This window comes from Myodes glareolus, chromosome 6 (genome assembly GCF_982192425.1).
Source record: "Myodes glareolus chromosome 6, mMyoGla1.1, whole genome shotgun sequence".
Lineage (NCBI taxonomy): Eukaryota > Metazoa > Chordata > Mammalia > Rodentia > Cricetidae > Myodes > Myodes glareolus.
This window is the reverse complement of record NC_142031.1, coordinates 23,625,522-23,769,700: the sequence shown is the minus strand read 5'-3', so window position 1 is coordinate 23,769,700 and position 144,179 is coordinate 23,625,522. Positions and strand designations below refer to the sequence as shown.

The 144,179-nt window shown below is 44.8% G+C and overlaps 2 protein-coding genes and 1 long non-coding RNA gene across 7 annotated transcripts; 1 reads left to right on the top strand and 2 right to left on the bottom strand.

Annotated features, from left to right (window-relative positions):
- Positions 1-39,200: 39,200 nt before the first annotated feature.
- Positions 39,201-40,385, bottom strand: H1-10 (H1.10 linker histone). Its single transcript, XM_085690604.2, has one exon. It carries the CDS (start codon positions 40,112-40,114, stop codon positions 39,548-39,550), a length of 567 nt encoding a protein of 188 aa, XP_085546730.2. The 5' UTR covers positions 40,115-40,385; the 3' UTR covers positions 39,201-39,547.
- Positions 40,386-48,016: 7,631 nt separating this feature from the next.
- Positions 48,017-63,348, top strand: LOC125388504 (uncharacterized). Of its 4 annotated transcripts, none has more exons than XR_015738073.1 (6): positions 48,017-49,601; positions 53,124-53,252; positions 58,131-58,343; positions 61,848-62,011; positions 62,101-62,633; positions 62,976-63,348. It is a non-coding gene; the product is annotated as an uncharacterized LOC125388504 (long non-coding RNA). The 4 variants fall into 4 exon arrangements; XR_015738072.1 differs by lacking the exon at positions 48,017-49,601 and adding an exon at positions 49,620-52,562; XR_015738074.1 differs by lacking the exon at positions 53,124-53,252 and having other exon boundaries at positions 48,019-49,601.
- On the bottom strand, positions 60,441-116,066 carry Rab7a (RAB7A, member RAS oncogene family). 2 transcript variants are annotated; one of them, XM_048416623.3, is made up of 6 exons: positions 115,925-116,066; positions 77,458-77,518; positions 75,977-76,103; positions 66,944-67,162; positions 66,128-66,256; positions 60,441-61,839 (listed from the first exon to the last, which is right to left on the bottom strand). In XM_048416623.3, the coding sequence occupies exons 2-6, from the start codon at positions 77,508-77,510 to the stop codon at positions 61,744-61,746; spliced, it is 624 nt and encodes a 207-aa protein (XP_048272580.1). In that variant the 5' UTR covers positions 77,511-77,518; positions 115,925-116,066; the 3' UTR covers positions 60,441-61,743. The 2 variants fall into 2 exon arrangements, with proteins under 2 accessions (XP_048272580.1, XP_085546729.1); XM_085690603.2 differs by lacking the exon at positions 115,925-116,066 and adding an exon at positions 115,102-115,245.
- Between the last annotated feature and the right edge of the window lie 28,113 nt (positions 116,067-144,179).

Here is a 144,179-nt window from a genome sequence, read left to right as displayed (position 1 = left end):
GGGAGTCTCTGGGCCGCCATAGTAAAAAAGTAAGTCAGGTACATTAGGGGCTTGAAGAGTTGCCAGGGGCCTTTCTGCATGCCTGGAGATACTCATGGAGGCCTATTGGATCTCTACACCCTTGGACCTGGCAGCACCAGGAACTGGACTGCGATTAGCCTAGCTTTTGTCAACCAGTTGGATGGATGGAAGAACAAGTGTCATGAATGAAAGAGAGGCTCGCTAGAAAAGTTAGAGATGATACGAAGGACAGGAAACTGGAGGACACTTTGAAAGCCATGGGAAAGGGGAAACCTAAGGAGGGATCCGGGAATGGTTAGTATGGGCAAGGGGCTGACAGCGAACACAGAAGACCGGAGAAGGGGAGGGGAATCTGGAGGACAATGAATATGAATTCTGAGAAAGGCTCAATTGGAGGGCAAATCTGTTGTGGAACCTAGGTACGGGCAGGAGGCTGTGGGAGCTAGCAGGTCTGTGGTCAGCTAGATAACCCCGTGGGGGATCTGGGAGTGGAAGGACATGAGCCTAGGTAGCGTAGCTAGAGGCTGAGGAGAACAGAATTCTGGACAGAAGGCTCAAGGGAGATTTTAGGGGGCTAGTGAATGACGGAAGTCTGTAGAGGACCACAGGATCTAGAATGGGAAGAGAGAGGGCTTGGGGGAGAGGGCAGAAGGATTAGCGTGAGCACATAGGTGCACAGGAAGTGAGAGAGGACAGTAGGTGAGAAGGTAGGCAGAGGATTAGGGCGCATGTGCAAGGCCCGGGGATGATGACAGGGTGTAGGAGCCTCGGGAGAATGGGAGCCGGGAGCCTGTAGTGGACAGACTGACAGGGACGGAGGGAAGGTTTCTTTTTTTTTTAATATTTATTTATTTATTATGTATACAATATTCTGTCTGTGTGTGTGCCTGCAGGCCAGAAAGAAGAGGGCACCAGACCCCATTACAGATGGTTGTGAGCCACCATGTGGTTGCTGGGAATTGAACTCAGGACCTTTGGAAGAGCAGGCAATGCTCTTAACCTCTGAGCCATCTCTCCAGCCCCGGAGGGAAGGTTTCTGTAGGAGACCAGTGTCTGGCAGGCAGCAGAGGACTCTGGTGATACACAAGCCTGTGGAGGATGCTGGAAGTTGACCAAGGAGAGCAGGGCCTCAGGGTATGGTGTGAGCTGAGAAAGTATACAATAACAATAGGGAGACACTGGAAGATAGACAGCCGGGGGGCAGGAGGGGACACCAGCTAAGATTTTGCTGGCAATGTCAGCTGACCCAAGAGCAGAAAGGCGGATTCTGAGGAACCTGGCATTTGGGAATTCAGCCTGCAGGGAGAAGAGAGTGAAACAGAGATCGGGAAATAGGCGCCATCTCCAGAGAAACCAATGTGTGTATTGCAAGAGAAGCTGGGACACAGGAAGAATGAACGACTGGGCTCAGAGACCAAGGTACTAGAGCTGGAGAGTTGAGAAACTGAAGGGGACGGGGCTCAGCACCCATCCCCGAGCCTTGGATAAACCCTAAAAGTGGAGGGAGGCCTGCTGATTTCCTGGTGGACACAGAAAATCAGCACTCCATCTTAAAATAACCCCTGGGCCAGATGTTCCAGAAGCTATCGTGGCTACAAGGGGCCACAGGAATGAGCTGCTATTCAAGGACTACCTGAAGGTCAGTGGTCATCGCGAAGGGACAGGTAACCCACCCCTTCATGGCCTTTCCTGAATGCCCATAACCCTTGTTGGTAAGGGATCTGCCGACCCAAATGGGGGCCCACATCCATTTTGACCAGGCTGTGTGATCTTGGTGCATGACCAGAAAGGGGAAGCCCTGCATGTCCTCACAATGGCCCTCATAGGTGAATACAAGCTATTTACAGATTCCTCTGTGCAGGAAAGAGATTGGGAGGCAGGGTGCCTGCTACTACAATGGCTCCAGGAAATTCCCCAAGTCTGGGTGGAGATTGGAGGGTCAGGACTGGCCAAACACCAGCCCCTGTGGTAGTACAACTGAAGGCCAATGCTATGCCTGCCCACATCAGAAAATGTCAAATGCCCAGAGATGCCAAGCAAGAGACTGCCCCCCACATTGGATGCCTGAGGGACCTAGGCATTCTTGTACCCTGCCAGTTTGCCTAGAATACACCCTGCACTGATTATAGGTTTATACAGGACCTCAGAAAAATAAGCAGGAAGGAGATATTTATCACACTGTTCCCAATCCATATTCCTTTCTTAGCACTGCCCCACCTGAATGAGTCATCTCTACAGTGCTAGGCCTCAGGGATTCTCGCTTCAGCTCGCCCTTAGCCCCAACCAGTCTGCATCCGTTTGTCTTCAGATGGTCGGATCCAGATGACGGGTTCATTGAACAAATGACCTGGACAAGGCTTCCTCAGAGATTGAAGAATTCCCCCACCATTTCTGATGACACCCTCCATGAGGACTTGGGTGAGTATAGGCAGGCTCACCCAATTGTCCATCTGTTGCAGTATGTAGATGATTTGTTGATTGCTGCGTACTCTCTGGAGGCCCGTGAGACTGCCACTGAGGGACTCTGGGATACTGTGTCTCTGCGAAGAAAGCTCAGCTCTGCCAGACTGAGGTAACCAACCTGGGGTACATACTCAAGAGGGTAAAAGATGGCTGTCAAAGGCAAGAAAAGAGACTATTCTAAGAATCCCCTGGCTCACAAACTGCCAGGAAGTGAGAGAGTTCTTGGCATCAACCGGATTCTGTAGACTTTAGATACCTGGGTTATGCTGCACTGGCTAGACCATTATATAAAGCAACCTGTGAGGCAGGACACGCTCCCCCCTGCCCCCCCCGAATGGACTGAGCAAATGGAAGAATTGAAACAAAAATTCTTGGCAAAATCAAAAACAGTCTTACTAGAGGCTCCGACATTATCCCTGCTGGACATCACAAAGTCGTTTTACCTGTATGTAGACAAAAAGGAAGGGAAGGAGTAATAACTCAGTCTTTCAAACCCTGGAAGAGGTCAGTGGTCTGTTTGTCAAAGAAGCTAGATCCAATGGCAATGGGATGGCCCCCATACCTCCACATAATAGCAGCCACGGCCTCATTAGTCCAGGACTCAGACAGACCGAGCTTTGGCCGGGCTCTCATAGTGACTACACCACATGCTATAAGGGGTCCTTAAACACCCACCAGCTAGATGGCTGTCCAACACCTGACTGACCCACTACCAGGCTTTGCTCTTGAACTCCCCTTGAGTCTAGTTTACCTCCAGTGGTGCACTCAACGCAGCCACCCTGCTTTCAGACCCAGACCTGCAGGGCCCTCACACAACTGGCAGTAAATCTTGAGCCACCTACAGGGAACAAGGCCAGACCTTAAAGATTCATCCTTAAACGAGGTTGATGTCACTTGGTATATGGATGGCAGTAGCTTCATCAAGGATGCCACCAAATATGCATGGGCGGTGGTGAGTATGGAAGAGACAGTCGTTTGGGCAGAAGCCCTGTCTGCAGGTACCTTGGCTCAAAAGGCTGAACTAATAGTCCTAACCAAGGCCTTACAGGTTGGACAAGGGAAGAAACTCAATATATATATATATATACATATTGACAGTAGATATGGCTTTTCCACTGTGCACATCCATGATGCCATTTATAGGGAGAAAGGCCTCCTGATGGCTGAAGGAAGGACTATTAAGAACAAACAAAGAGATCCTGAGTCTCCTGCAAGCCATATGGCTACCCCGAGAAATGACTGTTACGGACTGCCTGGAACATCAGACAGAGAAGACCCTGTTTCTAGGGCAAACAGAAGGGTGGATACAGCTGCTTGAGACATGGTTGTCCAGGTGGCAGCCACTCTGACAGTCCACCTGCCTAAACTAGCAGCCCCAATCTCACCTGAAAACCCTATCTACACAAGAAGGAACTTCAGAGGGTTCAAACGTGCCCTAATGCCTACAGAACTCCCGACAGGCAGATTATTCTCCCTTTGGACTTTGCCAGCCAATTAGTCCAGCAGATACATCAGAGTACTCTTTTGGGGAGAGGACAATACAGGATCTACTAAGAAGATGACAACTCAAGGTGTTTGACCTAAGACCAAAAATGGAAGAAGCTGTAGCCCACTGCCCGATTTGATGCCTGGAGAATGTCGAATCAGGATCAGAAACGTTAATGGGGAGCAGAGAAAGAGGAACATGGCCTGGAGCTAATTGGGAAATTGACTTCACTGAGTTAAAGCCTGGGTTCTATGGCTATAGGTACTTATTGGTGTTTATAGATACTTTTTCAGGATGGACTGAAAAATTTAAATTTAAATTAACCCATTTCTATTAATCTATGTATCACCATGAAGCTATGACCTACTGGTTAAGTTCCAGCATCTTTCTCCTTTAGCAGCTACATGGCATCTCTCTGACTCTGCCTACTATCTCTCTCTTTCTCTCTCTCTCTCTCTCTCTCTACACACACACACACACACACACACACACACACACACACATGTTCAGATTTCCCGACTAGCTATATTCTGCCCTGCCATAGGCCAAAGCAACTTTTTTTTATTAGCCAATGATAATAAAACATATTCATAGCATACAGAGGGGAAACCCACATCACCTCCCCTTTTCTGTCTAGATAAAAAGGAAGGTTTTAACTTTAAAATAGTAAAATTACATATAACAAAACAAGTATCAAGAAAGAATTAGAAAGAATTACACTTGGAATATTTAGTCTATTTTTATCTGAAAAGTTTCACATCTAGTTTATCTTTTATCATAACTAAGGAAACCTATAGCTCTCTGTCTTCAACTCTACCAATGACTCCAGAAGGATATAATATTAACCTAAGTAAACAGGAAGTGCATTATAAGCAAGTTTCAAAACTCTAGAATTGAGGGGCTGGAGAAATGGCTCAGCGGTTAAGAGCATTGACTGCTCTTCCAGAGGACTCAGGTTCAATTCCCAGCACCCACATGGCAGCTCACAACTGTCTGAAAATCCAATTCCAGGGCATCTGACACCTTCACACCTATGCACATAAAATAAAGATAAATAAGTCATAAATTAAAAAAAAAACTCTAGAATTGACAGAGACATCTCACTGCCTGGACAGTCACCCAAAGTTCTTCTTTATCATCCATCTTCAGCCTACAGGTCCATAGTATCTGGCAGACTTTTCCATAAAACAGGAAAATTCAAAGACAGTTCCACCTATATTGGTAGTTTGTCAGTCACTTTCTTCTGTGTCCTACAGAATGTCTAGCAGACTCTTTCATGAAGCAGGAACCCTGAAGGATTTTCTCACCTCTTTAGGCAAGTTTAGTAGTCATTTTTTTCTGTGAGTCCTGCATGTTCAGCTCATATAGCAGACCATCAAACAATTCGGGCAAGTGCAGTTTCTTGCCCAAATGGTTAGCAAACTCCATAAGGAGACTCTTTGATGCCCATCTTCCTCCTGAAGTAATTGGTCCTGCCTGGAGCAGATGTGTCTCTTGTCAAGAAAAGACTAAGCTCTTAAAACCTTTTAAATGACATATTTTGTAGTTCTTTGAAGTGTTGAAGATCATATATCTAACACACACACACACACACACATATATATATAAACCTAACTAACATGAATAAAAGTTTGATTATTCTAGATGACTATTAATTTGTATTTCTTAGTTATATATTACATTTTACATGAGCTGTATAAAGATACTACTTTAAACAAGAGCAAAAATACATATATACAGTATAACAAAATCAATCTTAAATTTGTATCAATAGAATAGACCAAGATCCATACCAACGCAAAGTATTCATCTCTATATTGTAACTCCCTTTAAATGAAAACAACATAAACAATCATTTTGGGAATTTAGGCATTGCTTTTTCCAAACTACTTCCTGCTGTTTGTTGGGTAGAGTATTTTTAGGGTTCATGGAGACCTTTTTTGGGGTCTTGTTCCATCAAACCACACCAACCTGGAAGGAATCCATGGGTTCTCATCTTCTGTGGAAACAAAAACAGAACCTTTTTTCCAAAGTAATATATCCTTAGACTTAAATTTTGAAGTCAAGATACCTTTTAAAATATGTATTTTGGTTTAGCTTAGCAGCCCCAGAATTAAATATCTCTCTACAGTTAGCTCATTGACAGTCAAAAAAGTTAAAGAAAACACAATAATATACATAATACAGACTCTCTGTGTATATTCCATCTTGTTGTGGCTTATTTTTTTACTCTTTTACTTTTTAATATTTACTGTATTATCTTTTCTCTTTTAATCTATGACTATCTGTACTTTTTTATATTACTCTTACTGTCTCTTTAAAGTCTTTGTTTTATTTTTAAAACTGTTTCTATAACTGCCTATACCCACTTTCTTTTTTTTTTCTTAAGCCTACGTACATTTTTAAACACTCTGTGACCCGTTCAGGGGTTTATTTTTATCTGAATCTGTCTTTATTGAGTATCTGTAATTATTTTCTTACCAGGAGCACTTTTTTCTAAATGCTAAGCAAGCATGGCTAGGGCTAAGGCTGCAGCTTTGCATGCTGGCTCCGTCCCATCCAACATGGCAGAGGTATGTTCACTATTCAGCAACTAGTAGCACTCTGCCCACAAACCCTAAGTGCTCTGTAGTAGGACCTCCTGAAGCAGCCAGGGTCATTCATGCTGCCAGTACAAACCAGGAAGCCATTTCTGCTTACGGCCTGCAAACAGACCCTATCTGGGGGAAAAAGTGTACCTACCAAGAAGCTGTGCTTGGCTCCTGGTTTTGTGGGTCTAGAAGCCCTCCTTTTTTTTCTTAAGCTTTTTTAGGTCTTATGTGGATCCACGTCCAGATGGTGGGCACCATTTGTAGACTGAGACGCATATCCATTTCCCGGCCACCCAGACCCAAATAATCACACAAGAAATATTTTAATTACAGCACTGCTTGGCCAATGGCTCAGGTGTCTTTCTAGCTAGCTCTTACATCATAAATTAACCCATTTTGATTAATCTATGTATCACCATGTGGCTGTGGCTGTAAGGTTCCAGCATCTTTCTCCTTTGGCAGCTACATGGCATCTCTGACTCCACCTACTCTCTCTCTATATATCTCTGTTTTGATTTCTCACTTGGCTATATTCTGCCCTGCCATAGGCCAAAGTAACTTCTTTATTAACCAATGGTAATAAGCCATATTCACAGCATATAGAGGGGAACCCCACATCACTCCTCTGGTACCTTAAACTTTCCTTTTCTTCTCAGTGACAGATTGTCCAGGTTAACTCTCCCTGACACCTTCTTTCAAATTACCGACAGTCCTTAGTCCTCTTGCTACTCATTCCCGCCCTGCTACTGGACCTCCTGGACCTCCCAGATCTGAACAAGCCCCATTCCTAGCTGGTCTCTGCAGGGTTGCCCTTAAGACAGTAAATTTTAAAACAGTCCACAAGGACAATCAAAAAGGACAGGAAAACCCATATCAGTTCCTCAACTGCCTTACAAAGTCCCTCTTAAAATATACCAACCTGGATCCTGAGGCCCCAGATGGAAAGCAACTCCTTACGACCTACTTCTCTCAGAGTTTCCCAGATACTAAGGCTAAACTTAAATGTTTAGAGAGAGCAACCTTGAGTCCACAGAGAGAAGCCTTAGGTGTGGCCTTTAAGGTGTATCATGGAAGGGATAAAAAAGCCTGTTAATACAAATATTTGATGATGGCTAAAGCCTCTCAACTTGTCAAGAAGTTCAGGCTCTCTGGCCTCCAAAGTCTGAGAACATTTATATCCTTCCTACAAATGTGGCCAGGAGGGTCACTGGGTCCAGGCCTGTCCAAATTCTCATAAACCATCCAGATCATATCCAAGGTGCCATCAAGAAGGGCATTGGGGTATTGACTGCCCCCATGCCGTGAGGGACATGGGGATGTCAAGCCCAGAATGCCCTTCAGCCACCTCCCTTAGTCTGTCCATGGATGACTGACAAAGCCTAGGGTTCCTTGGCCCAACCACTGCCATTTCCAACAAGGAGCCTTAGGTAGCCAACAAAACATCTGGGCAGCACATCTCCTTACAAATCAGTACTGAGGCCACTTTTCCAGTCCTGATGAAGTTCTGGGGGCTTACCTTAATCTCTTGTTCCTCTATTTTCAGAATAGGGGGACCACCTTACCAAGTTAACCAAACCCCACCACTTAGCTGTATCTTTGGGGGTATTCCCCTCACCCACTCTTCCCTAGTGGTACCAACCTGTCCCATCCTCTTGCTGAGAAGGAGCCCCCTAACCAAAATGGGAGCCTCTATTTCTTTTGCTCCCTCCCTCCAGCTAACCTCAGTCTCACCAATCATTTCCCTCCTTCTCCTCCAAGCCACATCCTTTTCCTTTACCTGCCTCTCAAGTAGATCCCCAGGTGTGGAACCCCCCCCCAAACCTTCTACAGCCAAGCATCACCCCGTTGTTATCTAACCACAAAACCCAACCCAATATAAAACTAGGGCCCAATAATCTCTCTCTCCAAAACCTCAGGGAACTTAAGCTTATACCAGACTGAAGACTCTTAATCCAGTCACTCACTGTCCCTACTACAAAGAATGACATTATTTCCTAGGAATGTCCAGTTTCTTGTGCTCTTTTGTTTTCTTCTTTCTCTATTTTTGTTACTGCCTCTTGCAGGATCTTTGTGCAGTTAGTTAATGGTCAAATATAAAAAATGGGGCCCGTGAAACCAGGCCTCCTCCACCCTAGTGCTATCTTTCCATCTTATATTTTAGTTTTAGATATTAAGGACTGCTTTTTAAAAAATTTCCTGGCACTACAGGATGGAGACCACATTGCCTTTACAGTTTGGGAACCTAATAAGCATAAACTAAAGGTATTAAGGGCCTATGGTCAACTAAGTTTCTATATTATTCATTACAGCTAACACACAAATTTTTTTTTCCAATTGGATCAGATAAGGGCAGATGCTGTGGGAGCACATTCCATTCCTTCAGCCAATAGCATTTAAGATACCAGCCCAGTTGGGTGTGGTCTCTTATACTGTAAATGCAGCTGTAAAGCGTGTGCTCTCTCTCTTGCTTCCTGCTCTTGCTTTCGGCTGCTAGACTCTGTTCATGTTCACGCAGAGGGCTGTTATCTTAGACAGTGATCTGTAAGTTTCCCCTAAATAAAAAACACTTTTATTATTTATAATTCTGAACTGGTGTGGGATTATTTTGTGACTTTCACTTTCATCTGGTGCCCAATCATTTGGTTTTAGAACCCCCGGCTCTGACTGCATGCACATCCTCTGCCAGGCTTGGAGCGTGCCCAGCTAGGCACAAGTCCTCTCTTACCCCACCTCAGCCATGTGCAGCCTGTCCGAGGAGCCAGCAGTTTATTTGGACATAGAATTCTTGCATAACAGCTTTTATTGCTATGGATCAGCCATGGTTCTTTATATTTTCTTATTACAAGAGTTATATGATTTTCCTCCTACATCACTATTTTTGATTCTGGGGATTGGTCTTGTTCTCAATATTTTTTCCTCAAAAATATGGTTTGATAATAGGGCTAAGAATGAGGCACTTTTGGAAATGGTACAGTCTTTACAGACTAAAACCAAACTTCTCAAAAAAGAGGTGAGAACTCTGAAGAAGGATACAATTTAACTAACAAAACTCAGATAACTGAGGTACTTTAAGAAATGATACAGACTGATAGTGATTTATTAAGAGGAAAATTCAGCACTCTGGAGAAGGATATAGCCGATTTGGAACATAAAACCCAGTCAATGACAGTGGGTGATGAAACATGATTTGAGAGAATTCATAATGTTGAATGTATTAACTGGACTCTGCCAAAGGGTTATGACAGATTGACTGATAGAATATCTCTCCAGGCAGGTAATATGCATGCTATGAAGATTATGTCTAAGAATGAGATATTATCTCTACACCTTGGAATCCTCAATGAGGGCATTAGAACAGAACACTGGACAGGAGATCCAGACTTTACAAAAAGCAATGGTAAATAGATTTGAAAAGATTGAGGAACTTATCCAATTTGATGACCAGGGAAAAAAGATACAGAGACAAAATTTAGCCTCATTTAGTATGTAAAAACCTCCAGGATAGTTTCCCCCAGAGTTCTGCCTGCCTTTCTGGTGATAACATCAGAAAGATTATCTGGCCCCAAGTATCCTAAGATTGTCAAAGAATATTCATGGGAGCCCATATGTATGACTAATATAATTATATATGATGAGATTAAATAAGCAATTGTAGCTTACGGATTAAATTTGTCCTTTGTTAGAGAAATGGTCAAAACATGGGGTTCCAGTAAGAAAGCAATGCCACAAGGCTGGCTGGACTCAGTTAATCTCAGCAGTCCTAGAAAGTTGACCACAGTTGCTTTGGAGGTGCTATTTTAAGGAAGAAGCTAAAATTTTAGAGCAACAGGGAAAAACAAAAGGACTTGAGATTTCCCTAGATCAAATCCTAGGTAAGGGACTTCACTCTGATCCTCAGGATCAAGCTCTTAATGATGACCACACCTTGTCCTTATGTAGCACAGAAGCTTTAAAGGCTTGGGACAGGATTCAGTAACCAGGAAAGAGATTGAATCATATCTTAGAGTTAAATGTGGTCAGAGAGAACCTTTTAGTGACTTTTTACAAAGACTAACTAGGGCTGTACAAATAGGGGTAACTGACCCAGAAGCTAGGTGTATAATAATTGAATCTTTGGCTAATGAGAATGCCAACTTAGAATTCCAAAGGACTCTTGGGCCTTTAAAAATCAGATCAGCACCCCTGGATGAATGGGTCTTACATACAATGAATGTCGAGACACTTGACTATGGTACTGAAGCTTGGATAAGAGAAGCAATTTTCAATGGTAAAAGAAGACATCAAAATACCAAATGTTTTAATTGTGGTAGAATGGGACATCTGAGAAGGGACTGTAGACAAGGAATTCCTAGAAATAATGTCTCCTCTGAGAATGGCAGAAATAGGAGGACTCAGCCTTCAGGTATATGTAGTGTGGCAAAGTTAGACATTGAACCAATGAATGTAGATCAACAATAGATAGACAAGACAACCTGATACCATTGGGAAATGCCATGGGGGGGCCTCTTGTAGGCCACCATGATGAACATGGTCCAGTCATTTTCTGTTACTGTGGAGAACGTGTCTCACCAGGAAAATTAAAAATCCATTGTCTACTGTAAAAACCAATACTGGTCTGAATGATGGAATAAATGTGGAGGATGAGTCAAAAACTCCAGTAGGACATAGGAAATGTATATTCTGGCAGACTTCTATAGATGATTAAAAAAAACAAAGCTAAGAGTGTGTATAAATGACATTTTTATTGAAAGCTTACTAATGGGTGCAAATGTAAGTATCATTACTCCAGAATCTTGGCATCTGAATTGGCCTCTTCAAGAGGTAGACGTTCAGTTCCTAGGAAGTGGAACCCTATCTCAGTTAAAACAAAGCATAAGATGGGTTGAATGCCTAGGGCCAGAAGGACAGAGAGAAAGACTGAGACCATATGTAGCTAATATTACAGTTTGTAGGGTTGTGACCTATTGCAGCAATGGAATACCAAGATTAACATTCCTGCAGCCCCCATACAGCAATGGAATACCAAGATTAACATTCCTGCAGCCCCCAAAACTTATATTTCTGGGGAAAATATTTGAAGATATTATAGACAACAGTTACCAGCCATTTGGGCTGTACAAGAACACAAAGCAATTGGTAAACCTTCAGAGGTACTAATGGCACTGCCTTTAAAATGGTTAATTGAGAAACCAATATGGGTTAAACAGTAGCCTCTAGCTAAAGAAAAGCTGCAGGCTTTAGAACAGTTGGTACAAGAGCAACTAGATGCTCACCATATTGAAGAATCTACTAGCCCTTGGAATTCTCCTGTATTTGTTGTTAAAAAGAAATCTGGATAATGGTGACAGATCTTAGAGCTATCAACAAGGTTATTCAACCTATGGACCCTCTACAATCTGGAATTCCTCTGCTTTCTCTGTTACCAAGGGAATAGTCTCTCATGGTTATTGATCTAAAGGATTGTTTTTTTCACTATACTTTTACAAGAAAAAGATAGAGAAAAATTTGCCTTCACAGTGCCTACTTATAATAACTCTCATCCTACTAGGAGATGTTAATGAACCGTCTTCCCACAGGGAATGCTCAATAGCCCCACCCTGTGCCAATACTTTGTCAGCTATCCATTGGAAATAATATGTAAGCAATTTCCTAAGTCTATAATCTACCATTACATGGATGTCATTTTGTTATCTGATTCAAATATGGATACTTTAGAAAGGATGTTTGAAGAAGTAAAGAAAGTTTTGCCTAAATAGAAATAACAAATTGCTCTTGAAAAGATTCAAAGAGAATATTATGTTAATCACCTGGGCTACAGAATATGTTTGCAGAAGATAAGAACACAAAAGGAACAAATTATGAGAGACTGGTTGCAGACTCTTAAGGATTTTCAATGATTATTAGGAGACATCTCCACTCTATAATCAGCTGTTGGGATAACACTTGACCTAATGGTTCATTTAAATAAAATTTCAGATGGTGATAAGAACTTAAATAGTCCCAGAGAATTAAGAGCTGAAGTGAAAAAGGAATTGACAATTGTTGAGGAGAAATTACAGGAGGCACATGTGGATAGGGTGAATCCAAATCTTAATTGTATTCTAGTCATTTTGCCTTCCAGAATTTCTCCTATAGGAATTTTAATGCAAAAGGTTGATATTATCTTAGAATGGATTGTTTTGCCACATAAAGCAAGTAAAAAAATAAAAACTTATGTGGAAAAGGTCTCTGAATTTATTATAAAAGGTAAATTGAGATTTTTGTCAATTAACAGGTATAGACCCAGCAGAGATTATAGTGCCTTTTATTGCTAAAGAAATAAAAAAAAGTTATAGGAAGACAATGAACCCTGGCAAAGGGCTTGTGCTAATTTTTAGGAGAAATTACTAGCAATTATCCCAAAAATGATAGACTTAACCTTATAAAGAGAACTTTGTGGATCCTTCCTCTAATTGTACGTGGTACACCAATAATTGGAGTCTGTACACTCTATACTGATGCAAGTAAATCAGGGAAAGCAGGTTACAAATCAGAAGAATTAAGTAAGGTGGAACAAAGTCCCTATAATTCTGTCCAGAAGGCAGAATTATATGTTATTCTCATGGTGCTAAGGGATTTTAAAGAACCTCTCAATATACTTACTGATTCACAATATGCAGGAGGAGTTGTCTTGCATATTGAAACCGCTGAATTTATACCAGATGACACAGAGTTGACTTTATTATTCATACAGAGGCAAGACATAGTCAGGAATAGGCTTTGTCCTATATACATAACACACATCCAATCCCATATGGGTATGCCAGGTCCTCTAGCACAAAGTAACACAGAAATTGATCAATTATTGATTGGAAGCATGTTGCAGGTCTCAGAATTTCATTAAAAACATCACGTCAATAGCAAAGGTTTAAAGAAAGAATTTTCTATTACATGGCAACAAGCAAAGGAGATTATAAAGAGATGTCCTACTTGTTCCTTCTATAGCCAAACACCATTGCCTGCAGGGAGTAACCCTAAGGATATGCAAAGAAATGAAATCTGGCAGATGGATGTGTTCCACTTTATGGAATTTGGTAAATTAAAATATGTGCACCACACCATAGACACATGCTCAGGTTTCCAATGAACAGCTGCCTTGAGCTCAGAAAAGGCTGATTCAGTAATCATGCAGTTATTAGAAATTGTGGCCATCATGGGCATTCCGGCACAAATAAAGACAGACAGTGGTCCAGCATGTGTATCTATGAAAAAAGAAATGATTTTTTGCTTATTATAATATAAAGCACATTGCAGGTTTACCAAATAATCCTATAGGTCAGACAGTTATAGAAACGTACTTTATAGTGCTATAAATAATATGCTGAACAAACAAAAAGAGATGGAAAATATCCCCAGAAATAGATTGCATAATGCTTTATTAACCTTGAATTTTCTTAACGCTAGTGAGAAAAGAATAGCAGCAGCAGAGAGGCATTGGATATTGGGAAAAAAAACCTTCTGAATTAAATCAACCAGCATATTTCAAGGATGTGTTGACCTCACAATAGAAACTAGGAGATGTGCTACACTGGGGAAGGAATTTTGCTCATTTCCACAGGAGAAGAAAAGTTGTGGATACCATTAAAATTAATAATGATTCAGTTTGAAAAGGAGAAACCTTTTGAAAAAGAGAAATGACAGCTCATCCACAACAGTGACAACCATACAGGTGGGAAGAAAAGCATGTAGGGTTGGGGCAGGGTTCTTCTCTTGTCTTTACAGGAAAATACACATCTTAAAAAATTCAAGAGACCCTGGATGTTTGAATGATGACAGAAGGAAAAATAACTATTCACTAAGGATCATCTAGAAAAAAATATGAGTAATGAGGTTAGGTAATTAATTAATGCATATATTTAAATATATATATTTATGAATATATAGAGCTAGTTTTGGAGCTGGATAATGGCTCTGTACTTCTCTACATCCAAGCATGTTGTTAAAAGAAATATTTAGTTTCTGTCTCATACCAGAAGGAAGACTTTAGGAAAAATTTCACTTTCTCCATGTCTGTTTTGTCTATATCATACTCTTCATTGAATGTATGTTTATATGAATGATGTTTACACTTTCTACAATGAACAATAGATTTTCCTACATATCTTTTCCTGCAGTAATCTTTGAAGTTTCCGGGAAGAAGATGGGGCCCAACAGCAACAACTCCACCTGGTTGAGATGACATCATGATGCTGATAGCGCTACTATAAGACTGGTTTTTTTGGGTCTCAGCTGCTGAAATGGTGCACCTTCTTATGATGTCTGGCCAGAACTCCAAATAGGAACTTTGGGAAAAAAAAACTCTAACATTTGCAACTATACTAGACAGTAATTTTGAAACTTAACCATTACTTTAATTTTGCAGGCTCCCATAAAGAGAACATTGCCCCCATGACAGCAGGAAGCAATTGTAGAGGACAACACCTCCATTCCCAAAAAGTTTGTCCTCAGGGTTGGGAACAATGTTTACGGGTTGTTGATTATTGCTTGTATCAGGAAGAGGGTTGGGATGGAAGCTATGTTTATTCAAAAAATAAAAGGGATAATAGTAGTGGGTAATAGAGTGAATACTTGTGAGCTATTATTTATGAATAATTTACATTGGTATAGTTTTTATATATTATACAAGTTCAAATTATATTTGTTATTTCTGTTTACAATATTTGTACACCTATGCAAAGTTTTCTGTCAGATTGTATATATGCGTCCTTTTTCCTTTGTTTAGGATATTTTGTACATTGATACAACTTTTAGGATATACTTTTATATTGCATTATATATTACTCCTACCTCTGATCAAGATACTTATACATTGTTTACATTTTGAGGTCATTGTCCTCATTTGTTGCACATTTGTTTATAGATTATTTAATATTCTGACATGAAATTTTAGTCTTTAAGTTATACAGGTATTAAATATTATAGGTCAATAGTTGTTCATGTTTGTTGTACATACAGTCAGATCAATTAGGTTCTTTAGATACATAGAGATTGTATTCTGTCTATATATGCTGCGGGAGCTGCTTCCTTTCCTTTAACCAATAGACTTTGAGATAACAGCCCACTTGGGTGTGGTCTCATTTGCTTTAAAAAGCAGCAGTAGCCTTGTGCTTGCTCTCTTGCTTCCGGCTTGCTTCCAGCTACTAGACTCCTTTCCTGATTGTGCAGAGGGCTGTTGTCTGGGACGGTGAACTGTAAGGTTTTTTTCCCTTTAAATAAATAACCATTCTATTAATCATAATTCCAAATTGGTGTGGGATTGTTTGTGACTTACGCCTTCATATATAGATAATATTAAATCATTTCAAGGATATGAAGAACATGGCATTTAAAGAACTAAGGCTCTGGAGAGAGAGGGGGTACTGAGCTTGAATGTACTTAGCAGGATCTTGCAAATGGATAACGATGGGGGAATGGTGTTTAGCAACAAAGGGCTTTTGGGTGTCCCAGACTTGGGGGTTTACCTGAGAGGCTGGTAGAGGAAAAGACACATTGAGGCTGGGAGGTTGAGAGGCTAGAAGGAGGAAGAGGGGAACTGCTGGTGAGTCTGGGGTAAGGTGAATGCAAAAAGCAAATGAAATGGAAGCAACTACTTTTGCTAAAAAAATCTCTTCCCATGACAGGTACCAGGCAGGTTGGCATGACTAAAAATGAGCGAGATAAATATCCCTAAAAACACAGTTAAGTGGTGGGGTCTGCTGAGGTAGATAAGGCTGTTCCCCTCCCCCAACAATAAGAAGACTAGAAGGAGAGGTAGGCCCCCAGAATTCCCTCAGTACTGAGTATGTGGCTCTAGTGTTCAAGAGAAAGGAGATGGGCTGTCCTGATACCGTGATGTTTACCCATGGCTTCCTGTTACAGATGACAGTTGTGGTCGGGTCAAAGGAGCCCAGGCAGCCTCACTCATCCATGGACAGACCTAGAAGGTCAACTTGGGAATTTTCTGGTTTGATGTCTCCAAGCCATTATGTGCATGAGGACAATCGACTGCCCAATGTCCTTCCCTATGGCATCTGGGACAAGGTCTTGAGGGACCAAGATGAGGATTAGTGCATGCTTGGGCACAGTGACCAGTTCTACCACATTTGAAACAAAGGCCTAGCAGTTCTCGAGCCCCAGGGGGCAAGGGAGCAGCACAGACAGCACAGATCAGGCAGTCTGTCACCTCTGCCAGTCAGAGGGTTGTGGCTAGCATGTGACAGTGGTAATTGCAGGCTTTGTCATTCCTCACATGGTACACCTTAAAAGCCAACTCTAAGACTTCTGCCTGTGGGGTCAAGGGGCCTTTTCCCAAACATCTAAGTTTAGCCTTAAGGTCAGAGTAGCACTGAGAAAAAAGTTAATCCTGAGTAGCTGTCTGTCTTCTGTGATCTCTGGATCTAAGTTAGTATATTGTCATAGGGCTTTAGTGAGACGTTCCAAAAATGGAAAAGGATTTTCCTTTGTATCTTGAATGACTTCTGAGAGCTTATTATAGTTTACTGGATTGAGGGCAGCTTTATGGAGATCTGCCAGAGATACCCCAACAAGCCGGCCCTCATGTTACAGATGGCTCCCAGACGTGGATAACTGAATCCACAGAAAGCCTGAGAAAGCTTGGGAAAGAATAGAGTAAAGCACGTTTTCTTGGTCGCAACAATTCCTCGGGTCTGCTCTGCTTGCTAGAGGCAAGCAAGCACTCTCATCTAAAAGAGGCTTCCTGACTCAGCTTTAGCTGCAAAACCCTGCAGCTCTTTTAAGAGGTCCTGCCATGAAACACTTAAATGGTGTTGATGAAAAGCTTAAGGCATGCTTTTCGGTTTTCAGCCGTAGCAGAAAAAAAGCTGCGCTGTTTTAAAATGCCGACTTTCTGGGCCGTCCTGCCAGGACAAAAACTGACTCTTTCAGGCAGGCAGTCCAATAGAGTGTGGTCTGTGAGCAGAATGCTGCCGCTTGCTTGCTGGCAAGGACCTTGAAACGCCATAGAGTTGTGGCAAGAAAAATGGCTGCAGCCGGTACCTCAGCCACGAGGCTGGAAAGCTAAGGAATGGGATGGATCTAGCTGTCAAAGCCACGCCTTTAGTTCTACCGATATTGCTTAGTAAATTAAAGGCTCATGTGATCAGAAAAAGAGAGATATACAGTAAAGAAAGATTCAAAGAGAAAGAAAACCTCTAAATGGTTTACATTGTGTTAAAAATATATGCTGGCTAAAGGTTAAAGTTCTTAAAAGTAAAAAAGAAAAAGAGAGCAGTTGGGTGTGGTGGTACATATGTTTAATCCCAACACTTGGGAGGCAGAAGTAGATTGACCTCTGTTACTTCAATGGGTAGAGGTAGATTGACCTCTGTGAGTTCAAGGTGTGGTAGCACACACCTTTAATCCCAATGCCTGGGAGGTAGAGGCAGACAGATCTCTGTGAGTTCAAGGTGTGGTAGTATACACCTTTGAGCCCAGCACTGGGGAAGCAGAGACAGAGGGATCTCTGTGAGTTCAAGGACAGCCTGGTCTACAGAGTTATTCCAGGACAAAGATATACAGAGAACTTGTCTCAAAAAGTAAGAGTAAAAATAAAAGAAATAGAGGTTAAAATAAAGCCACAAAAAGATGGAAAATACACAGATAATCTTGATACTGTATGCTATTATGCTCTCTTTGAATTGTTTGAATGCTGAGGAAGGAGCAACGGCTGTTAAAGGACTTTTGTTTATAAATACTGCTGAACTAACCCAAGATAGGTATTTTGAAAATACCTTGGCTTCAAAATTGAAGTCAAAAGGTATGCTACTTTGGAGAAGAGATTGTGCTTTTGTTTCCACAGAAAATGAGAGGCTGTGGATTCATTCTGAGTTAAGAAAAATCAGGTTCGATAAAGGAAGACCACCTGAGAAATCTCCGATAGGAACAGATGGCCAGATGACAGAATTCTACATTCAGAACAGATTCAAGACTGCTGCCTGAGATGATCAAGACTCACAGGATACTCCAGTCAGGACTTGATCATAACTCTAAATTTTCTTTAGTCCCCCATAAGATTATCAGCGCCCCCAACCAGCAGGAATTAGCCTGAAATACTACGCCCACATTCCCAATAAATGGACTATGGGTATTTTCCTTTGTTTAAAAAAAAAAGAGGGAAATGGTGTGGGAGAATTGTCTGTATTCTGTCAATCATGTATTTTAATAAAATGCTGATTGGCCAGGCAGGCAGTATAGGCGGGAAAGCCAGCCAGGAAGTAGAGGTGGAACAAAGAGACTGGGAATATTCTGGGAAGCAGGCAGCTGCCCAGACCACTGAAGAGGAAACATGTGAGCTGCCATGCTGAGAAAGGTACTGAACTGTGTGGCCAGCATAGATAATGATAATGGATTAATATAAGTTACAAGGACTAATAAGAAGCCTGACCTAATGGGCCAATCAGTTTATAACCTTATGGAGTCCTGTGTGTGATTTCCCTTGGGGTATGCCGGCTGTGGGGTACCAGGTGGGAACAGATACCCCAACAAGCCGGTCCTCATGTTACATGCCAGTACGCAAGTCCAAAACCGGCCCCTAGCTAAACCTACCTGGAGTGTTATAGTCCCAGCAAGGTTCCTGCTCAGGGACCACCTCTGCCCCCGGAGGGTGTTTTGCATGCATTTGTACATAGTTTGCCCTGCTCTCAAACTCGCCTGCATTCTTCAGGAAGTAAGTTATTAGCTAGGATTGTATAGATATCATGAAAGTTGAGTTTATAAGACTGGCTAATATATTAGAATTGCTTTATGAAAGTGGTAGAATTAGATGTTTTTGTTCGATATGGGAGAGTCCTGAGAGGGAGAAAGGAATGTGTACCCTAATTAATCCATCTACACCGGCCGCATCTTACAACCGGAGAACTGCAGCTGGCTTGCCTTGGTCAGGGTTGGGTTCCATAGCAGCACATGAGTATGTGAGAAGAGGGGTGAAGTTGGGTGCCAGAGCTGAGCGACTGCCGTGGCTAGGCACCAGAGAGGAAGAATGGTTCAGCGGGGCTGATGGGAGTAATTAGTTGGGGGAGGGAGAGAGCTGAAGAGCAAGCAGAGGGAGGTGGTGAGGCAGCGGGAAATAAAGGAGTAAATTGTTATCTAAATTATAACGGGTCATTTTTTTTTTTGAACAAAGATGGACAAGTGTGGAAATCTGTAAGTAGGGCATTAAGGCCTGGGGTTTCAGGGCCTCTAAAAGGCATCCCGGGGGGAGGCTGGATTGATGGGCTTGGATGGCTTGCTACCCATAACTCAAACTGTGAAAACCCGTAAAATGGTGGCACCACAAGGCCCAAGGGAAGACGTCTCTTCCTCTATAGGCAGGGTGTAAATTGGCGATGAACACTGCAGAAGAATGTAGGAGAACACCTTAGGAGAACACAGTAGGAGAGTGTCCTCTGCCTACAGGTGGGGTGCTACAGTCTGACTGGATCCGGTCAGCGCGACTCAGAAGCCAGAGAGGCCAGAGGCAACTCCAAGCAGCCTTCCATAGTGGGGGTGGGGGGAAGAGAAAAGAAAAATAAAAAAAGAGAAAGAAGAATCTGATGGATCCTGGGCCCCCAGATGTGGGAGAGGAGGACCGACCCCGGGCTGTCCAGACACAATTTTAGCTAAGGGAAGCAATCCAGAGATGAATGTCAGCAAAGGGCTCAACTGTAGCTGTGAAGGCCATGGCTGGGGGCTCTCCCCCCAACTTTTCTAGGAACACCAGAAGATTTCTGGAAGCTCAACGGTCAATTCCTTGGGGTCAGAGAAACGAGTAAACTGACCAGAATGGAGGAAACTCACCAACTGAAGTCAGTAGTGTGCGTATAAATCACGCTCAGGTATATGGAACACGTGGTGGTTGTGGAAACAATACCCGGGAGGGGTTGGGACAGGAGAGCCTCCCGAGTCTCACAACACCAGTGAAATTATCTGGTGCGAGTGAGAAGGAAGCACAGAATACGCAACAAACCCACTTAGGAGTTTATTAAAGAGGGCGTGCACAGGCCTGGGGAAGTCAGTGTGCAGAAAGGAAGGGCCTCTAAGGTACTGGCCCTAGAAGAAGATGATTAGAGGGGATGGGACTCAGACCCCCTCCCCCACGCCTAGGGTAACCCTGACTGTGGAGGGGACCCCTATGGATTTTCTAGTGGACGTAGGGGCTGAGCACTCTGTGCTGAAACAACCACTGGGGACGCTAAAGAATAAAAAGACTATAGTAATTGGAGCAACTGGACAGAAACGGTATCTGTGAACCACCTTACGAACTATAGATTTGGGGAGAGGACAAGTGACTCATTCCTTCCTGGTTATCCCCAAGTGTCCTATGTCTTTATTAAAAAAGAGACTTGTTAACAAAGTTGAGGGCCCAGATCAGGTTTACTCAAAATGGGCCAGAGGGTGATTAAAGCCTTTTGTTGACTGAACCAGTGACCTTGGCTCCCCCTGCTGTCCTCAGTCCCTACTACCCGAGACTGATGACATCTCACCAACCCATCACTGCGCTGACATTTTGGCAGAAGAAGCTGGTACTCGAAATGATCTGAAGGATCAGTTTTGGCCCAGGAGTCCAAGCTGGTACACGAACAGCAGCAGTTTTGTGGTTGAAGGTAAGCGGAAGGCGGGGGCAGCAGTGGTGGCTGGGAAGCAAGTAGTCCGGGCATAGCCTCCCTGAAGGATGTCGGCCCAGAAAGCCTGACTCTGTCTTTGATACAAGCTCTACCGACGGCAGAGCAGAAGTCTATCAACATCTACACTGACAGCAGGTATGCTTTTGCCACTTCCCATATACAAGGAGCAATATACAGACAAAGAGGACTGTTAACATCTGCAGGAAAAGACATAAAAAATAAAGAAGAAATTTTGAGCTTCCTCAAGGCCATACATTTGCAAAAGAAGGTAGACACCAAAAAGCTCAAAATGCTGTGACTAAAGGAAATCAGAAGGCAGACCTAACTGCTAAACAGGCAGCCCAAGGAGCAATGATCCTGGTAGTCAAAGAGTCTCAAGATTATCATGATATCAGTGAAACCAACTTTAGATACACCCCCGAGGACTATCAAGTTATGGGCAAATTAGGACTGGTAAAGAACCCCATACGGGGCAGTAGAGACAGAAGGGGGAAAACTAGTCCTCCCACAAAAAGAAGGGCACAAGTACGTTACCAACTTACATGGCCTGACCCACTTGGAGGCCAAGAAACTAAAAGATGTGGTTAGGGCCTCTGACTATTATGTTATAGGACTCTCTGACTTGGCAGAAGAAGTAGTCAAAAGCTGCAAGGCCTGTGCTATGACTAATGCAGGACACTCCATATACGCCCCTGGGAAGAGGCTCAAGGGCAACTGGCCTGGGGCCTACTGGGAAGTAGATTTTACAGAAATTAAGCCAGCCAGATATGGTAACAAGTACTTATTAGTTTTTATAGATACTTTTTCAGACTGGGTAGAAGCTTTTCCTACCAGGACTGAGACAGCCAATGTAGTGACTAAGAAGATCATAAAAGAAATCTTCCCGAGGTTTGGGGTACCCAAGGTAATTGGGTCTGATAATGGACCTGCCTTTGTTGCCCAGACCTTTATTTGCCCGCCTAAAGGCCCTTGAAGTGGTGAGACACCGGATCTGGAAACAACTAAAAGAAGTACACATGCTGAAGACTCACACATGCTACATCAGTTCCAAGTTGGGGATGACGTTTTTTGTCCAGAGACAACGAGTTAGGAATCTTGAGCCTCGTTGGAAAGGGCCATACTTGGTACTCCTGATGAATTGCAGTATCCGGGGCTTTTAACAACACCACCAGTCAGGATATTTGTGGTTGGGGGACTAATTATAGGCAGACTCTTACTAAGGTTACAGGTGTAGGGTCATGCCTGGGAAGTCCACTGGCTGTCTACTAATGTTTGTATAATGAGACTCTTAAGAGCCCTAAGACTCCTAACACCAGGTACTTGGTTCCCGATTTAGATAAATGGTGGGCTTGTAATACAGGCCTGACACCTTGTGTGTTGACATCAGTCTTTAATGATACCAAAGATTACTGTATGCTTGTACAACTGGTACCTAGGGTCTTTTATCATCCAGCTAATACACTTGAAGATGAGTTTGACAAGCACCAAACTTGCTTTCGACAAGAACCTATTTCTCTGACACTAGCAGTAATCCTGGGCCTTGGGGTAGCTGCCGGTGTTGGAACAGGTACCACTGCCCTAATACAGGCCCCTCAGCACTTTAATGAATTAAGAATAGCCATGGATGAAGATTTGAGGGCCCTAGAACAATCTATTTCCAAACTCGAAGAGTCGTTGACTGCCCTGTCAGAAGTGGTCTTACAGAATAGAAGGGGATTAGATTTGTTATTTTTAAAAGATGGAGGATTATGCGCCACTCTCAGAGAGGAATGTTGTTTCTATGTGGAGCATTCAGGAGTAATTAAAGACTCCATGAGTAAACTTAGAGAAGGGTTAGACAAAAGACAAAGAGACAGAGAAGCACATCAGGGATAGTTTGAGAGCTGGTCTAATAGATCTCCTTGGATGACTACACTGATATCTTCCCTTATGGAATTTCTAATTTTGCTTCTGCTACTGATTATAGGTCCATGTATATTAAATAAACTAATTACCTTCATTAGAGAAAGAATAAGTGCTGTTCAAATTTTGATGTTATGCCACCAATATAGTGCTTTACAAGGTCAAGAGGATACTGAAATCTAGTTCTATGATTAGAACTAGGTACTAGAAGAAGTGGGAAGATGAAAGACCTGGATAAATCCAGACCCCTCTAGCAGGGAAAATAGAGCCAAAAATCTAGGTTCAGTGACTCTGTTTCAGGAACTAGCTGAAGACAAAGTTAGATTATAATCTTGAGAATAATCTTGAGAAACAGGGAGACACCCCCTTTTGTGATTATCACTAGTATTTTTGGAATTTTCAATGATGCCCTCCCTATCCACTTTGATTTACTGGGTTGTGGTTTCTTCCCTCAAAAACCCCTTCTCTCAGTTACTCAAGGTCGAACTCCTCCCCTGCATGGGTTATGAGTCTCGGCCCCAGTGCACTGGTTCCTGTCCTGTCAAATAAACCTCTTGTGATTGCAGCAAGGATGGTCTCTCGTGAGTTACTGGGGGAGGTGGTCATGTTATCCCGAGACTTGAGTGAGAGTCTCCCCACATGGAGGTCTTTCACTGTGAGTTTGAGGCCAGCCTGATCTACAGAGTTAAGTTCCAGGACAGCCAGAGATACACAGAGAAACCCTGTATCAAAAAACCACATTCTCTCTCTCTCTCTCTCTCTCTCTCTCTCTCTCTCTCTCGACTTTCTGTTGTCATGATGTCTTTTCGCAGCAATTAAAACCCTAACTAAGACACTCACACCTTTCACGGAATGTCTTGTAGCACACTCCCTTTCACTACCACTTTCTCCTTTCCCCAAAACTTCTTTTACACCTTGGCCATCACCGATGTTGCCAGTCTCAATCCTTTCCAAAAGGATTAGAAGGAGTTAGGTTGTATGAGGATTTTGTCACACAGCAGCTGATAGCATCCTGGATCTTCACTCCATTCGCTGTGAACCTATTACATCTTCTGGTCCCTGGGAAACTGGATACTTCAGGGGCCAGAGGAGAATTTCTACTTGTGTATTTTGATTTTTCTATGCGAACTTCTGGTAGTGTATAGTTAACCAGTTTCTGTTACTTCTTGGAGCCTGGGCTAGATATTGACCCTGTTGTGTGGTTAGTAGTGATCACTCTTATGCAGGTCATAACAATGAAAAGAAGTGGGGGAGGGGTAAAAAGAAACGTAAAGCCTGAGAAGAAAAAGGCACCAGGAATTCCAAAGGCTTGTGCTGAAGGAGACAAAGGAGAGGCCAGATCAAAACAGAGTAAGATGGGCATGATCCCACCCAACCAGGCTTCCAGCTTATAAAAAAAGTGTATGCGAATGGAGTTCAAGGTGAACCTATGGGGCGCTGCTCGCCTCCACCACATGGCTCCCCGACCACGCCTTAAAGATGGCGCTGGCTATTAGCCTTTCTAACGACCACCTTGGAGTAAACAACTCCTTATTTGGCATCGGACCAGAGCTCCTCTGTGGAGTGACTCTGTGTCATACTCTGACGAGTGTCTGCAGTTGCCAGGGAGCCTATGAGCTATGCCCACGTGGCTAACAATTATTGGAGAACAGAGCCTTATAAGCTGCTTACACGGAGGGTTCGGGGAAGAAGACGCCATTACCCCTAAGCTGTAACTGAGATCCTGCAATAATCCGCTTCTGCTTACTGGAAGACTCTTGGTGTTGCATCAGTCCTTGCTGGTCGAGGTTGGGCGTGACATGAACCAAGTTTCATCCCAAGGATGAAAACAGCCTACTTTGGTGACATCAGATTCTGGCTTTTGTCATGGAGAACACAGCAGTAAAGGAATTGTGCAATCTTCCTCTGTGGTTAAGGAGAGTCACTGAGGCATGTGGCAGTGGAGTCCCTGCGTGGGTTCCCAGGACGTTGCATGAAGTTGTACAGGTAAATTATAAATTGCATTGACCTCAGCATGCTGAAGATGCCAGAGCCATGAGAGATCTATTAGAGAGAGCTGCACACATGAAGTGGAACCAGACCCTGAGAGAGAAGAGTGCTACAGTCAGCAAAGTGGAAGGGCAGAGCCGTCGAGCCCTTTGACAGCAGGCGGGAGCTAAAGGGTCTGGAGTTTGTCCTGCAGGATTCTGGTCTTGCCCTGGTCCAGTATTTCCTCACTCTTCCCCTGTCCTCCCTTTTGGAATGGTAATGTGTGTTCTGTGATGGACGTGGGTCACAGCAATTGAAAGGTAGTTAAGACAGATTTTCTTCACCAGAAACAAGACAGCGGCTCTTTTGTTCTGCGGGATGGTGTCTCACTGTTCTATTGCTGTGAAGTGACACCGTGATCAAGGCTGCTTATAGAAGAAAGCATTCAATTGGGGCTTGCATTTTTCAGAAGCGAGAGTCCATGACCATCATGGCATGGAGCACAGTGGCGGGCGGGCAGACAAAGCAGGCAGGCGGGCGTGACGCTGGGGCAGCAGCTGAGTTTATATCAGATTCACAAGTACAACATAGAGAGCTAACTGGGAATGGTGTAGGGTTTTGAAACCTCAAATCCCACCTCAGTGACACACCTCCATTAAGGTCACACCTCCAAATCCTTTCCAAACAGTCCATCAGCTGGGCGACGGTGGTACATGCCTTTAATCTCAGCACTTGGGAGGTAGAGGCAGGAGGTTCTCTGTTAGTTCAAAGCCAGTCTGGTCTACAGAGCTAGTTCCAGGACAGACAGAGCTACACAGTGAAACCCTGTCTTGAAAAAAAAAAAAAACCCCAACAAAAACAGACAGTCCACCAAATGGAGACCAAGCTTTCTTGTCTATGAACCTATGGAGCCATTCTTATGCAGACCACCCTGGGAACAGAAATGCAGGTGAGGGAGGGAAGCCCCCACCTAAGATTTTCCCTGTTCCATCTTCTGCAGATGGGACAAACCAATCCCCAGATTTCCCTGCAACCATTCAGCTGCCTCCTCGGCAGAACCAGACCCCCCAAACCTTAGGTGAAAATTTCTGTGATCTTTTCTACCAGGAAGCTGGACCTCAGTATTCCCTAAAGGATGGTGAGAAATGGCTTCCCAGTGGAAGCCTCAGTTTTCCTGCCCTGCAACTAGATTTGCTTTGTAGAAAGGGAAGGAAAATGGTCAGGGGTGCCCTGTGTGCATTTCTCTCTCTCTGGGGCCACCCTCGACTAGTCAGGAAGTGCCAACTGGACTCCAGTTTTGCTGGATGCTGTCTGTCAGCAGAACGAGTCTCTCTTCATTAAAGGTTGGACATTATTTCCTGGCCCATTTTTTTTTAACCTTCGATTCCCCTCTTCTTATTCCAGATGCCCCCAAGATTATACATCACAGCTTACCTACCCCTGTATCCTGAGAGCCTCCAGGGTACTCAATCAGAGGCTCATAGCCCCCACGAGGTGCCAAGGACACTACCCTTGCAGATTAGAGCAGAGCTCAAAGCCCCAACTTTGTCTTTAGGACATTTCCATGTTCTAAACTAAGATATAAAAAGGGGGCTGGAGAGATGGCTCAGCCGTTAAAGGCTAGCTAGGCTCATAACCAAAACTATAAGATCTAAAAAGGAATGGGACCAATATTTAGAAATCTGCCAACAGTTAAACTCCCCCTCTGATTTAACTTGGAGGGATGCTATGCTAATTCCAGACCCTGTCCTGACCTCAGAAGAGACACGGGGGTGGTCGAGAAGGCAATGACTTTCTGTGCCCCACGGCGATGCCTTGATGTAGGGAACTTGACTGGCACACAAGCTACAGCACCTTAGCGGAACCTCTCTCAAGATAATTTGGATCAGGGGAAAGCTTAGCATAGGAAGCACTTGACCTTTGCATAATGGAGGCCTACAATGGGCAAGACTAAAGACCTTCAATACTACCAGGTGGCTACTGCCTGCCAGGAGGAGAAGGGACACCTGGACACTTTCCCCTGTAGACTAATGAGGCGGTTAGGAAGCACATTAGGTCCTAGGGTTTGGGGAAGAGTAGGTTCTTCTGAGAGAAAATTCTGGTAGTCACCAATTATTCACAGAACCAAAAACTGGTGGCTAACCCAGACAAGATTTTAGACCTATTGGTCCAGGTTGCCACCTTTGTATGTTATAACTGAGACCTGGAAAAGGAGAAAAACAAACAAATTGGGGCTGGAGGGCTGCCTGGTAGTTAGGAGCACCTGTGCTCTGGCAGATGCAGCAGGGTTGTTTTCCAGAAACTGTAAGGTGGCTTCTATTCCTAACTCCAGCTCCAGAAGCCATATCTGTTGACCTCTACAGGCAACAGGCACAGGCTAACAGGCAAAAAACACTCCTACACATAAGTTCTTTAGAAGAAGAAATTCATCACAACCCAAAAGTCTCCTATGGGGACTTCTGGAAGGGATGTTCTCAGAAGGATTGGGCCATAAGGGGAAGGCCAGGCACTCACCAGACCCTATCACCAGAAGGTCAGATGTCCCGCTAAGGCCCTGAAACACTCTCCCTCTCTTGAATATTGAGACCTTCTCCAGGATCCCACTCCACCTTTCAAAGAGCCCAGGGTAGCCCAACCAATAGGACAGGATACAGTCAATGTCTTGTGGTTATAGTAGGCCAGTAGTCACTATTATCTTTCTCTCCTGTCTCACAGTTCAGCCACACTAAAGCCTTTGGGGTTTATCTGGCCAACACTTAAAATGTGACTTTATGCAACCTCTTGCCTGCCAATAGGGGTGAGAGTACTCTTTCCTCTGGGTACCTGAAGTTGCTGTCCCTTTGGGCAGTGCTATCCTTTCCAAATGCTAGGCAGAGTGTTCCTGCTATCAGGGACATTCACGCCTATACCTGGCGATACTAACACAGACGCCTCAGTGTGGATGGATAGGGAAACCACAGGCTGAGCTCAACTGCTTCATCAGTCCTGATATGTTTAAAGAGTCCACATATTGTCCCAATCAGAAACAGCACCCACTCAAATCCGAGACAATAAAGGGCTTAGACATATTGTTCTGACTCTTAAGAGGTGGTGACTGTCCCACAGGGCAGGGTACCCTGCCTCTTAGGACTGGAGAGGGAGGGGAAGGGGGGGAGTGGGGGAGCGGGGGGGGAGTGGGAGGAGGGAAGTGGAAATGTTGATTCCTATTTATAAAGTAATAAAATTATCAGAGGAAAAAAAATTTAAAAAGAGGTGGTGATTGGCTGGAATCCTAGCACTTGGGAGGGGTGGGGTCCCTGCAAGCATCACAGCAGGCAGGGAAATGAACTACAAGAGGCAAGAAAGGAAGATTCAGTTCAGCCCGACTTAGCTGGTGCTGGTTCAGATTTCTAGAGAGTCTGACCACGTAGTTTATTGCAAGCATATTTATAAACACAGTACCACTGAAAAAAGTTTCCGCGTGTAAGGCATCCCCGGTGCATAAGGAAGCATAATTACACTGAACTCTGCTCACTCAAAGTCCATGTGAACTTGGGCCTGGGAGCTGGTGTGGTTTCTGACTGAAACAGCATCAAGGGCAGCAGGGGTGATGAAGTCCATGTGATATCTCCCCTAAGGATGGGTTCTATTACTGAGAAACAAAGCAAAAGATAAAGGTAGGAAGAGGGGGTGAGTCTAGGGTAAACATTCTGGGGGATTTGGGTGGGGTCTGGCCCTACAGACAGCAAAGGTCACCAGGTCATTAACAACATCCACCCTGAGCATTTTGGGTGGAATACAGGTCTTCATTTCCTCCTTGGAGGTGACAGCCCTGTGTGTTAGCATCCGTGGTTTCCCTCATGATCTTGGGTACAAGGACTTTTGTGCCCAATAGGGAAGCAGAAGCAGGCAGATCTCTGTGAGTTTAAGGCCAGCCTGGTTTACATAAAGAGTTCTGGGCTACCCAGGGTTACCTGGTGCCTATGAGAGTCACTATGTGGATTAGGCACCTGGTGGAGGGGCATCCCAAAAGGCTCCTGTCAATTTGACAGAGGTTAGAGTCCTTTTGAGAGATAGGAACCTAGATTAAGAAGACACTTTCTGTCCAGAAGAGCAGAAGCCCTACCCTAGGGGAAAAGCCTGTAGGGCATTTTCTTAACTGGATTGACGTGGGAGGACCAAGGCCATTCTGTGTGGTGCCATCCCTGGGCTGATGGTCCTACGTTCTCTAAGAGAACAGGCTGGAGAGATGGCTCAGAGGTTAAGAGCACTGGCTGCTCTTCCAGAAGTCCCGAGTTAAATTCCCAGCAACCACATGGTGGCTCACAACCATCTGTAATGAGATCTGGTGCCCTCTTCTGGTGTGCAGGCAGAACACTGTATACATAATAGATACATTGATAGATAGATAGATAGATAGATAGATAGATAGATAGATAGATAGATAGACAAGCAAACAAGCAAGCAAGCAGCAAGCAAGCAAGCAGGCTGCTTACAAGGAGTAAGCCCGTAAGCAGCATCCTCCATGGCCTCTGTATCAGCTCCTGCCTCAGTTCTTATCAATTCCTGTACTGGCTTCCCTCAGTAAGGAACATGCTCTCCTCAGATCCAAGGAGGGCAACTTACTATTTTCTGTTCCCTGCATCCTGGCAGTCAAACCAACCTTATTTGCCTCCAAAGATCCAACTTGAAGGCAGGATGAGCCCCTTAGACCGTCCTACCCTAGGGACAGCCCTACCATAGGGACAGTCCCACCGTAGAGACAACCCTACCATAGGGCCATAGGGACTGTCCTACCCTAGGGACAACCCTACCATAGGGACTGTCCCACCCTAGGGACAACCCTACCCTAGGAACAGAGATAGCCTCTGTTCATTTGTATTTTCATTAGCCCAGACCCTCACGAACTGGTCAAGCCTTCATGTGACCTTACCCAGGCTGTTGATGACATTACTTTTTGGGGCATCTGAGGAGAAAAAGTCCCAGGGAATTAAGTTCCTCTTCAACTTTTTAGTTAAAAGGGATATAAGGTGTCAGGAAAACCAACTTTGCTCAAGTTACACATTTGGGAATATGCCCGAGCGAATCCAGCCTGTCCCAGTGCACAGCCTTCCACAGACTGCCACAAAGGAGGGGTCTCCTCGTGGCGATAGGGGAGCTGGATCCCCGGACGGTGGAGCTGCTGGGCCCCTCTGCCACTACTTGGGAGACAGCTTGCATGCCACCTGTGGTTCTTTTTAAATTGCCGCTGCCTTTTAAGTCAGGGCTGTCAGAATCCGCAGCTGCAACCCCAGCACTGTCAGCAGTGGTAAGGCCCCAAGAGCCGCAGGTGAGGTAATTCTGTTTCCTCAAAGCTACAAGGGGAACTTACTAAATCTCTGTCCCTCTAAAGAACTCAAGACTCAAAGGTTGAGGTGGACTTCGGCTCCTCGGAGAGCTGAATAGCAAGCAGCTCGCCTCCTCTCCTCGTGTCTCTCCACCGGGCTCCTCCCTACCACTTCTTGTCAGCTAGTTGCTGATGCAGCCTCCTGACCACAGATGCATTTTATTTAAGCAAATACATCGTTGCATCATTAAACAAATGTTCTAGGAAATAAACAAAAGTAACACACCTTAAAATAATGACACCCAAGCCCCACTTGGACTACTAGTTCCTAATTTAAATGGAATCTTAGTTGTCTGTGAACCCACGGCCGCCCTCCTGAAATCAGAGGCCAGGTCTCACCGTATTTTGCTGCTGATGGTACCCCTCCCCTCTGGAAAACAGTAAAATAACATCTAGTGTTCTGCTGCTCATTCCCGACGAAGGGAGGAGACTAAGTTCTCAGCCATCAAACTTACAGAATTAGGTTTCGTTGTTGAGAACACTAGTCTTGTGCCCATGGGCAACTACACAAAATAAAACCCAAGGGAATTTCATTTCTGTCCTAGGCTGTAAATTAGAGAATGACATCTGCCTTCTGCCCTGAGACTTCACCTGGACGTGGCCTCTAGTGTCTCTTCTCATCAAAAAGCACATCTGATCCAGGGGGGGTGACAGCTACCGCTGGGAGGGGCTGCCTAACAATACCATGACACCACGCCTCTCTGTGATGCCTAAGCATTCCTGTGGCTCACCTGCTACACAGGGGCAGTTCTCCTCACTGAGCAAGGCAAGGCATTGATTATGATGTTGAGGAGGTTTCTTCATTAACTTTCTCTTTTTTTAACTTTTTTTTTTTTTTTGAAGATTTATTTATCTTGTATTCAGTATTCTGTCTGCATGTTTTCCTGTATGCCAGAAGAGGGCACCAGATCTCATAGAAGTTTGTGTCCCTCTATTCTCCTGGATATTTTAATTGGCCAGCTAAAAGGAAAACCTACAGGTGAGAGGAGAGGAAAAGAGCCTCCCCACATCCTCCAACCCCCTCTCCCCCTCTCCCCCTACTCCTCAGGAGGATACTGCATGCCCAGACAAAATAAAGCAAGTGGAACAGGAGTCTATAGAACACCCAAGTTCCCCTGGTGGACTCCTGGCTCTGGGAAGCCCCTCCTGCCCCTGTAGTTCTTCCGTTCTAATACAGCTTGCTGAGCTTTGCATCCCTCCCCCTCCTCTGTGTCTGCCGCTTCTCTGTTCCCTGTCCCTGTGGACCTTGGACTCCTACTGCCATTTTCTCTTTCCCAGCCCTAGTTGCTTTGGAATTCCTCTCGTGTTGTGTGGTTCATCTTGGATGTCAGTTTGACCGCATCTGGAACCAACCAAACCCCCAGCTGCTGGGCATGCCTGTGAAGGGTTTTCTTGGTCAGTTTATTTGAAACAGAAAGACACACCTGAAATCCGGGCAGTATCGCATGGTAGCACAGATGAAAGGACACAGAAAAAGGAGCCAACATTTGCCTTCTTGCCCTCGCCCACTGGCAAGTCCATCCTTGCTGCTGCTACAGGACCAACTTCACTGGGATTCTAATGTAGACTGAAGACAAGCAGCTCTCCGGGGAGCCTATAGGCCTCCAGTGCCAGGCTAGGATTGCCCAGACATCCAGTCTGATGGACTGAACACCTGCTGTTTTATCAGCCTCTCCAGTGTGCGACAGCCTTTACTGGATATGCCGGCTAGTTTTATGGGAATTTGACTCAAGCAGGAGTCATTATTTTAGAAGGAGGAACTAAGAAAATACCCACAGCAGATTGGTCTGTGGAGTGTTTTCCTGATTGAGGATTGATATGGGCCTTTGTTTCCACAGGATACAAAAAGTTATGGTTCTCTTCAAAATCAGAAGAACAGGCTGGTGGTGGTGGTACACGCCTTTAATCCCAGCACTTGGGAGGTAGAGGCAGGTGGATCTTAGTGAGTTTGAGACTTGCCTGCTCTACAAAGTCTGTTCCAGGGCAGCCAAGACTGTTACATAGAGGAACCCTACCTCAACAAACAAACAAAAATAGAAGTAACATATATGCTGACCCTAACCTATGGGGACAGTTCTGAGACTGGATGAGACATGACAAATCTTGTTGGCTAATTATTATTACATGCCATCCTTCCATATGGATGGGTAGAGTTATATTACAGTTTGGTTATACAGTCCAAACAGACTCATAAAGTTGACAGATACCTTTCCTCTGTTCAAACATAGAACAAAAATGATATTTAGCTGACTTGTGTACACTGCATTTCCATACTTGTGTTAATGCAGATGTATGTTATTCTTAAAAGTTTATGGGTTTCAGAAAAAAAATCACCGGACACCAATAAAGTAAGTAGCCCAGGTAATCCAGTTGCAAAATGCCTCTGTTGCAGTTTCCTCAAAATTCTGCACCCAGAACAACTTCAAAGCTTCTAGCTGAGATGATTCAGCCTCACAGACTACTTCAGATAAGCCCTGCACTTTCCAGTTACACAGAGAATGAACAAAAGAAAAGTGATATAGTTAGCTCTCCTGGGACTTGACCATTATCTCAATTTTCTCAGGGTCCCCTAAAGATGCAGTCACCCCCAGACAGCAGGATGCAATTTTAAGAATACAATACCCACATTTCTAAGATGTATGGTGGGTGGTTTTTGGTTGTTCAATGAGTTATGGATGTTTGTCATCATTTGGGGATTGATCATGGTAAAGGAGGAAACTAAGCAAGGGAGGCTAAATTCAAGAATCTCTTTCTGAAAAGAAAAAAAGGGATATTGAACTAATAGGATAAAAAGGTAGATTATTAAATCTACATTAAACTAAGAAGCAACTATTAACTTCAAATATTTTGCATTGGTATGGATTTTTGTATAATGATACAAATTTAAGGTTATTTTTGTTATTATATACATATATGTATTGTACCTATATGCAGCTCATTTAACAATGTAATGTAAATATCTAGTTCTTGAAAGTAATTACTGCAAACTATTAGGATAATTAAGAAATATAGATCACTACTCAGTCATCTAACAATCAAATTTACATACCTTATTGTGTATGTTTTCAAGGTCAAACAGATATATTTTAGATACATGATCTTCAAACACTTCAAAGACCTACAGAATATGGCATTTAAGACGTTTTAATAATCTAAAGTGTTGGAGTGACAAGTCTTATACAGTAAATTATACTTGATAGACCAACAGACAGATCCATGGGAGTATGCACTCCACACAGAGAACCTGATTGCAGAGCTTCCAGAACACTTGTCTTGGATAAGTGGCTGTCTATTCTGTAGAAACTTTGTGAAGGCATGACTCTTCTTCCCTTCAAAATGGGATTCATTCCCAACATACTTCAGCAGTGTAACTTCCTCCTGTATGGGCAATAGAATGACCTTCCATGGGACCTTAGAGTGACAATGTTCACTCTTTGTTCTAATAATCACATCTACATAAAGTCATTCCCCCATAATTACCTTTGCTAATAGACAATGCAGGGGTTTAAAAAAAGATAGGAAGACGGTGTGCCCGTCCTTACTGGTAAACAGGTTTGATATCACCAAAGCTGGTTATCACAATAGAGATGGGGTGAGGGGAGTGGCCGAGTCTAGGGTTCAGGGATGTCTAGTGATGTTATCCAGTGGTTCAGAATGTCAGGTATTTCCCTTTGGATGCTGGCCCTTCCTGGGTGGTGTCAACTGTTCCTGGAGCGCTGTTTTGTCAGATTCTACCTGTTTTTTTGTGATTCCAAAATGCATGTTGATACCATTGTTTCTGCCAATGGAATTTTTTTAAAGCTATGTCTGTAAAAACTAAAAACCTGATGGAGATCACACTTCTCTCTACATCTTCACCCAAAGAATAAAGAACATGCAGAGGTAATGTGCTTGAGTTAATTTTTGTTTACCCTCAGACCTCATTAGTCAGATTTTTGCCTGCTATAGTGAATCTTTCTAAACCCTGAGAGGTTTAGTGGGCTTAACCCCAAAATAAACCTCAATATTTTGGTGCCAGAACAGGATTATCACAAAGATAATTTTCAAAAACTGTCCTAGTCAAGACAGCCGACTTATTTTCCATTGCCAGCTGTGATGCCTAAGTTGGACCTTGAAGGAGTCTGAAGGACTGGTACCCTAAATGACCCTGTTTCTGTCTTTTCATGACAATAAAACCATCTACTCCTGGCAGCATCAATTTACATCAAAAAAGGATGATGGGCATCGAAGAAACTTCACATGGAATTTGCTTTTATTGTGGCAATCTTAGCCACTGGGCAAGAATCTTCCCTTGCCTCCACTGCTGACAGTATGTTGTCCACATTGTACAAGTAGGACACAAAAGAGACTGTCAAACTTTACCAAGACAAGTTGGGATAGTCCTTCAAAATTTCTGCTTCATAGAAAAGTTTGCTCGATATCATAGGCCTGCAAGCTGAAGATAGATGTGATGGGGGAAGCTTTGTTAACCAATCATCTTTAAGAAGTGGAACCTAGGGACTGGAGAGATGGTTCAGAGGGTAAGAGCATTGACTGCTCTTCCACAGGTCCTGAGTTGAATTTCCAGCAACCACATGATGGCTCACAGCCATCTTTAATGAGATCTGGTGCCCTCTTCTGGTGTGCAGGTAGAATTCTGTAAACATAATCAATCAATCAATAAATCAATCAATAAATCTTTAAAAAAAGAAAACTGAGCTAAAATAAACCATATTAAAAAAAAAAAAGAAGTGGAACCTAGTTAAGGCGTGGCTTCCTGGAGCCCGGGAAAAAAAACTGGGATGGACCAGGTGCTCGCTCTCTCTGGATGATTCCTGCGGGACACAGAGGAACTTGGGACTTCCCATTCTTGTGGTGTGAGTTTCCCCTTATAATAAGTAAAAATATAATTCTTTAAGTTAGCCTGGTTATTTCCTGAATCGAGCTAACTTCTACAGTTGGCACCCAACATAGGGCCACTAGAGTCTCTGGCGGCTCTGGCCAGCCACATTCATTTGGGCATAGAATTCCCGCCCAGTAGCCCTGATTAGCCGCTACTGGCTGACTTCTGGGTCCAGTTTTTTCTGTGCTGGCAAAAGCTCAAGCAGTGTGGAGGAGAGATGTGGGAGGCCGAGGCAGAAAAGGGTGAGGAGCTCGCACCCAGCCCAGCTCTGCCACGGTGGGCAACACACCCTCTGTCCTGAGCAGGTGCCCGCCTCCCTCTGCCAACTGTCTCATGCGGCTGTTGAACAGCTAGGGACTTTCATGCAGCACACAGTCTGTGATTTATACTAAATAACTTTTTAGTCTAAGCATATCTTTCAGCATTTAACTCTAAAATCAGATTTAAACCAAGCACGTGGCTCCAAGTGCACCGCGACACCTACTGGCAGATAACAGTTACTGCACCTACCCCAGCTAATTAAACCACAGGTAAGATTTATAATTCATAAGTCAGACAACCTAACCGTCCAAGGTTTCAATAGCCTCTTCACTTACACCATGTGCGAGGTTTTACAAGAAGTATAGGATGTCCCTTCTACCTCACTATAGTTATTTCTGGGGCTTAGTCTTGTCCTCAATATTTTTTTCTTAAAAATATGGTTTGATAACAGGGCTAAGAATGAGGTGTTTTTAGAGATGGTGCAGTTTTTACAGACTGAATCCAGGCTTCTTAGGAAAGAAGTTGGGAATCTGGAGAAGGACATGACCACTTTAACTAACAATACTCAGTCAGCTGAGGTACTTTTAGACATGGTGCAGACTAGTACAAAACCTCTTGAAAAGGAGGTCGTACATCTGAAGGAGAATACAAACACTGACTGACAAAACTCAGTTGAATGAGGTACTTCATGGGCTCTAGCATAAGTTGACTTGGTTGCACTATCCTGCCTACTGCCTGTGGGAGCCACCTTTGTAATGGTTATTCATGGTTAACTCAACTACATCTGGAATTAAGTAAAACCCAAATGGCTGGGCAGGCCTGTGAGGGACTTTGCTTAATTAAGTCACTTGAAGTGGGAAGGCCCACTCCTACTCTGGATTTTTCAGGTGAGAAGAGACATCTTTTGTCGGGGCACAGCTTCTCCTGGGAGTCTATATAAAGGAGCTGAGAGAAGCAAGCTTGCTCTTCACCTGCTGGCTCTCTTGCTGACACGTCTGTCCCTTCTCCGGCACTGGAGCCTACTTCAGGACTCTAGTATATCCTGAGACCAACTGAGACATCAGCTCCGTGGACTGACAGCTGCTGGATTCTTGGCCTTCCACGGGTAGACAGGCATGGTTGGACTAGCAGGACCACAGCCTGTAAGCCATTCTAATAAATCTCCTTTCTCTGTATAGATTCATTCTATAAGTTCTGTTTCTCTAGAGAACCCTGATAAACCCTCCTTCCTCTCATCCCACACTCTTCAATTTTAGTCCCCAGAACAACCTCGCTTGCCTATTTCCCACGGGGGGGGGGGCTCATGGGCAGATTCCCGCCAGATTTAGAAGGAAGTAGCCATGTCACTTGCTTATCTGCTGACTTGCCTGACATCCAGAGCCTGGCACCATACTCCCCAGCCTTCCCGTCGCTAGGAACAGTGAACAAGGGTCTTGATTTCTCCAAGGTGCTCTCAGTGCCATGGCAGGTTTCACTCTGTGCTGGGTACTCTCAGCTAGTGAGGGGGCTTGCCTGCTGCGGCTTCAGGTCCCAACTGATACGAAGACATCCTTAGAGAATGTCCATAATGTGTCAGACTCCTACATTGGCTCCCGTGTCCCCTCAGTTTCTGCTTCCTGTTGAGCTCTAGTTGACCCAGGAGCCTGGGTTCTGCTGAGCGCTGCTGCATCTTCTCACCCCCCAGAAGCATCTCCAGACCTTAGATCTGTGCTAGTCCTGATTCTCTGGGCTTCTCTGTCCCATCCACAGCCCGACACTGTCCAGAGGGCCACCCAGTAAACACTGAGTCAAGGATCCCAGGTGAGGTCTTGGCAGGCACACTTTAACACTCCTGTGTTCTGCCTCCAACTTGTGACAAGCGGCCAGAACAGCAGTTGACATTCAGAATCAGAGCCACGCTGCTGCCTCAGGACTGGTGGCAACTCTTGCCTTATATTCCTACCAATAGTGATAATGAGGAAAGAGCAACCATTCTCAGTAGTGTCCAGAGAAGCCCTCCAGCTGCTTGGCATTGAATATATCTCCATCTCAAACTGAAGCCAAGTTAACAACCTACCTAAGCACTCATTGGCCAGGTCTTCGGTCACATGACCACTCCTGGGGCTGGAGGGGTTCAGCATTCCCCCAGCCCTGTAACCTGACATTAGGGTGGGCTTGGTCCCTAAAGGACATGTACAATGTGCAGGGGCCCTGACCTACTCTGCTGAATGGTTTTGTTACCTTGACCCAAGTTATAGTTGGCTGAGAGGAGGGAACCTCAGCTGAGAAAATGACCCCCAAGATCAGGTTGTAGGCAAGCCTGTAGGTCATTTCCTTAATTAGCGATTCATGGGGGAGGGCCCTGCCCATTGTGGGTGGTATCACCCCTGATTGGTGGTACTGGGTTCTATATGAAAGCAGAGTGAGCAAGCCATGAGGAGCAAGCCAGTAAGCAGCATCCTCCATGATCTCTGTATCAGCTTCTGCCTCCAGGTTACTTCTGTTTGAGTTCCTGCCTTGGCTTCCCTCAGTAGATTGATAGTTACAATATGGAAGCCAAATAAACCCTTTCCTTCCCAGATTGCTTCAGTCATGGTGTTTTATTACAGCAATAGAAACCCTAAGACACCTATTGAGGAGTACTCTGTGTGTTTTGATGTCTAGCTTGGGCATGGGGTGGAAGCCAGAAGCCAAGAACCAACATCTCCAAGGAATGGGATGCGTTCAAGGGGCTGGACAATGGGCAGCAGCATGAGGGGAGTAAGCCCTTGGAAGGCAGGAGTGTAGTTGTTGTTAGGGAAAACGACAGTTTAAAAGGCGCCAAGGAGCCCCAGAGCTCAGGAAACGTCTCCAAAAAGCATTAGCAGGCAGACAGGAGACAAGTTAGGGATTTCTCCAGGTGTTTGGATAAAAACCAGAGTGCTGGCTGTGGAATACTGGGAACACTCAGGTAGGCAAAGCCAACCCATAGTCTTCAGGAAAACTTTAAAAATACCCATGTTCCCTAGGCCTAGCCTGTCATGGCCCTGTGGACAGGGCCTGAGCCTTCTGGGAGTCATTACCTCAGTCACTGACCAGCTTGGGGATGGTAGAGCCCAATTCGACATGGTGGTCGGCCATGCTTTTTTCAGGGAACCTTCAGTCAGGTGCCAGATTCAAGAGGCGGTGAAGTGACCACTTTGTTCAGGTAGTTGAGTCTGCCTCATGTTCACACCTGCCAAGAAACGCTGGGCCCTTCCCTCCCTCAGCTAATGACCAGGGCCCTTCACCACTTTTTAAAAGTGACAGAGAAATAGCATCCCGTATCTCTCCCCTAACCTGGCCCCAGTTCACCCCCACCTCGTATGTGTACACACTGTTCTAGAACTTTACAGGTCTTCCATTTGCAAAATTGTCCAGTTAAGACTGGACCCCTGAGCTCTGATCCCCAACAGTGTAGCCAGCTAATCTGTATATGCTGGACAGAGCAATGACCCGAGGCTGGGAACCCACTCTCTTCACACTTCTTATAGGTGCTCTGCTCTCTGCTGGCCAGCGTCTCAGGGCACACCTGTTCCACTTCCGCCAGCGCGGGCTGCCAGTTGTCTGGCTGAGCTTAGAAACCTTGGCTCCCTCCACAGCCCCACAAGACAACGACAAGGGGTCAAGGTTGGAACCGTTTATTGCGCCCCAGGAGGGCGGCGGGCGGAGCAAGGCGCCGCGCAACCGAAGCGCAGGGTGGCCAGCGGCAGGCAAGGCAGGCAGGCGCCGCCAGGCCATTGGCGCCGCCGGGCCGGTAACCATGACGACGGCCGTTGCCAAGGGTGAGAGCCAATGGAGGCGTCGCCAGGGCCGTTTCAAAAACCTAAAGCAAACAGAACGCAACATCGCTGGGGGAGGGGCGGGAAAGGGACAGGGAGTGGGGACCCGGGCCAGGCCGAACCGTACGGAACCGGTACACCGCGGGGTGGAGACTGAAAAACTTGACAACGTCGCCAGACCGTGGGGGTGTCACTTGCGGCCCTTGGGCACCTTGGGCACGCTGGGTTTGGCCGCCTTCTTCACCTTCTTCGCGCCGGCAGCCGCCGCCGCCTTCTTGCCCTTGTGTGCGCGCCGCTCGGGCTGCGGCCTGGCCGGCGTCCTGTCTGCCGCCGCCGGGCGAGCCTTGGGCGCGGGGCTGCTGGCTACCGAGGCTCCCCGCCGGTCGGCGCCGCCTTCCAGCTTCTTGCGGTTCAGCTTGAAGGAGCCGTTGGCGCCGGTGCCTTTCACCTGCAGCAGCGTGTCGTTCTGCACCAGCGCCCGGATCGAATATTTGAGGTAGGTGCGCCCGTTCTGCTGGTCGAACCACGCCACCTTCCTGGCCTCGGCGTAGATGCGCGCCAGGGACGAGCCGCCGCGCTCGCCCAGTTTGCGGATGGTCTCCACCACCAGCTGGCTGTACTTGCCCGGCTGGTTCTTCTTGCGGTTCTTCCTTCTCTTGGGCTGCGCGGGCGCCGCCGGGCCGCTCGCCTTGGCCGTCTTGCGGGCCGTCCCGTCGGCGCTCGTCGGCGGCAGGGCCTCCTCAAGCTCCACGGACATGGTGGCCAGCGGATTAGTGGCGGGCGGCGCGCGGTAGCCTGGGGGCCGCGCCGGGAAGAGGAAGGCGAGGGGCCTCGGCGGCGCCGGGGGGCTGGGGGCGCGCGGCGGCTCCAGGCGGGAGCGGCCGCGGCCGGGCCTAGGACCGGGCGGCAGGGCTGGGGCGCGGGCGGGGGCCGGGCCGGCCGCGGCGGGGCTCGGGGGTGGGATGCGGAGAGCCTGCGAGGAGCGCGGCGGGGCTGCGCCGGGAGCTCTGGGCGTGCGCGCTGCGCTCTGGCGGAGAGCGCGCCCCGCTCCGCTTTTATTTCCCCGTGGCGGACCACGTTGAGAACAACAACAGCCTGGGCCCAGGCCAGCGCCAACTTGTGCTTCTTGGAGTGCCTTCCGCGGCCGCTGGCTCCTCCGCCCGTGGCTTCCGGGCGCGGCTGCACCCTCAGCGGTGTGCCCTGGCCAGGGTCCGAGCCCTCTGCGCGGCGCAGAGGCAGCCTGCACCTAGGAGGGGCTTTGCGGAGGGGCACAGAGGTGTGTACCCCAGGCTACACGAGCGTGGAGGAGGGGGGCGCACGGTTTGAGAACGATTATCTTGGGCCCAGGGCGAGACCCCAAGACCCAGAGCTTTGTAGGGGGCAGCCAAGGGTGCTCCTCGGGCATCCGATTTAGGTCTGGGTCCCGGGGACCACAGGCCTACCCGCAGACTGGGCTTTAATTTGTCCGAACTAACACAGGGTACGCCCTCATGCGGCCGACAGGAGCAATACGAAGAACGAGAAGGTTCTGGGGCGGGGGTCTCCTTTGGATCCTAGGGAGACAGCAGAAGGGAGGTGCCTGAGGTTGCTTACTTGGGATCTTGGGTTTTGGGCACCAGACGCCCTAAGGACGTGTCAGCGCTGGTACGACCACAAGAGACTCTCCCCAGACTGCTTCTCCATTCCCTGGCACCAAGTACCTCATTTTGTGGTGCTTAAGTAGCTGTCCCTGGTCCCATCTAAAGGAAATGGGGGGCTTCAGGATGGCCAAGTGCAAGGTTATGAGCCCCAGAGGCATGTCCCTGAGAGGGTGTAGCAGGGAGTGGCTTTGAGGTCGAATACTGCAGCAATTGGTAAGGGAGGGCTTGTAGGTGGAGAAGGGAATGGTTCAGGCAGTGGCAGCCTGTGAAGGACATAGTAGATACCACTTAGAGTCCATGCCAACTTTTCATTGATAGGTGTCAAGCAGTTCCCTGGCCTCTTGAGTGAAGGGAGAGTTTGCCTGGAGATCAGGAAGGCCCTAACTCACTCCACTGATCTCATGAAGAAAGGGAGACCCAAGATTCTTGGCCATCAGAGATGCCTTTCAAACTACTGGGTCCACCTGCCTCTCTCCCCTACCCGTCGTTGATTTTTCTTTGGGTCACCAGCTCACAAATAATGACATGGAGACTTACTAATTGTGAAAGCTCGGCTGTAGCTCAGGCTTGTTTTTAACAAGCTCTTATAACTTTAATTAACCCGTTTCTCTTCATCTATGTTCTGTTACCTACCACCCACCCTGCTTCCTCCTTATCTCCTTGAATCTCTCTCAGTGCCTCCATTCCTCTTCCTTCTTCCTCTCTCTGTCCTGAAGTCCTGCCTATACCTCCTGCCTAGCTATTGGCCATTCAGCTTTTTATTATACTAATCACAGCATTACACCTTCACACAGTGTGCAAATATGCCCCAGCACACTCCATCAAAGGAGGGGTAGTACGGATCATCAGGAAGTAGGCCGGGGTTTAGCAGAGATCAGAGCCAGAATTGCCCCATGGTCATCAGGAGGAGACCCTATGGAACTTGTTCATTGAGACACAATCTGTGTGGGGAAGCTCTCTCCTGGACTCAACATGCTATTTCCAGAGCAGCTCATCCTGGTGACTTCAAACACCTTGGGCTGATGGCACCCACTCCTCCTCTCCCCAAGCAGAAGCCTGATGCCTCCTGACCTGTGCACGAGGATGCTGCCCACAGGCTCACTGAGCTTCAGGCAGAAGGGCTGCTTTGTCTTTCACCCCTCCCGGCCAGTCTATTGGTTCCTGTCAGTTTGTGGTAGGACAGCCTTGGGAAGAAAGGGAAGGTGCCCTGAGAAGAGCCCCTCCCTCTTGGTCTAGTTTGTCTTTCTTGATAAGAGTCAAGAAACTTCAATACAACCGCTAAACCTGAAATTGCCCACAGAAATATGTTTTCCTAAGACATCGGAACATCAGATGAGCTGTCACTAGCTAGGGACACAATGTCACCTTCAAGTTATGTCAGCTTGGCACTTCTCTCATTGCTGACCTTCGGAATGCAGCTCTTAAAAACACCTTATTTTATTTGCAAAATGAGTTTTGTTTGTTTGGTTTTTGAGACAGGGTTTCTCTTTGTAGCCCAGACTATCCTGGGACTGGCTTTGTAGACCAGGCTGGCCTCGAACTCACTGAGATCCACCGACCTCTGCCTCCCAAGTGCTGGGATTAAAGGCATGGGCCTCCACTGTCTAGCACAAAAGACAAATTATTTAAGATTTTAAGAAGTGAGCCAGATCATATTTTTTTTTACCCCACTTTTAAACTTTACTTGCATTTTAAGCTTGGCTTAAATCTTTAAACCATACTGTAAATGATCTCCTCTGAGGAATGTAACTTTTAGAAAGTTGTTATAAAGACGACTGAGTGTGACTGAGTGTGTGTGTGTGTGTGTGTGTGTGCGCACACACAAGCGCACGCACACACACACGTGCATGGGTTGGTGTCTTTCTCAGTCACTCTGTACCTTATTTTCCCAGATAGGGTCTCCTGCTGCTAGCCTGGCTGGCCTGCAAGCTCCAGGCATCTACTGTGTCTGCCTTGGCAGTGCTAGAGTTACAGATGTGCAGACAGACCCAGATGGGCGCCTGGGATTGGCTCTCAGCTGCTCCCACCCAGTCTCCTCCCCTCCCTCTCCGTTCTTCCTCTTCCCTCTTCTTCCCTCCTTTCGCTGCTCCCACGCCTGTCTTGGAATTGCGTATTATCTGTAGGTGTGGTGAAGGCCACAGACAGCTCCACACCATCACATTCAGAGTTCCCTTCAGTTTTTAGGGACCTCTTTTCAGGTCCAACTAGTTTGTGGTTTTGATGTAGAAAGAATGAGGACTAGCCACTACAAAGTAGAGCTGGAGATGTGTTAAGAAGATGCTCGAGAGAATGAAACACGGCTTCCCTGAAGGAGTCAGGATCCCTAGCTGTGTGTACCATTTGGTGGCTCTCAAGTTTACATCTCAAAAGATTACTAAGAAACCCTCCTTCCCTTTCCCTTTCTCCATGCATAAAACATGTGGGGACACACTCACCCGTGTGTGTGGGTGTCTTCCCATCACGCTTCACCTTAGTTTTTAAAGATAGTTTACTTTGTGTATATGAGTGTTTTGCTTGCTTGTATGAGCAACATACATGCTTGCATGTATGCCTGCATGTGTGCAGAGGTCAGAAGAAAGCATTGAATCTCTAGGAACTGGAGTTACAGATGGTTGTGGCCGCTGGGAACTGAACCTGGCTTCTCTGTAAGAAGTAACTGAGTTAACTCAGCGCTCTTAACCTCTCAGCTGTCTCAGCCCGACCGCCTTGTTTTCTGAGACAGGGTTTTCTCTGGACCTTGAGCTATTGTGACAGACTGGCTGGCCAGGGATACTCCAGGCTCCGCCTATTGCCGCTGCCATTATTGGGGCATGCTGTCTTCCTGGGTTTTTATGGGGTGCTGGGGATTTGAACTCAGATTCTCATATTTTTCACATCTTTTTTATTATTATTATGTATACAACATTCCTTCCATGTATGCTTGCATGCCAGAAGAGGACACCAGATCTCATTATAGATGACTGTGAGCCACCATGTGGTTGCTGGGAATTGAACTCAAGACCTCTGGAAGAGCAGTCAGTGCTCTTAACCTCTGAGCCATCTCTCCAGGCCCCTTTCACATCTTTTTTTGATGCCTTATCTGGGATTACCTGGTTAGCTAAAACCCAGAGCCACAAGGACTGCAGAGGGTGCAACGTGTGTGTCTTCCCTGTAAATGGGGTTTCTGGTGAGAGTCCTGGAAGATGCAGGCTGATAGCTGGGGAAAGAGAACAGCCTGAATCAGTTACTCGTGTTAGAATTCTTGCTTCAGCCAGAGTCTGGGATGAGGGACTCGCCTCTTTTCTCATGTCCCATGCTTTCCCCTATCTTTCTCTCCTGCCTCACTTTTAACTGTCTGAATATCGAGCCTCACTAGCCTTTCTCCACTCTGACTCATTCTGAAGTGTTTTCTGAGAAGCAGGCAAGGACCTCCCTTCACCTAAATGGAGGTCTTCAGGCAGTGCTGGCCGCTGTGTCGGGCTGAGTATTCCTGATGCTGACAGTCAACCTGCCCCACATCTATCCCTCACCTCACCCCACATCTGTGAGAGGGGCGTGGTGCCAGCCTCTGCTAATAGACTCCTGTGGCTGTGCGTCCGGCAGGGTGAGCCCTGCCGCCACCGGTCCAGGCTCCTCCCTGGCTCCAGCTTCAGCCACTGGCTCTTTTCTTCTTTACACTCCCCTGAGGGCTCACTCTGCTGCCTCTCAGTATTGTTTCCTTCATGGCCTTCCCGCCACCAGGTGCGCTTCTCTGTTAGCTGTGGGCTTGGCTCTGGCTTGTGGGTTTTTGTTATTGTTGCTTTTGTGTTTGTATGCTTTTTTTTTTTCTAGATAGAGACTTGCTATTTAATTTTTTAGAATTGTATTTAGTGAGATGGGAAGGGAGGGCCTTCATGCCACCACGTGTTTGTGTGTGTGTGTGTGTGTGTGTGTGTGTGTGTGTAGGTCAAAGGACAGCTGGTGAGAAGCAGTTCTTTCTTTCCACCATGTGTGTGCTAGGGATCAAAGCAGGCTTGACAGCAATCCCAACCCCACGACTTGATAATTTGCCTGATGTGAGCTCCCCACACCCAGTCAGATGGCATTTGAAGTGAGTGACCCTTCTCCTTGACATTCCTGTAACGGAAAGTTTTTGGGGACTGGGCTCAAGGGAGATACTGAGGCTAATCAATGAGCCATTGGCGTAGGGGATTTATTTGGATATTAATGGCTTGGAAAGAGCATGGTGGGGCTCCGAGGAGAGTGCTCAGGCCCTTGAGGCAGAGTGGAAGTCCCTTCTTAGTGGTTTCAGAGGAAGGAAGGTTTTCTACCTGGCAGCTGAGTAGGCACAGCACCAGCCTGCACTCCAGGGAAGGAATGTTTGACACCAAAGCTGTAAGAACAGTTGGAAGGGATGGCAAGGCTAATTGGGCCGAGCTCATTACGCTCAGAGCACTCTCATGTTCTGGAGTCTGGCAGTCTGCGGGCTGTAAACTTCCTTCAGGGAATAATTAGTGTGCCTGCCGTTCTCTTGGAAACAGGGCACCTGAGTCTGTCAGAGGTCCGCAGATACACTGGCTCGCCATTCCTCCAGGGTAGCTGGAGGAGGCTGCTGCAGGTGACATCCTCTGGTGAGCTCGTCTGACAGCTACTCACTGGCGAGAGTGGAGGTGGTCTCCAGCGGTGGCCTCACCCTTCCTAACGCTGCGACTCTTTAATACCCCCATACGTAAAAGTATTTTTGTTGTTAATAAATAACTGTAATTTTGTAATGTAAATACCTGTGTCTTTCGATGACCTTAGGCGACCCCAGAAAAAGAATCATTTAATTCCATAGGGGTCGCGATTCCCAGGTTGAGAAGCACTGTTGACACTTATATGCCCCTGCTGTTGGCTCTCAACACTTCCTAGTGCATTGGAATGTTTCCAAGAATCTCCTCTCAGGGAGAGACTGAATGTAGAGGGGAGTTTGTTTTCTGGAAGGAGATTTCACAGATTCCCAACCTCTGTGCTGGACAAATTGTAGGCAGGATGATGCTGGGGCTCTTGTTGGGTCCCTTTGTTCCCCTTCCCTGTGCAGTCACTAAAACTTTTCCTCTCTCCTGCTTCTTTGATAGACCTGTTGAGGACTGATGGCCGAACTTCTTGGGCTGCTGAGGCCCAGGCCCGGGTCCTAACAGCCTCAGTACCAGTCTCATATTCATGTAGAGAAAGTAGCTTCAGAAAATGATTGACAGGAACCAAAGAGCAGCCGGGCTGAAGTGATACACATGGACCCAGGAAGGAAGACCTGGATCAAGATCCCACAACTCTGACTGAGTGGTGGGGCACCTGTTTCCTACAGCTGAAAGGTCTTGAATAGTGGGGTTCAGAGAGGACAATGAGATGGATTGTGGGGGTAAGGAGCTTATTAGAAGAGTTATTAATGCCATGGACAGATAGCAGCATGGCTGTCTGCAGACAGAGTCTGGGTCCCTGAAGGATGGGGGTTCACAGCCTGAAGTCAGGTTCTCTCATTTTGCAGCAAGTAACAGGGAAGCGGGAGAGGACAGGGATGCGTGACCACAGTAGCCACTAGTGAGAGATCTGGGCACTTGGAAGTCTGTTTGCTAGAGATTGACAGGCAGTGCCCTCAGTGGGGTGCCCATCAGTATCGGGCGGGGGTGGGGGTGGAGGTGGGGAGAGGGTCTGTTGCAAGTGTGACGTCTGAGTTCAGTTTGGGTTGTAACAGACCCCCAGCCAGGTTCCAGACAGAGCCTGGCAAAGGGAGGGAGGGCCTGGCTCAGAGCCTTGCCTTCTGCAGTGGTCAGCAAGATGGGGTGAGGGAGGGGTGCTCCCCCTTTAGGAACATCAAGTGGCTTTAGGCCTGGCTGGGAGCACAAAGGGGAAGTCTCAGCCACTAGGATGGTGGGAAGGTGCCTTTAAGATGCAAATGAGTATCGTGGAGCCGCGGGAGGCCTTGTTATTCGACTGGGACCCCCTTTGTCTCTACTCCCCAGTTTGGGCAATGATGAGGAGGGGGCTTGCTGGTCAATGGGGAGAGCCTAGGGGGCCCTCCAGATCGAGAGATCAGCAGAGGGGCTGCAGTGGGATTCCAGATGAGGGCAGACCCCAGTTGCAGACAGTGTTGGCTATGCTGGAACCTAGCAGAGGCTTTGATGTTCTGAGAAAACATATCCTAAAGAGGCCCCCGTAGAAAGGACCATGAGCCAGCTGGCCAGGGCTTCACCATGGAGACCCTTCCAGCCTAGGTGTAGAGTTCTGACTCTGGGTGCTGGGCCTGAGAAGCTGTACCAGAGTCACTGCTCTCTCCCGCCTCCCCCCTCCAGAGCTGTGCAGGGCCATGCAGAGACTGGAGGATGGGTATGGAGGTAACTCCCCCCTCCCTCCCGCTGTGCTCCATATCTTGGACAGCATCGCCCTAGCGGCCTAGACCAGTTCTAGATTCCTTCTTATCCCCTTCCGCTCTTCTTTGTGTGCCTTGAGCCCCATTTCAGCTTCTGGTGCTGTAGTACGCACACACCTGAGTTTGGAGGGCATCTGCTTAAATGTCCAGGGGTATTGTTTGACCTGTGAGCTAGGCTTGCAGAGTAGAGCGGGAGAGACAAATGGTTAGAACAGATAGAGGGGAATAGAATTTGGAATCAAATTTTGTGGGTGACAGCAGCCAGCATAAACAAATGTTCTGGACATAACTTGTCATCATATCAGTTGGTTCCAGAGGCCGAGTCCCTCGGAAGGGAGCTCATTTATGAGCTCCTCCTGGGTTATGCTGCTCCTGGGTTTCGGCACCAGATAAATAAATAAGAGGAGGACACCACTACTCCTAAAGTCTGGAGAAGATTTTTATTGTAGAGCTAAGGGAGAAAGCAGGCAGAGGGGAGAGTCCAGGCTGACCTTGAGGGGGAGGGGCAAGAGAGGCAGCCTGGGCTAAGAAGACCAAAAGGCCTCTTTAGTCAAAATGACAGGGGTGGGGGGCAGAGTGGGAGGATCAAGAGAGGCAGCCTGGGCTAAGAGACCAAGAGGCCTCTTTATCCTAAATGACAGGGGGTGGGGGGCGGAGGAGAGCGCAGAAGCCCAGTCCTTGGGGTAAGAAGAGCTGGAGTTACAAGCACTGTCTGATGCTGGGGTAGCTGGCCAGTGTCCGCTTTGATATGTTAATGGACACCTCAGCCAATTGTCCAGTGTTTGAGACCTAACAAGGGACACATGGATAGTGATAGAAATAGAGGCAGTTTATTAAGAAAGAAAAGGGCACTCTTGAGGGTCTCAGCAATGCCAGTGTACTGGGAAAAGCCACCTGGCACCAGACTTCTCATCTTTTATGTTATTAGCATAGCAGCTGCCTTCTGCACTAGAATAGTGTGGGCTTTCCTTTAGCATGGCTAGGCAGGCTTCCTGGCTTTCTTTGCTAACTGGCTTACATATGTCAGTCTTGATGCCTCTTACTCCTGCTGTGCCGCCACCCTCCCCCTCCAGTTTGCCACCCTCCTCAGGCTCTTGGGAAGACCAGCTTAGGGAGCAGCTTTGCTGAACCCCGACATAATTTCATTTCCTGTTTTCCATTCTTACTAGAAGTTCCTGCTTCTTGTCTCTTGCTGTCCATGCTGAGCACCTTGTGTGCCTGCTACCTACCCTGGGCCCTGCCACCTGTCCCATGACCCTTAGTTTGGAATTGCTGTTTCCTGTATTCTGACTCAAAAAGGGTTGTTCAGGGGTGTGTTAATAAAGACCCATTCCTAGGCCTCATCCTAGATGTCCCATGCTCAGCGCCAGAACTGGAGGCCCTTCAGCCTTCCCACTAAAGCCTTGGACATCCAGTTGCTTTGGGGAAAAGGGTCCATCTTCACCAGGTCCAAGTTTACAGTCTTGGTGGGGGGCTGTTAGCCCTGCTTGAACTCTCCCAGTGGCTCTGATCACACTTTGGTTTTGTCCCTAAGGAGCTGGGATGGATGAGAGGCCACTGTGGAAGGGCCGAGGTAAGACCCGTCATCAAGGCTCCCCACCTTGCTGGACCACTGATCTCACTTGACTGGGGGAAGGAGGCAAAAACTTCAACCTAGGACAGCAGAGCAGGCCCTGGCAGGGGCTCCTGAGAGCAGTATCAAGTAGCTGGGAGAGAGCACAAACACTCGAGAGACTGGCTAGTGACAGACAGCGACTCTACTGTTGGGCTCATTTAAGCAGTGCTCTCGCTTTTTGGGATCCTGGCATTAGCTAGAGGAAGACTCGATAACTTACTACTACTACATAGCCCCGGCACATAGTAGGCCCTCAATAAATATTTGTTGAATGAATGAGATGCGACTCAAAGCCAAGAACAGATTTTGGGTGTTTCTGAATCTTTCATGCCACCATTTCCACGGGGGAACCAGGATCAAGAGCTTCATGGGGTCTAGGGCCCCTGACAGGGCAGTGGTGGGACCTCACCTCAGAACCTAGCATAAAGGTAATTGTGGCTCTTGTGAGGGACACAGAACTTCCTTTTAATACAGAGAGCTCCTTGCCCCATTAGAGCTCAGGAATCCTGAGCTCCCCAACTTAGGAGCCGATCAGCAGCTGCGGAGGCCACACCACTGCTTCTTCACTGCCATCAAACGACGTGGGCGGTGTTACAGATGTGGCGTCAGTGGCATCTGACTGCAGGTGAGTTGGCGACACCACGGTTCTGCCGAGATCCCAGTGCTCTGGGATCCTGGCCCCTGCCAACCTCCTGGGCGTTACCTTCTGCCCCCATGCCCCTCCTCTGCTGTTCCTCAACAGGCCGCTCTGGTTCCTTTTCACTTAAGCTTTTCCTGCCTAAATTATCTTTTGTCTGCAATATTCATCCCTCTGTCACAGAGACTTGGTCTTTACAATGCCAAGTGATAGAAATCTAGAACGGACACTCTATCTTGGACTATATTTATGAAAGATTAAAAAGCAAAGCAAACCTCATCAAGCCCATCCCTCCTGGCACTGCTGGGATGCCTCAGAAGAGGATCTGACCTCTGTTCTCCTAGGACAAGAGTGTCTATGAGAGATGGCCTTTAGGAGGTGACCTTGTCCCAGCCTCCATCTTTATTGAAGAAACTGAGGTTCAGCAAAGAGGTGGGGACCAGGATGCGTATCTGGCATATCGTCCAAGCAGATTTCCTAGGTCCTGCCCTCACCCTTGCAACTGTCCAGCTAGCAGGGGGTCACATAGAGGCACCTGGCAGGCCACCTCATAGAGGACGAGAAGCCGCGGGGTTGGACACGGTACAGAAGGGTACCTCAGCCTCCTGGGTCTCTGGCTCAAAGACAACCCTTAGGTATCCCAAGCGGACTCTGCATATGTGCCCCTGGCAACAGTCCCAGAAACTGTCTAGCCTCAGGAGACAGAGCGTGTGTGCGCTGTTTGCTGGTTAAGCCCTGTGCTCTGCCTGCACTATGAAAGGTCCATAGGCTACTGTAACCCCCCAGCCAGCTCATCATTATTGACATCACAGAAGAAACAAATGAATTTTTCTGATAATTCTAGACTCTGGGTCTTCTCTGTTTAAAGTCAACAACTAATGTAAACATGCCCAATACAACCCGGCAAGTATCTGAGACACTGTTCGTCATGAGAAGCAGAAAGGCCATTTCTGCCCCTTATCAGTGAGTACTGCATAAGGAAAAGAGCATATTTGGTAGAAAATGTTCATTTTGCAAAAATTTTGAATACTTCTCTATCTCCCCACACACACACACACAAAAGTTTCAGGCCTTGACCTGGACAAAGAAAATTTCAGTTCTGTGACCCATACTTTCCACCCTGTGGAAATAAAGACTGTGTTGTGCATTGTCTTTACTTAAAGGGGACTGAGCTGGCTCAGTGGTGAGTACTTTCTTAGTACTCGAGGGCCTAGGTTCTATCCTGCTACCAAAAAAAGAACAAGTTTACCAAAATCAATAGACTGTTTTTCTCCCTTAGAAGTTTTCAGAGGAGATTTAGGCGAATTTTACTTTAAAGTTCAGGAAAGGGTATGTAGTCCTCATGTAAAAGCAGCCGCGCTGGGCAGGCTGTGGGGTGACCACTGAGCACAGCATGACACAGCCCTCCTCTTTCTGGAAAGTTTTCAGAGTTGCCTTAACTATGCATCTGGAAGCAAGGGCCAGCGTTCTTGTCTGGGGTAAATGGTACAGTGAGTAGAGTCCCTAAACTTTTAGGCAGTACAAGAACATGCTTCTCACTGTTGCGCGCATGCACACACACACATCAGTCCTGCCTCCCCACTCCTAGCCCCAAATAAAAAGGTGGTTTTGGTTTTGTTGCTGTTTAGTGACATCATTCCCATGCTATCGCTAAAGTAGAGGGTCAGCACAGCAGAGAAAGCCAGTGACTGGGGTTTTTCATTCCTGGGTGGCCTGGGTCAGGACCAGTACCATGGACAAAGGCCTGGGGCACTTTTATAGGCCTCAATGATAAAACCTCAAGAATCAGACTTTAGAGAGCCGGACACGATTTTATAGGCATTGCACCGAAGAATAGGGAGGGCAGAAGCAGGAAGATCTCTATGTTTGAGGCCAGCCTGGTCTACATAGTGAGCTCCAGCCAGGCTGGAGCCTGGGCCAGCCAGGGCTATGTAAAGAGACCCTGTCTCAAAAGACAGCTCCTGCCCTGGAAAAAAAAAAAAGATGGGGGAAAAGAATCAGCCTCCTGGAAGTATCTTGGTCCACAGATGCATTGATCTGAGGAGTTCCTGTCCTTGCCCCATCCAACTGGGTCTATTGTTGCCTCCCCCCTTTTTTTTAAAAAAAAAAAACCGCTTCCATGGGTCCTACCCCTGTGGGGATGAAATCCAGTGTCTCTGGAGCGAGGTGTCAGGGTCCTGCCTTTCTAGAACACCCATTTCTACCTGGGGGCCTTTCCGTGGTTTCCGCTTTGCACCAATGTCCCCAAATACTTCCCCATGCCCTGCCCCTCCACAGAAAGGCCCTCTCCAAACCCCCCATCTGAAGTAGGGTTGCCTGGCCCCATTCCTGTGCCTTTTGCATGTCTTCCTTCAGGGCACTTTGAGTCCTGTGCCTTCCTGTGCTAGCTGGTCTCCTCTGGCCCTATCAGCCAGTCTGTGTAACTGGGACTCATGCTTACAAATGGTCATTTGCTTAAGTGAGCTAGGAAGGGCCTAGGTCCTGATGCTGGGTGCCCTAGGTGCTGCCAGAGGTGTGGCAGGCAACCCACAAGGTCGCTGCCCAGCCCAGGCTAGCAGGGAGGAAGAAAGGGCTTGTCTCTGAGGTTGTCCTGGCCTGCAGAGGCCCAGATCTTAGGAAGAGGCAGCCGCCCTCCCCAGCTTTCAGGCTCTGCTGCGGGAGGCAGCAGCAGCACCCAGTGCCACTGCCTTGCAGTTCAGCGGTTGACCGTTGGGTAAACGTTGGGAGCGCCCCACCCCTTCTCCGCCCCGTCTCCATGGATACCCACACTTCCCCCACACACCAGTCAAGGAGGCGTGCCCCCAGTGCGGACCCTGTGCAGCCACCGTTCACAACGCCACAGTCTCCTCACCGACCTTCTCCAGTGAAGCGCGTGGGGGTGTTGGAATGCTTGTTGCCGGGCCAGCCCTGCTCTAGTGTTCTTTGCAGCCCTGTTCTCCGTTTGATCTGGTGAGTGGTTTCCTAGCAGAAGCCAGAGAGGGCTCAGAGGTTTCCCCTGGGCTATGTTCCAGGTAACCCAAGGCCGTTGTCTTGGGACTTCCCTCCCACACGTCAGGTTACTGTACCTCCTCTTTACTCTTTGTCTAGAAAAGTGAGGCTAACTCACCTGCAAGTAGACCGTGATGGCAGAGCTGGCTTCTCCAGTTACCATAGGATGGAGCCCATTCCTGTGTCTCCCAGGCCTTTGCAGTCAGCACCTCTGGCCCATTATCTCAGATCCAGACCACTGATCGCTGTGGGGTTAGGGACACTAGGACCAGTGGTTCCCATACTTGCCTGGGACACATAAGCAGCCACATCATGTATACCCCTAAGGTCTTCTTGTCCATGTGCTCACAACCCCAGTCTGGAGTTTATTTCTGATCAGTTTTGTCCCAGAAAAATCACACAAACCAAACCAAAACAAAAACCCTATAAAACACCAAGACAACAAAACAAAACAAAAAATCCACAAAAACAAAAAAAATGCAAAGCAAAATACAGAGCACTCACTGGTCAAATCCCTCTCAGGACGGCTGAGCCTCCAGGGCCAGGGAGAAACGGCAGAGAATGAAGCACTCTGTGAAGGCGGGGCTGGAGGGGACAGAGGCCGACGGCGGTGAAGCCCAGTGTAGACGCCAGGCTACATGACCTGCTTGAGTAAGGCTGTGTATTTAACCTTATTTTCCCCTAAGTCTTACTGGGGTAGCGATTGCGGGGAATGCCAGAAGAGGGTGCCAGATTGCCTGGAGCTGGAGTTGGGAACAGCCCTGTGGATGCTGGCAATGAAACCCTGAGCCTCTGAAGGAGCAGGCTCTTTCCTTTCCACTGCTCTGCGCCCAGCCTAGCACCCAGGAGTCTAAGGCCCTCTTTCAAAACAAAACCCTGAGAGTAAAGCAAAACTGAAAGACAGTTTTGTGGTTGCAAATGGGACCACAGGCTGTAGCCCCTACTCCTGGCAGAAGCATGCAGCTAAGGCAGGCTTGCTGTTCCTGGGTCAGAGGGTGTCTAGACAGGATGAACAGGGGAACAGGGAGGACCCAGGGGCCTGTAAAATACCTAAGCCAGGGTCAGTGGAACAAACGGCTTCCAGCTTCTCCCATTCTGAGCGGATGAAGTTGGTTACTTTTCTCAGGGTCTCAACTGTCTTTCCCAGTTCGATATTTTGTTTATGCCAAAAGGGACTCAGTAACTCTGCAGACAGCTGTCTTCTCTGGTTATATTTCTTGGGGGGTTACCAGGATTTCGGAAGAACTGACTTGACTGAAAATCTCGGAGGACTGAGTTGGCTGTGACCCATCTGGTACTCCAAGGGTCCCTTCTGAGCTGGGGAACACACTGACCACAGCTAGCAGAGTGAACTTCCACTCTGTCAGGAGTAGGAGACTAGCGGCCCGGGCTCTGATGGGGTGGGGTGATCTGACCTCTTTATGGCTGGAAGGAGACTGACTGATTCCTTGAGAACCAGAGTGGGTGCTTAGGCTGCCGTTCCTAAGCCAAGAGGCTGGGCAAACTGGACCTCAAGAAATGGACAGCAAGGAACGGAGAGTTTTCCCAAGGAGGAAGGGGCAGAGAGGGCAGAGCCCCACTCAGTACACCTGGGGAAGGAAGGATCTCGGGGAAGCTCAGTCCTCTGCCAGATAGCTGGGTGCCTGGTGCCTGCCTGTGAGCACTCCGGTGCGCTGTGAATAGGTGTGTGCAGGTAGGCTGGCCATGGGACAACTGCTCAGATGCTTCCTATGTAGATACCGACGGTGACCATGGCATGGCCAGGCCAGGAGAGGTTGTGCTGAAGTGGAATAGATGCCACTTAACCATGGGAAGCCATGGCCACTGTCACAGGGATTTCTGGAGGTAGTGGCCACGAGTGCTTGCATCTCTGGTATCGGATATTCCCCACCCCACTAGAGGTGGCTTTAGGCCACTGAGGAGTCTCCCTCTCGGTGAGGTCATTGTCACAGGGGCCACTGGATTCACCCTCTGAGGTCACTGTGTGACAGGTACTACTTGTTGGCACCTTGAATACTTGTCCTGATGGTTGTGTAGTGAGATCCAAAGGGAAAGGTGGGTATGAACAGCCACTGTTTGTTGGAGAGGGCAGGGGCCACTTGTTTGTCCTGGCTGCCCAGAACCGAAATAATCACACAGAAACTATATTATTTAAAGACACTGCTTGGCCCATTAGCTCTAGTAATCTGTGTATTGCCATGTGGCTATGGCTAAAGTTCCGGCATCCATCTCTGGTGGCTACATGGCTTCTCTGACTCTGCCCTTCTTTCTCCCAGAATTCAGCTTAGTTTTCCCTGCCTACCTAGTTCTCCCTATCAACAGGCCAAGGCAGTTTCTTTATTCATTAACCAAGACAGAAGGACCTCCCACGCCAACTGCTGAACACTGGGCAGATTAGGTAGCAAATGGCAGGCCCTGCATGTGTCTGAAATCTTGCTGGCCAAGTCTGAAAGGACCCGTGAGCTGCATGGAACCTATTTCAGTTGGATGACATTAGTCTCAAAGACAGGTCACATGTACTCTTGTGATCTGAGGACTAGATGGGAATATGGTGTCAGAGGCAAACCTGTGGGCTGGCAGCTGTGGCTGGTAATGGGCTAGTGGGCTTCAGAGGGAAGTGTGACTCAGGGCTGTTCATGTGAGCCATGGTTTCTGGTCAGTTGGGGCAAAGCATTGGCTGTGATTAATAAGAGAACAGTGTCATGGCGGTTAATCTTCTGGGAAATAGTTCTTCCGGGTCAGCACATGGGCTGTGGTAAGAGAGACCAAGGCTGTATCCCATGCTGGCAGCCAAACTTTAGTGGCAAGAGAGCTGCGGGAAATGCCCATACTGGGCTGACCCCACAGACAGCGGGAGGGTGGAGTGGAGCTGGCCTGGGCCTTGAGGCCAACTGTGTCGCAGAAGGCAGAGCTGGATAACGCTTCTTGGGCCCTCTGGAGCCCAGATTATGAGTGGATTTAAACACTGGACATTGAGCTCAGATTGCAGTTGTGCCCTGGGTCTTCCCTCCTGGAATTAGGAGGGTATGCATGTGTTCTATTTGTTTCTGTAGGATTTCTGCAGATGACTCTACACTGTCGATGGATGAGTCCCAGGATAAGCCAGGATCAGTCCTGGCTCCTGGGCTTCCCGTAGTGTGTCAACAGGCTAAGGAGCTGGAGCCTGCCTACTTCCTCTCTGTATCTGGCTGTGCCTCCAGCTCTGTGACTGATCACAAGATCATGTAAGGCTGGGGTGGAACAGCACCCATCACACAGGCAAATGGGCCTTCCGGTTCCTTTCGGGTTCTATGGTCTGTTAAAGGAGGACACGACAAATAGTAGGGGATTGAGCCATGGATAAAGTGTGGAAATCCTAGTTTAATCTGGTCTCTCCCTGGGACAGACTAGACCTCACTAGCTGCTCACAGACTGGCCATGCTCATCCTGGTGGGAAAGGAATCATGGAAGTGAGAAGGCAACTCTGGCCCAAGACTTCTCCTCCTCCTCCTCCATCTCCTTGCAGATAGATCTATCTAGGGTTCCAAGAAAGGTCCATTCAGCTGTTCCTCAAACACCCAGCACAGTTAGATCCTCAGAACTCAAACAACCCTCTTTTGTTCCTTGTCAGGAGACATGGCCCCAATCTCCCCGGAATGTTTCCCTTGCAGTATTCAGAGCCACATATCGACAGAACCTCCTCAGCAGTCTAGGCAGCAGAGTACTACAGACTTCCAGTCACTTGGTCCCTCCAAATCTAGCCAGAGCTTCGGGTTAGGCATTGGTAAAGCAGAAACTTCTGTCAGTTTGGTCCTCTTGACCACAGATGCTCATGAACCGGAACAGTTTAAAGTCTCAGAATGTGTGCCCCAGTAGGTAAGACTCATCTGCACAAAAGGACAGGTACTTTGGGTCTAGTCAGATACCCCGTACTCAACAGTGTGTTTTCTATAAACCACTAGGTTCAGGCTTAGAAAGGAACAAATGCTTTTTGTGTATCCATGAAGTTATCACATGCTGTTTGAGCTCACGGATGAGCTGGCTCTGGAGGTGGGATTTGGTCCTCCCACTTGAGACCCAACCATGTTTTGTTTAAAAATGTCTTCCAAAGCCCCTACGTTTTCCTAAGTCAGTGTGGCCCTGACTCTGTGACAGGAAGAAAGGACAGCAAAATAACCAGAGAAAAGGCCTGTGACCATTATTCATCTCACACATAACAGAGCTGTCTCTACTACGTAATGTTCATTCAGAACCAAAAGCAGTTTAGGCATACCGTCCTGTGCACTGTATGAAGATGGTCCTGTGTGCTCTATAAGGTTTACCTGGGAACTCACCAACCCATAGTTTAATAGCACGTACACAGGTAATGATAATTTATTATGTATGTGGTTTGGTTCAACTTTCTTTTACTAAGGTGGTGTTGATGTTATGTTCCTGTTCCGCAGGACAGCTAGATGTGTTTCCAAAATGACAGAGAAAGCTGCAAAGTGACAAGGGCCTGGGCGAGTTACATACGGCATATAGGTCAGAGTTCATTTCGCTGATGTCGAATCTCAACTTAAATTGATGGAATTACTACTGGCCTGGTCTCCATAATAATGACAAGAACTGGCTTAAGAAACAAAAATGTACATCTAATCAAGGTTTTAAGTGTTTGGCTTTTGCCCAAGCTTGATCTAAATATTGCACAGTCATTACAGCGGACAGATACCTTCTGCATGTTCAGTATTAGGAGCTACACTAATGTGCTCAGAGGGATGAAAAGGCAGAATCTTCCCACCTTGACCTTCCAGCAGGCATCTTTTAAATGTTAATTGTGGGAGTCTCCTACTCCTTTGTTCAGGGCCACGGATACCCCTTGTGGTGGGCTCTACCCAGTCTCCAGTCTACAAAGAGGAGGGTCAGAATAGAGGAAAAATGTGCTCCATGTTTTCAAGCAAGGCCCAGGTCAAGCAATTTCTCGCATAGATGGAAAAACTGGTCCGAGGAGCCTGAGGACCAGATCTTCAAAGGCCTTGACAGGGAAACAGACAAAAAACACAATTAATCATGGCCACAGTTGTCTTGAACACCCAGCAGGAAAGTATAGCCAAGAAGTAGGATGGTCAGCTTGTCTCTTAACAGTTTAAGGCAGTGGTTCCCAACCTGTGGCTCACACCCATTGGAAAAGACTTATTTCTGATGGTCTTAGGAACTGAGACATCACTCAGTAGCAAAATTATAATTATGAAGTAGTGATGAAAATAAATTTATGGTTGAGGGTTCCTAAGGCCATTGGGAATGTGTTTTCTGGTGGTTGCTACCCACAGGCTGAGAACTGCGGGTCTATGAGGATCGCACCCCCTGCACCTTAGCTTAGATCCGTGTGAGATGCTTACAGGTCTAACTGTAATTTTCTTTTTACTGAGAAAAATGCTGCCACTAATAGGGCACTATGCCCTTGCCTGAAGTCCTCCATTACAGCACCCACCAGCCAAAAGAGGCCCGCCTAAAAAAGGAAACTAGAAAAACCAAACAACAGCTAAATTTCTTCTCTTTCTGCCTCTCTAGAAGCTGCGTGGGGGGGACCTCGAAGTGAGTCTATCCGCTTGGACAGCCCTGAAAGCAGATCCTAGGCTCAGCACTCGGGCCAGCCGTCAATGTGGGACTTTCCTGGGAATGGCTGCCCTACAAGTGCAGGTCTGACAGGAATGCCAGCCCCTCCAGTGACCCCAATCTACACAGTGATGCAACATGGTCCTCTCCAGAACCACCGCACTGAAGGTAGGGCCTGGTGTCAGAGGGAATTACAGGTCTAAGTTATTCCGCCCAGCTATCTTATTTTCTGAAATTTGTCAAGTTTTTGAGTATTTCTCTGTGGCCCTGAATAGTCTTAGCTTCCCAGAGGCTGGGATAAAGTCAAGTCACCATACTGAGCTTCAGCCACGTCTTGTTTCTAATGAGCATATCTTTTACCTTTTTGTTATTTTTAAATACTTTGGTTTTTGGTTCTGAGATGTGTAGCTCAGCTGGTAGTGTTCACCCCAGGTTCGACTCCTAGTATAGCATGGACCAACCATAGAGGCTTTCACCTGTAACCTGGTGGTAAGGAGGTGCGCACAGGCAGGAGGATGAGAAAGAAGTTCAAGGCCATTCCATCCTTAGTTACAGTGAGTCTGAGGTGAGCCTAGGACAGAGATCCTGTCTCAAAACTGAAAACCTTTGTTTTCTGGTGATTTTATTAATGTAGTATTTTTCTTGGTTTGCTTTTGGGATTGTTCCTTGCCGAATTAATCAGCTCTAACAGTATTCTGCATGAGTGTACTGTCTGTGGAAGACATGCTAACATCTTCCCTTGCAACCTGGATGCCTTTTCTCTGCTTTGTTGATGGTGCCAAAGTATGTAGCCATCTTGTCCTCGATCGGAGGTAGAGCACCTGGCCTCTCAGCATTTAATGCCAGTTCTGCCTCTGTGGCCTCGTGATGCCACACACATTTTCACTTTTCTATCATGGGGCTGTGCTATGTTGTTTTGGGGATAAAGTGGGCTGATACAAACCCTAGAAAGCAGACAAACTCCAGGTGGTGTGGAGCTCAGGCAGTGTAAAGCCTGTGCTTGCCCAGCAGTGTAAACTAAGGTAGTTGTGCCAGAGTGAAGGGAGAATGAGTTCCCTCCACAGCAGGGGCAGGAACAGACTCCCCAGCACCCCTCCAGCCTCAGCATGTCCTGCCTGGCAGAGGCCATACTACTCATAGTTGCTGGTGGTGCTGAGGGTTTCTGTGGCACTGGGTGCAATCCAAGGTCTCACCAGGCAAGCGTGAGCCTCCAAGTCACATCCTTATCCCCAGAATTTGACTGAGGTGTGCCCTTAATCACTACTAGAAACTCAGGAAGTATTCCAGGTTTTTAAAGGGAAGGTAGAAAAGCTGGATATATGTAGGGAAAATTGTATTTGACTTTTTTTTTGGAGACAGATTCTCTATATAGCCCCGGAACTCACTACACAGACCAGGCTGGCCTAGAACTCAGAGTTCACTACCTACCTGCCTCCAGAGAAGAAAAGCATGTACCACCTCCCCCAGCCTTATATTTGAATTTTTTGAGACAGGTTTCACAAAACTATGTAGCCCAGGTTGGCCCTGAACTCCCCTTCCTCCTGTCCTAGCCTCCCTCGTGTGCTGTCAAGTCTGTCTTGGGAAATGGTTTTATCAGTTCAACTCTGGCAAGATTTCTGACAGACACAGGGCTGACACCAAATGCCTAAGCTCAAGCAATCCTCCTGCCTCAACCTTCTGTCTCATTTGCCTACAAATATATCACAATGCCCAGGAAAATGTAATTTTTAACAATGAAGTCTGTGGCAAGGGGCAGGAGAAAGAAGGAAAGCAAGAGAAGCTTGAAGATTCTGGAAAATGGTTAGTAAGACCTCAATGGACACATTAAGAACCACTGCAATGGCAGCCTTTCAGTCAGCATGTGCCCCATGTATGATGGGTACAGGTTCCTGCTGCCAGAAGGGAAGACCTGTGAAAAGTGACAGCTGTCATTGGGCCCCAGAGTCATTCAGTCCATCTGACACTGTGAAATACACACACACACACACACACACACAGAGGTTCCAGGTGTATAATGGCCCGAGGTCACCAGCAGTTTAGGGCTGCTGCTCTTAGGAAACATGTTTTCCATTCCATGCCCCACCTTTCCCAATACTGTGGTTAAGAAAAAGAGCCCCACTAGGGCGGCAGGTATTCTAGGATTAGGCATGAAGGCACTCTTGCCTCTTAAGCTCCACAAGGGTCCACAAGGGTACAGTGAACACAGAGAATGTCTCCACACAGCTGAAGTCTGCAAGGAAAAAAAAAAAAAAGACAGGGCAACTATTCTTTGTTCCTGTTAAATTTTATTGGCATCACGTTCGTCTCTTTACAGAAGAACTCAGCCTACACTCTAGAATGTAGACTTTTGGAGGGGAAGTGCTCTGGGAAGCAAGCCATGATGCAGGGCAGGACCTCGGGAGGGGGCAGAACTGCCAGGGCTCAACCCAAGAGACGGGTGGGTTAGTGCTGGGCCACACTTGGGTCGGGTGGGGGAAAAGGAGGAGGGGTCTGCTAACCTACAGGTACCACAACCCTGAAAGGAGCGCCTTCTAGAACAAAGGTAGAGTCACTAGGACAGGTCTGGTGGGGTTCTCTTTTCCCCTTAGAGCAGGATATTGATCTAAAGGGCGTAGTAAAGTGTTGAACGGAAGGAAAAAAAAAAAAACTAAGAAGGGGAAAATGAGAATTTAATTTCTAAAATAACAGCAATTTATCCATTGTACCTACTACTGTATTATGCAAATCAACCTTTTGGAAAATTTAGACACAGAAGGGAACTGTCTAGTTCAGTTTTCCCTCTGGAGAGATCAAAAGCTTTTGGCTCTTAAGTCTTTGATAAAAGGTGTACATAATTCTTGTGTCTACTGTACAGAATACTGCCGCTAGCTGGACTTCCAAATTTGAGTCTCTAACACTCTTGTAATCCAGACAGGGTTCAACCCTCCATCTTGCACGTCTGCGTTAGAGGACTTAAACACACAATCCAGGAATTCCTTACACTAATTTATACATTTTAATTGGTTGCATATATTAACATGTACTATAAGATTCTTTTCTAAGAAGCATTACATAATAAATGGATACTGTAAAAAGATCTGATTAGTTAAAAGTAACAAGCATTAACAGATACATACAAAACAGCCTGTTCAGAATGGAACGTGGGCACCAGCCTTCCCACAGGACCTTCAAGGAGGGGTAGGGGCAAAGACCACAAGACCGTTAAAAAAAAAAAAAAATCAGATAATTAGACACAGACGAACTGTGAACAGTTCTCTCACTCTCCAGTAGACAAAAAGAGTAAGCTTTCCATGCCCACTGCACCCCAGAGCACCCAGGGCTCTGCCGTATGCCTGCCGTACACAGGGCTCATGGCGGGCAACTGCCCCAAGAGCCCGTCAGGCACAGGCTAGAGTTTGCTTGCTGTGTGTGTGTGTGTGGTGGCTGACTGTGTTTGGTGGAGTTTTCTTTTGGCAGCTGGATGTGAGAGATCACGTTCTGTTCTGTTTAGAGGAGGAGGGACGCATATTGAAGGCCTATGTGTGTTCTTGGTCTGTGAAGGACTCTGTGCTCAGTGCTCACTGCCCCTTCAACAGCTGCAGCTCTCTGCGGAGGCCTTGGCCCGGTCATTCTTGTCCAGTTTGATGGGTTCAGGGAATTCATTGTATAACTCCACTTCTGTTTCCTGGTCAGGGGAGAGAGAGAGGTTGATGACTTGGGACACGGGAACATTCCAATTTTCAGCTTGGTACAGGGTGACAGACTCTGTAAGGAGTCAGCAGGAACCACATCTACACCAAGTAGTCAGAACACATGCCGCTGCTGAGCATCGTAGACCACACCCAGCTAACTGTCAGGTAGGGCCCTGCTCACTGCTCCTCATGTGATCATGTCCCATTGAATTTTCTGGACTGTTGTCCAGGAGCTCGTCTCTTTTCTTCCACAGGTTGTAGCCTGAGGGGCAGAGCTGTGGGGGATGCCGTCACAGCAGCTAAGATGAGCAGCTAAGATGGGCTCCAGTCACTTCCTGGACTAATCCTTGTAAGGAGGAACGGAGCTGCCCCTCAGCACGGTACCCAAGAAGAAAAGTTTCCTAAACAGTATTATTGTTTTATTCACAATAGCTACAAAAACATGCAATACCTGCGAATACATATTGAATACAGCAGGAGCTTTATCTTAGTGCATCAGTTCCCAACACTCATCACCCCAAAAAGAAACCCTGTGCTAATTAGCAGCCATTCTCCCGCCTTCCCCCCCAGCCACAACCAATCTTATTTTCTCATCACGGAAGCCAGGGTTTCATAAATGCTAAGTAGGCACTCTGCTAATGAGCCACATTTCATCCCAGACCTGTCTCTTGTTATACAAAGGGTCTTACTCTGTAGCTCAGCCTGGCCCTGGATTTGTGGGCAATCTTCCTGCTTCTACGAGGATGGCAAGTGTGCACACCATACCCTGCGGACTTCTGAGATACAGGTTATTAATTTGATACAGGTTTCATTCCAGCCTCTGTGTTAGACCCCTTGGCCTATTCCACTGCTCCTATGGCTGAATGGCATCTGTAGTAGATGAACCACCTTTTGTTTAGACACTCATCAGCTGGTGAACAATAATTTACATATACTCCTGTCAGTACTAATATAGGCAGATTATAAATAAAGGCAGATTATGAATGACAGTCTTGGACAGAATGGGTGTCAACCCAAAGTTTGGATGTTGAAGCTCTAACCCCCTAGTGTGCCTATGCCTAGAACAGCCAGATTAGATAGGGTTATCTCTGGCATCTGATCTCACAGGACTTCCAATTTTCCTTTTCAGACAGGGTTTCATATGTATCCCACCTTGAACTTGCAATGTAGAGGATCTTGAATTACTAAATTCTCCTGCTTCTAACTGATGCTGGGACAAGGAATGTATTACCATGCCGAGTTTATCTCATACTGAAGATGGATCCCAGGGTCTCATGAATGCCAGGAGAGCACTCTATACCAACTGAGCTCAAGCTCCAGAACTTACTACATATGTTGTCACTGAGACACCCCAGGAGGCTTATCAAATTTGCTCTCTGAGCAAAGCAACCCTGTGTGAACAGCAAGAAGACAGTCATCTGCATGACAGAAAAGTTCCCTATCCCAAAACCAGTGTGCCAGCCTTGGTCCCAGACTCTAATAAAATATATGTATAAGCTGTCCGATCTATGGTATTTTGTTATGGTCCACCCAAGTAGATATACAATTCCAACAAAAATCTCAACAGGCTTTGACCTGGCTGAGAGGGAGTCGGGAGGTAGCTACAGGTAAGCAGAACTATACACTCAAGATACTGAAATAAAGATGGTCCAGGTAAATGGGTTAACTTGCAAATCAGATATTTACAATTCATAACAGTAGTGATGAAATAATTTTATGGTCAGGGGGCTCACCACAACAAGAGGAACAATAGGTTTGAGAACCACTGAGGTAAAGGAACCCAGACATGGCCAAGACAGTCTAGAAATTCTAAAAGAAGAACACGAATGCTTTAACAACTGGGCTACTTTAAAGGGACAACAGCGACCCCAACACTCACTCCCACTGGAAACGTAGGTTCTCTGAAGGGTAAAGGTTACAACCAGCCTGTATTTGTATTTGACAGAAAGATGATTTTTTTCTTGTTAGGGTAGCCTCGAATTTGCTGTTGCTGAGGCTGGTCTTAAACTCTCCTGATCTTCCTGTCTCCACTTCCCAAGTGTTGGGATTATAACATGTTCTATCACATGTAGCCCAGGCTGTCCTGGAATTTGCCATTCTCCTCTCTTCTTACCTCAACTCCCTAAGTGCTGAAACTACAAGCAGGAACCACTACACCCAGCTAAGGTGGCTTTCTTCCTATGGCCAAAGGTTATCAAAAACAAGAGTTGAGGAGGGTGATAAAGGAAGCTGGAAGGTAGGTGAAGACAATGTCTAGTCACCAGTACGCTCACTCTGGGCACATTCCCAAGAACTGCCTCTGAAAGAGCTACACATTGGTAAAAGGACCCTTGGTGAGTTAGGGAACGAAAAATTCCCATAATAAAGGTATCTTGGTTTGGAGAATTCAAAAGGACATGTAGCTTCTCTTTCCAGGAAAAGAGAAGATGAAATATTAAAAAGCACAACAAGCCTCATGATGATATGCCCCAAGACTGCCCAATAAACTTTGAATCAGGGAGCATAGCCAGTGACTAGCTGACTAGAATTGGGCACAGAGAAGCCAGCAATTTGGATAGAAAGGATGCACAGGACGGGGACTGGAGTTTGAGCTCTCTTGGTTCTGGGATGAAGTTCTTGCAGTGTATCTAACCAAAAAGCACGATCAGCTAGTTGCAACAACCTCTCTGAGCCAGCAGGTTTTTGCCCTCACCTTTGATTTTAAAACTACTGGCAGGGCAATGACTGATGGGCTGTGGGGTGGCAGATGATAATTAAAATGTCAATAGATTCATGTTTAGTTGCAAAGTGGACAGAAAAGCATCAGACCAGAGTAGCAAGCCTAGGAGGAGAGGCTCAAAGGGTCAGTGCTATAAAGTGGCAACTTACAGATCCAGCAGCTGGAGTTGTGGCACCACCCACCGCTGGGGAGCTTCCTTGGGTGAACCACCCAGCCCCATCCAAAACAGTCTACCAGAGAATAGGGGTCATCTCCGGAAAAACAACGGCAGGGTTGGAGAGAACCTGACGGTGTCAGGCAACAGAACAGAGATGAGAGACTTGGATTTTCACACAGATACATGCATGCTAAGAAAAATCCAGGTGGGAGGGTAGACTGGGGGGAGAGACATCAGAAGAAAGCATGTTTCTTTGGGGGGCCTTCTTGGTATTTGGATGAATGATCCTACCTGGGCAGGCCCACCACTGTCTTAAAGCACTTTGTGCAGCCTCTCTACACCAGGACTCCTGCCTCTGAAACAGTTCATTCCAAGTCTCTGCCACCCACATAGACAGTAATCCTGTCCTGCTGAGAACAAGTACATTGATACCCAGCTCCCTAGAGATGGGAGAACATGCCTTGTCTTTGCAGCTACTGCCTGCCTCAGGTGTCCCTGCTGACCCACAGTGTTTTCTGGATCGTGCATGATGAAGCCTTGTAGCCAGCTTTAATTTACCATGGCCCACAAAAGTGCCAATAGCCCAGGCCCACACTTTTGAAAAAATTCTCCCAACACTGTGACAAACCCCTAGGTCTTGCATATGCTAAACCAACACTAAACTGGCTACACCTCCAGCACTCCTATGCACTGTGTTGCCTTCGCTGGCTTTGAATTTGCTGTCCTGCCTCAGCTTCCCTGCAATAGGCCTGGCCTCTATACTGCCATGGCACATACTATTTTCTCCAAGATGAAGGTAGCTAGGAGCTCTGGATTCTGTGATTCAGTTTTCTTGTATTTCTTACTTGTATATGTCCATAACTACTCTCAGGAAACAGCCATTTCATGGTCTGAGAGTTGAGGCAGGTAACCACAACCACCCTTCAAAGCTGGTATTGTTCTGCATGGAAGGGGCAAAAGCTCAGACATAAATAATTAGGTGCAGCTGAGATCTGATTCAATTTTAACTCATTAACTAGAAGTATTGATCTAGCAAGAGGTCCCATGTGGCTTGATCTCCTAAATAGCCCAGGAAAAAACAAGACCATACCTCCTTCACCAGGATGTTTGTTTTGTTCCCCCAAGGTTTCACTATGTCTGGAACTCATTATTCAAGGACCAAGCTGTCCTTGAGTGCTCTGTATCTTAGGGAAGTGTTCTATCACTAAGCCATACCCTACCTCTGCCCTAGATGACTAATAAAGCCATGGCTCTCCTAAGGACTGGGGCAAAATATGTCATGACCTATCCCACCCAGAGAAGCACCCTAGGTTTTCCCAGCTGCAGCTGGGTAGAAAGGCATCCAGGAAAAAACATCAGACATCACCAGAGGGCACCCTGCAGCTGGGGAGTCTTGGAGACCCACCTGTTTAAGGGCATTCCGAGCAATTGTCTGGAAGGCCTGCTCCACATTGATGGCCTCCTTGGCACTGGTCTCGAAGTAGGGAATGTTGTTTTTGCTGTAGCACCAAGCCTGTGCCCTCTTTGTGGCCACCTAGAAGAGGGAGGAGAACAGTACTGACATGAACAGTGGACAATGACTCGGTCCTCCCCAGGACAGATCTGGGAATGAGGATGAGTGTGGCCTACAGACCTGCAGGTCAGGTCACTCTGCTGCCCATGTTAGGTATCCAAACTCGAGCTATTTCTGGCCGTAGCCAGACCTTGTGGGCCTTAGCAGTGTGCCATCAACCAAGAGCCAATCCCAGGAGGTGGAAAGCGATTTCTCCTGGGGTCCACGGCTGATCTCTGATATAAACCCCTTTACCCACACCCATCTTGGGCCACCTGCAAGTGGCACAGATTTTGCAGTGCTCACCCTTAGATCTTTCCCCTGCCCAAGCCAAGAAACAGAGACAAACTCTAGAAAGGGAGAGAGATGGTCAGAAATGAGCTGAGCTAAAATCAACAAAGCTGTGTTCCAACAGAAATGCTGTGTAGAACTCCGATGAGCAGCACAACTCACAGCACTCTTCCACCCTGAAGCGAGAAAACCTATTCCTTCCTCTAAAGGAACAGAGGCTCTAAGAATAGACGGCCTTACATCAAAGCTGGGGTCAGCTGGGGACCAGGTGACAAGCACTCCCACCAGTATCTTCCTAGATTATTCTGAGCCTGGAAGAGAACCCTCCAAACTCCAAGGTACCAGAGGAGGGGCCTGTGATGGTAATGTAGCACTTACTTGTCTGTTTTCAAGGTCAATCTTGTTTCCCAACACAACAAAAGGGAAGTTCTCAGGATCCCGGGGGCTGGCCTGAATAAGGAACTCATCTCTCCAGCTGTCAAGGGTTTTGAATGTGTTGGGGGCAGTCACATCAAAGACCAGAACACAGCAATCTGCACCTCTGTAGAAGGCCACACCAAGAGACTGGAACCGTTCTTGACCAGCTGTGTCCCAGATCTGCAAAAAACAAAAGACCTGGTCTCCAGAAGATGCTTTGGCGCTCTCTGTGTGGGGGGGGGGGGGGGGGGGGAGGGAGGGGAGGGGTATAGGAGGGAGTGACATGAGTCTCCTCTATCTTCTCCCAGGTATGTATACAGGAAATGAAAATAAAGCTACAGCAGTTAAGAGCACTACTGCTCCTCCAGAGGACCCGGATTCAATTCCTAGCACCCACACGACAGCTCACAACTGCCTGTTAGTTCACTTCCACAGGATCAGACATACGTGAAGGCAAAACATCAATGCATCTAAAATAAAATTTAAGGTTCCGTCTCTCTTCGGAAAAGGTGGCTGCTGCCTCTTATCCTCTCCCCCGCTCCGCTCTTCCCTTTCCCCTCCATAACTCACTGAATAAACTCTAAATTCTCAATAAATAATAAATAAATAAATTTAAAAAGAAAATGAAGATACAAAGCCAGGCGGTGGTTGCTCATGCCTTTAATCCTAGCACTGGGGAGGCAGTGGCAGATGAATCTCTGTGAGTTCAAGGCCAGCCTGGTCTACAAAGTAAGTTTCAGGACAGTCTACAAAGAAAATGAAGGTACAGCCTCAAGACTTATGTATTCTGGGAACTTTCTAATGGCTTGATTATTGTGCTTTATCTAAGTACTCTATGTAGCTACAGCAGGCCTTGAACTTGCAATCCTTCTGCCTCAGGTTCCTAGTTGATGAGATTACAAGGTATTCATTACCACAAGCTTTTCTAGGGGTAGTAGAAATAAAAGATTACTGACTAAAATGAATATTTGTATTGATGGGTTTTTAACAATGTCATTTCTTTAATAAAAAGTTTTTTTAAAATTTAAAACAAAAACAAAGTTAATTAAAAATTCTTTAAAAGTAGAAGCCAGGAGCAGGTCCCACTGGTTCGGCATATATATGATCCTACAGGGCCATGGTCAATTTAAGTGCAAATGGTGTAAGGAATTCAAAGACAGAGCAGATTTAAAAAAATGAAGAAAAAAAAAAAACTCAAGCTGAAAATTGGGGTATTATTCCCGGGAAGTTTCTAAATTTACCTCAGCTTCAATCTTACAAAAGTATAATTCATATTTGTCAATTGACAAGAACAAAAAAATATAACCCTATGTCAAATGGTCCTTTTAAATTTTCTAAAACTGAATTTTTTTTGGAAGGTAGTGGTGGGAACAGAATACTGGGCATCACACACTGAGCAAGCTCTACTGCTTACTGTAGTCCCAAATGAATATTTTCTCTTTTATATCCAAAAGCATACCCATATATTTACCTATCCAAAGCTCTAATTTGGGGGGTACTACAGAAGGAACCTGGAGATGGAACTTATGGCCTCATGAATGCTAAGTACACATTCTACTACCTCATAAGTATTAATATTGCCACTGTACTTATTTTACTTTAAAAAAAAAGAACATTTATTTATTATGTATACAGTATTCTGCAGGCATGTATGCCTGCACACCAGAAAAGGGCACCAGATCTCATTATGGACGGTTGTGAGCCACCATGCGGTTACTGGGAATTGAACTCAGGACTTCTTACCACTGAGCCATTTCTCCAGTCTCTACATTTCTTCCTTCCTTCCTTCCTTCCTTCCTTCCTTCCTTCCTTCCTTCCTTCCTTCCTTCCTTCCTTCCCTCCCTCCCTCCCTCCCTCCCTCCCTCCCTCCCTCCCTCCTTTATTTCTTTCAAGAGTAAACCTATAATAACTAGAGAGATGGCTCAGCAGTTAAGAGTACTGGCTGTTCTTCCCAAGAACCCAGTTCCCAGCACCTACATGGCAACTCACAACTACCTGTAATTCCAATTCTAGGAAATCTGATGCCTTCTTGCGGTTCTTGAGGGCTCCAGGCAGGAATGTGGTGCAGACACACACACATAAAACACTTTTTCCCAATGACACTTTTTCCCCAGAAGCAAATGGCTCTTGAAAAAAAATATGTCTTACACTAACAGTACTCTGCTGTAAATCTCTTTCAATTGTCTTTCCTCATACCCCAAATCAACAGCTAACAGTATCCCATGACCTTATTATACTGCGGTTTATTCCCTGGACATCCACCCTCACATGCAGGGTGGCAAGGGATACTCTTAATGCTTCTCTCCTCCTGCCCATAGGTAAGTTTTAAGCCATTGATTAGACAAAGAAACCACTAGGCTGGGAGGTATGTGGGTATCCACACTGTAAAAGAGTACAATGCCTGCCCACTTCCACCTTGACATTACTCAAATTCCCTGAAATCAGGCTTCCAGAACCTGCCATTTGCTGTAGTCTGCCCACTTAACCACAGGCATACATACACAGCATACACTCCTGTTCAGTGGTTACTTTGATTATTTGGGAATCACACTATTTAGGTATTTGATTTAATGTGCTCTCATACAACCTTGACCTTGTATGACTTGTTCTTACTGCACTTTAAATGTCAAAGGTCAAAAATAGCCTCTATTTTCCATCTGAACGTTTTTACTTTATGCTTTTTCCACCTCACTTGGGTCCTGAAGCCTCTAGCTACTCTACTTGAAGGTTTCACTCCAACCCAAGCAGAAGCTCTCTCCCTAAGGGTTCCCAGCCTATCTATTGTCCCATGGGCCTTCTGAGTATCTGTGCTAATACCGCTGCTTCAGTGACTTCAATTTCAGCTTACCGAGTTTGAGTGTTTATGCACACCTGACGCCTAGCTTCTTCCTCGACAATATCAGAAATGTAAATGGTAAATAAAACACAGCCACCACTATTCTTCCACTGGATATTACAATGCATAACTCCAATACTGGTTTCCTTACAGTAGGACCCAATGTGGACCATACCTGAAGATCCAAATAACATCAGGCCATTTAGTAGGCATTTATGGATTTCTCACTGTATTATTATTCCTAGACACAGTCTAATAACTGCTTAACATGGGATTAGGTCCTATAAATTGAAGATTAAAATTATATACAAGGAAGGGTATTCTTACATTCTATATAGACATGACAATCAATTATAAAATTTATTTCTAATTAAAATTTTTATTATTTTATTCTATGAGTGTTTTGCCTGTGTGTATATATCTGTGTACCATGTGCATGCCTGGTGTCCAAGGAGGCCAGAAAAGAGTATCTGATTTCCTGGGACTAGAGTTGTGAATACCACTATGCATGCTGGGATTCAAACCTGGGTCCTCTGGAAAAGAGCCAGTACTCTTAAACATTTCGTCACCTCTCCTGCCCACATTGACCTTGAATCCGCCTGCCTGTAGCTGTATCCCAAGTGCTGGATAACAGGCAAGCACCACCACACTCAGTTTTCTGTTGTGCTGGGGACTGAATCCAGGAGCACATGCATGCTATGCAAGTGCTTGGCAAAGCCCTGGACATGACATAAAATTTGCATCTGGGTGAGGAAGTGTCTCAGACCAGTTCTGAGTAGATACTAAAGGGGAGCTGCCTATGCTTTCTTTGCACCAAAGTGCAGGGGATAAACCTCAGGGCCTCATGGGTCATAGCAAGCATTCTATCATGGCATCACTCCTCTAGTTCTATGTGTTTGTTTTATTCTTATTTATGTTTCTCTGTGGTGGGGCACTCATGGAGGCCAGAGGAGGAAGAACTCATGCTTTCAGTGTCAAGAGTTCTAGAACAGCTTGCTGAATATGCTGTGTGTGCCCTTTGGACAGCACCCCCTGCTTCTGCTGCTGCTGTTGCTGTACTGCCATCGTGGATTAGTTGGCAACCCCAAGGCTGCTCCTTCCCTGGCTTCTGTGGCTACATTTCCCTTGGCTCCTCCTTAATCTTTTGAAAGTGGGCATCATTTGGTGCAATATTAGTTCTGAGAAATTCTTGGCAAATTTCATCTTTAATCTCTTCTCTTATTCCTCCTGAAACTAATTAAAAGTGGATCTGTGCTGGAAATACATAAGCTCAATGGGAGAGTGCTTGTTGGGTATGTGTAAGGTCCTAGCACAAAACAAAAACAAGTGGGTAGGCCTTACAGAGCCTTCTCGTGCACTTCCTGTCAGTTTTCTTTGTTGTAGATCCTTTCTGCTGTATCCAATCTACTGTGAACTGACATTCCCAAAGTTTTAGAAGTTCTATTAATTTTTTCTCAAATTTATATTGCCATTTGTTTCTTCTGCAGACGCACAATTATTTTCCTCTTTTAAATTAAAATCAGTGTACAGGGTTATAATCAGAGCTCTGTGGTTGAACACCTTCCTATCGGAAGCTTTAGGCTTGGTCCCTAACACTGCTCAACCCTCAAAGTGGGAGTTCTAACACATTAACCAGCTGTGGTAGTTCATACCTACACTCTTAGCCCCTGGGAGAACAAAGGCAAAAGAATTCCAAGAGTTTAAGGGCAGCCTGGACTATCTGTAAATATGAATCAATTGTCCTGGATGATCCTGAACTAGCTGGGATTGTAGGCCTGTGGAACCAGACCAGGCTCCTTTTTAAATGTAAAATACACTCTCCAAGACCAGGGAGGTCATCATTTGGGTTCTTTTTTTGTGATACCTTCCTTCTTATTTATCTTTTACTACAAGTCAAGAAATATGTGGAGCTCTCTCCAGACTGCCCCATCACTCAGAAGCGGCTGTCTCATCTCACCCTTTCCTGGACCCTTCTGCCCTGTGGGTCTCCAGCTGTGCCCCTTTGATGGGATGTATTGCTGCAATGAGTGTGGCTGGGATCTAAATTCTCCACCCTGTGATTACAGGACCCAAGGGCAGCACTTGCATTTTAGCTAGTACCCATTCCCTCCCACCTCTGCTGCTGTGGAGAACACCAGCCTAGCCACCCTTCCTGCATGTCACCTGTTATTTCTGGGAGCTCTGGGCAGCCATTTGGTTTCTGGCAGTCTCAGGTTCCTTTTGTTTATTTGTTTGTTTGTTTTTCAAAGGCAGACTCTTACTATGTAACTTTGGATGTTTTGACTCTTACTATGTAACTTTGGATGTTTTCAACTAAGTAGACCAGGTGTCATAGAGATCCATAGTACTCAGAGATCTGCCTGTCTCTGCCTCTCAAGTGCAGGATCAAAGGCATGTACCATTAAGCCTAGCCAGTCTCACGTTCTTTTTGAAACCCTGCCCAAGCCTTGTAGCTTACTGTGCTTCTACAGTTAACTGTGTCTTTCATTTATTTTGATGCTGTTTCTTCAGTTTTTGAAGTTGTAACTTTTCCATATCCTCATTTTTTATAGCATTTTTTTCCATTCTGGTTTCTATTCCCATTTTTTAAAAATTGACAGTCATTGTGAAGATTACTTGTGGCATATGATTTCCTCAAATGGCCAGGAGCGTATGTTCTCACTCCACTTTTGTCCCACAAACTAATCTTGGTATTTGTCAAGAATGATAGGCGTTTCTGTTAAATTCTTCAAGACAGATTCCAGGTTCTTTGAAAAGTATAGATTCTACACATACAAAGTCAAATCTGGGAAAGCAAACCCAGGGGAGACTGAGACAAGAGATCTGCAAGTTCAAGGTCAGTGTGTTGTCTCAAGACACTACTTTAAAAAGGCCTGCAGACAAAGCCCAACAGCAGAGTGTTTGTCCAGCATTAAAGAAATCCTAGATTCAACTCCAAGTTCTCCATTCCCCAAATACACACCAAAAGCAACCACTACCCGAGTGAACAGATAAACAATGGGCAATGTCTCAAGCTCAGGAATCCCACAAGCACTGCCATGCCCTGGGCCCTTCTACCTGCCCTCCGGAGTTTCACAGTCTTTTTGGGCCCTGGACTGTGCTGTGAGTGTGCTTCGCAGCTTCAGCTCCCCACATGGGCAGTAACTTACATCTTCTGTCCTTTCACGGTTGAAACTTACAAAATCATCCCTTCTGTTGTGGGATAATCCTTTTTCTATACTGCGAAGATGTGTCTCTATTTAAACTCCCCTACCTAAGGCATCTTCTGACTGGGTTAATATAGAGCCAAACACCAATAGCTAGGCAGGAGAGAATAGGCAGGACCAAGAGAGAAAGGTAGGAAGTCTGGGAGGAATCTGAGGTGAGGAGGATTCCCCAGAGACTCAGAGGAAGTCAGACATACAGTATGGAGTCACATGGCAGACCAAAGATTAATTAATATAAATGGGTTAGTGTAAGTTTTAAGAGTTAGTTGGGAACGAGCATAAGCTAAGACCACGCTCTCATAATTACTAAGTCTCCACGTCATTATCTGGGAGTTGGCAGTTCAAAGAAAGTCAAGCTACACCCACCCCATGGCAGAAGCCTGAGTCTGTGTATCACAGTTTCACTTTCTTCTTTGTTCCTATAATCTGGTCATTTCCTTTTCTCAAATTTGGTTTATTAAACTTTCACTCAGATATTTTGGAAACCTACAGATGTATTAAGTGTTGGTGGGCTGCAGAGGGCAGATTTACATTACCTCCACCCTAAAATGTGAGCCAATTAAGAGTTCTTAAGCCAGGTGGTGCATGCCTTTAATCCCAGCACTAGGGAGTAGGGAGGCAGAGGCAGAGGCAGGCGGATCTCTCAAGGCCAGGCTGGTCTAGAAGAGCAAGTTCCACGACAGGCTCCAAAGCTACAGAGAAATCCTGTCTCAAAAAACTAAGAGTTCTTACTTTGTGCTAGGTGTGTGGCAGCAGTCCATAATCCTAGCACTCAGGAGGCAGAGGCAGAATGATCAGATATTCAAGGCCATCGTCCTCTGCTACAGAGTTTGAGGCTAACCTGGACTTTATGAGACCCCGTTGTTCCCCAAGCCCCATAAAAGGCTAAATGAAACACTATCTTAAAAAAAAAAAAAAAGCTGAAGAGATGGTTCAGCAGATAAGAGCACTGGCCGCTCTTCCAGAGGACCTGGGTTCAATTCCCAGCACCCACGTGGCAGCTCACAACTGTCTGTAACTCCAATTACAGAGGAACCAACACCCTCAAATAGACATACATGCAGGCAAAAACATCAATGCACATAAAAAGTAAGATTTTTAAAGAAAGCAGAGGGTTATAAATACGAGGACAGGAATTCTGGTCCTTATCACTCATGACATAAAAGCCAGACGTACAAGGAGAGCCTCTATGCCAGTGCTATAACAGGGAATATGGAAAAGGAATAGGGAAAGACAGAGGCAAGAATTCCTGGAAGCTCAGAGAAAGCTAGTCTGGCATATGTAGTGGGAAAACAAGAACAAAGACCCTGTCTCAAAACAAGGCAGAAGCTCGAAATGGTAGTGCACACCTTTAATCTTAGTACTCAGGAGGCAGAGGATTTCTGAGTTCAAGGCCAGCCTGGTAAACACAGCAAGTTCCAGGTCAGCCCAACACGGACAAAGTGAGATCCTATTTGTCTAAGGAGAAAATAAATAAATAAATAAAAATAAAAGGGTGGGAGGATAGAAGGCAAGGATCGACACCCGAAGTTGCTTTCTAACCCACACACTCATGCCTTGGTATACATGTACCTGCATTCACACACACCAAAAAATTTAAAATAAGGGCAACAGTCCTCAGCTTTAATGGAAAAATCTTTGTGTGTTTCCTAATTTCCCAACTTCTTATAGCAGACATTAAGGTGGTATTTATTTATTTGCTATTCTATGTGTGGCCTTTGGGACTGTAAAAGGCTGCTCTTTTCAGAGGACTCAGGTTCAGCTGCCAGCACCACTGTTTCTAACTCCAGTTCTAAGGGATCTGATACTCTCTTCTGCTCTCCAGGCACCAAGCATGCAATTCAGTGCACAAAGATTTCTGACCTGAAACACTGGACAAAGATTCAAGAGATAAGCCGAATGGTGGCTCAAGTCTTTAATTCCAGTGGAGGCAAGTGCATCATTCTGAGTTCAAGGCCAGCCTAGTCTACCGTGTTAAGTTCCAGGATAGTCATGGCTACATAGACAGACCCTACAGTCCCCAATCTTTAAAAAAAAGAAAGAAAAAAAAGAAAAGAAAAGAAAAAGAAAAAAAGAATAGAAAATAAACAAAAAAACAGAAAGATTTTGGAACATAGTAAGGACCTATAGGTTGTTAAATTTAGGAAAACAATAACAACAAAAACCAGACAATAAAGCTAGCTAAACTAAATTTTACAAAAATTCTTAGTTGTCTTGCAATATAAAATTCAAATTTAGGGGCTAGGGTCTAGCTTAGTGGGGGGAACATGTGCACTCAGCATGCACAAGGCCCTGGTCCATGCCTCCAATCAAGTTTAAACTGGTTGTTTTATTTTATCTAACAATTCTATAAATACAATGGTAGGTTTAAGAAACAGGGAAGAAAACCGGTTGCTGTAGAATAAACCTTCTGTACACTGTGTAAATTACACTGTGATTGGTTTAATAAAGAAGCTGACTAGCCAACAGCTGGACAGGATAAGGTTAAGTGGGAAAACCAGAATAAGGACACTGGGAAGAAGGAGGGAGGAGTCAGGAGTCCAGTGAGACACAGAGAAGAAACAAGAAGTGTGAGGTAAAAGAGGTAATGTCATGTGGTAGAATGTAGGTTAATATATATGGGTTAATGTAAGTTTTAAGAGTTAGTTAGTAATAAGCCTAAGCATTTATAATTTTCATTAAATTTTGAGTCTCCATGTCAGTTATTTGGGAACTGGCAGGTAGGAAAGAAAAGTCCACCTACAAGAGGTAGATGTGAAAAACAATTTAGATTCAATAAGCTGGGCCTGCAAGAGGGCTCAGCTGGTCAAGCGTTTTCAGTCAATCCCTAGAACACACATAAAGGTAGAAAGAGAACCAGCTCCCCAAAATTGTCCTGACACACACATATAAGGAATACATTTCTTAAAAGAATCAGTAAGCTAACAGGCTAGCAGCTCTGGAGTGGCTTACCTGCATGGTGACAAGTCTGTCATCCACCATCACCTCCTTGGTCAGAAAGTCTGCTCCTATTGTGGCTTTGTACTGGTTACTGAACTTCTTATTCACATATTGGTTCATGAGCGATGTCTTTCCAACACTGAAATTGGAGAAAACCACAAGTCTAAGTCAAATAAGGGACTGAAACCAACTTATGCTCACAATTTAAAAATTAACCTGTTGGACTAGAGAGATAGTTCAGCTGTTAAATGCTTGCATGACACACACAGGTCCTGGGTTTAACCTCCAGTACTACAGCTATTTAAAAAACAAAACATCTTGAAAAATTGAAAACAACAACAACAAAGCATTTTATCAAAGTAACCTACCTGTCATTACTGAGTACAGGTATCTCCCTCTCAACCAAGGGTAGGACAATAATCACGCTACCATCACATACTAGAAGGTTTGTAGATAGTGCTGGGGGAAGGGCTGGTTTTCTTAAGTAAAGGAAAGAAATTTGGAATAGAGGGCACACCTGTTTTTTATATGTCCTTATTGCCTTCTTTTTCAGAGACAGAGTCTATGCTGCTCAGGCTTGCTTTAGGCTTTAGCGACCTTCCCATGTCAGCCTTCTAAGTAGCAGGGATGACAGGCATGTGCCACTGTGCCAACTTACTATTTATATACAAACCCTCAGTGAAGCAAGGCTGTCATGAGTCATCTAAGAAACCAAGTCTGAAAACTAATAAAAAACAACTGGGAGGCAGAGGCAGGTGGATCTTCTGTGAGTCTGGGGCCAGCCTGATCTACGCAATGAGTTCCAGAATAGTCAGAGCTACAGGATGAGACCCTGTTTCAACACCCCCCGAAAAAAAGAAAAGAAAAGCCTCTAGACGATTGTGGAACTCTTTTGTATGCCAACAAGTAATCTTAATTGCCACTGAAGAGTTCATTACTTGGTGAGTGGACAATCTAGAAACAAAATCCAGTCTTCTGGTCCTGGCTCTTCCACATACAAGCCTTGGTCAGGCACAGAAGGGGGATGGCAATGTACATACAGGTAGACCCACATCTGCATAGGCAAGGTACTGGCAGTACCTTGATCATGAGACTAGCACTTTCTAGTTTGGCCACATGGTATAGTGGAGGATCCATAAAAATGATAAGCATTTACTGAGTTCAGGCCTACCCACTCTTCACCCTTACAAAAAAACCTTCCAAAAATGTTAAAAGAGACAGTGATGCAGCTGTGGTAGAGTGCATGCCTAACATATTCAACACCCTGGAATATTCCCAGGAAAACACACATCCACACAGGGACATGCACACAAACTCATGCAAAAAAACAAGGAATAAAACTATACACCAAAGGAACATTCAAATTTCTAATATATCCCAATAGTAAGGCTAGAAGACAGGCCCAGAGCAGAATGTGGAGTTATCAGTCATGGGATCAGTGAAGATGAGGCTTCAAACCCGTCTGTGAGCTCAAATTCATGAGAAATACTTACCCAGAATCTCCTAGGATGATGACCTTCAGCAACACTTTCTTCCTAGAGGTCATCCTTTAAGCTGTAGGAAGAAGAAAAGCACAGGTGAGCTGAGGAATCAGACACTGTCTCCTGTGCTGCCACACTACCCAGTCAGGAACAGAGCCCCCAGCCTTCACTCAGATTGCCCTGGGGGTAATGATGAAGAGAGCAGCATCCTTAGCAGAACCGTGAACCCTTGAGCTAGTCTAGACAACAAGGGAGGAGCTGCAAGGATGAAGATGTTGCCTTCTCTCTCAAATGCTGGATCCATTCCTGGCATCATCAGTTGGGATTAATGGTCCAAACAGAGTCATCAAAAGTCCACAAGTAAAGATATGCGTCATTACTTAAGCACTACTTTCTCAAAGGAACCACTTTACTTATTTATTTTTCCTTTCTGGCTTTTCAAGACAGGTTTTCTCTGGCTTTCTTGGAACTTGCTCCATAGATCAGGCTGGCCTCCAACTCAGAGATCTGTCTGCCTCTGCCTCCCTGGTGCTGGGATTAAAAGCCTGCACCACCACAGCTGGCTAGGATCACTTTATTTAAGTATCATGGGTGCTAGTTAGCTAGTTTTATGTCAACCTGACACAAGCTAGAGTCAGAAAGGAGGGAATCTCAATTGAGAAAATGCCTTCATAGGATCAGGTAGGTCTGTAGGCCATTTTCTTAATTAGTGATTGATGTGGGAGAGTCAGCCCATTGTGTGTGGCACCAACCCTGGGGCTGGTGATCCTGGGTTCTATAAGAAAGCAAGCTGAGCAAGCTGCGAGGAGCAACCCAGTAAATAGCAATCTTCTATGGCTTCCGTGTCAGTTCTTGCCTCTAAATTCTGTCTGGTTTGAGTTCCTATATTGGCGTCCCTCAATGAACTGTGACTTGGGATATGTAGGCCAAATAAACCGTTTCTTCCCCAAGGTGCTTTCAGTCATGCTATTTCATTACAGGAACTGTAACCAAAGACACATCACCATTGTAGATAGAATGCTTGACTATGTAAAGATGTGCTGCTGTTTTACTGTGTCTGAGCTAATAAAAAGCTGAATGGCCAATAGCTAGGCAGAGGAGGAAAGGTGGGACTCGCGGGGGGGGGGGGGGGGGGGGGGGAGGCAGTCAGTAAGACACAGAGGAAGCAGAAAAGCAAGATGGACAGTACACAGATGAGGTAAACATCGATTAATAGAAACAGGTTACTTTAAGCTTAAAAAAAAAGATAGCTAGAAATAAGCCTAGTCTCTATGTCATGATTTGGGGGCTGGTGGTTCAAGAAACTCTGTACCACTAGACTTCCTCTTTGCTCCTTATTTTATCAGCTACTTCCCCCCACCACATAACATATGGGATAGTACCACCCACATTCAAAGAATGTCTCCTGACTTAATTGTCTCTGGGGTCAGTGCCTCCCAGCCTAATAACCAGAGTTCAATCCCCAGTATAACAGATTGGAAAGAGAGAACCAACTCCTGAAAGTTGTCCTCTGACCTCTACATGTATGCTGAGACATGCACACACATATACACACAATAAAATAAATGTAATAATGCCATCACAGACACCCCCCAAAACGAGCCTTATACATCTCCTAAGTGTCTCTCAATCAAATGAAACTGGCAATCAAGATCAGGTGGTGGCACACACCTTTAATTCCAGCACTAGGAAGGCAGAGGCAACTCCATGAGGTCTACAGAGTGAGTTCCAGGGAAGCCACGGTTACACAGAAATGCTGTCTCAAAAAACAAGCAAATAGATCAACCATCAGAGGTGATCTGGCTACTCTCACTAGCTGCACTGGTCAGAAAAACAGCAGCCAGTGCTGAGTACAGGATGTGTAAGAGACCTGAATCCTCAGAAACTGTTTCCTTTAGCCTCCTGTCACACCTACATTTTTCTCATACCTTAAACCATGCATTATATATGGAGCCTAACTTCCCACCACTTCCCCAAGGGCTGTCTTGACTAAGCAAGGGTTCAGTCTCACCTAAGGTCTAGAATCACTTTTTGAGATGGAGATTACATTATGCCAGTGGACAAGTTGCAAATCCAAGGGACAGAGTTAAGAGATAAAAAGAAAGGTTTTGCAAAGATTTCCTTTCCTTTCTTTTTTTTTGGGGGGGGGGGCCTTTAGAAAGGGTCTTACCATGTACGTAGCTCTGGCTGTCCTGTAACTCACTACGTAGACCAAGCTGACCTTGAACTCGAGAGACCCAGGACCTGCCTGCCTCTGCCTCCTGATTGCTGGAATTAAAGGCGTGTGCCACATGTCCTGGTCATAGCTTGATTTCTTAGTAGCCTGAGTATCAGAAAGGAAGACTACACTCAGGTTCTGCTCACACATACTGACCCATCTGTTTCCTTCCCACTGTGTCTGCCCACAGGCAGTGCCACAGAGCGTCTAACATGCTTACTCTGCAGCAGTAAAGTGAGTCACTTTCTTCATCTGGGAACTACACAGGGCTGCTCTCCCAAAGCCATCAAGTTACCACAACAAGCAACATACAACTAACTTATTTTGATTCTCCTATGCTGTTAAGACATGAAAAATGTGGAAGGATGACTGTTGTAAGGAATGTCTCTGGGTCTAAGGATGATGTTTGGTGGTAAAAGAACCTATTTAGTCCATACACCAAAAGGAGAGGGAGAAGGGAAAAGAAGAAGAGAGAGGAGAGAGAAAATATTTCTGAATTCTTTCTGTCTGTGGGATAATTTTCTTTGGGCGGTCATAAGAGCTAGGAGAATTCAGGGATGGAGAGATCTTCCATTCAGATTCACAGCTTCTATACGTGGCCAGTAGGCAGCAGTGGGCATCAACAATGGGAGTTCTTGCGAGAGTCCATTCAGTATATGGTTTAGGATCAAAAGACATCAGCGTCACCCCTAGCAGAGCACACTTATTCTTTAAAGGAAAAAGTTCCCTTCCAGCTGCTCAGGCTCTGCATGAAGGACACATACAGCACAAGCTGCCGTGCCCAGAGGGCCCATAGTGAGCTTCAACATCCCACATAACTTACTAACCAGGGGATATTTTGCTTTTACCAAAGCTCAAGGGGCATAGGTGAAACCAGCCTTTACTGGCTCCCATCAAAGCATTAAGTATATACTATCTAAAAAGATATCTAAGTGAAAACTTACAATTTTGATTAAAAAAAATAGGCAGTTTCTAGGATCAGTTTGTGAACAAACAGGGTAAAGAGAAAATAAAATATAAATATGAATTTGGGCTCTTAATTCTGAGAAGCTTAAGATGGAAGACTTTAACAGCAGCATCAGCTAATTGCATCATGGTAAAGCACTGATAAAGTTGTGCAGTAGCAGAAGCAACTGGGCCCAGGATCTCCTGACAGAACACCATTAAGAAGCCAAGTAGAGCAGGGCATAGGCAGTGGACGTGCCTTTAATCCCAGCACTTGGGAGGCAAGGTAAGCACATCTCTGTGAGTTTAAGGTCAGCCTGGTCTACATAATGAGTTCTTGGACAGCCAGGGCTACATAGTGTGACCCTGTCTCAATCCTCAAAAAACAAGCAAACAAGTAGATAAAGGGTAACCTACAGAGCACATCCTCATCTGGTGTGCAGGCATACTTGCAGACAGAGCACTCATATATAAAATACATACATAAATAATTTTTATAATAAAAAAATTGTGTTTATCCCCTGGTTTGGGAAGTATGATGGTTAGGACAACTTGGGGACAGAATCAGCTGGTCCTTTGAGAGTAGGAATGAAGAATGGCCACTTTGAATAATAGTTAAGAAAATCCAGGTAAGGCTACTTCCTCGTGCTTGCTGGATGGGGAGAGGAGGCAAAGAAGGAGAGAATAGGGCAGTGATGCGATACACAGAAGTAAGAAGACCAAGAAGCTATTCAATTTGCAGAAGACATGCCCACTCTACTGCAAGTCTTCACCATCAGCAAAAGTTGCCGCTGCCACCAAATGCTGAGTTCTCCCTCTGCCTGAGAGAGAGCAGCAGATCTACATTTGTGATCTACCATGAAGTAGTGAAAAAGAAGTCTACCCAGAAGTTGAAGGACACACACTTTAATTTTGCAATTGTTTTTACAAACTTGTTTTTTTCTTTTCTTTTCTTTTCTTCCCCCAGACAGGATTTCTCTGTATAACAGCCCTAGCTGTCCTGGAATTCCCTATATAGACCAGGCTAAACTCGAACTCACTGAGTTAAGTAGATCACGTGTGATGAAAGGGTCCTGAATAGATGATTATTTGGACTTAGCGGTCACCCTTCTAGATCAAACATCACCTCTTCAGGGAAGATGAGACTATATTAACTTCTGTTTACTTTCCTGAATGTATTTTTCAACAAGTTCTATAAAATAAACCTGCACACAGGAAAACTGTACACAGAGGAGGAAAGGGGTCAGAATGGCAGATTAGGTTGGCAAGCCAGCTCAGTGGGTAAAAGCTCTTGCTGTCAAGTGTGACAACCTGAACTCAATGCTTGAGACCCACAAGGTGAAGTGAACTGACCCTGCCCCCCAAGCTGTCCTATTACCTCCACAAGTACCTCTAGTCACACGAATGCCTCCTAGCCCCAAACATACACTCCAGACAATAAATAGAAATGAAATAAAGAGAACCCAGAAATACAGTAACATTACCTTAAACAACAGGAAGCTAAGGGGCTGAAACTGACTAGAACTACAAATAGCAAAAACATCTCACTGGTTAAAACAGAATAAAAAACCATCTGGAAGTACTGGAAATTCCCAGGTTAGACAGTACAAACGCTGGTGTCTGTAGCACAGTGGAGGGAGAAGGAAGGAAGAAATGGCTCAGCTATACTTTCTGGAGTGCCCAGAAAAGTTGAGAGAGAGTGATAGCTGGTTCTCAGAGGGCAAGAATAAAATAGAAAGAAGGGGATGAGTGGGTGGCTTTGGCCAAGTCACTGTTGTAAAATAATGAAGTCATTTTGTGAGGACAGCCTGGAAGGCAGAGTTCAGTAACTGGTCACGCTGAGTCTGTGTGTAACTATGACTGTACAGCAGTGCCATTGGCAATTTAGCTACTGAACTCCAAATTCAGTCTCCAGTCTCCCAGGGCACAAGGGCCTGTCGGTAATTTTACTTTAGGTCAAAATGTATCTTCACTGACAATCATGACATGTCTACAAAGTCCAAGCTAGCCTTCAACTTCCATCCTCCAGGCCACTGCTCTTCCTGCACTACCCGAGCAACTGGGGTTCCACACATGATCCAAGGCATTCTGCTAACTTGAGAGGGGAGTTTGAACAGTACAAAACTCAAGAGTGCGTCTGAAAGACAGCCATGTTGTCACTTTTGATGGGAACAGTTACCAAATCACGGTCCTCTTAATGAAGCTATTGTCTCCACCTACATGATTTTGTGTGGTTTTTATTTGCTTCTGAGATGCTAAAATGTACTAAGACTTGAAATATATAGCATAATGGTCATGCCTAACTTGCATGTTCCAGGAATTTTATGACAATCCTCTTAGTAAGTAGTGGCTGTCTGTAATTTAATTTAGAACTTTACCATCTCTGAAGAAATTCAAAAGGAAAATGCTATTAGAAATCCTCAAAAGAAACTCAAATAGGTCTAGCAGGAAATGACAGACAAAACATCTAGGATGAAAATAAAGAGTCCCTCAAATGTCTTGCTTTTTTTCCTTGGTTATATTCATACAAGGGTTTTGATCACATGAATGTCTGTGTACAAATGTGTGCCAAATGCCTGTAGAGGTTAGAGGCTGTTGGATCTCCTGGAACTGAAGTTATAGACACTTGCAAGCTACCATGTGCGAGCTGGGAATCAAACCTGAGTCCTCTGTAAGAGCACCAAGTACTCTTAATCTCTGAGCCATCTCTCCAGCCTCGTGTCTTAGATTTTTAGTTCTGTTCTCTCCTGTGAGTTTTTTATGTGTGTGACTGTTTTTGCCTGCATGTGTATATGTGCACCATATAGAAGCTCTAATACATGATTTCTGAATTTATGCTACTGACAGAACACTTCAGCCCCAGGACCATCAATCAGCACTAAAATGATCTTACGACATTCGCCAAACAAATATCAATCAAATGCAAAATGCAGCACTAGAATACAGGCAGAAATCATATTAATCACAGACATAAAATACTGTGTCTGTGAGAGACACCAAACAAATCAGTGTCATAATGAAACCTGTTACTCTGTATGCTGTGTTCATGTGGTAAATACTAAAATCAAGCTATGCTGAAGGCAATTATGACAGCTTCAAGAACTGGGAACAGATTCCTGTAGAAGATCCAGCAGAGCGTGGGTCTAAAGTAGAAAGATAGCACAGAGTCTTTCAGGCAGAGAGAACAGCATGTTCATAGGTCTCATCAGAGAAAGAAATAAGAATCAGACAGTCCACTCACCACATCATATGGGGCCTTGCAGGCCATGAGAAAGTCCTGAAACCACAGTGTAGAGAAGCTCATGATACCCGGTGCGGCTAGCAACACAAGAGTTGATGCCACTAGAATGAAGGAGAGGCCTGGAGGAAACAGCATCGAGGAACAATAGATCTGGGCAGTAACCCTGACTGACAGAGAGAGCACAGGAAGTGGAGGGCTCTGCTAGCAAGGTGACTTGTTAAAAACACACAAGGCAAAACAGAATGATCATGAGTTTGAAGTAAGTCTGGGTACATGGTGAGGTCAAGGGTGCCTGGGCTATATTATGAGATCCTATCTCCAAAAGAAGGATAATGTGATTATTTGGGATTTAAATTTCACCCGAAGGAATGTTTGTTTCTGTTGGGATTTTACCCCCTTATGCTAAGCTGCAAACACCAGTATTCCTCAAACACACAATGCAATATAAAAGAAAACTGATGGAAAGAGCTGCCTTTCTAGAGGCTTGCTATCTGGGAAGTCAAATGATACCATCACAACACCAGGCTGTACAAGCAGAACATGGTAGCAGACATGCCAGCAGGGAGAGACAAACTCAACAATGAATATGCATTTCTTGAAAAGATGCATTCCTTCCTTGGCACTGTCAGAAATGAGTTCAAGAGGCTCAGAGGGTAAATGTTGTGTAGCTATGGGGACCTGAGCACAAAACCTCAGAAGCCACATAAAGCTAAATGTGGTAGCTAGTGCACATCTGTGACCGACCCACTGTCCCATGGTTAGATGGGAGGCAGAGACAGGAGTCTCTGAACGCTATTAGGCAGGCTACCCTGACCTGTACAAACAGAGACCATGATCAACAGCCCAGGCTATCCTCTCACCTCTCCACACATGCACCATAGTTTATGTGGGTAGGGGTAGGGGATAAGGGATAACACATTTTACTTGTTATTAATCCAGAAAGCAGGACAGAAAATGTAAAGGAAAAAGAAAAAGATAAAGAAAAAAAGAAACAGGAGTCTGGAAAACAAGCAAGGGTCAGATCCTGAGAGCTGATGTTCAAGAGGTTAAAGGAGACAGCTGAGAGGTAGAGAAGGTTCATCGAAGGTGGTAGCTAACCATGGCAAATGAAACCGACCATGTAGGGTTGAGAGAAATAGTTAAACCTTACAACTACCTTCTCAACTAAGCCTCATTTTCAACCCCCAGTACCCACTGTCAAATAAGCTCGTCACACCTCCCTAGCCCTTACTCACTATGTGCCCTAGAGCAGGCTTGCTCTCCTGAGAGCAGTGATGCTCTGGACACCAAGCCACTCCACTTTTTATTATGTTGAATTCATGACCACTTGTCCTGCCAGGAGGGAGGGAGTAGGGGAGGGCACACACTATCCCAAATTCTTTCTTTCATGCTAACTTTCCAATGCCAGCAATGCTGGGGGAAGAAAGTTTGGTAAATACTGTGGAGGGTGTACAGTCCTGCCCAGAACTTCTTCCTTTAGACACCCATTCTTAGGTGGTTGCCCTGAGAGTTTCCAACTCTACTAGGGTCTGTGATGCTGTTTACTCTTATTCAAAGGAAGATTTTAAGCCTATTAGTCATCATGAGAAAAGGCTGGCTAAGTCTGGACAAGAAAAAAAACCTGAAGCAACAAGATAATAAGTGTTCCCTGTGCTCAACCTTAGAAAGTAGAGCCAGATTTATTGCTAGTGCTATAAATATGCTAACAGGATCTCCCACATGCTAAGCAACTGCTCCATCGGTGACTAAATCCCTCACTGGAAATACTACTTCTTTTTACTTGGTGGCCTGTGATCCTTAAAGGGTTGACTGAAGAAGAAAGCAAAAATCTAGGAAGATTACATGAGATCTAAAAGGTATCTGGCAACTTCCCTCCCCATCAAACTTCAATAAATTCTGTCCATGGTTCTCTATCTTATTGCCATGGAGGACAGCAGAGGCAAGCTGGTGTGCATTTACTAGACAGGGAGCTAAGTGTTAGAAGGCTTTTGTTGTTAATTTCCACAAGCCAGCCTTGGTGCCCTTAAACACTACTATCCCTTTGTGTTGCCATAAGGAGCCTGTATGGCTGTGTGGCCTGTGTGACCTGTGGAACTACTGCTTGTAAGGTAATAGAATGGGAGCAGGAAGGCAGAAAACAGCTTCCCAAGCCATGTGGAATCAGCCCACACAATCAGGGAGAACTGCTCTGACCCACACAAGGTACAGATTCTCTCAGCTATTGCATAAGTGGCAATTTGCTGCTTAGAACTTAAGGCCTACAGAGAACAGTAAGATTAAATGGTCACAGCTACAGACTATGAAGCCAGTATGCGACCTCAGACAGCATAGTTTGAGTTCCCTCTCTTCAATGATATCGCTCTACAAGAATCATCCTCTAGCACTCAAACATTCAGCTTTCATGGGTATCAAAGTGCCCTATACCAGGCTAGTTCTATATTACAGTTCTACTTTCTGACTGTATTTTTAATTTTTGAATGGGGATATTTGTGTATCCCAAGCTTAACTCTTTATGGAATTGAGGTTGGAGGTCTTGAATTCCTGTTTTGACTCCACCTGCCAAGTGCTGGGAGACTTTACAGTCTTCCTTGACTGCTCTGCTCAGAGAAGCTTCTCAAAGAACTTGAGATCGTATCACACACTACAGACAAAAAGCAGAGACTCGCAAACTCTCAGGAGATGGCTAAATATTTAGATTGATCACTGGGGAAAGAACCATGGCTAGGACCTGTGAAAACACTAAACAATTGTGGAATTATTTATGTACGCTGTAAAGCTGTGTCTCTGCCTAAAGGTGCTTTCTGATTGGTTTAATAGAAAGCTGAATGACCAATACCTAGGCAGGGAGGATAGGCGGGATTTCTGGGGAGAAAGAGGAAGAGGAGGATGAATCTAGGCACACGGGAGATGCCAAGGGGTCTATTCCACATAGTTCCCCTCTGACTTCTACATGCATACCATGGCAAGCATATGCATGGACACACTCCTGCCCTGTGTGCAGATACAAATAACATTTATGGAAGGAAGGAGAGAGAAAGGGAGGACAGATGGATGGAACCAGGGTGAGGCAGTACCAAGGCAAGGCCATTTCAATTTCAGCCTTGAGGAAAAGCCCAAGTTTAAATCCTACCCACTTCAACACATTCCACTGCATGAACTCAAACGTGTCTTTATTTTCATCTGAAAAACAAAAATCCTAAGTAAAATAATGCAGAAAAAACTGATAGTATGTCAACTGACATAAGAAATATATCTCAGTCATGCGGTGGTGGCACATGCCTTTAATCCCAGCATTCAGGAGGCAGTCAGGTAGATCTCTGTAAATTCGAGGCCAGTCTGATCTACAGAGCGAGTTCCAGGACAGCCAGAGACACACAGAGAAACCCTGTCTTGGGGGGGCTAAAAAAAAGAACCAAAAAACAAAACAAAACAAAAAACAGAACTATATCTCATGAATGGCCTTATCACATGAGAGCATTAGTAATTTGGACAAAAAGCATTTACTAATCAGCAAGCATTACTCCATCCTCTACATCCCACACCAGCTTTGTTCTACCCACGTGTGCATTCACTGCGTGCGTCTTCTGGCCGGCATCTTTATTCTAACATGTAGTACACATTCACCTGTGTACTTCCCAATGTTTCAATATGCTTTTAACTAACACTTCAGCGGAAACTCATGTTAAGCACATGGTTCTTGTCCATCAAAGAAGCTAGAGATCTTTATGAACCTAAATGGCTAACACCAACAAGAGAAAAAGAAAGCAGTACCGAAATCATGGACCCTTGTCTCCAAGTGATTCATTCCCACAGACCAATCTGAATTCTCAAGATCCTACTCACTCCAGGCTAAAATATCCTACCCTCTGACTAACTTCCTCTAGTCCCAACTAATCAAACTTCCAGATGCAAAATCCCAAGCCCCAGTTATAAACTCTGGAGAAGTAGTCACTGACCATAATCTAGTAGTAGTAAACATCTAGTTCAGTTTAGACCAACCTGTACGTCCAGTCCTGTCATGCATCAAAAGGGGCCATCTGAGTTTCCTACCAGATGGTAAGTAGAGCACCAAGCTCTGTGGCTTCTGCAAATGTCAAATTAGAAACCTCAATGACCAAATTCAGGGGTTACTGAACAGCTCCTTACTGGATCAGGAAATCTAAACAATTCCATAAGAGAACAGGCCAATTATAAAACAAAAACCAAAGTACCTTAAACTTAGCCGTAAAGGATCCTTAGACATCATTTTATCATGACTGGAGGAATGGTTAGATGGGTAAGAGCACTTGTGCAACCATGAGAACCTCATCCCAACACCCACATAAAAATCCAGGAGTGGACAATGCACATGCTATAACTTCAGTGCTGTGGGCTACATTAGCCTAGCTCCAGGAGTGAGAGACCCTGTGTCATGGAAGGTAGAGAATGATACAGCAGGACACCTAATGACCTCCTCTGGCTCCTGTGTGTCCTCACATGTCCCCACCCCCAACACACACACACACACACACACACTTTATTTACATTCTTTACCAGTTAAGATCCACAATACCTCACCACCTCCTGTGCAGTTTCTAATGAAACTACCTATTATTCTTCTACTGCTTCTTCTGTGAGATAGATTGGCACCAGGATCATCCTTTACCATAAGACATCCTTTGAGAGACGGTTGCTCCAGAACCAACTGGAACACTCTTGGTTCTTCCAACTCTTCATGAAAGGTAATCTAGACTCCTGGTGTCCAAAGTGCCCACCTTTGATCAGATAAGAGTAGTATGTCTCTTCAAAATTATGTATACAACTACCTGCCTCTATATGCAAGCACTATCCACTGTTAGAACAGATTGGTAGGCAGAGTGGCTCATGTCTTTAATCCCAGCACTGTGGAGGCAGAAGCTGATGGATCTCTTTGAGTTTGAGGACAGTCTAGTCCACATACAGAGTTTCAAGCCTGCCAGGCCTACATGAGACCTTTCCTCAAAAATCAAACAAACAAAATACAGGTTGATAGTATAAGAATGTTCGCTAAAGACAAAGGAAGAATGAGAACTTTACAGCTCCTCCAAAACCTTCCTCAGCTTTTAAGTCCTCAATTATACAAGTCACAAATATGATTAGCCTTAACTGTCACAGCAACAACCACTATGATACTTAGTTAACCTTCCATTAGTCTTGACCATGCATTCCCCAAAAAGATGCTAATCAATGATCAGTGGCCTTAAATCTAATAGGCACAGCACACACATTAGTATATCTATGGAATTAATACCTTCACTGGTTGCTGGCAAATGTTGCTAGGTGGCAGAGTGCTAGACCTGGGGAGACACTGCAGGGAAATGTCTAGAGACACAAGTAGGAGGGGAAAACAGTAATGGAAAAAACTTGAGAAATACCGGTTAAAATCTGAATCTACAATACAGTCATTACTAGCCACAGCTGGCTGTACTTAAGGAAAGCAATTCAATAAATTAAACACTCTCTTCAGCAACATTAGCCCCATTTTAAGTGCTCAATAATCACCAGGAATTAAAGGCAGATATGGATACTTCCACCATGACAGAAACTTCTACTGCACAGTATGGATCTAAACACTTGAGGGTATTTTACTAGGATTAATAGTCTGCCACCATCTCAAATCTCAACATGTAATCATTTCTTGTTTCATTACCCAGTATCTAACCCGTCTCTCCTGCTCCTGAAGGAACAGCGTAAATCTTGGTTTTTCAATGGCAAGCACTGAGTAAAATCTGATATGTGAATTTTTCCATGAGAACAGTACACTGTACATTTCAAAATATCTGCGACCATTGTTTCAGCAGACCATAGGCGCCCAAACCCTTTGTGAAAGTCTCTAGAATCCACTGGGACTAAGCTTCAGCTAAGAAGTCTAACCATTATAACACCAGAGCAAAGGGAAAAGCAACCACAGCACCAGAGGGACAATCACCTGGACAGCACTACATGCAAGACTAAAGCTTCAATGTATCTTTACAACCAGCACAAGCAGTTTCGCCCTGCTGGGGTGTGAAAGTCTACACAGTCTGGTCAGATAAGAAAAAGGCCTCTCAAGAGATTTTATGCCATTTTTTAAAGGCCATCACATGGCTCACAAAGAGTTAATTATCAAGCACAAAATTCAGGATTGGAAACTATTAACAGAAAGAAGAAACAACCTACAGAATGAGAAAATGTAGATATGCAAACCACATACCTCAATAAGGAATTAAGAGGCAAAACATATTAGCAACAACTCATAGGATGAGAACAATCCAATCAAAAGTAGATAGGGCTGTAAAGAAGGCTCACCAGTTAAGAGCACTTCTCTTCCAGGACCCAGGTTCAATTCCCAGCACTCACATCAGGTAGTCCACGATAATCTATAATCACCATCCAGTGGGATCTGATACCTTTTGCCTCTGTGAGTACCTGCACTCACCTATGCATGTGTGTGTGCACACACACATACTTAGAAATAATAAAAATACATTTTTGTGAAATGTTGGGGGCTGTGGACCCCCAGACCCCGAATTTCCTGTAAACGCTTGCAGCTGCTCTGAGCAAAGCAACTTATTTTCCTGTGCCTGCAGCTGCTCTGAGCATGAGATCCTCATGAGTTTTTGATGGCAGAGGAAAGAATTCTGATGGGTTTTAGAGCTGGAAAACCCAAGAACTGGGGTGTGGCTATCAGTTAAGGATCCCTATATAAGCTTCCCTGGAGCACAATAAAGTTGGCATTCTTGTTTCAAAGATGACCTGTGTCCCCATGTCTCTGTGTGTTTATGTTTTTAAATCTCCAGCCTAGTTCCCGGCTCGCATACTATCCCATACCATCTCGTAGTACAGGCGCTAGAGTAAAAGTGAGCAAAGAATCTAAGAAACTTCTCAAAAGAAGATACATGTCACACCAGCACACCAAAGGGATACCTGCACACCCACGTTCACTATGGCACTAAGGTTAGGACATGAAATCAGCCAGGTGTTAAAACTAACAGATAAAAGCCAGGCGGTGGTAGCACACACCTTTAATCACATGCACCCGGGGAGGCAGAGGCAGAGGCAGGTGGATGTCTGAGAGTTCAAAGCCAGCCTGATCTGTAAGAACTCCTTCCAGGACAGGCTCCAAAGCTACAAAGAAACTCTGCCTTGAAAAACCAAATCAAAAATGGTGTGGGAGAATTGTCTGCTTTCTGTCAATCATGTTTTAAATAAAGCGCTGATTGGCCAGGCAGGAGGTATAGGCAGGAAAACCAGACAGGAAGTGGAAATGATGCAAGGAGAGCAGGAGAATTCTGGGGAGGAGGAAGCTGATTCCTCCCACTCCTGCCCAGATCACCAAAGCAGCAGGATGTGAGCTGCCCCACTGAAAAAGGTACTGAGCCACGTGGCTAACATAGATCAGAAAAATGGGTTGATCAAGATGTGAGAGTTAGCCAGTTAAGAGGCTAGAGATAATGGGCCAATCAGCTTTATAAGTAATAGAGATCTTTGTGTGATTTTTCTTTGGGGCTAAACAGCTGTGGGAACCAGGAAGGACAGAAAACCCCAACAAACAAGCAGGCCCGGCCTTTTCATGTTACACAAAAAAGGGGGGGATATAGAGTAGGTAAGATGCAGTACACCTGTAATCCTAGCACCTGGGAGATAGACACTTAAGGTCTTAGGCTTAAGGTCATCCTCAGCTACATAGTGAGTTTGACATGAGACTGACTAAAAAGTTAAAACAAACAAACCAAAAAGACCCCACAAAGCAAACACACCAGAAGAGGAGCCTGTGATATGGCTCAGTGTGTAAAAGAACTTGCAGAGCAAGCCTGATGACCTGAGTTCAACTCTTAAACCCATAAAAGGTAGAAAGAACTGGCTCCAAAAGAAGTTCTTTGATCTCCAACAGTGAGCATGACATGCATACAGTGATTTTAAGCCAGAAAAAGGAAAAGGAAGAGAAATAACATATATACATCAGAGTATGATTTAGCCATAAAGAAGGATGAATGCTGTCATTTGCTGCAAAGTGAGTGGAACTGTAGGGCAGCACATTAAGTGCAGTAAGTTAGACACAGACAAACGTATATACCATGTATATGAGAGGTTAAAATTATTTTCAAAGTAGAATGATGATCACTAGGGGCTGGGAAAGATGTGAGGGGAGAGTAGAAAAGGGAGGCAGAATCTGATCAGTATATCTTATCACACCAAAAATATCCCACTAACCAGGGAAGTGGTGGTGCATGCCTTTAAATTCAGCACTTGGGAAGCAGAGGCAGATGGATCTCTGAGTTCCAGGACAGCCAAGACTATACAGAGAAACCCTGTCTTGAATAACCAAAAATAAAAATCCCACTAAATTTCATAATACAACCAATACTATTAATGAACATTCTTAAAAAGAAGGAAAATAGCTAGCAGGCAGTGGCATCTGTATGTCTTGTTATTCCAGCAATACCCAATGTGGAAATCAAACTAAGTATATCTCAATAGGTTGAATGTTGGAAGGAGGTCACTTGTTCCCAGAACCGAAATAATCACACAGAAACTGTATTAAATAAATCACTGCTTGGCCCATTAGCTCTAACTTCTTATTGGCTAACTCTTATATATTAATTTAACCCATTTCTATTAATCTGTGCATTGCCACGTGGCAGTGGCTTACCAGCAAAGTTTCGGCATGTCTGACTCTGGAGGCTCCATGGCAGCTCTCTCTCTCTACCTTCCTTTTCCCAGCATTCAGTTCAGTTTTCCCTGCCTAGCTAAGTTCTGCCTTGCTATAGGTTCAAAGCAGTTTCTTTATTCATCAATGGTAATCACAGCACACACAGGGGACTCACGTAAAGCCTTCCTTTTTGTTTAAACAAAATAAGGGAAATGGTGCGGGAGGTCCTTCTGTCTATGTGTTGTTTTTATTGATTAATGAATAAAGAAACTGCCTTGGCCTGTTGATAGGGCAGAACTTAGGTAGGCAGGGAAAACTGGACTGAATGCTGGGAGAAGGAAGATGAAGAGACGCAATGTAGTTGCCAGAGTCAGACATGCTGAAACTTTGCTGGTAAGCCACTGTCACGTGGTGATACACAGATTAATAGAAATGGGTTAAATTAAGATATGAGTTAACCAATAAGAAGCTAGAGATAATAGATCAAACAGTGATTTAATTAATTCAGTTTCTGTGTGATTATTTCGGGTCTAAGCTTGCCGGGCAGCTGGACAAACAAGCGGCTCACTCCTCCTCCAACAGTTGAAAGGACACAGATTTGGTTTATATTTGCAATGTAATACTATTTAGCCTCAAAAGAAACTCTGTACTTTAAAGAAACACAGCTGAATCAGAGAATATTGTGTTACATGAAATAAACCAGATACATAGCTTAGACTGTACTGAACTCACTATGTAGACCTGGCTGGCCTTGAAGTCACAGTGAACTTTTTGCCTCTGCCTCCCAAGTAGTGGGATTAAAGGCATGCACCACCACAACCAACTCTTGAGCTCTTTTAATAAGACACTGCCTAAGCAATTGCAAACAGTGATGCATCTATGATTTGGAAGAATGCAGTCAAAGCTTTTTCATAGGAGAAGGATGTCCAGACAATGGAGAACTGTTAGGTTTAGAACTTCAACTGTGCTGAGGTGGTTAATCTCAATTCTCAATTCAACTGACCCGGTGGAATCACCTTGGAGACACACCTCTAAATGTGTCCAGAGGGTGTTTCTAAATACCAGCTGCTGTGTCACTTACTTTCCCCCTCACTGTAAACAAATATCTGACAAGCAGCAGTCTAAGGGAAGAGTAATTATCTGGCTCATTCACGGCTTGAGAGTATAATCAGTCCATCATCATGGCAGCAGGAGTATGGTGCAGTTGGTCATAATGTATCCAGTCAGGAATGAGAGACGAATGCTAGTGCTCAATCCACTGTCTTCCCTTTATTTAGTCTAGGACTCTAATCCATGGGATAGTGCTGCCCACATTCAGAGAGGGACTTCACTCTCAGTGGAACCTCTGGAAATACCCTCTAAGACACATTAAAAGGTTTGTCTCCTAGGTAATTCTAACTGGTTAAACTGAGAATTAAGATTAACTATCTCAGCACAGTTGAAGTTCTAAAATAACAAGCATAGCCAGTGAGGTGGCTCAGGAGATAATTGAGTTTGCTCTGGAAGTCTGGGAATGAGTTCCAGTCCTAGAATTCACACAGCGATCTCTGATCTCCACATGCATGGATACATGGACACATGGACACACATATACTTTTCAAAATAAAATAATGAACAGCTGCAATCAAGAGACTTTCTACATAAAACAAGGGCTGTAGGTGAGTCTAGTACCATCTTAGTTGAGGACTAAGAAAAAGCCTTCCAAAAACAAGGTATCTACTGGGGCTGCAGAGATAGCTTAGAGGTTAGGAGCACTGATTGCTCTTGCATAGGACCGGGTTTAATTCTCAGCACCCATACAGTGTTGACAGAGGTTTCTGTCCTGCCTGGTCCCACAGCCATTCAGTCCAAAAGAAACACACAGAGGCTTACATTAGTTATAAAATGGTTGGCCTATTAGCTTAGGCCAACTCTTATAACTTAAATTAACATATAATTCTTGTGTTAGCACGTGGCTTGTTACCTTTTATCAGTGAGGCGTTCTCATCTTGCTTCCTCTGTGTCTGGGTGATGACTGCAGACTCTTCCCAGAATTCTCCTAGTCTGGTAGCCCCGCCAATACTTCCTGTCTGGCTATTGGCCAATCAGCATTTTATTAAACCAATACAAGAGACAAATCTTTACAGGGTACAAGACCATTGTTCCACAGCACTACAGTGGCTCACAGCCACCTGTGATTCCTGCTCCAGGGGCTCTGACGCATTCTTCTGACCCTCACAGGAACCAGGTAACATGTGGCAAACAGACACACGTGTAGGCAAACATTCATACAAATATATAAATATATACATACACACACACACACACATATTGGTTTTGAGACACGGTTTCTCTGTAAGCGTCCTGACTGTCCTGGAACTCGCCTTGTAGGCTAGGCCAGTCTCAAACTCAAGAGATCCGCCTGTCTCTGCTCCTAAGTGCTGGGATTAAAGACGTGAGCCATCATTGCTCAGCAAGATAGAAATTGTTTAAAAAGGTATTTATATGCTTACCTCTCACCTAGATGGAGGTGGCATTCTAAGCAAAGTACTAAATCACAAAGGATCTCAAGGCCACCCCTAGTCCAGCCTGTCTCTAACTGGGTTTAATTTTTGAGGTTGACTATTATATTGTGAAGCACTGGGGAGGCAGAGGCAGAGAGAAGTGTATCTCTCTGAGTTTTAGGCCAGCTAGGGTGACAGTGAAAAGGTCTCAAAACAAACAAACAAACAGCACCAGGGAGGCAGAGAAAGGTGTGGTGTGGTTGCTGAATAAATTTCCTTCCGGTTAGGAAGGTGAATCAACCTTTTGGCCGGAGGACAGAAAGTATCTAAGTAAGGACACTCCAGACAAAACTGGCTTCCGAGAAAAAAAAGAACTCTATCAACGCTGAGTGTAAGTCCCGGGTCTCTGGCCTCCATCTTTGGAGGACCCATCCCATGCCCGCCAAGCCTTGACCCCTCCTCAGAAGAGGGTCAAGACAACCCCCCAAAATCTTGACCACTCCCGCAGTCTATTTAAACTGCTTCCCCGGAAAGTTCCCACATGGTCGTCATGCCCGTCCTGTCGGTCGTCCCCCCCATCCCTGTCCCCATTTCCGTCCCCCTCCTACACTGCATTAGCGGCTTCCTGGTTCCCCAAACCTGGATAGTTTTTAATTTGGCATGTTGTGATTTGGCTTGATTGGAATTTTTGCATAGGCAGAAAGCTCACGTTAAGAAAATTCCTAACACTGAGTATGTAGGGTTCTCCCCCCACCCCCAAAAAAAACGGATCAAGAGAGGATGACAAAGAGTTTTGTTTTGTTTTGAGATAGTGTCTCATGTATCTCAGGTTGGCCTCCAAAGCATTCCACTGGGAAGAGTAACACTAAATTTCTGATCCTCCTGTCTCTACCTCCACAGTGCTAGGATTACAGATATATGCACCACCATGCCCAGTTTATGTGGTACTTAGGGGAGAACTGTGGGGATCAGAGGATGCCCTTTGTAAGGAGTGGATGAAGTCCTGAATGAATGTACTATTGACGTGTGCATAGCCATATCAAAGACCACAATGCCTCAGAATCATGAAAATAGCAACACCTTCCCCTGGGCCATGTGTGAATGTTGACAGTATGTGTAAAAAGGATAGATCAAAGTTTCCTCCTCTCTGTTGTGGAATATTATTTTAACTAGGTAAAGACGGGCTACATTTGTTTATGCTACACAGTATTAATTTAACTATGTAAAGGTGTGTTACTTTTGTTCCGCTGTATTTGTTTAATTATGTAAAGATGTGTTCCATTTGTTTCACCTTATCTGCCTAAGGCACCTGATTGGTCTAATATAGAGCTGAAAGGCCAATAGGTAGGCAAAGAAAGGATAGGCGGTGCTAGCAGGGAACAAGAATAAATAGGAGAAATCTAGGGTAGAAAGGAAGAGAGAGAGAAAGAGACGAAAGATGAGGACATACCCCAGGCAAGATGCCAGGTAGCCACCAGCCAAACAGATATGAGAAGCAGTGAAAGTAAGATATACAGAAGGGGAGAAAAGTAAAAAGCCAAGAGGCAAAAGGTAGACAGAAAGAAGCTTAATTTAAGTTAAAAGAGCTAGCCAGAAACGAGCCTAAGCTAGCCTTTGTAACTAATAAGAAGTCCATGTGTCATAATTTGGGAGCTGGTTAGTGCCCCCCCACAAAAAAAAGGCCTGGCACACCTCCAGATGTTTTACACTCTAAAATTGCTCCCCTATAGGGACCACCTATCAAAACTGGCAAAACCTGTGTCCTCATTCAAAAGAATACTGAGTTTCTGGGCTGTTTTTGGTATGGCTCCATCAGAATGCATGGTTCAACCCCACCTGATCCCAGCTTTTGTATATCTGTCCTTTCTTCATTCCCTCATCCTGTCACATCAATCCCAAAGTCACGTAGGTCAAGGCAGGGAACCTGAGGCAGGAAAAGCTTAAGTTCAAAGTTAGCCAGAGCTAACTCAAAAATAAATAAAAATGAAAGTGTACTCTGCTAGGGAGTTGACTTAAGTAGGTAAGCACTTGCCAAGCAAGCATGAAGACTGGAGTTTGGGTTCCCAGTACTCACATAAATAACAGCTGGGCAGGGTGGTCTGCCAGTAATTCCAGCAGGCAGGAACAGAAACAAGAGATCCCTGGAGCAAGCTAGCAATCTAGACTAGCTGAAACAGCAAGGTCTATATTTATATACTGAGACATAGCCTCTCAATATATGAGGCGGAGGTAATAGAAGACGCCCAATAGAAGCCTCTGGCCTTCAGCACACCCCAACTCTTAGCGCATGCTCACATACACACATGCGCGCCTGCCAAAAATGTGCCTTCAATAGCACAAAAAAGCAAAAAGATAAAATGGCAAGTTTTATACCACATGTACATTGTATCATAATAAAAACTGAAAAAAAGGGTCAGTTATGCTTGTTACTATGTTGTTGCTATCTAAGGAGGGGAAAATGACCTCAAGTTAGAATCTGGACTTGTGCCAGTACCAAGCTGCTGTGATTGGAGCAGCTTTGTTTAGGGGAAGTTTCATTGTGTTTAGGGGAAGTAGAGCTGGTCTGGAACTTGTCATCTATCTGCCTGTCTCAGTCTCCAGAGTGATGGGATTTCAGCTATGGTTTTCTGTGACACCTGACTTGCTCTGATGTAAAATCTGAAATTAGGAATTATGACCTCCCCCATCCCAACAACCTAGTTCTGGGTAGTTAAGACAATGTGGGTATTCAGAATTACATGAATTCCCACATAAAATTGGGGTAGGTTATTTTCTTTTCCTTTGTTTGTTTGTTTGTTAAGATAGGGTTTCTAGTTGTAGTCCTGGCTGTTCTGGAACTGAATGGTCTAGAAATCAGTGATCTGCCTGTACCACCACAGCCCACCATTTTTTTTTTCTTTTTGAAACAGAATGTTGTAACGTCAAGATGGTTTTGAATTCTAGATACCCCTCCTCTTTCGGCCTGTTGAATGTAGAACTTAGGAGGTGTATGCCAAAATACAAAGGTAGATATTTAAAATTGGGGATGCTCTGTGATTCCCTAAAACAGTAAATTTTCTAATCAATGAACACAAGCTATCTTTCTTTTCATTCATTTAGCCTTCCTTTCCTCTTTGCAATGCTAAGGATGGGTCATATTTCCTCTCCAGTGAGTTACATCCAGCTGCAGTGGTTAATCTTATCAATTTGAGTTATAGTCAAGTTGTGTGGTTAAACTTATCAATTTGATTAAGATCTAGAGACAACCTAGTCTACAGACTGAGTTCCAGGAGATACACAGCCAGAGATACACAGAAAAACCCTGTCTTAAAAAACAAACAAACAAACAAATAAAATCTAGAATCACCACAGAGCTGGGCATAGTGATACATGTCTTTAATTTGAGCTCCTGGCAGCAGAGGCAGATGAGTCTCTGAGTTCTAAGCCAGCTTGGTCTACATAGTGAGTTCTAGGCCAGCCATGGCTACAAAGTCAGATTGTTTGAAACAAAACAACCACAAACCAACAGAGCACCAGAAAGCAGGGGGAGTCAAATCTTTTTAGTTCAAGGCCAGTTCAGTCTACTAGCAAGTTCCAAACTACCCAGGGCTAAACACTGAGACACTATATCAAAATAAATAAATAAATAAATAAATAAAACAGTTTAGAAGCACCATGGAAGCCTCTAGATAAGTCTATGAGGCTGTTTGCTGAAAGTTTATTATTGTTGTTTTGTGTTTGTTTTAAGGCAGGTTCTGGAACTGTTTATGTTCCTGAAAGCCCTGGAATACTCTTTGTAGACCAGGGTGGAACTCTGCCTCCCCAGTGCTGAGATTAAAAATTGGATTTACTCAGTCAGGCTTGTGTTTTGACTAGCGTTTGTTACTTTTTAACTGAACAAGGAAGACACAGCTTAATGAGAGCCCATAGGCTGGAGTCAGGGTCTGAATAACTACAACAGAAGTTGACCACCAGTAGGCATATCTCTCTGCTTCCGGATACAAAGTGAGCACCACTTCACACTACTGCTGCCATATTTTCCAACTATGACAGGCTGGATATTCTCAAAGCCAGACCAAAACAAACACTCTTTCCTTTAAACTGCTGCTTCTCAGGCGTTTCATCACAGGCCTCTTCAATTTCTTTCTTTTTTCTTAAGAGGGGCTGGATCTATGGTTCACTCATACACAATAAATAAAAACCTTTAAAAATATGTTATGTGTTGCACCATACTACATAATGCAGACTAGCTAACCCACAAGCTTCTGGGCAATTTGTTTCCCTTTTCACCCGAGTAATTGATAGAATTATAGATGCAAACCACTGCATCTGATTTTTTAATGATTGAGTTGGGTCATCAGACTTGTGGTTTAAATAAGAAAGACCCCACCACCACGGGCTCATACAGTTGAATGCTTCATCACCAGGGAATGAAACTCTTCGATGGAATTAAAATGTTCCCAGGAGGTATGGCCTAGGTGGAGGAAATGTGTCATTAGCGGTGGGTTTTGCAGTTACAAAGCCCCCAGGGCTAGTCCATCTTAGGGTTTCCATCTCTCTGCCTTACTTACCCCCACCACCCCCTCTACCTGTGGATCAGCATGTAGCTCTCAACTACTCCAGCACCATGCCTACCTACCATGATCCCTGCATTGATGATAATGGACTAAGCCACTGAAATTGTAAATAAGCTCCCAATTAAATGCTTTCGCTTGTAAGAGTTGTTGTGCTAGGCCGTGGTAGCATACACCTTTAATCCCAGCACTAGGGAAGGCAGAGGCAGGCGGACCTTTGAAAGTTCAAGGCCAGTCTGTTCTACAAGAGCTAGTTCCAGAAGAGGCTCCAAAGCCACACACAGAGAAACCCTGTCTCTAAATAAAAGAACAAAACAAAACAAAAAAGAGTAAGAAAAGTTGTTGTGGTCATGGAATTGTTAACTTATTAACTTATTAGTGTGCCAGGCTGGAATCTAAGGACTTCAATAACATGAAAGCTAAGATCTGATAAAGTAACTCAGCAAAACTGTAGAAACTAAATCTACAAGCTAAAATTACAGATCTATACACTAATAATTTCAAAAGGAAGTTAATAAAACAATTTATTTATAAAAGTATGGAAAATAAATTCAAGGAGGTTAAACAAAATCACAACCTATTGATGAAAAAAACTGAAGTGTCAGGGAGACAGTTAAATGAAGTAAAAGTGGTAGCCACATAGTGTCTCAGTCACTGCTCTAACTGCTGTGAAGACACCATGGCTATGAGAAGAGCTGGTCTAAATCCTTTTTTTAAAAAAAAGATTTATTTATTTATTATGCATACAGTATTCTCAGTACCCTGCCTGCATGTCTGCCTGCAGGTCAGAAGAGGGAACCAGATCTCATTACAGATGGTTGTGAGCCACCATGTGGTTGCTGGGAATTGAACTCAGGACCTTTGGAAGAGCAGGCAGTGCTCTTAACCACTGAGCTATCTCTCTAGCCCTCTAAATTCTTTACTTCAGTAGAATTCACCAATCAAGTTACCACGCCCAGGGCTTTTTACTGTAAACAGTCTAGAGATAAACTTCAATTTATCAATTTATCTTCAAAAAGATTCAATTTCTTTACTGGTTACGGAGCCTACTCAGATTCCCTATCTCTTTGTAATTCAACCTTAGGTTTGGTACTGCTAGGAATCTGTCCAGTTATCTAGGTTATCTATGTAACACGTATGTAATTGTTCACAGTACGCCTTTACAAATTCTTTGATTTCTGCACTTAGCAGAAATAACCTCAAAGAGGGACAGCCCCATGATGAATGACCATGTGGGGACAGGAATGCTCCACGCTCCACATCATGGTTACCAGGATCCTGCCATCTGTTCGACAGATGTTATGATTTGGGGGCTAGAGGTCAAAGTCTGCTACAACACTTCTTTCTTTCTTTCTTTCCTTCCTCTCTCGTTTGTTTTTTGTTTTGTTTTTGTTGTTTGTTTTTTGTTTGTTTTGCCCTTGCAGTCCTGGGATTATGTAGACCAGGCTTGCCCTCAAACCTGCCACTGCCTCTGGAGTGCCAGGATTAAAGGCATGGACCAGTACACTTGGCTCAACATTATTTCTTAAGAGAATCTCAGCTGAAGTGGGCCAAAGACTTTACTTTCAAGATTTCCTTTTGTGTCACAGCAGCTCACACCTGTAGTAGCAGCAGTCCCAAAGTTGAGGCAAGAGGATTGCTGGAGGCTGAAGGTCAATCTAGGACATAAAGTTAGTGACGGGCCAGACTACCAAAAAAAAAAAAGGAGGAAAAAAAAAAAAGCCAGGGCTGGAGAGATGGCTCACCAGTTAAGAGTACTGACTGCTCTTTCAAAGGACCCAGGTACAGTCCCAGCACCAACATGGCAGCTAACAAAAATTTCTAACTCCAGTTCCAGGGAATCCAATACCTTCTTCTGGCCTTTGCAAGTACTGCATACATGCACAGACATACAGCCAAATCACCCATACACATAAAAAATTAAAATCTCAAACAAACAAAGACAACTTTGCCCTCACTCACTACTCCCCTGTACTGTATCTATCTTGAACTTTATCTTCTAAATAAATCCCTTGTATTTTGTGGGGGATGGGGGAATTCTTTTTGTACTACTAGTTCTATAAAAATAACCAGTGTTGGCCAGGCATTGTAGCACATGCCTCCAGAGGCAGAGGCAGAGGCAGGAGGATCTATGTGAGTCCCAGGACATCCAGGACTACAAAGAATCCCTGTGTCACAACAACAAAAACATTGTTCACAAAGGTGGAGCTGAGGTTGTGGCTCAGTGATGGATGCTTGTCAGAGTCATGGGTTCAGCAGCCCAAAAAGGGTAAAAAAAAAAAACCAAACCTATCCTGAAGCCACTGTGATCTTCACTTTCAGCACAGCACATCATATATTCATGTCATCTCTTGTTGGTGGCCTTTCTCATACTTCAATTCGTTAGTGCAGAAAAACCGACTGACCCCTCCACAGCCTTTCTCCAACCTAGTACTCAGCATGATGCACCCTGAGGCTGCTTGTGTGTTGACTGCACTCTCACTTCCCCCTGAATCCCAAGGACAGAACTCAGTGTTCTCTACAGCAGCAATGAGAAACAGAAAAACCAACTCACTTCTCAGTTTCTGACCAGCACTGTTTGAACAGGTGAAGTTACTAATTAACTATACGTGCCATCTGCCCGTCATATACACACTCATTCTAACTACACACACTAAGAGTAGGTAAGTGGAATCTTTCTAACCTGTCTGCTTTAAAACCCTATGTGACTTAAAAAAAAGACAGAAAGAAAAAGAAAAAGAAAAAGAAAAGAACAAAACATTGACCAGAAGGCTCTACTCTTCAGAAACAACAAGCAGATTGTGGATCCTCTGCAACTCCAGACAACTTCATGGGTTCACAGAACTGCAAGACAAAAGGCGGCCATTTTGGCAGGAACAACTCAGCAGGTACACAAAGACAGACTTCACATGTCATGTACAGATGATTAACTCAGCCTCCAAAAGATAGCAATGCAAAATGGGAAGAGTTAGCTGATCCATGAACTCTCTTCCTGTTTAGAAGGCAATCATTTTCCTCAGTTCAGACGGCTAACATTCCTTTAAAAGCTCTGGGAAGAAAAAAAAAAAAACAGCCCTATGGTTAACTCTGTGAGTACTAATTAACTTTTTCTTCATCTATCAAAACAAGATGTGGCTCAGCAGATAAGGGCACTGACTGCTCTCTTCTAAAGGACCTGAGTTTGAATCCCAGCACCCACAACCATCTGCAAACCCAATTCCAGTTGATCAGACACCTTCAAGATTCTTCGAGGAACCAGGCACAGAAGTGCTGCAAAGGCATACAAATAAACTATCCATACATATAAAAATCAAGCTTTTTAAATTAGTAAAACAGAAAATCCACCATTAACAACTCCCTACAGGAATAATAAAAGAAATCCAGTTCAAAGACAACAATTAACATACAGTATTAATAGTAAATAACTCATCTACAATGTAGATTATGAAGGAGCTGTACTTGTGAAATCTTTTGTTGTTGCTGTTGTTGTGCATGCTCCCGTGTGGGTGGGTGAGCAGGTATGGAAGGGGTTAACACTAGGTGTCTTCCTCTATTGCTCTCCAGCTTCTTTTTTGAAACATAGTCTATCACAAATCCAGTAGCTCACCATTCTGGTTACAGTGCTGGCCAGCAAGTCTCTGGGATCCACTATCTTCGCCTCCCCAACCTCATTCCTCTCACCCGTGCTGGAGTCACAGGAGTGTGCCACCATATCCAGCTTTTTTCGTAGGCACTGAATAACCAAACTCAGGTTCTCGAGCTTGCAGCAAGCACTTTACAGATTGAGCTACCTCCCTGAGACTGTTTGAAATGCAGCAGGAAAAGACCAGAGAAGGCAGAGTAGGAAATACTTAAGAGTTTCATGGGCAGACTTTAAATCTAACACTTGCTTCTTCAAGGGGTAATCCTTTACTCTGCTGTGGGAACTCCTTCAGCCAATAGCTTTTAAGATACGGGTCCACTTTGGGCGTGGTCTCATGTATTATAAATGCAGACGAAAAGCATACAGTGGGCCTCTTGGCTGCTGGATTCAGTTCCAGTTCCCAGCGCACACAGAGGACTGCAGATCACTCCTTTCTGTGAGTTTATCCCCAAATAAATAAGCCTTTGTTATACTCCATTCGGGGCTAGTGTGAACTTTTTTGTACAAACATTATTCCATTACTATTGCCCCAGCAAACCCAGGGCTCTGGGGATCAAAAACAGGTCTTCTACCATTATGCATCTGTAAAAATAGACAACTATACAGCACTTGTCCCAGATACATTAACAGGGAAAGTATTTAGCTTCTTCACTCTTTGAAGGCACTTTAGGAAAAGATTCCTCTCAATATCTAGATGAGTGATTCTGCTGGTCAAACTGATCAAAGGAGAAATATTTGAAGCAACTTTAATGGAGTTCTTTGAGGGACAGAAAACTGTCTGGCTTACAAAACACAGCAGGAAACTGCCCCAAAGACAGAGAGCAAAATGTGGGATGGAATAGGAGGGAAGGAAAGATGAGGGGGAGGAGGAAGGGGAGAAATTCACGTAGGTGGGAATTCATGTGATAAAGTAGTATCTTGTGAATGAGGAACAGACATTACAACTAAGCACTAAACAGGTATCTGGAGAAAGATCCCACCCCGCCCCGCCAAAAAAGTCACACATGGACCAAGGGCTAGATGAACAGCTGTTTTTGTCCTGTATAGAAAGGGCTAAGTATGATAAAATCCAGGTGGCAGATCCGACAGAAAAAAGTTTGTTTCTACAAAAACATATCATCCACCAAATTTCACCAAGAAAACAAGCCAAGAAAAAGAATCAAAAACTGTTATCTGAGCCATTTATAGATGGAGGAAAGGAGGGACTCACTTGAATTTTGGCAAGAGCAAATTCACAGAACACAAATAACTAATGAATGTATTTTTAAAACTAACAGTTACTTTCTGACTGCTATGATAAAATGTCATGACCATGGCAACTAACACAAGGAAGGGTGTGTTTGGGTTTACAGTTCCGGAAGGATAAAAGCCCATCACCATCAAGGCAGGGAAGCTTGGTGTCAGGCAGTCATAACAGCAAACAAATCTCACAAGCAGGAAAGAATGAACTTAAAATGGCAGTAATCTTCAGCTTCCAAAGCCAGATCCTAGAGACAGTACTTCCTCCAGCAAAGTCACACCTCTCAGGTCTCTTCTCAAACAGCACCAACTAGGGATCACCCATTCAAAGTCTGAGACTTTGGGGAACATTCAAACTATTACACTGAATCTAACAAAATTTAAAGCTTAAAGTATTTAACATTTTTTCTCATTTGTTAAGTGGACAAGACAATTGACACCTGTGTGAGCACAATCCCAAACTATAACTGTTAAGTACAAACCTTCCTGAGGCCCCTTGGCAATGGAAACAATTTTTAAGATTGTGTGAATACTGTATCTTAAGGAAATGATTGGATAAGTGGCAAAAGATAAACACTGAATTCTTTTAATTTATTTATGTATATGGGTGTTTTGTATATATGAATGTCTGTGCACCACATGTATGCCTGGTACCTGAAGAGGTCAGAAGATGGCATCAGATTCCTGGAACTTGAGTTACCAGTTATATGGGTGCTGGAAATTAAATACAGAACCTCTGGAAGAGCACCAAGTGGTCTTAACCCTTGTACCATCTCTCTAGCCCCCTGAATTCTTTCCTTGTAGGGTTAGAACGAAAATGTTCTTTAGAGGATGGCAAGTGCACTTACTTATCAGAGTCATTAAAAACAGCATGTAATAGATGAGGGATGTGGGTCAGAGATCCACCACCTACCTCTCAGATGCATGAGATCCTGGGTTTGCTCCCAGCACATCAAAAACAAAAACCAGCGTACATTACAAGGATTTCTATGCATGGTAGAATTTTTACAAAGCTACAGAGTATGTACTATGTGATCCTGCTTTAAAACAGCTCTGAGGGGGTTGGGGTTGGAGAGATGGTTCAGTGGTTAAGAACACTGGCTGTTCTTCCAGAGATCCTGAGTTCAATTCCCAGCAACCACATAGTGGCTCACAATCAATCTGGTACTCTCTTCTGATCTGGCCTGCAGACATACATGCAGACAGAACATTATATACATAATAAACAAATCTTTTAAAAAGGAGTTCTGAATAATCCCCACATTGTCCAAATGGACTTTCATATTACCAAGGCAGAGTGGTGCAGGCCTGTAACCCTAGCAATTGGGTAGCAGAGTTGGAATTACAATTTAAAATCAGCCTAGTCTGCACAGTGAGATCTTATCTCTGAAAAAGATTTCTATACTGCTTTTGTAATTTATAAACAATCTGAAAGGGCGAATATCAGGTCATAAGGTCATGCTTTCCTCTCACAAAGAAGTAAGGCAAAGCTTCAAGCCAGTCGTTTGAAAATGGTTAACAGGAAGGAAACCCGGTGGTATATTATATACTTCTGTAATCCCAATAAGAGATTCAAGGACAACCTGGGTTGCAAGAGACTCTATCTCAAAAAAAAAAGAGTAAAAAATAAAAAAAATAACAAAGTTCTATGACTAAGAGCCAGAAAGTACTGAAAATACTATAAGATTTTAAGAACAGGTAATTGTTTTGGTTTGTTTTGTTTTGGGGGGGTTCTCTGTGTAATCTTGGCTATCCTGGAATTTGATGTTTTAGACCAGGCTGGCCCCGGACTCACAGAGATCTGCCTGTCTTTGCCTCCCAAGTGCTGAAATTAAAGGCATGATTCAATTCAACTCAAGAACAGGTAATCTTGTATTAGACCTTGAAGTCCTGCTTAGGGAAGCATCTGCAATCCTACAGCTTCTGATCTACTCACTCCACAAACTTACATGTATTTCTTCAACCACCAAACATAGCAGATATATGTAGGCGGAGACTGCTCATTCGTTTCTCGACTACTCAGACCAGATTAATCACACAGAAACTATTAAATACAACACTGTTTGACCTATTAGCTCAGGCTTATTAATTAATTCTTACATCTTAAATTAACCCATTTCTATTAATCTGTGTATTGGCACAAGGCTGTGGCTTACTGGTGCTAAGAGTCCTGCAGGCGTCTCCTTCAAAGGCTACATGGCGACTCTGATTCTGCCTACTCTCTCTAAATATCCCTTTCAGCCTGGCTATATTCTGCCCTGCTATAGGCCAAATCAGTTTTATTCATCAACCAATAAAAGCAACACATATACAAAAGGACATCCCACATCAAATATACATGTATATTATTTAATCAAAAGCTGGTTAGGGATGGCCAGAATGGCAGACCACGCCTTTAAACTCAGCACTCAAAGGATAGATAAAACCACCTCAAACAAACAGAGTTAGAGGCAATCCTGGTAAAACACACCTGTCATCCCAGAACTCAGGAGGATCAAGGCAGGATGGCAGACTGGATGTCATGTGGCTACAGAGGAAAGGTAGCATTGGGACTGCCTTACTAGGCAAAGGGACAAAGCCAGGAAGGCCAACACTACCAATATGTGAAGGTCTTAAACCACAGGCAATGAAAAAGAAGGGTTCTACAGACAGGGAAGAAAAAAGACCTAAGGAATACTTGAAGACTGTTACACTTAATCCCTAGAATAAATCTAGTTTGGAAGGCAAGTCTTGATTCAAAGAGGCAGGTCACTTCATAAACAGAGCTAAACTTCCAAACCAGGCCTGGTGGCACCTACAATCCCAGCAACGAGGAGGCTGAATCATGAGGGCTGCCAAGTCTGGGACAGAGACCCAGGTTCAAATAATGCCCAAATATATAATGCAGAACTAAGCTCCTCTCAGCTTTTAAGTTAACCACCTGCCTGGAACAGAAAGGCTTATTTCTCTCAGTCACTTCAACTGATACTAGTGTTTCCAGCCCTGGGCCTGCTGGATACAGAGTAGGATCACACTTCAGGACGCCTTCTATGTTGTGACTTCCTAGCCAATGAGCCACAAGCATAAGTGATGAGTCATTTTTGGCCTGAAACAATTCCCTCTAGGTCCAAGAGCCTTTAGCAGTTTGTTCTTCCTTTGTCCTATCATAGACACTCCTTCAGGAGTAAGGAGGATGCAGGGCTAGCATTTAGTTCAGTGTAGAACACTTGCAAGGCCCTGGGTTCTACCGAAGAACAAAAGGGGAAGGGAAGCGAGTGGGCCTATTATTTCAAGTACAAGGCCATTCTGGATTAACAGCGCAAGGCTCCTCTCAAAACAAAATAAAATGAAAGGAATCCTGGCAGCAAGCTAAGAACCATGTGCTATTTATTGTACATTCAGAGGTTGTTACAAAGCATAGCCTCACCTGTTATCTGATAATGCTTCAAAGGTCACTACCTAGGAATTTACACATCACAAAAACAGAACAGCGAGTATAGCCAACTGGTTTCATTTTTTGAGACAGGGCTTCTCTGTGTAGCCCTGGCTATCTTGGAACTTATTCTGCAGACCAGGCTGGCCTCAATCTCACATAGATCCACCTGCTTCTGCCTCCTGAGCGCTGGGACTAAAGGTGTGCACCACCACACACCTGGCTTGGAGAGCTGGCTTTGAATTGGTAAAACACAAAGCATGAAATTAAGGAAGGCAGATCTTCACTGAAGATGCTATTCTCACATTAGGGTCACAGGGTCTTCTGCAAACTTAGACACTTGGTGCTAGATCCAGACCCTCTACGTAGTAGTTTCACAATACTGAAGATCTCTTTGGAAGAAGAAAAGTGACATGTCAAGAAATTTAATTTGTGAAGCTTAAATGATGCAATGTACAGACCGTTCACACTCTGTTCCAGGTATCATATTCCCACGGGGAAGAAAAAAACAAAGGCAACTTTCAATAAGCAAGTTCCTTGAGCCGGGCAGTGGTGGCACACGCCTTTAATCCCAGCATTCAGGATGCAGAGGCAGGTGGATCTCTGTGAGTTCAAGGCCGGCCTAGTCTACAGAGTGAGTTCCAGGACAGGCTCCAAAGTTAGAGAAACCCTGTCTCGAAAAACCAATTAAAAAAAAAAAAAAAGGCAAGTTCCTTGGAAAGTATTTCTTGCTAAGAGGTTTTGCCCTTCTTATAGCTCTCAGTTTTTTTTTGTTTATCGTGTTTACTTTTTTGGTGGGTGGGGGTGAGGAGGGAAGGGAGGCACTTGCAGCTTGCATTTGCTGGTCTCCATCATATAGCAGTATCTCCAAAGCTGTCCGAAGTTAAAATTTTAAACCTAGAACTAAATAAGTGACAAGGGTGATAGTGGTTTTTTGGCTAGGCAGGCAGGCTATAAACAGATAGCTAGTAACACAGGCAGGTCTGTAAGAACTGTTTTCAACAGTTCCAGGCATCATAGACTCTGTAAACAATGACAGCTCGGCCATAAGTTCCTAAAAGGAACTCAAACAGCTGGCTGGTTGAAGAGGAAAATCAAATTGAGACTCTTCTTCCATCTCTATTCTTCCCATTTTTAACCTACTGTGAAAGGCATCTGAGGTGGGATTATAGCTCAGCGGTAGAGTACTTGCCTAGCTCCTATGAGGCCCCTGGTTCGACTGTGATAATAAGTTATCACAACAAAGGCATTTCTCTCCCAGAACTAGGACATATCCAGCTGCTTCTTTTTTTCCAAGACAAGGCTTCTCTGTGTAACAGTCCTGGCTGTCCTGAAACTTGCTTTGTAGACCAGGTCGGCCTCAAACTCAGAGATCTGCCTGACTCTGCTTCCAAGTGCTGGGATTAAAAGCATGAGTCATAACAGCCCAGCTATCCAGACTCTTCAATACAGTCATGAGCTTCAACAGAGAATGTCTACATAATGGCACAGCATTAACATCGGTGGCACCTCTTAGCCACAATTCCGGCCTTCCCACTAAGTCACACTTCCATGCCAACATTATCCAAAAATTCACTGAGGTCCTCTCTCCCTACTTTAGTCATCAAAGAACTTTAACATTTTCTTTAAGCTATCTCTAGGACTCTCACCTTCCTGGTTCAACAATTACTCCTGAATCTACAGGGCTCTTAATTTTACATTACTCGCAGATGCTGGCAGCCTTTTCTTATGGAAGACAATAAAAATCTAGCAAATTAACTACCAGTCCAGAAACTAATCACATACTACCAAAAGTAAGTTACTCTCAAGAGTTCCAGGTGCAGAATTTAAAAGCTTTAAAGGGGGCAGAGATTTGGGAAGAAGCAAAGACATATAATATTTCAAACTAAGATCTGCTGTTCAAAGCTCAAGATCATTCAGCCAAAAAAACTGGCAGCCTGATGCCAGCGAACACCTACCTGAAAATCAGCCACTGACATATGCATGAGGAACTTCAGCACTTTAAGGACAAACCATCAGACCAACAGACTCTGAAGGCAAGTACCCTCTGCTACGACAAGCTATACTCTTTGGGTCAAACTCAGAGATAGGTCAAGATCAAAGATCATAAAAGCAAAGAGACCACATGAATAGCCATGGAAGGCTTCTCTTCACTCACCACACTGAAGTCATTCTGGTTTTCTAACCTCAGAACATTCATCATTTCATTACTTATTTTCTTTTCTGAGGTGCTACGGGATCAAGCCTAGGCCCTACACACGCTAATCAAACATTCCTCAGCCTTCACCTCTAACAGGTAAGTAACACTGTTAGTAGTCTCAAACTAGAAACTATCTCTCTTGCCCACTCCAGGTCTCCCTGCATTGGAAAAAAGGGGAAAAAGAGGGCCACAAAGGGTCAGGTTCTGTGAGCAGTGGCCCTGTCCACTACAGTGAAACAGCTAAATTGTGACCTGCCCCAAACCTCCACACCCATTCATACACTGCAAGTCTAGCTCCAATTCAGAATGGGACTTACTGCAGGGTAGGGTCTTTAAAGGGGTTACAGGTTAAAGAGGTCATTAGAGTTGGCCCTTATTCAGTTTGACTAAGGAGGAGGTCAGGACACCACACAAAAGAGGACAATGATTTAAAGGGCAGGGAAGAGGCTTCAGAAGCCCTTTCTGTCCGTCTGCAGCTCAGGTGCATAACCTCCAGAGTCATAAGGGAATACACTGCTACTATTTAAACTACTGAATTCATGGCATATGAGCAGACACATTGCCTAAAACCCAGCCTTTCCACTTTTATTTATTCATTTATATTTTGAATAGAGGTGTTCTTGCACTATTCAGGCTGAACTTGAACTCCTGGGCTCAAGAGATTGCTCTGTATCAGCCTCCAGAGTAAATGGAGATGCACACCACACCACCAACTCTACTTAATTTAAACATTTTAATCACATAATGGACTATTATTGTGCAATGAAAATGGAATTAAAACTACACATTACTCAAGGTTTCAGAAAAGTCAAGGAAACCAGATAAGAGGAAAGACTGCACAGTGGATAATTCCATTTACACAAAAGGATCCAAACCAAGCAAAATTAGTCACTGTGTTAGAAATCAGCTGCAGCTGGCTTCATGTTCTGAGCGTGGGAGTGGGGTAGGACGGGGGCTGGAGGAGATGTTCAATAAATAGCTTTACAGAGATGAAAAAAAGAAAGAAAACCCTCAGTGGAGTTAAGAACAGTAAGGAGATAATGGCTTGAAAGAGGCACAAGCAATCTTTAAAGTTTGTGAAAACTCTTTAAACTGCTCATCTACATTTATTTTCATACAGATATTTGCCTATTTAAAAAGTGGGCCACACATGGTAGTGCACACCTTAATCCCAGCACTTGGGAGGCAGATGCAGGTAGATCTGGCCTTGGGTGAGGTCCAGAACAGTCAGGGCTACACAGAGAAACCCTGTCTGGAAATAAATAAACAAACAAACAAACAAACAAATAAATAAATAAAATTAAAGTATATATTTGCAGAAAGAAACTAGTAGGTAGAAAATCACAAACGTTTCTTCTTTCTAGTTCCTACCTTAAAAAATATCTAAGTAGTTTAATAATTAGCAAAAAAAGATGTAGCTTTAAGTAAATTAGTAGAAGAAAGGCACATCTGCATAAGAGGTCAACTACTAAGGTCTTCAGGGAACATGTGTGATGGAGAAGGCAGGATGGCACTCCACTCTAGCTGGGCCACCCAACCAGTCACTACCATCTCAACAAGAAACACCAGGCTGTGAGCATAAAATTACATTCCCTGGAACCCATAAGTAACACACAAATATTAGACGGTATTTACAGAAGACGCTGGGTAGGAGGGTTTCTACAAGTCAACAATGCTCTTCCAGCAGTCAGTGACAAAATAACACAGGTTAAAGCACTTTTCCCCTAGACAGGGTCCTGGAACTATGTAGACCAGACTGGCCTCACTCAGAGATTCACCTACTGTGATTAAAGGTGTGTGCCAACACACCCAGGCTGCTTTAAAAAGAAAGCAGGGGGTGTCCTCAACTATGTTGCCTTGGCTGGTCTATAACTCACTATGTAGATCAGGCTGGCCTCAAACTCAAAGCTTCACCTGTCTTCCTCCCAAAAGGTATATGCCATCACACCCTAGAAACAGTTCTACGAGGAACTGCAAAGATGACTTAGAGCTACTTCAAGGTCCCCAGATCTGGTAAGTGCTTGGAGAATTGTTGGCCAGCTGACCAATCATTATATCTAAGAGACACAGTGATGGATGTCTACAGTTGCAGCACTTAGGAAGAGAAAAAAGGATCAGTTTAGTCACCTTTAGCAATTTAAGGATTTAAGGCTAACCTGGACTACAGAAGTTCCTATTCAAAAGATGTACCTGGGTTGTGTGTGTGTATGAGCACCAGTACATTATTTTTTAAAGATGAATTCATAGTAGCTTTGTCATTGTGTGCTCAACTCAAACTAAAGTTTACGAAATTGAAGTCAACCTTTTAAAAAAATCACACTGACACACAGACTCAAACAAACGGTGTTAACCATTTTAATTTTTATTACTATGTATTTTTATGTTATTTTCATACATGTATATCGTGCACTTCGCTCATGTGCAGTAACTGTTATAGGGCTCCTGAAGTCAAGTGAGCTTCCTGAAGAAGTCATCTTCACTTAATGTCTAGGGAGTGTCAAGAACCTCCTTCACTCTGCCTGGCAGCATCATAAGCAAGGTTGAGTGAGAAGCCGACCTAGCTGTGCAATCCCTACTGACTGTTCAGGTCCTCACGCTGCCTCAGATCTGCTCTGTGCCAACACAGGCAATCCTAGGAGACCAGGAAGTGGACAACAGAATCAAACATCTCCAAAGCAGTGATGACATCACCAAAACAGAGCTCTGGCTGGATTCCCACCCTGTGCATTAATTACTGCATCTTAAAGCATATGAACAAGGCCAATACAGCATGTCACTTCACCACTGGAGCCAAATCCCAAGTTCTCTTCCTTCCCAACGGGGACATTTTCCAAGTAGCTCCTCTTAAATTTGGTTTTGGAATCAGAGTGCAGCACTACAAGTGGAGCTGGTCAGGGAGTCTTCTAAAGCCTGTTTCAATCCCACCCATCACAGCAGCTCTGCAGACCACTGCTCACAGATACCGTTTAAAGTCTGGCTCTGGTTTTGTTTTTTATTTGCACTTTAAAGCATAAATGCAAGTGCTCTCCAATCTTTAATGTTGTCTAAAAGGTGAAAGATGTGAGGACTCAAGAGAACTCTGCAAATGTCTCTGCAGCAACTGCAGGCAGTACAGCACCCAGACCACAGAGCAAGAGCACAGACCAGCACAGGTAAGGATCTGGGAACAGAGTGAGAACCCCAGTGGAGCAAAAGGCAGGAGCCAAAACATAACGGAGCTTCAGGACCCTTCCAAAGGGGACCCAGCTCCCAAAGGAGCTGCTGGTAAACCCAGATTAGGAGGCCACCTCCTCGTTACTTCCCCAGGGAAACTGTTATTATCTCGGCCATATCTGCTGACTTGGATGAATATCATAGAAAAAAAAAATGAAAGATCCATGTCAGACCCAGGGAGGCTGGATGAATGGATGCAGAAGATGCCTAGTGGACCTCAGGGTCTGGGTTTGCACCGTATTTTCACAGCAAGCTTGACAGCAAATGTAAGGTTAAAGGATTACTAGTGCAAGATCTCTTTGAAGATGGAGTAACAACAAATCCAAGGACCAAACTTTCCTGCCTCACTTGGTGGTGGAGCCAGAAACTGATTCACAGACCGTTTCCTACAAGGTCTGTCCTCTTACAGGGTTAGGACCTCTGACTGTAAGGTACAATTGGCACCAAAAAAAAGAAAACCAGGAAAGTCACTCACAGGGCTGCCAACAATCACCTGGAAGACTACACTAATAATACTATTTTCAGAGGTGTCTCAGCCCCACTCTCCTGTGTTTACTCATGGAGATCTACCTTCAGAGTAAACCTGGCCTTAAAGGAAGGAACCAGAAAGCTGCAGGAAACAGAGGGCACTGGTTTGTTTCTTTGTCTAAATCCAGACTGCAGCACGAAGTCTGGCAGGAGCTACATTAGGCTTTTTGTCAGCTGACAAGGAAAATCCAGCATATCAAATGTGCCTTTGCTCACACACTACAGTGTACTGTACCAAGTGGCATCATTTCCCCGGGAGGGAGGACAAAAATATCACTTACAACAAAAAAGGAATCAAATTTAGTGTTGATGGTTACTCTTCGTAAGATGTGATCAGTCATAAGCTATAAGCTGTAATTTGATCCCCTCTTTCAGAAGCAAACCATACAAACACTGTTCCTAAAGCTCACAAAGATGGGGGCTAAAAATGGCTCAGGCGCTTTCAAGTATAAGGACTTGAGTTCAGAACCCCTGGACTCACATTTCAATCAAGAAAAAGAAAAAGCTAGGTGCAGAAGCATCTGTAACCCCAGAGCGGGGCGAGGGGAGAGGGACTGAGTTCACCAAGCCTACCCTACTTAGCAGTGGATGAGCTTCAGGTTAGTAAATAAACACGGCCTCAAAAAAAGTTGAACATTTAAGTAAAGACACCCAATATCAATCTCCACACATGCACACAAGCATACACTACACACAAAAAGTTGGCAAATATTTCAAGCTGTTTGCCAGAATACAATACTTTTGGATGTCTGATTCACCTAAAAAACCAACCACTTTCTACAAAAGCCCCACATTCTTTCTAACAGCCCAGTCATCCCAAAACAGAGTTCTGAATTGTGAGGCTCACCGTTTTACAATTCCTGGAGGCCAGGACCCATGCCTGTCTCCCTGAGTCAGGACCCAGTAATGCCTGACACATACACGATGGAAGAAAACATTTCCTACAAGAAGGTGCCAGCCATTCCTTACGTGTACCAAGTTGGGAAACAATGGTAAACGCCAGGCACTCTAGGATACCAAACTTTAGCTCGGTCAGCTTCAGAAGTAGCTGTAACTCACTTGCCAGCTCTTGAACTCAATTCTGAACCAACCCTCCCAAGCTCGAAGAAAAACATACTAACAGGAGATTTTACTGACCCAATCATGTGGGTCATCAGCTGATGTCACAAGGAAGAGACAAGAGTCTGTTCTTTGGGAAGGCAAAAGACAGTATTTTCAACAAGCTAGGCACCCAACAACTCTTACAGAACGGAAGGTGCACACGGCAGGCATGCCAGACCTGACTCAAAGAAAAGACCTGGATGTGAAAACTATTCAAATCCAATACATACCTTGCCAGAACTCAAATCTTCTGATTCGGTGACACTACACTGCCAGGATACGCCTTGTAAGTCACAACTGCCAATGCAACCCGGCTTTAAGGTAGGACAAGAGGCTCTCAAATGACATCACTAGACAGGAGGTGGAGGGGGGTGCTGATGGACAGATAACAGGTGGCAAGCTCTGGAAGCACCTAAAGCAGAAGAGGCCAGAGGCCAGTAGATGGCTAAGAAGCCTGAGTGTCGACGCTTTGGTCTCTCTCTGTGTAACTTATCAGCGGTGTGACCTTGGATGAGTGACTTAACCTCTCTGTTCTTTGATTTGTCTGTAAGTGGACACTGCCTCGGTGCTTCGGAGGGCTGCTGGGAGAATAGGGCAACCTGTGCGGTCTTGCCACGCAGCCCAGGCAAACGAGAAATCCGAAATCTTCCCAACGTTACTCTCCACATTCGCACGATTACCAGTCAGGAGAGCACCAGGCCTTCTGAGAGACACTCAGGAGGTCCTGCCCCCTGGGACTTCGAAATACGATCTACCGTGCAGGACCCTGAAAGCTCCTGTCTCCCGGTGTCCGCGGCGGGCCGGGGCATGTGACGCGCCTGGCAGCGCTGCCTCGGTGGCCGGCCGGTACCTCTTCCCAGCCAGCAGAGCTGCCGCCGAGGACGCGCGGGGCCCAAGGGTTCCCGTACCCGCCGCCCGCCGGGTCACCCCGCGCCCTCCGACCTCCGCCCGCCGGGCGCCGCCCCGCCTGGCCCGGCCCGGCTCTCGCCTAGGACGCCAGGCCCGGAGGCCGGGGCCGCGGCGGGGGAAGGGCGGCCCGGGCCTGCCACTCACCGCGGGGTCCGCCGAGGAAGAGACACAACGCAGGCCGCGACACAGAGTCCGACTCTGGTTCCAGCAGGATCCTCGGAGCTGCCCAGCCCCAAACACCGTAGCCAACGCCGCCGCCTCGGGCTTTATGGCCAAAGCTACGGCCTTGCTCCCACTTCCGCCACCGCCGCCGCCCCGAGCGGAAGTGCCTGTCACGAGACACTCGACGCCAGGAATTTGGGGGGAGGAGCCCCGCCTCCACTTTGCGTCACGTTCCGGTCGCGTCAGACCCTGGCCGGGCGTCTCGTAGGGTAAATATGGCAGTCTCCAGATGGGGGCTGCCATCTTTGGGGGTGTTGCGGAAGATGGAGCACGCCATATTGGGCCGAGAACTGATAAAGCAGTCGACCCTTATTACACCACACACACACACACACACACACACACACACACACACACACACACACACACACACACACACACACACACACACACACACACACACACACACACACACACACACACACACACACACACACACACACACACACACACACACACACACACACACACACACACACACACACTCCGTTCCTATAAAGAACGCTGAAGTAGAGAAAGTCACTTGGCCTTTCCGGAAGACGATGGTCAGTCAGCCATGTGGCAGGCAGCTATCCAGGGTCTTCTGATCCCACCGGCTGCAACCTCTAAGATGAATGGAAAGGATTGACTACAGTGTCCTCAATGCGAGACCCCGGGATGAACTAAATGTATTTAGATACCTGGGCAGGATAGATGATCCAGGAAAATGGAAAAAGAGCTAAGGGGTTGCTGAACTGAAAAGAGACACACAGAAGGGTGATTGTGGCGGCACAGGCATGGAATTCACCCCAGGGAGGTAGAGGCAAGAGAATGGAAAGACTAGGCCTAAAATTTAGTCATAAAAGAGGTCCAATAAAGACAGACCAGACAGATCTCTCAATAGTTCCAAATCCCCTCCCTAAAACCCAAAGGACCAGTGGTCGTCAACCCTAGACCTCTGGAATTCAATTAAAGGCCTGAACTCTGATTAGCCTCAAGCCTTCAGAATTCTGGGTTACCTGTCTCAAAAAACAAAAACAAAACAAAACAACTCTAGGGTTATAGGCTCTGCCACTGTATTTTTCTAGTACCTTGTATAATAATTCGATTTCTAAGGGACTACAAACTCATTCTCCAGGACCGGTACCAAGGAATCCCTTTGTGCTAAGACAACCTCTCAAGGGTTCCGTCATTCCCCAACATCTCAGGCTGAGAAGAGAGCACCCAACACATGAATTCTAGGGAGATTCACTTGAGCCAAACACTGAGATGGAAAATCCCCATGAGATGTGGAAGTGGCAGATGGTTTGGTCTGAGGCAGAGATGGGATAGTTAGGCTTGAGGGGGCCTCTGATGAAAATAAGGATTTGGGCATACAATAAATTGTTCATAGAGAGTAAATAGAAGTGTGTCCTTCCAACAAACTGTTGACTGAGAACTTAGTACATGCTAGACATCTGTAGATCCTAAGGAATAGAGAAAAACAAGACATTTCTTATATTTTTCATTGTGAACCTAGCCTTTAATGGCTGAGCCAACTCTCCAGCCTGAAAAACCAAATAAATAAATAAATTGAAAAGACCTTTCTGCTAAGATCCTCACCACTTGATATAACAGACAGTGTTTAAATAAAAACACACGGTGAAATTTTTGCTTAGATTTCAACAGTTAAGTGTTACTTGGCCATTCAACTGAATACTTTGGAACTATAAAAAAGAACAAGAACAAAAGAAGTTATGTGATCTTTTTTTGTGTGGGGGGGTGAGTTATAATGAATATTTCTCTGTCCCAGCCAGTGCTCAAATAATAACACAGAGGATTCTTGTTAATTATGAATGCTTGGCCTTAGCTAAGACTTGTTTCTAATTAGCTCTTATAACTTAAAATAGCCATTTCTATTCATCTACATGCTATCACATGGCTTGTGGTTTCTCCCTCTCCTTCTGCACATCCTGTTTCCTCTGCATCCCACTGGCAACTAGCCCTTTCTTGGCGACTAACCCTTTCTTCTTCCCTATACTCTATCTGTCCTGAAGCCCCACCTATACCTCCCGCCTAGCTATTGATTCTTAAGCTTTTTATTAAAACAGTCACAGTGATGTATCTTTACACAATGTAATCAAACATCTCACAACAAAAAGCCAGGGTAGAATAAACTCAGACTTCAGCAACTAGTAAAAGTGGTTATCTAGCTTCCCTATTAAAACTGGAAAGGGAAGTAGGACCTTATGAATGACTGGAATAAAGAACTGGTGATAAAGTCAGACTTTCCACAACTGTAGGGATGTGGGAAGTTGGTTCACACTCCTGTCTCTCCAAATCATCTTGGGCATAGCGTCACCCTCCACATGACAGATAGACCAGCAGTCAGGAAGCAAAACTGGCTAATAACACTGACACACATGACCGTGAGGCCCAACAGGAACTGCTCAAACATAAAGCAAAATCACCTTTCTCTAACTTGTACAGTACATGGTCTATACTTGTATTGATACAGCCATATATGTCACTCTTAAAAGTTTATGTATTTTCATGCTGGGCAGTGATGGTGTATGCCTTTAATCCCAGCACTCAGGAGGCAGAGGCTGGCAGATCTCTGTGAGTTCGAGGCCAGCCTGGTCTATAAGAGCTAGTTCCAGGACAGGCAGGGCTGTAACACAGAGAAACTCTGTCTTAAAAAACCAAAAAAAAAAAAAAAAAAAAAAGAAAAAAAAGGTTTATGTATTTTCAGAACAAGGGAGCAAACACCAATAAAAAAGGATGATCCAGATGATCCAGCATCTCAAAATGCCTTTGCTACATTCTCCTCAGAATTCTGCATCCAGAATAGCTTAAAGTATGCTGGCTGAAATGGTCCAGCCTCACAAACAACTCCAACTAAGACTGAACAATTATCCTGATTTTAAGGTTTCTCTTAATATATCAGTGCCCACAGACAACAGGAAGTGTCTAGAGAATGATGCCCACATTCCCAAGAGATGAAGTATGGGTATGTTTAGGTTATTCAATGGATTATAAATGTTTGTCATGGTTTAGTGGGATTGGTTACAAGTTGTTATTGGTCATAGAAAAAAGCTAAGCAAAAGAGTTAAATGCAAAGATCTCTTTCTAAAGGAAAAAAGGGGGTATGATACAGAAATGATGAGATAAAAGGGTAGATTATTGAATTTTCTTTAATCCAAAAAAACAACTATTAATCTCAAAGTAATTTATATTGGTATGTATTTTGGTTTATTGATATAAATTTAATGCTAATTTGAGTATACTGTATGTATGTTTCTATTCTTGTTTGGGGTATTGTGTTTATGCAGCTCATTTAAAAAGTAATGTATAATTAAGAATACAGATTAATAGTCATCTGTAATAATCAAATTTATAATCACATTAGATATGTTTTCAAGGTCAAACAGATACATTTAGATAGATAGATGGTCTTCAAATACTTCAAAGATCTACAGAATATGACATTTAATAACCTAGGACGTTTCATAACAGTAAGACACAGCTGCTTTTGAGAGTACCAATTTCCTTCAAAAGAATATGATGGGCATCAAAGAAACTCCAGATGGAGTTGGCTTTCTTTATGGCAAAAGTTAGTCATGTGGGCAAAGAAACTGCCCTTGCCTCAATTTCTGACAGTATACTGTCCAAACTGAACCAGTAAAACAAAAAGGAAAGCAACTGCCAAACTTAGCCAAGACAAATTAGGATAGTTCTTAAAATTCCCTGCTTCTCAAAAAAGTTTGTCAAATATACTGGGCCTGTATGTGAAAGATAGATACCCCAAAGTTACAGAAGAACTTTGGATAACTGTCCAGGCAGCCAGATGTCCCTGTCATTAGGGAACATTATACCTTTCTTGGGTCTTTGATGGAGCTAAAGACTAAATAATTAGACTTAAAGTTTTCCTTAGTTATGAATAAAGACAAATTAGGTATAAAACTTTAGATCCATAAAGATAAATAATAGAATATTTTCTCTAAATTTTCCAAATGCAAATTGGCTTTATATTATAACTGTAATTCTTATTTGATAACTATTTTTGTTGTATATAACTTTACTATGTTAATGTCAAAACTTTTCTTTTTATTTAGACAAAAAGGGGGAAACATGAAATAAAGTGTTTATCTAATTGTTCTTTATCAATATTAGAATATTCCTATACACTGTATGAAAATATGTCACTGTGACTGGTTTAATAAAGAAGCTGACAGGTCTATAACTAGGCAGGATAAGGTTTGGTGGGAGAACCAGACAAAGAGGATGCTGGGAAGAAAAGAGCGGAGTCAAGGGGTCACCAGGAAAAGCAGAGGAAGCAGGAGATGAACTTGCCATAATGAGAAAAAAGTAGAGCAGAGAAATGTAGAGCTCAATAAATGTCATAAAAAATTTAAAAACAACAACAACAACAACAACAAAAAGACAGGATTTCTCTGTGTAGTTCCAGGCTGCTCTGGAATTTACTCTGTAGCCTAGAAAATTCCATCTATCCTCTCCTGCCTAGCTATTGGCTGGTCAGCCCTTTATTAAGCCAATTAGCAGGTGCCTTAGCAGAGACACATATTCATAGTGTACAAAAAGATTATCCCACAACATTTTATCTTCTGGATCTCACTGATCTCTTAATGAATTTAATTGTTTACTTTCTTTATATTCATGTGAGGTGGGTGGTGTATGTATGTGTATATAGGGAGGTCTGTAGGTGAACTTTTCTGTCCTGCCAGTCAGTTCCTAAATAACCACACAGAGACTTATTATAAATTATAAATGCTTGGTTGATAGCTTATGCTTGTCATTATCTAGCTCATTAACTAGCTCTTATAATTTAAATTAACCCATATTTCTTATCTATGCTCTGCCACGTGGCTTGCTCCCCTCCCTGCCTCTCCCCTCCCTCTTCAACCATCCCCCAAGGTCCCCATGTTCCCAATTTACTCAAGAGGTCTTATCTTTTTCTACTTTCTACTTTCCCTGTAGATTATATCTATGTAAGTCTCTCTTAGTGTCCTCATTGTTGTCTAAGTTCTCTGGGATTGTGGTTTGTAGGTTGGCTTTCTTTGCTTTAAGTTTAAAAACCACCTATGAGTGAGTACATGTGATAATTGTCTTTCTGTGTCTGGGTTACCTCACTCAAAATAATGTTTTCTAGTTCCATCCATTTTCCTGCAAAATTCTGAAAGAGACATAAATTCTGGGAAGACTAGAACACAGAGTCAGATGTACAGTACAGAGGAGAGGTAACAAGAAACATGGTAGAATGTAGATTAATATAAGCATGTTAACTTAGATTTTAAGAGTTAGTTGGGAACAAGTCTAAGCTAAGGTCAAGCTTTCACACTTAATAAGAAGTCTCTGTGCCATTATTTGGAAGTTAAAGGTACAGAGAAAGTCTGACTGCAATAAAATGGTGTTTTGTAGCCAGGAATAGTAGGCATGGTCTTTAATCCTAGAAATCAAGGAGTTGACACCAGATGATCACCAAGAGTTGGGGGTCGGCCTGGTCTACATATAGAGAAACTGTATCAATAAACAAATAAAATGCTAAGGAATTATGATGGAAAATATGTGATACCAGACATCAGTGTCCAAAAAAATCCTCTCTTAGGAACTAACATTTGAGCAAGACTAACTGACACTGCCAATACATGAGCAGATGTGCTGCGTGGGGCCATCACAGCAGAACAAAAGTTCTGTACCCAAGAAAACAGCTGTTCAAGGGACAGCGGAGGCCAGTGTGGTTGAAGTAGAGTAGGTGAGTGAGGGGAAGGAACTGGGGGCAGGGGAGTCAGATTTTATGGTGGCTTCTGGGACATGACCTTTATATCATGTGTGAAAAGAAGCCCAGAAGGTATAGATGAGGTGTGTGTGTGTGTGTGTGTGTGTGTGTGTGTGTGTGTGTGTGTAGACAAATGAGAGAGAAGTCATTTGTCTAGGACCTCTGTGTAGGTCATTTGCACAGCAGATCACGTCCTGGCCATGATCTCTTTCCTATAATGAACCTCGTGGCCACAGAAGGTTCTTTCCACAGCCTCATGACCCAGCTTAATGTCTGTTTTGGGGTATTTGTTTATATTGCATGAAGATGTGTCTATGCTTTACCTCATCTGCCTAAGGCATCTGGCTAGTTTAATATAGAACTGAATGGCCAATAGCTAGGCAGGACTTCTGGGCAAAGAAAGGAACTCAAGGTTAAAATCTCGTCAGTGGACTGTTCTGTCCTCTCAGCTCTTCCTAAAATAACGACACAGAGACTTATCATTAACTATAAGTGCTCAGCTGATATCGTAGGCTCCTTTTCGGCTAGCTCTTATTACTTAAATTAACCCATTTCTCTTACTCTATGTGATGCCCTGAGGCTTGTTTACCTCGTGTATATGCTTCCCATTCTGCTCACTCTGTGTCCCATGGTGTCTCCTCTGACTCCACCCTTTTTTCCCAACATTCTCTTGACCCCAAAAATCCTGCTTACTAGCCAGTCAGCTCTTTATTAACCAATGCGAATAATACATATTGAACAGTGTAGAAAAAGATTATTTCAGAGTAGAATCTGACTTGGCAGGAGGCATCATCAAGAGGCAGAGGAAGTTGGACATGCAGAATGGAGGACAGGTAGGGAGCCATGTGAGAAAATGGAGCTTAATAGAAAGAGGTTAATTTAAATTAAAGAGTTGTTTGTGAACAAGCCAAGATTCATAATTTATAATACGTCTCCCTGTTATTATTTGGGAACTGGCAGTCCAAAGAAAGTCCAACAAGAAAGACTAGCTACAAATGCCTGATTCCGTCTCAGCGCCTCCTGCCCCCTCCACCTTCTGTGATGTACCATCTCTGTTTCATGCAGTGTTGTGGGCTGCATTCAGACAGGCACTCTATCAACTGACTTATACCTCTGTTTTTGATTTTTTATTTTTTTCTCTTATACAATACATCCCGATTGCAGTTTTCCTCCCTCCACTTCCTCCACACACCCTCCCCTCTCTCCCATATCCACTGCTCCTCCATTTCCCTTCAAAAAAGAGCAGGCCTCCCAGGGATACCAAATAAACATGGCAGAACAAGATGCAATGAGACTAGGAACAAACTTTCATTTCAAGACTGGATGAGCAACCCAGTAGGAAGGAAAGGTTCCCTAAAGCAGGCATTTTCTTTTCTTCCTTTCTTTTTTCCTTTCCTTTTTTTCTTTTTTTTAGACAGGATCTCCCTACGTAGTCCATACAGTTCTAAGATCTTCTGTGTCAGCGGTTCTCAACCTATGGGTCACAACCCCTTTCGGGGTAGAATATCAGATCTTGCATACCAGATATTTATATTATTATAACAGTAGCAAAATTTCAGTTTTTTATTAGCAACAAAATAATTTTATGGTTGGTGGTTACCACAGCATGAGAAATTTTACGGGGGTTACAGCATTAGGAAGACTGAAAACCACTGCTTTATGTAGTCCAGGCTGGCCTTGAGCTGTGGTGAGTCTTTCTTTGTTCTGCCGGCCAGCTCCCAAATCATAACGCAGATGCTTACTATTAATTATGCAAGCTTGACCATTAGCTTAGGCATTTTCTAACTAGCTCTTAGAACTTCACCCATATCTTTTAATCTATGTTCTTTTACATGGCCCGGTTAATTTTACTCTGCATTGCCCATGTTCCTTCCTCTCTGTCTGTCTGGTAACTACTCCTTCTTACCAGCACCCTCTGTGTCTGGAAATCCTGCTTAGCTATTGGCCATTCAGCTTTTTATTAAACCAATCACAGTGACATATCTTTACATAGTGTAATCAATATCTTGAAACATTGGGCTTGTAGCCAGCCTACATAGAGTCTGTCAAAAATAAAAATAAAAGCAAAACATCAGTTTTAGCCTAGTATATTGACACATGCCTATGATCCCAGCTCTTAGAAGGCAGAGCCTAGCTTAGGGAACATGATGGCCTGCTTCAAATTAATAAATACACAATAATAGAAAATCAAAGGAGAGAGAGAATTACTCTATTATTGTAGGCTATTTTGCCCAAGATTCTTTCCTAGAAAATTCCCAGAGCCTCAGGCAGGCTGTATCCCCAGGGCCAGCTGCACTCTCCTCTTCCATCCTTGGGTGCACTACACCCTGCCACCAGGTGCTCTTTTTAAATTTTATTTCATAATTTTAGTTTTACGTGTATGTGTGTGTTTTATCCCCGTATGTATGTCTGAGTACCATTTGTGTGCCCGGTGTTCTTGGAGTCCAGAGAGGACATCAGATCCCCTAAAACGGGAGTTAGAGGTGGCTGTGAGCAGCCATGTGGGTGCTGGGAGTCTAACTCAGGTCTACTCCAAACTCAAATTCAACTTTGTAATACTTCCCAGGACCATCCGCCCAGGGTGGTACCACCTACAGTGGGATGGCCCTCCCACATCAATCATTAATCAAGAAAATGCATCCACAGACTCGCCTACAGGGCAGTCTAATGGGAGCATTTTCTCAGCGGACATCCCCTCTTCTCAGATAGCCCTAACTTGTGTCAAGTTGGCAAAAGCTTAATCAGCACAGACAGGAACTTTCAAAACTGTTTTACTGAGGTGTGTGTGTGTGTGTGTGTGTGTGTGTGTGTGTGTGCAGGATGGTTTTCAATTTGCTAGTGTGTGTGTATGGTGGGGTTGTTGTTTGTTTAATTTGCTAGTGTATATGTGTGTGTGTGTATATGATGGGGTGCTTGCTTGTTTAATTTGCTAGTGTGTGTGTGTGTGTGTGTATGGTGGGGTGGTTTGTTTAATTTGCTAGTGTGTGTGTGTGTGTGTGTGTGTGTGTGTGTATGTATGTATGTATGGTGGGGTGGTTGTTTGTTTAATTTGCTAGTGTGTGTTTGTAGGCACCTGGCTACCCCCAAAGCCATAAACCAAAATATGCCTTTTCTCCTTAACCTGCACTTGATCTTAGCAAAAGACCATGAGACGATCCTATTTTCTTCATAAATTATGTCAGGCATTTGTTGCGATGATCTTACTAACACAACCCCCCAGGGCAAACTGAGGAGCTAGACTCAGAATTTGAAGAGGGGCTGAGAGGTAGAGCCTTCATATGACCTCCATAGAGATAACATCTGGGACCAGGGCTGTCAGAATTAGCAAATGTGGATGCTTCTGCTAAAACACTAGCCATAGCCATCGACAACTGATGCTTGCCTGTGCCTCAGTGTTGAGTTTGGTCTGGCAGCCGCAGTGGGATAGATGGAGCACTGTGCTGTTGTGGACAGTTGATTATACGTCTCTCTCTTCTCTTCTCTTTCTGCCCCGGTCTTGCTGTCCAGGACTGAACGCCACAGTCAGCAACATCAGGTTGAACTTTGCTCTCGGGCTCTGTTCTAGGCTGCCAAGAAACACAAGCCAATTCAAACAGGATTTCCAGCTCTTGCCTCTAAGAGTCCTGACATGATGCTTAACCTCATTTCCCTCTGTGTGGGGTGAGGATGACAATTCCTGCCCCCATAGACAGGGTGTCGACTCCAGAGTCGGTAGGCTGCTGGAGTCGGCTGTGTGTCAGCCACTTTCTAGTCGTTTCAAATAAGAACCTGAGATAAATAACATGAAGTGGAGAGAATGAATTTTGGCTGACAGCCTGGGAGGTCTCTGTCCACAGGCTGCTGAAACATAGCAGAAGGACATGGTGGGAGAAATTGCTCACCTGATGGTTGGCAGGAAGCAAGAAGAGCCCACAGACAAGGTGACCCCTCAAGCACATATGACTAGTGATCCCTCCAACCAGGCCACACGTCCGAACAGTCTGACATTAATGTTCATTCCGAACAGTCCCCTGAAAATGAGTTGTCCAGAGGACCAACCCACTGAACCCATCTGGAATCTAATCACCTCTGCTGAGTCACCACCTGCAGACCAAGACTTCAGCACCTGAGCCCTCAACACTCAGTACCCCACTGAAGGCAGGGGCACACGCCCCAGAGCTGCCCCCGTGGCACTGAGCTAAAATGGCTGAGAGACACCTTGGCTGTGGGTTCTCTCAGCACACCACACGGTCAACACCCCCTCAACGCTACTTCATCTGACCTCTCACCCACTTGTTTCCAGCCTTTCACTCAGATTCATAAATAGAAATAACAGAGTTGCTTCCATTTATCCGTTTTGTCTCCATTGTGGGTTGAAGCCCTGCTCTAGCCATATCCTGACCGGGCTGGGGGTGGCTCGCCTTGATCTGTGTGCATCTCGGATAGGCTTTGTCTAGAAAGACCCTGGAGCCCTGGAGACTCTGTTTCAATCCAGATTGCTTGTCTCATTCGTTCACGCAATGAACACAGCTTGAACATTACTTCCTGGCAGGCACAGACAGCTCTAGGTAGGTCTCCAAAGGAGACCTCAGTGAATAAGGCCAACAGGGATCTCTGCCCTACTGGAATGTATGTTCTTGTGGAAGAGACAGAAAACAAAGGTTATGTGTGCACATATAGCTCCATGTAACATACAGGCGACCCCAAGCTAAAAATCAAGCTGCAAACAGGCAAGTGAGGGAAAAGCGCAGCATATTAGCCAGTGGGGAGCATCACATTGCCAGTGATTCTCTCCCTAAAGCCCATGCCCTTGTCTGCCTCGTTCATTGGTACAACTCCCAGGCCAGGGGCAGTGTCTGGGACCTTCCTCAGTAAGATTCATTTTTTTTTTCTGTCCCTGTCATTAGTCCAGCAGAGTAAATGAATGCTATCTGAAGAGAGGAGAGAAGCTGGAGTGACCGAGGAGACACACTTAATGTCACCAGGGAGGTGGGACACTCCTTCCCAGAGGAGGCAGCAGTCAGGTGAATCAGTCAGGAAAGCAAAACTTAACCTGCCGGCATTACATATATGTCTGATGCTCCTTTGTCCCCTCCCTTCACAGAAAAAAAAAATCCCCATTTTCTTTTAAAACCAGTCTCGCAAGGAGGCCATCCAGTAAGGAGTAAACAGAACATTAAGGTGTGTTCTAAGCAAGAGAACACTAGATGCTGTAACAATATATCTGGTCTGTGGCCATACAACCCATGGTGCAATGTATCCTTGTCTGATCTTGGAAGCTGAGGACTTAGGGCTGGCTTGTACTTGGCTACAAGACAAATATGTCTCCAAAGAAATTCCATATCAAACAAAGTAACAGCTATTGTGATATTTTATGTTTTAATAAATAAAGCTTGCCTGAAGATCAGAGGGTAAAACTAATCCACTAGCGGCCAAGCAGTGATATGCACACACCTTTAACCCCAGGATTTGGGAGACAGAGACAGATGGATCTCTATGAGTTCAAGGTTACCCTGGGCTACACAAGATCAGTGCAGAAACAGATCCAGGTGGTGGTGGCTCACATATTTAATCGCAGTACTAGAGAGTCACACCTTTAATCCCAGCACTAAAGGGGAATATAAAATGGGAGGAGACAGAAGCTCAGCGCTCAATCTGCAGTCGCCCAGCCTTGGTAGAGGTGAGACTTCTCTAGCAGCTTGGCCGTTTTGTTTTTCTTATCTTCACCTTGAACCCCAATATCTGTCTCTGGGTTTTTATTATTCATGCTACAAACAGCAGGTATGTTCCCTCCATCAACAGGTCCCAGGTGCCACACCAGCACCATTCCAAAGGGGCTTGTCACTGTCTAAATACAGCTGATCACAGGACACGGGAGTCAATTGGCACACCCACTTCAAAGCCTCCGTGCAGTCGTGACACATGGCTTCTGCTCACATACCTGTGGCAGGAGCAACTTGTGTGGCCACGCCCACAAGCCAGAGGGCTGTGACGTGGACTCCAGTTTGGACAGCTGCTTTCTAGCACCAGACAGACACTGTGGACGAGAATGATAGCTGGTAGAGAACTTCTTGTGGCGGCCATCGGTCTAGCAGAATAAATGCTATCTGGAGTGACTCAGGAGAGGCCCTTGATCTCACCAGGGAGGTGGGATGCTCAAGGACTTCCCAGAGGAGGTAGCAGTCTGGTGACTCAGGAAAGCAAAACTTCTGCTGGTAAAGAAAGAGGAAGGCGTTTGTCACCAGGGAGACCAGCATTCTCAAGGTGTGGAGAGGAGACAGTGTCATAAGTCATCCTGGAAACTGCTAGTGAAGCATCGCTCAGCTATGATGTCAGAGAGAGAAGGAAACTGTGTGGACACGGAAGCCCAAGTAGAAAGCAGGTTGTGGTGGGTCCCTGGCTCTGACGTAGATGGGGACTTTCCCTATTTTCCTGGTATTGACAACTGAGAGCCATAATTGAAGGCAGTGTACTGTGGACCTCACATATGGGGAGGAATTCAGAAAGTCTACCAGCTGGTTCTGGGCGTTCACTAGCTGGTGGCAGAGCAGGATCCCCACAGTCCTGTCCCTCAGCACACCGGGATAGCCGCTGGGAAAGAAGGTGGGCGAGGGAGTTCACACAAAGCACTGCCTCCGGTGGGGTTTTGACTGCTGGGTTTTCCTTCCCTACCATTGCCAAAAGGGCTCCTAAGAGACTTGGCTTTTAAGGTATGAGACATGACAGAGTCAGGGATTCAGGTGTCTCCTTTCCTGAGTAACCTATAAGGAGGCAGAACATGGCTTGGTTCTGTCTTCTGTCTTCTAAGAGCTGTAAAGTTGAGCAAGGCAGGGCAAGGGATTACAGATGGAGGCTTCAGGGGATGCCGCCTGCTAACCACCTCCAGGAGGATAGAGTACCAAACTTTCCAGCCATTAGTTCAGGCAGACACTGGGCCAAATTATTGTGTCAGCTGTCTATTGCTGCAAAACAAAAACCCCTGTATGCTTAATGCCACAGCCCAGCTTGAAGGCTAGTTAGATTATCCAAAGCAGAGGGTTCTGAGTTCAGTGAGAGACCTGTCGGTTAATAGAGACAGGGGAATACTCTGGACATCAACCTCTGTCTTCCACAGGCATGTGCTTACATGGGAACACACATGTGTGTCCGCATGCGGGCACACACGCGAGACACACGCGCACACACACACAGAGGCTGAGGTAGAAGAAGTAGTACGCAAGCCAGGCTGTATGTGGTGGCTCACGCCTGTAATCGCAGCATTTAGGAGATTGAGGAACAAGTCTGAGGCCAGTCTGGGTTACAAAGTGAGACTCTAGCCAGGCATTGTGGCACATGCTTTTAATCCCAGCACCTAGGGGGCAGAGGCAGGAGGATCTCTGTGAGTTTGAGGCCAACTTGATGTACAGAGTGAGTTCCAAAATATCCCAGAGTACATAGAGTCTTTGTCTCAATAACCCCTAAAACCACTGTAACAAAGTGAGACTCTCGCCTTAACATTTTTTTCAAAAAGCAAAGCTTGGTGGTTCACATCTGTGACAATTCCTATACTGAGGAGTCAGAGATAGGCAGGCCCCTGGGACCCACTGGGCAGACAGCTGAGCCAATTTAGAGACTTTCCAGCTACTGAGAGACACTGTTTCAAAGACATGGTGGCACCTGAAAAAATTAAACTAAGGTTTTCCTCTGACATTCACACGCATACATATGCAGTTGTATACATGTTTGCACACGAACACACATACACACACACTCTCTCTCTACCTGTTTAATTCTTATCCCAGTGTATAAAGGAGGAGGGGCTGATGGTGTCAGGCCATCAGAAGTATACCACCATATGCAGCCTTGCAATTTGATTTTTAAAATAACTTTAAAACTTTTAAGTTGGGGCCTGGGAAGTGGGTGTGAGTGCCATCAATCCCAGCACTCAGGAGGCAGAGGCAGGCAGAGCTCTGAGTTGGAGGCCAGCCTGGTCTACAGAGTGAGTTCCAGGACACAGAGAAACCCTGTCCTGAAACTCCCCACTCAAAGAAAACCCTTTTAAATTTAGTCTATTTTAATTTGTGTTGCTAAGGCTCTAATTCAGAGCTTTGTGCATGCTAGACAAGTGCTTTTGTTTCTGCTAGCTTTATTTACTTATTTCAAAAGTTAAGCCACTTTTAGTGGGGAAGCGCAGGGGGTGACTGTCAGAGAGGATGTGTCTGTGGAGGTCAGAGGTCAACTTCAGGCCACTCCTTTCACACCCCAGGAACTGGGAATGAACTCAGGTCATTGGGCTTACCTACTGAGCCTGGACAGCCCCAAGGTGTACCCAAGCCAGCTGTGATCCTCCTGCCTCAGCCTCTTCAGAGGATTTTACTGGTGTGCACCCTCACTACAATATTATTGACTTAAAAAAAAAGGATTTATTTTTTGAAATCACGTGTATATGTGTGTATCTGTGTGTGGGTCTGTGCAAGTGAATATGGGTATCCATGAAGGCCAGAAGTGTTGGATTTCCTAGGGCAGGAGTTCCAGGTGGTTGTGGGTGCTCGGGTCCTCTGGAAGAGCAGTACATGCCCTTAGCTACTGAGCTATTTCTCCAGCACCTTATTTACTTTTAAAAGCCAAAGTAGATGCATATGGCAAAAAACAAAAACAAACAAACAAAACCAAAAAAAAACAACTAAACACAATAATTTTAGCACAGATGTCTGTTCCACCTCTTCCTGTCCCGGGATTGCTATAAGAGGAAATCACTCTTTTTTTGTTTTTGTTATTTTGCTTTTTGAGATGAGGTTGCTAGTTGCCCAGGCAGGCGTCACACTTGCTGTGTAGCCAAGGATAACCTTGAACTCCTGCTACCCTTAAAGCCTTGAGAATGAGACAGCACCCCATGCCTCACTGCAACCACCAACTATTTAGAACATGTTTACATTGAGATTCCTTATGAAGTATGTATGGCTTCTTTCACAAGAATGGGTACTGTTGCTGGGCGGTGGTGACACACACCTTTAATCCCAGCACTCTGGAGGCAGAGGCAGGGGGATCTCTGTGAGTTCAAGGCCTGCCTGTTCTACAAGGGCTAGTTCCAGGACAGGCTCTAAAGCAACAGAGAAATCCTGTCTCGAAAAACAAAAAAAGACAGGAGGACCAATGGAATCGAATCAAAGACCCAGATATTAATCCACACACCTATGAATACCTGATTTTTGACAAAGAAGCAATAAATATAAAATGGAAAAAAGAGAGCATATTGAACAAATGGTGCTGGCATAACTGGTGTTGGGCCCTAAAGCCCCACCAAGGAGGAGGTCGCCCCAAGAGACACTCTCAGCATGGTTGATGCAATAGCAAGAGGAATTTTTATTCTGCCACAGCAGAGGTTCCTCAGCCTCGAGAGGAGAAGGACCCCTGCTTTGTCTATTATACGCTCTTTCAAAGGAAAAAAAATCACAGAATCAGGAAGGGGGTGGTACAAAATCAAAGGGAAAGTCCAGAAATCATTTGTCAATCATTTTGACTAGTTCATTCAACGGTCAGCTAACTCTAATTGATCAATGCTATGGCGATTACAAGCGGGAACACCTGCAGGTCGTCTCACCCCAGTTCCGGGGTCTGGGTCTGTAGAAGAAAGACTACAATGGGGATGGAAAGTACTCACAGCTCCAGTGCACATGTGGTTGGTTACCTGGGTCCTGGTTCCCAGGGAGGGGGGTGCAATAGTGCTAAGGTGCCCGGTTCCCAGGAAGGGGGGTGTAGTAGTGCTAAGGTGCCCCAAATTCTTTCACTGAATATCAACATGTAGAAGAATGAAAATAGATCCATATCTATCATCATGCACAAAACTCAAGTCCAAATGAATCAAAGACCTCAATATAAAACCAACCACACTGAATCTCATAGAAGAGAAAGTGGGAAGTATGCTTGAATGCATTGGCACAGGGAACCACTTCCTAAATATAACCCCAGCAGCACAGACACTGAAAGAAACAATTAATAAATGGGACCTCCTGAAACTGAAAAGCTTCTGTAAAGCAAAGGACATGGTCAACAAGACAAAACGACAGCCTACAGAATAGGAAAAATTCTTCACTAACCCCACATCAGACAGAGGGCTGATCTCCAAAATATACAAAGAACTCAAGAAATTGGTCATTTAAGAACAAATAATCCAATAAAAAATGGGGTACAGACCTGAACAGAGAACTCTCAACAGAGGAATCTAAAATGACTGAAAGACACTTAAGAAAATGCTCAACATCCTTACCCATCAGAGAAATGCAAATCGAAACAACTCTGAGATTTCATCTTATACCTGGAAGAATGACCAAGTTCAAAAGCACTGATGACAACTTATGCTGAAGAGGTTGTGGGAAAAGGGAACACTTCTGCATTGCTGGTGGGAATGCAAATTGGTACAGCCCCTTTGGATGTCAGTGTGACGATTTCTCAGAAAATTAGGAAACAACCTTCCTCAAGACCCAGTAATACCACTTTTGGATATATACCCAAAGGATGCTCAATTGTATCACAAGAACATGTGCTCAACTATGTTCATAGCAGCATTGTTTGTCATAGCCAGAACCTGGAAACAACCTAAATGTCCCTCGACAGAAGAATGGATAAGGAAAGTGTGGTATATTTACACAATGGAGTACTAGACAGCAGAAAATACAACGACATCTTGAAATTTGTAGGCAAATGGATGAATCTAGAAAACATATTGAGTGAGGTAACACAGACCCAGAAAGACAAATATATGTACTTACTCAAGTAGCTTTTAGACATAAAGCAAAGAGAAACAGCCTACAATTCACAATTCCAGAGAACCTAGGCAACAATGAGGACCCTAAGAGAGACATACATGGATCTAACCTACATGAGAAGTAGAAAAAGACAAGATCTCCTGAGTAAATTGGAAGCACTGGAACCACGTAAGAGGGTTGAAGCAGAGGGGAGATGAAGGGAGGGGAGCAGAGAAAAATACATAGCTCAATAAAATAAAATAAAAAAGATAGGGTCACCCAGGCGGTGATGGCACACACCTTTAATCCCAGCACTTGGGAGATAGAGGCACCAGATCTCTGTGAGTTCAAGGCCAGCCTGGTCTCCAAGAGCTAGTTCCAGGACAGGCTCCAAAGCTACAGAGAAACTCTGTCTTGAAAAATAAAAAAAAAAGAAAGAAAGGAAGAAAGGAAGAAAGAAAGAAAGAAAAACCCTAGTATCTAGGGAGCTTGACTAAGTAAGGTAAACATAACACTTGTGGGTGTCAGAATTGGCCTGGCCCTAAAATAAAATAGAAGTCACTTAGGCTGCTGTATAGCACAAGTGACATCATGTTGTGATATATTAGTTTAAGATGTGTTACATTTGTTTATGCTGGGAGATATTTGCTTAGTGTTGCATTCTTTTATGTTTCATTTGTTCATCTCTGCCTGTGTTACTTTGCCTGCCAAAATCACCTGATTAGTCTAATCAAGAGCTGAGTGGCCAATAGCTAGGCAGTAGAGGGATAGGTGGGGCTGTCAGGCAGAGAGAATAAATCAGAGGACAAATTTAGGCTGGAAAAAAAGAGATAAGCAAGGAATGAGAAAAGGAAGAGAGGAGGAGGAAGCCAGGGCTCAGCCACCCAGACACAGAGTAAGAAGGAAAGAAAGATGGATAGAATAAAGAAAGGTTAAAAAACCCAGAGGCAAAACATAGTTGAAGAGAAATGGAATAATTTAAGTTAGAAAAGCTTGGTAGAAACAAACCAAGCTAAGACCAGACATTCATAAGGAAGAATAAATCTCCATGTATTAATTTGGGTGCTGGATGTTGGGTCCCAAAGAGTAAAAAAACTAACTATATCACTCATATAGTGGGGGTTTTTGTTTGTTTGTTTGGTTTTGGTTTTTTTTTGAAACAGGGTTTCTTTGTATTTTTTTTTTTGTTGCTGTTGTTGTTCGTTTGTTTCTGGAGCCTGTCCTGGAACTAGCTCTGTAGACCAGGCTGGCCTTGAACTCACAAAGATCCACCTGCCTCTGCCTCCCGAATGCTGGGATTAAAGGTGTGTGCCACCACCACCCAGCCATATAGTGGGTTTTATGATCTAAAAACAATGCTCAATATTTAGGGAAAAACATCTTGGATAACTAAAAACATAAATTCTGAGAGATAGAGACAGAGCCTGTTTTATCAGATATGAAAAGATCACTAGGTTGTAAAACTCCGTCATTCCCGCATTCTAGGAAGAACAGCTACACACCTCATTCCGTTGAAGAGGTGTGTGTTTTAACTTCACTGGCTTATCCAGTCCTTACAGGTGTGCACCCTGTACTCTCAACCCCAGACTGCACTTTTTCTTTAATTTCTGGGGGACTCAGAACATGGTACCCCAAAGCAGGAGTGCTTGGGTAGTGTGACCTGAAGAACACGGGAACAGTTTTAGAAGCAGAGCCTCTTCTCCTCTCTTCTCCTCTTTCCTGCTCTTCTCTCCAAGGTAAATCCTAAAGCTTGAATTCACTTCCCAAGCATGATCTCACACTGGGGACCATGAGATGAAAGCCTATTCCCCAAAGAGTGTGGTACTGGTAGGTGTTGCAAGATGTTGGTGGTGCGTGGGTCCTGGAGGCATTGCTTGTGAGGGGGACTATGAGCCCTGATCTCTGTAACAGTCCTTTCTTGTCAGGACTGCCAGCCTGCAGATGTTGTGGAATATTACTTTAACTCTGTAAAGATGTGTTACATTTGTTCATGCGGTATTTGTTTAACTATGCAAAGATGTATTGCATTTGTTTTAACTTACCTAAGGCACTCGATTGATCTAATAAAAAAAACTGGATGATCAATAGCTAAGCAGTAGAGGGATAGATGGGGCTGGTGAGCAGTAGGAGGAGGAATCTAAGCGAGAGAGAAAGAGAGAGAGAGAGAGAGAGAGAGAAGAACAAGGGAGAAGAAGGAGATCTCCGTGCCGGCAGGTCAGGCAGCTGCCAGCCAGTCAGACATGGAAAGATGGAATGAGCAGGAAAAGGAGGGCACAGAATGAAAGGCACAGATCCCCAAGGCAAGCCAGGTGGTGGTGGTGCACACCTTTAATCCCAGCACTCGGGAGGCAGAGGTAGGTAAATCTCTGTGAGTTTGAAGCCAGCCTGGCCTACAGAGCGAGTTTCAAGTCAGCCAGGACTGTTACACAAGACAAACCCTGTCTAAAAAACAAAATCCCTGAGGCAAAATGTAGATGAATAAAAACCACTCAAATTAAGTTATAGGAGCTAGCAAGAAATGAGCCTAAGCTAAGACCTAGCTTTTATAACTAATAATTAGTCTCCATGTCTTGATGTAGGGGCTGGCAGTCCAGGAAAGCCTGGTACATGCAAATAGTGACACAGAAACTTATTACCAATTAAGAAAGCGTGGCCTTTAGCTCAGGCTTATTTCCAATGAACTCTTATAATTTACATTAACCCACATTTTTAAATCTATGTTCTGCCAGTGGCTCATTACCTCATCTCTGTACCGCGCGTCCTGTTTCAACCACATCTCGCTGGTGCCCTCCTGTGCTTCTATTCATCCCTCTGACTTCCTCTCTGTGCCTGGAAGTCCTGCCTCTTCTCCCCTGACTAGTTATTGGCCATTCTGTTTTATATTAAACCAATCACAATGACACATCGTCACAGTGTACAAAAAAATTATTTCACAGCATCTGTCTCTCTTCTCTGCCTCTGCCCCATTTCAAGATCTGACTGATCCTGCCCGACACTTCCATCGTGACGCTTCTCTTGCCAGAGCCAAACTCAGGGAGCCATTCGATCCTGTACTCTGAAGCTTCAAAACTTGAGATTACCAAACCTCTCTTTATCTCCCAATCACTAGTGTAAGTTTGCCATGGTGTTTTGAATAAGGAATGTCTCCGTTCTTCATGTATCTGAATGACAACACTTCGTTGCTGGTGCTGTTTGGGGATGTTATGGAAACTTTAGGAGACAGAAGCTTGTTGAGGGAAGCATGTGACTAGGGTAGGCCTTGAGAATTTGTAGTCTCTCCCTCTTCCAGTTCCCTCTCTCTGCTTCCTTCCTGTGAATGGAGATGTAATCTTCCACCTGCCTGCTCCGACCACCTGCTGTCCTGTCTCTCCTAACCCCTCACTATCAACTCTCCCTCTGGATCTGGAACCCAAAATAAACTCTTCCATAACTCAATTTGGGTCATGGTGTTTTATCCCAGCAATGAAGAAGTCACTAATACAGCCTCGGGAAGGAAAAGAACCAGTACAATACTACACAGACACTATATCCTGGAGCACTAACTCCAGGCCCATCCCTCTCAACCTTCCCCAGCCCATAACCTCTGTTTTTACCACAGTCCCTAGGAAATCAACTACTCACTGCTCTGACCTCTTAAAGATGGATTGATGCTGTATTTGTACTTCATCTCATAGTATGAGTTCTCGTGTTACTCTGGCTGGTTTGGAACTCACAAAGATTCCCCTTCCTCTGCCTCCTGAGTGTCCACTGAGATTAAACACTTGTGCCACCATGTCTGACTTTTTTCTGGTTTTTGTTTTTTTCCTTTTAGACAAGGTATCATATAGTCCATGCTGGTCTTGAACTCATTATGTAATCAAGAGAGACCCTGAAAGCCTGGTGGTGGTGGTACACATCTTTAATTCCAGCACTAGGGAGGCTGGGGCAGGTGAATCTCCGAGTTTAAGGCCAGCCTGGTCTACAGAGCAAGTTCCAGGACATTCAGAATTACACAGAGAAGCCTTGTCTTGAAAAAAAGCATACTTGGGATTCACAGTGTGATTGATTATCCCCCAACAAATATTGGTCGCTTGTCAAAAGGACCCAGGTTTAGTTCCCAGCCTCCAGCTGGTGGCTTAAAGCCCTATGTAGCTCCAGTTCTAGGGTACCTAATGCCTTCTGGCCTCCGAGTGCACCCAGAACGCAAGTGGTGCACAGACAGGTATGTAGGCAAAACACTTAAACAAATAAAGTTAATTCAAAAAATTTAAAAAGAAATGTACACAATCGCTTCCTGCCACCACACTGTAACTTAGGGTCTGGGAACTGCTCTGATCTCCCGAGTGGTAGGAGTACTTGTCTCATCTAGGACCCCACAACTCTGACACCAGGGCTCTTCAGTCCCTTGGAACTCGCTCTGTAGACCAGGCTGGTCTCGAACTCAGAGATCCACCTTGCTCTGCCTCCTGAATGCTGGGATTGAAGGAGTGCCCCAGCATGCTGGGCTAATATGAGCATCTTTTATTTTAATAAACAACTCTTGCAGAAGATGAAGATTATTATCACCAATGGCTAATAATGTAATACTGATACAGATGCAGCCCCAGAAAACCAAAGGATGGGCTTTGGAGAGTGCCTGGTACTGAATGTGATTGTCACCATCTTCATGGTTGCGTACCTGCCTGGAGATGGTGAGGAAGCTGCACCCCATGCTATCTTCCACATCGCTGTAGAATACTATTTCTATAATATGCTCTACACTCACTGATGGATGTCACCAAGTACTCCCCTGGGTCTCGTGGGTTTTCCTCTACAAGAATGACAGTTTTAGTACTTTTGGTTAGGGTTCTAATGGCTTTTATAGCCTATTAAATTAGAACAGTGTTTGGGAAATGTAAATTGAAATATCACTCCGCTCAGAGGTCAGAGATCTGTAGAGACTTCTCAGTTCTTAAATGCCACCCCCTGCTTCTATCCCCTGCCCCATCCCCCCGGGCTCAACTTGCTCTACCTTATACCCCTTCTCTGATTTCACCCAGTTCCAGGCACCCCGCCATAACATGCTGTTCCTCCAACATGCCAAGCACATTCCACATTAGGGAGCGAGGACTCGATGTTCCTCCTGCCGGGAGCATCTCTTTAGGCTCCCGCTAATCTGACCACCCTAATGAGGTCACCTCTGTCCCCCCCAATCCTGCTCTTTTTCCTTCTTAGGACCTATAATATCTTATCATTGTTATCACTGCATCACCTCAGCAAAATATATACTCTAGGAAGGCTCTGGGGTTTGAATATGGCCTCCAAAGTTCAAGGGTTGGAGACTCAGTCCTCCGTATAACAGGGTTTTCTATGGAGTCTAAAGAGATTGGATCACAAGGGCTCTGCCCCATGAATGGATGAAGTGCTGCACAGTACGTTAGTTACTGAGAATGAATTTGTTGGCTACCAAAGTAGACTGGCCCTCTCTTGTCCTTCTGCCATTGGACTCACAGCATGAAGGCACTGGCCAGATCTGCTCCAAGTTCCTGGGTCCCTGCCTCTAGAATCATACATTAAATCTCTATTCTTTATAAATCACTCATTTTATAGAGAGATTGAGAAAAATGTGAGAAAGCAGAAGGCAGGATCAAGAGCCCCTCAATTAATCTCAGTGGTATTGGTTATCAAACATTGGGTCTCTCACACGGTAAACACACACTAGCACCAAGGCTGTCAGGTGTGTGTGTGTGTGTGGTGGATGTGTGTGCACATGTATATGCTGGTGAACATGCGTATGTGTATCCGTTCACATAGCGGGCAGAATCCTACATTGGGTGTCTTCTTTAACATGTCTTCATCTATTTATCTGTGTGGGAGGAGGCATGCATAAGCCATGGCACAGGAACATGTGTGGAAGGCAAAGGAAAACTCAGAAGTCTGTTCTCTGAACCTCGTGGGTGCTGGGGACTGAACTCAGGTTGTCAAAATCTGGGAAATCTGTCTCTGTGTTGTGGGGTAGCCACCAGAGAATATGACTTGGACACTAGTTTAGGCTAATGGTGGCAACACAGGGTGTTCAGGATTACAGTACAGCCCCGAGCCTTTATCAGGGTGAACCTTTAAGTACAAAAACTGTATCCTGGGCTGACATACTTCAGTTAGAATAGTTAGCCAGCAGCAGAACTAGAGAAGTCAAGGTAAGGTTAGTACATTTAGAGACTTTCCCATTTAGAGACTTTGATGGATTTGGTATTTATTTTCGTTTCGGCAGGTGGTGCTGTCTACATGCTGAGTTTTATGGTCTGAATGGCGCTTCTATCATGGAGTCAGGTGTGCTAAGATCTGGGATCCACTAAAGTCTCAGGCCTGTTACATCTGTCCTCCCATTCCCTCTAGGAGCTAAGGTTATAGGTGTTCACTACCAACTACACCTGGCTCTTACATGCATGCTAGGAATTCAAACTCAGGGCCTGTCCTAGTTAGCGTTTAGTGTCAACTTCACACTAAAACCTCTATGACAAAAGTCCCAACCTATAACCAATCACCTGTGAACAAAGAACCTCAGGTGAAGCATTGCCTCAGTCAGATTGGCTGGCGACCATGCTTGTGGGAGATTGATTGTCGTGATTGATGATTGATGTGGGAAGCCCAGGCTACCTGGGGAAACACCACCCCAGGCAGGGAACCTGAGCTGTGTGAGAACGCTAGCTGAGTAAGAGCCAGAGAGAGCCAATAAGCAGCCTTCCTCCTGGGGTTCTGCTTCAGGTTCTTGCTTTGAATTCCTGCCCTGACTTCTGTCGGTGACAGACTACTGTCTAGAAATGTCAAGTGAAACAAGCCATTGCCCAAGCGGCTTTCGGTAGCAGAGTTTATTTATCACAGCAACAGAGAGGCTAATTAGAACAGGTACTCGTGCTTGAATGGCAGAAACATCACCAACTGAGCCATCTCCTGGTCCCCTAAAACTCTAGTTTTTTTCTGAAATGTGGGTTCTGGTTGATCAAGCTACCTGTAGGTCACATTCTTGAAGATGAGGGAGAGGTACATATTTTAAGAACAGGGATTTGTCACTCTCTAACATCCTGTTCTCTAAGACTTTCTTGACCTTCAGAATATTTAATGAGGTTAGGCCCCCTGTGCCAACCCCAAAATGGCAGAGAAGTGGCGTCGAGAAACTCAGGAGAAAGACTCGCATGTCTGAACGACCTTGACTCGAAGTTCCTGAGGAGATATGTTCTGCCAAGAAGCCTAGGAGGGCCTGGGGAAAGCACCTGAAACACCAGGACGGCTAAGGCCTCTGTGAAGCCTAGGTACGCTAAACCCAGGATGCTAAAGGGTCCCAACCACCACAAGCTCTACCAACTTGTTTCATGCTTTCAGCAACCTTAGAAACATGATTTGTGACTTTGCCAACCAAAAAGCAAAGCCCATACCAAGGTGGAGCTGGAGCTCTGACCCAACCCCAGACTTCAGTTCCTCTTGTTGTTCTAACTCCAACTCAAACTTCAAAAGATGCCCAGGCCCTGTGAATGCCCTCCCAGCAAAGGCCTCTGTCTACCAATATAAAGAAGAAGAAGACAGACTGGTGTGACTCCAACACTAGGCCCCTCACCATTTGAAGTTGACTGGTGCTCGGCACAGTTTTTACAAATAAATTTGAGGCAGAAAACAAAGAGGAATGTGTGGGTTGTGGATCCGTGGCAGAACACTTGTAAGACATGAGCGTCACTCTGGACTAAAAGAGGAATGTGCGTGCACCCTCTTTTCTTTCTTCTCTTTCTGCTGGCTAGAATTGAGTATGAAGGTGACAAGAACTTACTTGATATTGCGTTTTAGTTTTATAGGTATGGGTACTTTGCCTGCACAGACATCTGTGCGCCACATGGCATGGTGACAGCGGAGACCAGAAGAGGACATCGGGTCCCCTAGGACTAGAGTTACAGACAGTTGTGAGCCACCATATGGGTGCTGACAACCAAAGCTGCATTCTTTGCAAAGAGCAGCCAGTGCTCTTAACCACTGAGGCATCTTTCTCTAGCCCCAAATAAAATGTATTTTAAAAACTTTAAAAAAAAACATGGTAACAAGGGGTTCCTTAGGCTCATTCTGTTTCCTGAAATGTGTGCACCGTGGTCATAGCTTTGTCTTTCCCTGGGAGATTCTCAACAAATGCTGCGATCATATTTGTTTACTTATCCACCAATCTATTTATTTTGAGGCAGGAACTCACTCTACGTAGTCCAAGATAGAATAGAGTTCATTATGTAGCCCAGGAAATTCTGTCTCAGCTTCCAGAATGCTGAAACTCCAAGACTGTGCCACCATGTCCATTTAGAACACTTAAAGCTCTTGGGAAGCCAAAAGTTAGAAACAGTGATTAATGATCATCTCATTAGATGCCTAAAAAGCTTTTGACAAAATACAATATCCCTTCATGATAAAGGTCCTGGAGAGAGCAGGGATACAAGGAACACACCTAAAAATAATAAAGGCAATATACAGCAAGCCGACACTCAACAACAAACTAAATAGAGAGAAACATCCAGTGATCCTACTGAAGCCAGGAACAAGACAAGGTTGTCCACACTCTCCATATCTATTCAATATAGTTCTTGAGGTCCTAGTTAGAGCAATAAGACACCAAAAGGAGATCAAGGGGATACAAATTGGAAAAGAGGAAGTCAAACTCTCATTATTTGCTGATGATATGATAGTTTACATAAGTGACCACAAAAATTCTACCAATGAACATCTACAACTCATAAACACTTTCAGTAATGAAGTAGGATACAAGACTAACTCAAAAAAATCAACAGCCCTCCTATTCACAGATAATAAATGGGCTGAGAAAGAAATCAGAGAAACATCACCCTTCACAATTGCCACAAAAAGTCCATAAAATATCTTGGAGTAACTCTAACCAAACAAGTGGAAGACCTGTATGACAAGAACCTTAAATCTTTGAAGAAAGAAATTGAAGGAGACTCCAGAAAGTGGAAAGATCGCCCATGCTCTTGAGTAGGTAGAATTAACATAGTAAAAATGACAGTCTTACCATAAGCAATCTACAGATTCAATGCAATGCCCATCAAAGTCCCATTAAAATTCTTCACAGGCCTTGAAAGAACGGTACTCAACTTCATATAGAAAAGCAAAAAACCCAGGATAGCCAAAACAATCCTGTACAATAAAAGAACTTCTGGAGGCATCACAATCCCTGACTTCAAACTGTACTACAGAGCTACAGTACTGAAAACAGCCTGTTATTGGCATAAAAACAGACAAGAGGACCAATGGAATCGAATCAAAGACCTGGATATTAATCTACACACCTTTGAACACCTGATTTTTGACAAAGAAGCAAGAAATATAAAATGGAAAAAAGAAAGCATATTGAACAAATGGTGCTGTCATAACTGGATATCAGCATGTAGAAGAATGAAAATAGATCCATATCTATCATCATGCACAAAACTCAAGTCCAAATGGATCAAAAACTTCAACATAAAGCCAGCCACACTGGACCTCATAGAAGAGAAAGTGGGAAGTACATTTGAACACATTGGCACAGGAGACCACATCCTAAATATAACCCCAGTAGCACAGACTTTGAGAGAAACAATTAATAAATGGGACCTCCTGAAACTGAAAATCTTCTGTAAAGCAAAGGATATTGTCAACAAGACAAAACAACAGCCTACAGAATGGGAAAAGATCTTCACTAACTCCACATCAGAGTCTGATCTCCAAAATACACAAAGAACTCAAGAAATTGGTCATCAAAAGAACAAATAATCCAATAAAAAGATGGAGTACAGACCTAAGCAGAGAACTCTCAACAGAGGAATCTAAAATGGCTAAAAGACACTTAAGGAAATATTCAACATCCTTAGTCATCAGAGAAATGCAAATCAAAACAACTCTGAGATTTCATCTTACACCTGTGAGAATGGCCAAGACCAAAAACACTGGTGACAACTTATGCTGGAGAGGTTATGGAATAAAGGGAACTCTCCTGCATTGCTGGTGAGAATGCAAGCTGGTACAACCCCTTTGGATGTCAGTATGGCGATTTCTCAGAAAATTAGGAAACAACCTTCTTCAAGTAATACCATTTTTGGGTATATAACCAAAGGATGCTCAATCATGCCACAAGGACATGTGCTCAGCTATGTTCATAGCAGCATTGTTTGTCATAGCCAGAACCTGGAAACAACTTAAATGTCCCTCAACAGTAGAATGGTTAAGGAAAATGTGGTATATTTACACAACTAAGTATTACTTGGCAGAAAAAACTAACATCTTGAATTTTGCAGGCAAATGGATGAATCTAGAAAACATCATATTGAGTGAGGTAACCCAGACACAGAAAGACAATTATCACATGTACTCACTCATAAGTGGTTTTTAAACATAAGGCAAAGAAAACCAGCCCACAAATCACAATCCCAGAGAATCTAGACAGCAATGAGGACCCTAAGAGAGACATAATGGATCTAATCTACATGGGAAGTAGAAAAAGACAAAAATCTCCTGAGTAAATTGGGAGCATGGGGACCTTGGGGAGGGTTGGAGGGTAGGGGAGAGGCAGGGAGGGGAGCAGAGAAAAATGTAGAGCTCAATAAAAATCAATAATAATAACGAACTACATCTCAGTGCTGGGGAGCTACTGATTGATTAACAGCACTGGCTGCTCTCCCAGAGGACTGCACCTGTTTTCCCATCACCCACAAGGCACTCATGACTATGTGTTACTCAAGTTCTGATGTCCTCTTCTGGCCTCTATGGCTACCGGCTTGCAGGGCAGAGACATACATACAGGTAAAGCACACACATACATAAAAATAAATTAAAAGCCGCTCCTGTCAGTGTTCCCTGCAGGGAGCCAGTGGCCAGGTGACAGGGTGGAAGTGGAAGCTGCTGGCTGTGCTTCCTTTGAAATTTTCACAAAGGAAGCGCTGACTAAGCTAGAGAGTACAGTTGGTGGCTTCGTACCCCCTTCAACCTCTCTGAAACAGTGATGGGGAAGTGTCACAGCCATCTTTGATCTCGAGGGGAAAGATGAAAGCCACAGGATAAGGAAGATGGAGCATAAAAGTGACATTGGTCTCGGGTGACTTGATGGTGACCTCTCAGTTAATGAAAAAAGAAAAAACATGTGCCTGGATGAGGAACTAGAGCAGGAGTGTGTGATTCTGGAGACGAATCCAGGGCCTTGTGTGTAGTTGGCAAGTGCTGTACCACTGAGCATACCCTTGCCACGTGTTCAATTATTTATCAGATGATAAAAGGGTAAATCCAAAATTCTTTTACAAAATGAAATGACCAAGCCCTAACTTGTTTGTTGTTTTTTTTTAAATTTATTTTATGTGTACGAGTGTTTTGTCTACACGTATATATGCGCACCACATGTGTGCCTCGGGTCTGCAATCGGAAGCAGGCATCCCATCCTGGAATCAGAGCGTTCTGAGCCACATACAGATGACTGCAGATGCTGAGAACTGAACTCAGGTCCTTTGCAAGAACAGCAAGGGCTCCGAACTGCTGAACTCTCTCCAGTCCCTTGGTTGCTTTGGTACACATAATATACTTGGGTTGGGGATAAAAAGCGGGCACATCATAAAAATGGTGCATCTCAACGATGGACAGCCAGACAGACTGAGAAAGAGGTGACGGTTGGGCCAGGGACTTGGGAAGAGGTCTGAAAGGTCAGACAGGAGGCCTCCTGGTGGGAGACGGAAGTCCCTCAACAGCTGGCCAG

What these genes read in the sequence shown, in the direction of transcription:
- H1-10 (XM_085690604.2), bottom strand. Translation starts at nt 40,114, where the DNA reads ATGTCCGTGGAGCTTGAGGAGGCCCTGCCGCCGACGAGCGCCGACGGG.
- Rab7a (XM_048416623.3), bottom strand. Translation starts at nt 77,510, where the DNA reads ATGACCTCTAGGAAGAAAGTGTTGCTGAAGGTCATCATCCTAGGAGAT. An exon ending in ATCATCCTAGGAGATTCTGG is followed by an intron (nt 76,104 to 77,457) that starts GTAAGTATTTCT and finishes CTCCAATTTCAG; the next exon opens with TGTTGGAAAGACATCGCTCA. An exon ending in TTGACCTTGAAAACAGACAA is followed by an intron (nt 66,257 to 66,943) that starts GTAAGTGCTACA and finishes TCCCTCTTCTAG; the next exon opens with GTGGCCACAAAGAGGGCACA.